This window comes from Rousettus aegyptiacus, unplaced genomic scaffold, assembly GCF_014176215.1.
Source record: "Rousettus aegyptiacus isolate mRouAeg1 unplaced genomic scaffold, mRouAeg1.p scaffold_m13_p_12, whole genome shotgun sequence".
Taxonomy (NCBI): Eukaryota; Metazoa; Chordata; class Mammalia; order Chiroptera; family Pteropodidae; genus Rousettus; species Rousettus aegyptiacus.
In genome coordinates this window covers 31,032,409-31,154,958 of record NW_023416287.1, presented here as the reverse complement: position 1 = coordinate 31,154,958, position 122,550 = coordinate 31,032,409, and the positions used below count along the sequence as shown (strand labels likewise).

Genomic DNA, 122,550 nt, shown 5'->3' with positions numbered 1-122,550 from the left:
GGCCATTCAGACCAGGACCATGGCTCCTGAGCAGTCTGAGGTCATATTAATGTTACGTTTGTGCAACAGCTGTGGGGCCGCTGGGACCTGTCCCAGCAAATCAGCCAGCTGAAGTAGTTGACTGCTCCAGCCAGCACAGTGGAAGTTCTGGCTTGACATACAGCATACAGGCCCCAGGATGAATTTGAGTGGGGCCAAGTAAGTTATACATTATCCAAAGATCTAAAACCAAGCAGAAAGGGGTATGGATGCTATGGGAATGAAAGGGCCTACCTTCACAAAGCCCCCAATACATTTACCAATCTAAATGATATAATTGTTTTTGTTTAGGTTCTCCCAGAAGCTGCCCATGAGAAAAGGATTTGAGTGTGAGTGGTTTATTTGGTAAGGAATCTCTGAAAACATAGGTAGAGAGGTGAGGAAGTGAGACAGGGAAGGGAAGGAAGCCAGTGCAGGGTGGTCATCAAGCACCTGGACTTCAGTTCACTGGGGCACTCTCGTGTGCACCTCGTAGTTCTCCTACCCAAGGGACAAGGAAGCTGAGGTATGTATCCACAACTCCCAGCAGTCTTGGTTGAGGGGTGCTTTAAGGGGGGCATTAACTCTCTGCACTTCCAAATCTCCAAAGAGGCAGGTAGAGCCAGCAGAGAAATCCCTCTGTAGACAGATGCAGGTGCTGGCAGTTAGCAGCCTCACCTGCCAACCACAGAGGTAAGGCTTGCAAGGGTGGGGGCAGGGCACTGGCCGCACCCACTTTAGCGATTAAGAGCTGCTTTCTAGAGCCTGACATTCTTCCATTCAACAAGGTACTGTACACCTAAAATGTCCCAAGCACTCTGCCAAGAACCTAGGATATAAAAAGGAGACCTATGTGGTCCCTGCTCTCAGGAAGCTTGGAATGGGTAGCATAGAAAAGAGAAGACCCCATCATTAAGGCACCTACCATGTGCTAGGTGTCTTCCTAGACATAGCTCATTTCATCCTCCCACTCTGTGAGGTGGGATTTTTATTCCATTTTGTAAATATACCATGCAACAATCTGATTACTTCCTCAGAATGGTATAACCATTAGTAGAGGATATTTAAAAGTAGAATCATGGTATTATGATTCTAGCTAATGAAAAGTTTCTGCCTCTAAAAAAAAAAAAAATGCAGATTAGCAGAGTAGATGGATTGACAAATGTAGGCAAAATGTTGAAAGAACTGATTGCGGTAAGCAGGCTGTGGCCAGCCTGATTCAGTCTGGGACTCCTAAGTGAGGGGGAAGAGATTGTGAAAAATGGTCAGTTTCTGCTCTTATCCTTCCCCTTCCCTACTGCCTCTGCCTCCTTCATGATTGAAGGGGGAAGTTGGGGGTGGTGAAAGGTGTGGTTTAAGGAATAAAGAAAATTTTACCAAACTAGCATAAAAGTCATCCCACAAAGGTGACAGACAGGTGAGCATGGAAGTTCACCATGTCAACCCCCATGGAGCACTTTTGTGGCTTTCCTGGGGATTCCCTGGCTGGAAATCTGCCTTTGTTTGGGGTCTCCCAACAGCAGAGCCTGAGACAAGGATTTGGGTATAGATAGTTGATTTGGGAGGTGATCCCAGGACTCAGAAGAGGAAGTAGGAAGGATTAAAAGCCATAAAAAGGTTTGTTATTGAAGTTAGTGCTATAGGCAATGGGGGTTCTATTCTATCAAGATCTGAAAAGTTTACAAATTACTTCCCAGAGTTATCTATCTGAAAGACAGAAGTCTGGACACTTACCATTCTCCATCCTCTGAGAATTGCCCCAGGATGCATTAACTACCCCCTTCCCCCAGGCTGTTTCTTAGAAGATTTGAGGAAATCTCTGAGACAGAAAAAAAGACTTGTCTGCCCTTAATGTTGGGCACAGTTAGCAGGAGTCTGAGGTAACAGGGAAGGGCCCTCCACAGCTGCAGCTGAAATCAGAAATGAGCAGTAAAAAGTATTTGCCTTGTGAGTAAGGCCTCCTGAGCCCCAAGGCCCTGGTCAGTCCATCCTCCAGGCTCTCTCATGGAACTCACTATCTGTGGAAGGCTGAATAATGCCCCCTAAAAGATATCCATGTCCTAATCCCTGGAACATGTGAATGTTAACCTTACAAGTCAAAAAAGGACTTTGCAAACGTGATTAAGTTAAGGATCTTGACACAGAGAGATTATCCTGGTGGGCTTTAAGTGCAATCACAAGCATTAAGAAAGATTTGACACAGAAGGAGGCAATATGACCACAGAGACAGAGATTGGAATGATGTGGCCACAAGCCAAGGAGTGTCCACAATCACTGGAAGCTGGAAGAGCAAAGAATGGATTCTCTCCTAGAGCCTACAAAGGGAATGTGGTCTGGCCAATACCTTGATTTCAGACATCTGGCCTCCAAAACTATGAGGTAATAAGCCACCATTTTTGTGGTAATTTTTAACAGTAGTCCTCAGGAATTGATATAGTACCCTCTCTGTGGGTAGTTCTAAGCTGGTGCCTTTCCTTGTGTCCTCTATCTGGTCCCTGAAACACACATTCTTGCCCCTGCTCTTGGTGGAAGTGCAGCCAGCTGAGGACAGCCCAATGTCTCTTGCTCTGCCTTGCTCTCATGCTCTCTCCCCACTAGGTGTCTGTCACACCCCACTCTACTATATACCCCAGACTCCAAGGGCCACAGATCATTTTCTAATTAGCTCTCTTAGAGCCCTTCTCCTTTGGTTGAAGTTGAGGGGAGAGCTCCCTCTTTTCCTCCCCCATAGGAAATACAGCAGCCATCAGAAAATTCTCTGCAAGAGAATTTTGCTTCCATTGTTCTACTTCAACTCTTAAGTACCTCAGCCTTCACCTTCCACCCCTTTCCAAGTCTAACTCAGGCCATCCAGCCCCTCAGGTTAGAATATTGGCTCCTTTCGGGAAGAAGTGAATGGCTCCAGCCCTAGATGTGCTACAACTAATGCTGTGGCTTAAGTCAAGTCACTTCACCTCTCCGGCTTTACCACTTTCCTTCTCAGGAAAATGAGAGTTGGAGGAGTCTACAATTCCAAAGTCACAAATGGTCAGTTTTGTGCACAGGTGCAACTCAGGCACTAAGATGAGGCCCCACTACCTATGGTAGGTTAGAAAGAAAAGGCTCCTTCCTTCAGCCAAGGATTGATGTTTGTGCCCTAGCTAAAGGTCTACAGCGTTAAGTGTGTAATGGATTTGTAAAAATAGTGTTTGCTAACTCTATACCACAGCCACCCAAAAAACACCGGAGACATCATCAGAAAGGAAATTTAATTTTTTTTTTTTAATTTTAAAATGATTACCAAAAAAAAAAAAAAAAAAAAGGCGGGGGGCAGGGGAAGAAATGTTGAGGAGCGGTAAAGACATGAGCCTTGGATTTTACATTAAATTTTCCTCCATGTGAGGCTACAGGTTTTCCCACCACCTCTGCCTTTCCTTCATTCCTTAATCTGCGAGACCAAACTTTTATTCGCATGGGTATTTTGCTCGTATATGATTAATATAAACTATTCACCTCCTCTAAGACACATCCTTTTTTATAAGAAAAGGTACCAACCCATAGCAACAATAAATGTGCCATTCTAACAAGAGCTTTTTATTAACAAGAAAAAATTATGAAACTAAAAATAGTTATTCCACTAGAACTAACATGAGGGAAAAGTCATGAGCTGAATATGAATTTCCAACAGCACAATATACCTGAAACTTTAAAAGTTCTCCAAACTCCTGAACTCCAAAAGCTTCTCTCCTCAGGGTCTCCTGGGGAAATGTAAACTAAAACAATCCAAAGAAGGCATTGTCAACATTCTGGCTCAGAGAGCCAATTAGCATCTTGCCCAAGGTCACACTGCCAGTTAGTGGAAAAATTTAAGATCAAACTCAGAGCCAACCCCAAAGCTATTGCTTTTCTTCCATTCTATCCTCCTCTTCATGTTATCTCGTTGTTAAAGATAGCTTTCAAAGTGATGTCTATTACTTTTCATTGCTCCCATTTAAAATCTTAAAATAGATAAAAGTTAAAATTTATACACATTTCTTTTGAAAAATCCTTTATCATGTTTCAAAAGCATCGTAGGGTAAACCTTGCCAACATACAAAAATCCGAAAGGCATCATTAATCTTGCCATGTGATTCATTGATGACTCAAAAATGGAATGTGAGATCTTGATTGTAATAAATCAGTGACCAATACTATCGTGACCGTTCTCTGGGCGAAACACTGACTTTCCTTGCTTCCTGATTTTCTCTCCCATCATCTCCTTCCCCACTCTATGTAAACAGTTTCCAAAGATTGCTCCCTTTTCCCGATGGACAGTGTATGTAGTAGAGACCACCAGTTCCCCACCCATGTCCCCTCCGACCAGTTCTGTGGGCAGCCCCCTGCCATCTGTGGCTTCCTGTCTCAACCACGTGCACTCCTCTGCCTGAGCAGGCCCTCTGGCTGCAAGAGCATCTTGGCCAAACAGAGAAGGCCAGAAGTGCCAGGGAGTTCATGCTCCCAGTAAGGAACAGGGATCCCCCAGTTTCCCTGCCCCTTGGTGGGATGACTGAGAGTATTTTCTGTAGTCTCTGAGGTGTCCGGCAGAATTGAGCCCCAGTTGTCCTCTGTAGTGAGCTGCTCATTAGCACATTTTTTATTGACTTTTCTCCCTTCCACTTTTCTACTCCTTCATCTTTCCACTCCCTCTCCTGCACTCAAATTCTTGTATCAGGGTGTGCTTTTGGGAAAGCCCAAACCAAGAAAAATCATGTCAAATATACCATAAGACACAGACATATAATAACCAAGCTGGGAATAAAATTAGTATCTACTTACAGATTGTATACTCTATTCCTATAGAGCAAGGATCATTTGTTTTTATTCACCATTGTATTTTTCTAAGGAAAAATCATGTTAAATATACCAGAAGACACAGAGATCTAATAACGAAGCTGGGAATAAAATTAATATCTATTTACGGATTATATATTCTATTCCCATAGAGCAGGGATCATTTGTTTTTATTCACCATTGTATCTTCAGTACCTACCACTGCCCCTGCACATAATTGGCCTCTAATACTTTTCAAACGGGTGAATTAATTAATTAAGTAATGCATGAGGACTCCTACCTCTCTCCTAAGGTTCTTCAACCTTTAAGATGACAAGTTATCCTAATACCAAAGAAAGGACTGGGATTACGAAAGAGAAATCTTAAATGATGTAATAATTTAAATAATCATCTGTAGATTCGAATAAATGAAAAAAATGTATCTTGTGTTTGAGAAGATACCAAAACATAGAGATGTTAATTGTCCCTAAATCTATCTTTAAATATAATACATTCTTATGATAAATACCAACAGAATCCTTTTTAACTTAAGCAACTTGCTTTCAAGATTCATAAGGAAAACTAAACATAGATGAATAGCAAGAACAATTCTGGAAAAGGAAAGAAATAAGAAATGGGACCATGACTGAGCCATCTATCTCTTAGTGACTGTTTCCTTGATAACACTAAAGCTTTGAAATTACCGTTTTTCAAGATCTAAGTTCTTAGAAAAGGAACTCTCTTCCCCACATGGTCTGAGTATGAAAATACAGGTTTTTCTTTCTACTATTCACTCATTCGTTTCTTCATTTATGCACCATCTATTTCCCAAGAGCCTACCCAGTGTAAGATACTTGTCACTGCTTAGAATTACCTTGTATTAAATAAGTGAAAATTATAATGTGTAAGCACTTAGGACAGTGTCTGGTTCATAGTGAGTAGGTTATCTATTAATTACTACCTTATTTCATTAATTCTAAATCAGATCTTCTTCCAAATTTTAACATCTCCAAAATTAGGATACAATTCATAATGAATAGCATTTAGATTTGAAGAAATCCTTATTATTTGTTCTGCTCCTTGACAGGAGGCCCCTTAAAGGCTAGGGCTCTTTCATCATTGTACCTCAGCACCTGGCATGGTGGCTGGGGCTTCGTAGGTGCCCAGCGAATTGGTGGACTGATTGCAAAAAGGAACTAAGCCTTCTCCAAGGGCACCCTCACTCCCACTACACACAAACTGCACATTGTCTCTCTCCTCTGAACTCCCAACGTGCTTTACTCAGACCCATTTTCTGGCATTTCTCGTATTCCACCTTGAACTACCATTGAGTACCTGTGATACCCTACACTGTCAAAATGAAGACAGTGCCCCCGGCCTTATTTAACAGAGGATCTCCACTCAGCCAAGCTGTGAGCACTGAGAGGGCAGTGATTAGGAGCTTTTCATCTCTAGGGATCCAGTGTCTCAAAAATAGTAGGTACTCAATAAGTATTGAATGACAAACTTGTCCTTTCTTCACTCCTAACCCAGTGACACAGCCTTCCTATCCAACACAAGCCCATCATGAAGTGCACAGCAGCAACTCATACATTTTATAACCAATATAGCTGCACAAGTCCTTTAAAATTCCTGACCACAAAAGAAGAAAGGTTAAAATGGGGTCTGTGATTCATAGTTTTTCCTCCTCAGGAAAGCTGTTGCTTTAGAGCAGGGTCTATGGCTTTTAAAACTCCTGATGCCAAATTAAACCAGAATCTCTGGAAATGGGAGCCAAGCAGCAGTATATTTTTCAGTTCTCAACATGCAGCCCAGGTTGAGGTCTACTGTAACCTACAGCACAATTTGCTCTAAATTCATTGTAAGGGGTGACTCTGGGTTTTGCCAAGGGCACAATACCAAAGGCCGTTGGAATGGAGAGCTGCCCCAGGAACTTTGACAAAGTTCACTTGCCACACTATTCATGACTCTACCTCTTGAGTAGGGGAGGCAGGGCAGCTGGGCAGCTCTGCAGGGGTTGCATAAATGACATCAAGCCTGCCATAGGCCTCTGGACAAGACTTTAACACACCTACCTTCCAGGCTTGCCTCTCCACCACTAGCTAGTGTGACCACAGGTAAATCAGTCCCTCTGTGGGACTATTTCCCTAACTGTAAAACAAGATTACTTATGTCTTATAGTGCCAAGTTCTGTAATTCCAATCTAGCCTCTCAGGTGAGAAATTAAGGTCTAAAGCAGAAAATATTTTAAAACCTTTTCAAGTGTGGCAAGAGTAGAATTATTTTTCAGATTGTGAGATTTATTTAAATTTTTAGGGGTTTTGGTCAATTTCATCTAGCATTTGTGCCTGTTTTGCTATGAAAACATTTTTGTGTATGTGTGCTTGTGTGAAATGAGTTATCCTAACTTGTATTTCCCTAATCAGAAAACAATGTGTATGTAAAGATAAAGTGCCTCTAAAAACAGGAAAGTTCAATCTTCACCAAATAGAGCATTAAAACAAATCTCTTATATTTGAGATTGGATTTTGCCATAGAGGCAAAATAGCTGTCTGAGGTCCTAAGATTTATTCTTTTTTAAAAAGGGACAGTGACTTCAAGCAGTATTTGTTTATTAATCAATCTTCTTATGTGAGCAAGAGTGAATTTTATGCGGGACAAATGGTAAGCTAGCATCATGACAGCAGTCAATTAAAGTTTCTCAAAACAGGTTCAAGGTCGTGTAAAGTGCTCCTTGATAAAGGCTTATTGGGTCATTAGTTCTGGGAGATTCACAGCATGAGCATATTAAAGGTCTGAGAAGTCTTAAAGGAAAGATATCCATAATTTTGTTTAACCCTGCCGTTCCAATCATATCTCCCTCTAGAAATTCTTCCTGTCCCCCTGCTCCAATCCCCATCTTAAGACATTCTGTAACTTATTGCAGCAGACATGTAAGACGTCTCATAAACTTGGCTTTCTAAGCCTATGAAATCATAACTATGACACTTATTCACTGCTAGGCATTGTACTAATGTTTCTAAGAATGACTTGTTGCATAGAAACTGAGTAACATGCAAGGTAAGCTACTTAGTGGTGGAAAAGGAATTCAATGGGAGGGTCTGACTTCACTCCTGCTAACTACTCTACCTGGCCATCCTGGTAGACTTCATATCATGATTCTAATCTTAATTCTCTAGGACCAAGCCCTTCCCTGTCTCCCAGCACCAACAGTTGCATTCCTGCCCTATTATCCATGTCCAACTGCTTTGCTTGATACCCAGATTCTACTGGAAGATGAACCTAGCATTGAATCCTAATCCAGTGGCTAATCCTAGGAGTCTGCAGCTGACTGTGCCCAATGCTAACTGCCAGTCTTTCCAGTCTCCTGATTGCTGTGTTCACAGGGATCCCCACACTGTCTGCCTAGCAGTAACTCCATTTGGCCTTCCATTCCCAAGAAGCTGAACATTTAGCTGAAAAGGAAGAACTCGTGACTAAGAAACAATGTATAAAGTGCTAAAGATGATGGAACTAATGAAAGTTAAAATTGGCCAAGATAAGAAAGCAGGATGAATTTGAGCTGGATTAAGGGATGACTGAGCTCAGAGTGAGAGAGACCCAGAAGATCTCGGTGGGTAGTAGCTCAGCAGGGACAGATTCAAGCACAGGGATAAGCATGTGTTGAAGACGGATGGAATCACCTGCCTTGTTCCAATACACTAGGTGAGGCATACAAGGTTATGGCAGGAGGGAGGAAGTGGAGATAAAGAGTGGAAGTTCATAGAAGGCTTTGACCTCTTAAAGGCAGCATAATAAAATTGTTAATTGGACTAGCTTTGTCACATAGAGGACTGAAGACACGTGCTACCATTTATGTGACCTTAGAGAGTTTACCTCTCTAAGCCTATTTCTTCATCTGAAAAATGGAGACAATAGTACTAAAATCTACTTCAGAAGGAGCTGTGAGAATAAAATGAGAATGTATATCAAAGGCTTAGCACACTGCCTGGCAAGAGTGTAATACACACTGAGCTTTCAAATGGAGGGCTTTACCAACTCACGACACCTTGGGCAAGATTAAATGAAGCTGCCTTTGAGAATAATGAGCATTCAACTGGCTTCTCAAGAAATGAAATGACGCAGACAACCTGACTTAGATTACAAAGTACTTTCATATCTATTTCTTCATTTGGTCCACCAATCATTTGAAGCCTGAGCATTTCCTTTGTTCGGGTGTGACTTGTACTCAGGACCTTGTCACCTGGACAAATAACTAGAAACTTTCTGTAAAATTTGGGAAACATTTAGCACTTCCCAAATGCTAAATGTCTAGTGCCTGTGGGAAATGTCATCTTCCATGGAAAATGCAGGAGGCAGTCCATGCTGCTTAAGTTAGGGTCTCCTAGAGCCCTTTACTGTGACCCAGAAACTGACAGCAATGCATTCTAGACCATTTTTTAACACTAGGGGACCCAAGGCAAATCACACTGTGCTCATCTTCTCAAACCTTATCCTCAGATGAAATTCAGGTTAACTCTGAAGGTAAAAAAAAGTCTCCAAAACGTCAACATGGAGACTGAGAAACTGTAAAGATAAGAAGGCAATCCCATCTACTTCTGTCTTAGGACCAAGGTCCTAGGAACAGGTTCAATGTTTCTGAGATCATCCTGCCCAATGGCTCACAGTCATTTCCCCACCATAACATGATGGAGGGATGTCCCATGCCTCTCTCAGTGACAGGGCCATACCTACCCCTTAACGGGAGGGAGATGGAAATGTTTTGTTTAAAAATGCCCCTTAGGAACCTGGAGGGCAGGCCTGTGGGCCTCCTTTAAGACTGAGTACCCAACCTATAATTGTACAGAGGACAATCCTGAGGTCAGAGGGATGAAGTCTGCCAGAGCCTTAGGAACCAGAAAGGCCACGATAAAACCAACATCACCTGACTCCCAGTCCCTGTCCTTCCCTCTACTTTGTTTTTCTTGGCAAGAGCTGGCGAGTCCTCCTTTGGAATTCTCCTTCCTCGATCTCTCATTCTCCATCTAAGCACAAGCACAACTGAGACCTGGAACTGCTCCTGATCATTCTCCTACAGGGCTGGCTCTGAATAACTAGAACAGGATTCCTGAGCACATGCACGAGATTCTCGTATGAGTCTAGAGACTAACTGGACTACATTTGCCATTTTGAAAGTATATGCAGTTTACCTTTGCCTGGTTTTAGCAATGGCTAACAAGACAGGGTTAACTCTGACTTTAAAAAGCCCTTAACTATTTCCATAGCATTATGCTCATCTGAGAACCTGGTAACAATTGCACAGTGTCAACAGTCCATCCTGATAATGAGCTGTCAGCAATTCAACAGCTAAGGCAGAAAGGAACTGACTGAGGAAACACTGTGCAGTTGTTTAGTACACTGAATTCTCAATGTCAGAATGTTTTCAAATTCTCTGGTTTTACTTTGGACCTTGCCCAATCAGGCTTCCAGAAAATCGATCGTAATATTTTTAGGAAATGAAATTTGAGGCCTACTAAATGTAACCTTGGAAGGTTAGTTCTATTTTGAGATACCATGGACTCAAATCTCAAGGTAAGAGTATCTCAGGTTCAGTTTCCCCTAAGAGCAAATGTAATACGGTAGTTTATGTTGACTTTACATAATTTCAAATAAGCAAGCTATATTCTATATTTAAAATAACACCTCGTCATACCATGGGCACCTATTTCCAGAGAGCATGTTAGCTATCTACTGCTGTATTAACAAATTACTCTACAGTGGCTGAAATGACAAACATTATCACACAGTCTCTTGATCAGGAATTTGGGAGTGGCTAATCTGGGTGGTTCTGGTTCCAGGTCTCTCAAAGTATAGGCCGGGCTCACTCACAGGGCTATGGCAGTTCCTCACCTCTAGCTCCTCTCCACTGTGCTGCTTGAATGCCCTCACGAAATGGCAGCTAGTTTTCCCAGACTGAGTGACCCCAGACAGAGCAAGGAGGAAACAATACCTTTTATTACCATAAGCGACACATCATTACTTCCATATTCTATTTGTTGGAAGTGTATCACTAAATTCAATCCATACTCAAAGAAAGCGGAAGGAAGCTCCACTTTTTAGAGAAGCATATCCAAGAATTTGTGGATAGATTTAAAAACCAACACAGAGACCAAAGCATTACTTCCTTATTTGTTAACAACTTACCAGTGCCCACTGTACCTGCCATTATTTTCAAATAATTTTTTTTCGAACCAGTAAGATAAATACCCATGAAGTATCCAGGCAGAGAATTAGAGTGTACCGATTTCTGGAAGGGCAGGTTCACTTATGATAACTTTCTTGATGATAAATTTCACATTTTAATGACAATAACATCCCTCCCCCAAAGCTCATAACATCTCTTCTTAGGAAAGAGAGGCTAAAATTACTTATGAAGGAACAATAATCACTGTACTGAGTAGCCGTCTTTTTCCTAGATATCTATTAATATTCATTTCTTTTCTACACAAAAGGCAATCCATGGTGAAATATTTTAATTTCATTTTTAAGAGACATATACTGAGTATAAAAACTGTACACGTCTTCAATACAGGCCATACTGTAATTGTTTCCACCTAGTGGATAAAAATGGTACTAAAAATGTATTAAAAACAAAACTTAGTCTACAGCCATGCTACCCTGAACAAGCCCGATCCCATCTGATCTTGTAAGCTAAGCAGAGTAGGGCCTGGTTAGTACTTGGATGGGAGATCACCTAGGAAGACCAGGTGCTGTAGGTGTAAAAAATGAAAAATAATGGATTGAAAGCTGACAAGGTCCTTGCGATCTGTGAGGTCAACCAAGGGTTATCTCGCCTAAAAACAATAATAATAATAACAAAAACAAAACTTGCTTAATAGATACTTCATGCATTACCTTCTGTAAATGTAACTTTTTACATTCATACTTAAGTGATGTCCATGAATAGCTTTCATCTCAACAAATCCTGCAAAAATTTTCCATAAAGCAAACGATCTTTGTTTATAAATTTTCATATATACTGCCACCTCTGGAACTCTCCAGTCCAGCAACCTGGAATACTGCTAAGGACCAGGAAATAATCCAGTTCCCTAGCAGTCCACACAATAAATGAAGCCTGTTAGACTGACAACTGAAAGAGCAGAGAAGAACCGAAAGCCTGATACACTGACCTCAATCCTCATTTGTTAAGAGAACCAATAAAGCCCGTGCATTTTACTCCAGAGGATAATCCTCCTAGAACTTAGTTCCTCTTTCTTATCTAATATGCTACTGGTAGAAAGCTTCTAATCTAAATTCTGATCTTACAGCATATCAGAGGGCACAAGAAGTGGCAGCTCATTTTTGTCAAGCCATTGAGACTGACGCCTCACAGCAAATGTGTTGGAAAAGGGATACTAAACAAACCACATCATTCTTGGGGCCAGTGTAGAAATAATCAATGCAGTATAACTTGAGATTATGACAATAGCTGTGGAGTTATAAAGAAATAATTATGTTCCACACACTGTTTAAGAATTTAACATATTTTAGAAATATTTTTGATGATATTTTTAAAGTTTTGTTGCTTAAAAGGATGAGTTCTTAATCATTTGGAAAACACAGCTATTCAGAAAGTGAATTTCCTGAGGGTTCCAAAAAATTAAAGCTTGATATATAATTCAAGCAAATATTAAAAAATATAATTTTACCACTGTCACTCATGTTAAATAAAGTGTCCTCAATTAGTTGTTAATTTTTCTTTATTTTTTTAAACCAATGGAGCTTATTTTTGAGATAGCCCAGTTTAGATTCCTCCTAAGCACCACACCACAATCCACATATTTGCTGTAGACATGAAACAATTATAATATCCTTGATAAGAAACTTCACAATTTATAGAAAGATAAAAAATGAAAAGTACAAGTCTCTCATAATTTCTCCCTACCTTCTGCACCCAGACATTCAAACATGATGACAGATGCAGACACACTTGATTTCTCTGTCTCTTTCCTCAGCAATAATAGTTTTTCATATGCATTCTTCAAAAATAAATATTAATGCCTATAAATACATGTCCTTTAGGAAAGACAATATGTAATTTATCTGTTCCTAATTCACTAGTTTGCACTTTAATAGATTTTTTTTGTTCCTTTCTCCTTTCAAATTATGAAAATTAAGCTAAAAAAAAGCCCTTTCCCAAATTCTACTTCCTAGGTATTCTCTTCCTTTGTATCAAAAACAAAACAAAAAAGCCACCAAGAGTATCCCAACTTTTAATACTAATGAATTTCCTAACTGACAAGAGCAAGAATAGTATTTTTTTTCTCCTAGAGAACTTTGGTTTTTAACTGTAACTTTCTTTCAATGAGCATTTTTTCACATAATTAAATTCAATTCACAATTTGACTGTTTACTATGTGCAAAGTACTATGCTGTATGGACAGGGTAAGACACAGCCCCACACAGGAAGAGCTTGGTAGCAGGAGGGAAGGCAGACAGGAGAGAGAGAGAAGCAAATACTATAATAAGTTCCCTAAGGGTGAAGAGGAGGCTGGGACCCTGTCCGATTAAATGAAAAGGACAGCAAATTACTGGCCACTGACTGGTGAAAGTGAACACTATGGCCACCCTACCCTTGTGAGCTTCCCAGCTTCCTGCTTCATTCTTATCACCACCCTCCCCTGCTCACCCCCACACTAAGCCATCGGAGCCTGCTTCCACATAACTTCGATCACTATTAGATGGCAGTGGGACAGTGGACTTATATTAGAATAATAGTGCCAAGGCCCAAAGTGACAAAGGAAAGTCAAACAATAAACAGTATTTGTCATTACTGTACAGATGGTTACATGTAATTTTCCTTCTAAATTATTTAAAATGTTGTCTTCTAAGGAGGGGGCAGGGTTTGGAGATCCTACCCAGATCATAGAGGTAATAAAGAAATAAGATTAGAATTCTGATGCTTAAAAAATGTGAGGAAGGATTCAATAAAGATACACACTCTTCTAAAGTACAAAACTATGTAATAGCTCTAGAGCGGTACATAAACCTCTGTTCTCTTCATGACAAAGAATGACAGTATGACAAATAATTTTGGCTTCAGTATCTTAGAGTAGTCATTATAAGACTCTTTTTGTATTCTAAAAGACCCAGAACTCTAGAGACTACCAACTTGTCCTTCCCCTCAACTTCATTGCTTATGGTCCCCTTATAGAAATAACAAAAGATTGGAAGGAGAAAAAAGGTAGGAAATGTCAGCATGTGTAATTTTTCCATCAAGGCAGTGATTTATATATGTGAACATATCTGTGGATTTTTCAGAGAAACAATCTTCTTGCTTTGGGGCTGAATTTGCAAATAAGGCACTCAAATCTCTAGAAAACAGTATCTATGTGAAAATAAAAACCATGTGAAACTGAAATGGTTACTAAATATAGTGTATTAGATTATTAGAAAAGTCAGTCAGTAAATACTAACAGTGCTTCTTGCTTCACAATGTAATAATTTTAGATGTGCAAGTACCCATCTCTGATGAAAATTCAGGGCTACAATAACATTGAATAGAATATTTATTGTGATTTTTTCCCCTGTGACATAAGATTGTTTATTTTTCCTAGCTCTCCAAATGACACAGTTGCAGAACCTCTTTCAGCTGGTCTTGCCTGAAAATAAGATAAAGATATTAGAAATAGATAAATATATACTCTAACTAAACCCCTTAATGCTGTCTTATGTTTTAAAAATTCATCCACTCTAAGTAAACAAATAATAAAAAGCAAATGGAAACATGAACCCACTAAGAAAAATGATTTATCTTAATGTTACCTGGGACTCATGATATTTCCATCCTATCATGTAATAGATCTGATATGTGGCAGGGATTGAACCATCCTCATTTCTGTACATTTCTACGAAGACAAATAATGGTTAAAGTCTGAAAACATGCAAGTAGGAAAAGTAATCTTCTCGATAAAAGTCATGCCCTTCAAAGACAAATGGATATCAGGATACTCCCAGGACTCCGAGGACGCCTCATATGAAAAATCCTCAACACTGATAAGGTGACAGTACAGAAACAGTAAAGACTGTCTGGAAAAAGGAAATGAGTGACAGGATTTGTGTTTTGAAAGGAAAGACAATGATGGAGCCTTAACAAGAAAGGAAAAGGCACTGGCAATTTTCAGAGATAAACATGACAGGGCACAAACTCCTCAGTGAGGCATAGGTGGAAGAATGGTCAGCTCCCTTACCTCCATATACTGCGGCAGCCGCCAGCATTGTGTCTCGGTGCAGCAGAGCCTTTCTATTCCAAGCACAGTTACTCTCCCCCATACCTAAAAATACACTACAGGCAGTTTGAGGCAATACAGTGAATACCCCGAGCAGCTCAATCAATAGCACAGATTGAACCTCATTTCATCCAACTATATCTCATTCTCTAACAGTTATGTAAAATAACCTAAACAATCTCATTTTGCTTTTAGACTACAGCTTCAGGTAAAATTACCAGAAGCTTCTGGATATTAAGACAAGTGAAGTTAAATTTCAGGAGAAAAGTCCCATAAGCACACTTTACTTGCTAACAGTGGTCTAAAGTGTGCCAGATAGGCAAAAAGCAAGTTGACTGGTCCCTTAGGTGAGTCACTGGGAGTTGGCAAGTACCTTTCCAAGGATGCTATATTTTGTCCCCTTTTAGCTGCTCTTTAAAAGAGAAAAGGACGCTACTGTAATGCCCTACTCCTTCTAAGCCATGGACGTATGAATAAATTAAGTATGATCACAAAACTTGGAAGAGGGCTTTAAGATTCATTAAATAGTATCGAAACTACAGTTTTCAGATTTAACAATACTTTAATAATCTTAAATTAGGAAAAAATTATGTGCATTCTTTTCAAGGACATTTTTCTTAAGGTTTTAAAATTTGTTTTTAGATTTCTTCATATTGACAGCTAAATGCTAAGGTTAATATTATTCCGTTTTTCATTAAAAATCAGTATATTTTATTTTTCTTTATGCATAAATTTAAATTACTTTGAAAGGCCATACGAGTCCTCAGAATCAAAATAAATTCGAAAGTAAAAATCCTTTATATTTATTCTCTATATACATGATCAAAAATCAGTTTCTTAGTTTTGTTTTTCTACTCTCACAAAAGAAACCAATTAACTTCCCAATATCAAGGTTCTTTAGTAGTTTAAAAATAATCTCTCAAGTTTCCAATGGTCTTGTTAAAAACAGTCAACAAATTAGCTGTAATAAATCTTTTTCTTCTCTCCAATCTCCAAAGGCTCCTTTTAGTCCTTAAAATAATGAATCTCTGACTAAAAGCAATGTCCCACATCCTGTGAGTATAACAGACCCAATTCATGAAGAACAATGACATATAAACTAGTATATTAATCATCTGAAGAAAAATGTAGATCTTATTTTTGCTGTCATGAAGCAGCTAGATGATCTCTGACCAATTGCTTTAGGTCTTTAAGGTGGCGAGACTTGATTATCTCTAAAGGCTTATCTCTTGGCAGGGGAAGGGTGCGGGTGGGGGTGGGGTGCAGACATTACATTCCAGGTTATGGAAACAGCCTGCTTAAAATTATGTAGGATGATAATTAAAGATTATCTCTAACGCTAACATTTTAGACCCGTTACATAATCTAATTTAAGAATATTCTCCTATAGAGTGAGTATCTAAGAGACCAGAAGTAAACTGGGACTCATTGGAAGAGTCTATTGATGATGGCTATGGTGTTTTCATTTCTGCTCATTTTCCATTGCTATGTCTGACTTACACATTAGATAACAGGCAACTTCTGTGGAAAACAGGTTTAATTTTTTTAATGTAAATACTTAATGCGTTTCTATGAAATTTCATATCAAATGCCTTCTAAATAATTGTTATTACAATATACTAAAATTATTAGGCATAATGCTCTTTCTGAAGGCCTGGCCTAGGTTTAACCTAGACATAATGCTCTGATATAGAAATTCAAGAGCATTACTGTACAGTACAGTTAGTAACTCTTATGCTAGGGCAGCCCACCCCTCCCTCACAAGGGAGGTACGTAGCCATGGTGAACTTCTCTTCTTGCAGAAGTACTGTGGTGTGGTGCAGAGAGTCTAGACAGCCTTTGAGATCATAATACCAGGTCCGACCCTTCTACAACCTAAGGTAAAGTCATTTAATCTCTATTAAAGTCAGGTTTGTCATCTTTGAAAAGGAATGATAATACTTCATAATGCGCCCTGGTGCATTTACTGAAGACCGCCTGGGAAACACATTTGGGGACCTCTAACCAGCTCTAGGTTTTGGGATAACTGCAAAATCTGGGAAGCAGGTAACTGTTTAAGACTCTCACAGTGTTTTTAAGGTTAAGTCCAACTACTTATAAAAAAAATTAATTTATTACGGTTTACTAGAAACAATGCTATTGTCTAAAAAAAATAACTGAACTTACCGTAAAACTACTGTGAAAGCCTCCAAAACTTTTCCTGCATTCATCGCTGATACACAACTTGTTTTGTACAATTAGGTCAACATTCTCGACTTTTTTCTGTGAATAATAATGGCAACTTAAATGAGAGACACCACAACCATCAAGAAAAAAGCAAAAAGCAATGTAAAATACCAAAATGCAATCTGAAGGGAACACCATCTTCCAGCCTGCAAATCCACACACTTGGAAGTCTCCCAAGCTCTGCTCCTCCTCCGTTCACCCCCAATCGCTTTTCCTATCTTCACTGCCTCTGACCTTTTCACCAGTGGTCGAGATCCAAGCCAGACTGCTACACTTGGTTTAAATCCTGGCTCTACCACTTACTAAATATATCACCTTGAGCAAGTTACTTCTCTCTGTGCCTCAATATCCCCATGCATAACAAGAGGTTAACTATGCTAGCTCTGGACTTGCCTTCCTCATAAAATATGCTCATAAACAAACACTGGAGGATGGGCTCTAACACATTAATCTGATTGTCTCTCCTCTGCGCAAATTCTTCCAAGATACTACAAGGCTCATCTGATAAAATCTAGAAGTCTCTGATGGACTATCATCTCCCCAATCTACTTGTTCGAGCAATATTGAATCACTGCAGTTCCTTTAAAGTAAAGGAAATGTATATCTTCCTCCATTTCTATAATTTTAAACAGGCTGTTTTCTTGGCCTAGAATGTAAAGCCTTCAACCCTACCCCCAAATATGCACACACCCTGGCAAACTCATTTTGACAGGTGCTGCCCCTTGTGCAAAAGCATCTCTTGACACCCTAAGCAGATTCAGGGGCTTTTTCTCCTATGTTTCTCCCTGTACTTAAAAACAAAGTACCTAATTTTACAGATAAATGTACATATCTGTCTATCTGTGTATCTCTCTTCTAGAGCATAATTCCCTGAGATCAGGAATTATATATTTCTATCACTGGCTCAGTGGTTGGCACATGGTAGATGCTCAATAAACAGTAAATGTATATAAAATCAACTAGTTAATGTTTATATCAACTTTGTTAAATATCGCTTTTACATGTTATCTTCAAATAATTCCTCTCAATCTTCCTAAAGAAACATCTAAAACAGAACATATGATTTGTGTAAAAAGGCTTTACAAGAAAAGTAAGAGAAGCACTGACAAACCTTCTTAAAAGTAAACAACAGACAACAATTCCTCAAAATAATGACTGATTTAAAACCCAGGTTCCAGCTGGGAGGGGGCATGAGGCAACCTTCTGGAGGCTGAAAATGTTCTATACCTTCATTTGGATGGTGGTTAAAAATACAAGCAGCTGTACAGGTAAGATTAGTGCATTTTACTGAACATCTAACTTCAATGAAAACACATACACACCGATCAAATATGCAGTATAGGACTCTGGATTCAAATCATAAGTCTAGATTTAGTATAACCATGGAGAAGTTACCTAACTTCTTGATATCTCAATTTGCTCATTTGTAAAATCAGAATATTAGCAAACCTCACAGAGGTTTTTTGCACCTAGCACAGAGTAAGCACTGTATTTTTAAATCAGCAGGCAGCAGCCACTTCCAACTGATAGGTCTAATTTCTACTCTCTTCTTTCTTGAAATGAATCATGAGCACAGCACTCATAGAGCAGAACAAAAATAAATGCTGTATTTGAAAATTATTTTTATCACCAGAGTCTGAATGATAAAGTACCAGCCCACCATCATCTTTCAAGCCTTTAGATGAAGGGGCTCTGTGAGCATATCAGGGGGAGCCAAATGCTCAGGAGAAAGTGTATAATTTATTATTGGTCCCCTGACATCTTGGGCATGCATGCTTAAGGCTGCCAATGCTTCTATTAAATTATAATGGATAAAGAGCGACTATAATAGTAAGTTTTTGGCACATCTTTCTCCTTGTAATACTCAATGGAGTCTGGATGATGGGTAAAATGGACCTGTTACAAACAGGTAGCTGTAAGAAGTAGTAGAATCATGTAAAAGTTCCAGAGCAGGAGTCAAGAAGGCAAGAGTTTGGCACTTAATTCTTCCACTAAGAGACAAGTGGTTTTTTTTCGGGCCTAATTTTTCTCACCTGTAACACAGAGATGAAGCAGTTACCAGAAGGCTATCAAGAGAAGCAAGTATAACAATGTTCACAAAAACTATAAATCTATAGACAAAGTATTTATTTTTATAATCCTCTTTAACTTTTCTGGATCCAGATTAAGGCTCCCTTGGGTAAATGTAGTTCTGGTTTCATAAAACACACTTTTAATCCGTTCAGCTTCTCTCATTCATCAATAGTGTTTAAGCCAATACTATTTAATAAAGACCAAACCTCATAAATTCTTACTGAGGTTAAGCTGAAGCTCTCCTTTGAGAAAATCATTCTCCAATAGCCCTCTTAGTGGTAAATGTGTATTTTTACATACCTCACCTCTTTCACGGTTGAGAGGTAGGGTCTCTGTCCTTGCTGCTCAAAACCTCTTCCAGGCCATCACTTTCCTACCTTACTAAACCCGATGAGATGCACACCATGTGGGCAAAATTCACCCCCACTCCTGCTTGCTGTCAAACATCAGGCTCCCAGTCCCTCTCCTCATTCATCAAAGGGATTGTCACTGAGTTCAGTTCACCTCAGTACCCTAATTCCTGCCACTGACGTGGGTGACTTGAATGTTAATAAGCATCAAATACCATGATCTCTAAGATTTTTTAGTCTTCTCACCACTAATGGACTTCTCCATCATTCCAACATGGCCATTACACCTGTAATATGTTCCAGACAAAGTTATCCCTTTACTTCCAAAATCATCAATTCAAACATCCTATTTTCAGACTGTATCCTTCTGTCCTTCGAACGTGTTCAGGTATTTCAACCATGATCATTCTGACTATCTTGGGATCACATGTACGTATCTCCTTTACTTTCTCCAAGTCCATTAACTCGTTTGTAGCATCTCTGGCCCATTATATCAATTACACTCTTGGAATTATCTTTTGCCTTTGTCTTTTTGTCACTCTCTACTAGCAAAGCCCCAAACCAAACTAACCCAGCTATCTGTTTTGGTTATCTGCCAAGTATCATTAGAGAAAGTCAAAGATGTATTTGACTAACTTTAATACTTACTCTGATCAATTCACGTTTATCCAAGATCAATCCAACCTCAGCCTTTATAGCTCTTCTACCTTATCAGGTACCTGACACATCAATTATCCCTCCTCTCTCTTCTAGAGTCACTTCTACGGAAGCACTTAGTCTTCCAATCAGCAGTTAAGTAAATTCAAGTCTTAAGACAAAACAAAATGTAAAACCTCCCCCCATCTCCTATTCCTCTCTTCCCTGCTGACACCTGGAACCTTTCCATCTCTCACCTCTTCTTCACAGTCAAGCTTTTTGAGAGAATAGTAGATATTTGCTGTCCTTGCCTTCCACTTAATCTTCAACCTACCCCCATTATTTCTACTCCCCCCACTCCAACAAAAAAGCTCATAGCACAGTCGCCATAACCTTATTTCTAAATCTAATGGACCTCATTTCTCAGCATTTGATGTTTTTGAGTGCTCCTTTGTTTTAAACTTTTTAGGTTCCCATTGTTGTGAACTTTCTCTTGGTTTACGTAATATTACACTTTTCTATGGTTTCTCCTTAACACCTTACTAGCTATTCTATCTCAGGCTCTTTGTAGGCTCATCCTTTTAGGCAGTCACTATATACACATATATATGTTAGGTTCCTAAAGGCTCAGTACCAGGCGGCTTTCTCTTCTCACTCCATGCTCTCGCCCTAGGCAATTGCTTCAAATACCACCTATTCACAAATGAGTTACAATTTTTAAATCAGGCCAGTTGCCTCCTCTGTTACATACCCACAGACCCGACTGCCTACTTGACGTCTCCTCTTAAGATATCTGAAAACCACTTAAAACCCAACATATGCAAATGTGAATTCAAGAACTGTTCCTCCCCATACTATTTTCTCTATCAACAAAGGGCACCATCTATCTGGTTAAGTCAGATAAAACTTAGCAGTTATGTTTGAAATGTTGCTCTCCTTCATCAGCCCACATGCAATCCACCAGCAAGAACTTGTCATATTTATCTCCAAAATATCTCTAGAATTCATTCACGTCTGTCTATCCCTACTGCTACCACCTTAGTCCAAACTACTGCTATTTCTCACAGAGCTTTATCACATTATGTCTCTCAACTAGTTTATCTGCCAATCCAATCCATTCTTTTCACAATATAAATCTGGTATCTGAACCCCATTTCCTATCCCCATTAAAATGCCTCAAAGGGCATTTTAAGATAAAGGCAAACAATCTTAACGAGGACTATAAGACACTACTGTGGGAACTCTGGCTCCCATGTACCCGCCAATTTAATCACTTAACTCTTTACTCCCCACACTCCAGTCAAAATGCCCTTCTTTCAGTTCTTGTTATGTACTTTCTTGCACATGCTGTTCTCCTTGCCTGGGACTTACTTCCCTCCCCTCTTTACCTCTTCATTTTTCTGAGCAGTCACCATTTCTTTAGACGAGACTTTGGTGACTCTCTCAGACTGGGACTTAGCCCTTTGACAAACTCCAATCCTACACTAATCCAACTACCTACTTTTTTGCACCTGGACCTGAGCTGCCATCTGTTGCTGGAGAAACTCATTGATGTATTCTATCATCCACAAATACACCCCTCAAGAAAGTCCTGCTATCCTTTTATAGGCAGACATAGCACTATTTACCTCTACTTCACAGCACTCACAATTCTAATTTAATATTTATCTTTGTGGCAAGTGCCTCATGCCTGTCTCATAAGCTCCTTGAAGACAACCTTTCTTCTCATTACACATGTATCCCTAGTGCTTAGCCCCAATGCCTCCCATTGAGTTGGCTCTCAAAATAAGACTCCCAAATGGAGTCTGAAAATGCTTTAAAAGTGCCTTACCTTGTAAATCTTCCATCAATTCAAACATTCCAGGATAGTTAACTTGAATTTCATCAGTGTCCTATTTATAAAGAAAAAGAAATATTCATTTGACATTCATTGCAAAAAAAAATCCAGATTCAAAAAAAGGCCATAGAGACTACCCAGACCTATCTCTCATGATAAGCAGGAATCTTCTCTACAATATTCTTCACAGATGTCATCTGGCTCATGCTTGATTTATGAAGATTTCAAATTGCAGAATATTTACCATTTTATGAGAACTTTTCCTAAAACTATCAACTAGTTCCAGCTGTTACTAGGAACAACACAGAATAAGTCTATTCTGTACTATGCAAACCATTAACCTCTTCTTCAAGTCTAAAAACTCTTCCAGGGCACTGTAGGGGAGAATTTTTCTACCCCAAAACATGTCTCTTTGGAATAAGAATGATTTTACGCTAATTATTTTTAAGAAAAGGCTCAGGAAGAGCTTTTTACTCTTAACTGCCTAAAAGAATTTATGTCCAAGTAGAACACTATCATCAGAGATATCCACAAAGAACTTGGACTAGGTGTGCTAAAGGGAATTTGTCAGGACTTGAAGACCTAAGACCTTTCTGTGTCCCACTGGCTCTGCACAGATGGCAAACACTTGTTTACCAAGCATTTATTTTTCCATCTTTATGTAAATTCCCTTCCTTCCCTTTGAAGTTCCAGAATCCTACCCCTTCTCCTTAGTTCAGAATGGTATATAAGCCCCAATTGCCTGAGTCTCTGTAAGTCTCCATATTCTTATGCAGCTCAGTATATAGGAAATTTAATTTAATTTTCTCCTGTTAATCTATCTCATGTCAGTAGAACCTAGAATAACAGAAATTTTTCCTCCAAAACACCACCATAACTTTTTTAGGGGGAAGGGTTAGTCTTCTAGACAAAATTTATAGATCATCACATGTTCTCACTGCATTTCTCTGTACCTAGTCAATATCAATCCCTTTTAAAATGTGGCACCCAGAATCAATCTAAACAGGGTCATCTTTCAAGCTGTTTTCATTCTACTTCTAGTAATGCAAAACAAAATGACCAGTTCTTTTTTATATACCTTAGAGATACAAAACAAATTAAAGCAAGAATTTGCATACAGTGTTGATCAAGGATATAAGTGATGCTATCTGCCAAAATTTCAAATGTAAAGATTCCTTGACTTAGCAATACCATTGCTAGAAACTGACTTGACAGACGTGCCAAGATTCTGTGAAAGGAAATTCACTGTAGCATTGTTTGAAAAAGTAAAAAATAAACAACACACAAAACCCCTAATACAAACTGGAAACAATCTCAATGTCCATTAATAGAGAACTGCTTAAATAAAGTATACCTATATAATAAAATACTGTACAGCTAAAAAAAAAAAAAAAGGAGTCAGTAGATATACATTTGTGGGGGGAAATCTCCAAGACATGTTATTGACTAAAAAGAAAAGAGGGTAATATAGAAAAAAAGCAAGAGAGTGTATATTGTTGCATATGTTAGTTTTAAGTGATATAACTGTATTCTGGTTTATGAGGAAAAATTGTTCTGAAAGGATGTATGTAACAGTTAACAAAGGTCACCTTTGGGGAGAAGGACAACGTGCCAGAAGTCAGGAGGAGGAGACTTTTCACTTTAGACCTGCTCTGTATTATCTCATTCTATCTATACATTTTTTAAAATTTCCTTTTAGTTTTAAACATATGCATGGATCAGGTTGTATGTGTACTTTTTAATAAGATCATCTCTGGGTAATCTATTTCACCTATATATTTTTCTACATTAAGAAACTATTTTTAAAAAGAGATTCTAAGATTAAAAACAAATTCCTTCTAAACTAAAACCTAGCCATTAAGCAATATCCTTTGAAAAACATTTCTCCATGAAACGAAATAAAAGCACTATCACAATCAAAAGAGTACCACGATAGTTTTGTCAAAGACCCTATTCAAGTTAAGAAGGACCATACCTGCAGTTTTCTCCCGATATACTAGTCCAGCAACTACATTTTAAAAGGAAATGAGCTTCATTAGAATGCCAACTGGCTCTGAAAATAATTCACTAAAGGGTCATATAAATGAAAATGAAACTACATGGTTTTTATTTAACTTTAAAAATAAGAAACCAGTATGAAAGTAGTGTATCTAACATTGTATGCAACATAAACCTGTATAAATGATTATATAAAAGCTTTTTTGGATGGAATTTTTAGAAAATGAGTGAAGATGCAATGTTAATATAGCACTTCAGAGACAGTGTATATGTCTCAAGGAACAAATTTACAGATTTCTTATTAAATCAGCAACTCCCTAATTTTATAAACTATAAATAAAATTCTACACCAATACTTCTGTATCATATTCATGTTTGAGTCATTCAGTTCACTTCCAGAGAAAAATATGAAAGGTATTCTGAATTAACAGAAATGTAGGCTTTCAAATGCTATAATGTCAGGTTAAGCATTTTTAATAGAAATTTAAAATGCACAATCCACTTTAAAACTGTAGAAAACCACACAGGTTAATATAATTTAACTTTCTTTTGAGGACTCAGAATATAAGTCCCACCTTTTTCCTAACAGGTAACACCTTTTCATTCCCCTAATATTGCTGACTAACCTGTATGCCCTAGCACAATTCCTTAATGTCACTCCACGAATCTTTGCACTATTCCTCTCTGCATCACTCCCATTCCCTCCTACATTTTTTAGCGGCTTTACACTCCCATTCACAGATTCTCTTTATTTCACTTCAGTTTGTAACACAGAAATATGGGACACAATTCTTAAGAGGCTGGACTGTAAAGGCAATCTTTTTCTTATTATAAGTAAATATTAGAGATTAATACTTTAAACCAGTGGTTTCTGATCTATTTTCCATCATCGTCCTCTTTCAAGATCTGATGAAAACTACAAGCTCTGTCATTTACATACAAACAACAAAAAGTTTTTTTACAATGTCTAATGTTATTGGACCCTCTAAGGTCTACCAACAGGACCCCTATAAATCCAAAAACATCAGGTAGGGATTTGTCTGTTTTGTTCAGTGCTATATCCAAAGTATTTAGAATAGTACCTGGCACATAGAAGGTACTCAATAAATGCTTATTGTAAGATTGAATAAATAAATGAAGACACAATACAAGGACAGTCATTTCAGAACTGTTTCTATTCCCCCTCATCAACCCCCTCAAAAAAACTGGAACAAACCTAAATGTTGTTCAGTATGGAAACAGTTAAATAAAGCTGTGGTACAGTCATAAGGAAATAACATGCAGAAGTTAAGGAGCCAAATATATCTCCATCGATCTGGAAAACAGTCTAAAATATACTATGAAGAATGAAAAATAAATTTTAGAAATATATACATATATATTTATGTCCCTATGTAGTATAGATAGCAAAGTACTTGTTTAAAAAAATCTGGGACATTGTATAAACTGACGATAATAGCTACTTCCAGGGCAGCAGTATTCAAAGTGTGGTCTGGAGAGTCCTTGGATTTCTAGGTCCTTTTTGGGGGTTCATGGAGTCAAATTATTTTCATGATAATACTAAGATGCCATTTGACTTTTTCACCCCTCATTCTCTCATGAGTATACAATGGGATTTTCAGAAGTTAAATTACATGTGATATTGCAGCAGATGTGAACACAGTAGCAGACATATGACTCTAGCTTTTATTATGCCATACATTAAAGAAATATGTAAAAATGTAAAGCAATGACTTTCTTTTTTCTCAATTTTTTTTCTTTTGCAAATAGAACATGTAGTAAGTTATTGCTAGTTTTAAATGAATAAACACTAAAATTGTTTTAATTTCTAATATGGTTAATACAGATAAATATAACCCACATAAACAAAATTAAGGCTCTCAGTAATTTTAAGTGTGTAGAGGTCATAAGACCAAAATTTTGAGAAATGTTACTCCCAGGAGAGAGCTAACATTGGGGGACAAGCAGAGAATGACACTTTTACTTTATCTCTAAAGTAACGTTTGCAACCAAAATGTTAACACCATAATTAAAAATGTATTAAAAAATATACCGTGATCCCTCAACATACAATTATCTATATTGAGAATGTTTAGTTATAAATCAGAACCCTCACATGAAGTAGTTTTCCCATTTTCAGCTGCCCAACATTTTAGAATGCAGTATCTATAGATTCACGCATTTAAAAGTTTGCGAAAGAGAAATCTTGAGGGTTGTCATCAGTTCCTAGCCTATTCTCTTCCCTTCCCTGGAAACCCCTTTCTAACATCAGAGGCCCTGCAGGTCTATTTCCCTTCTTTCTATCAAAACAAGAAAAGATATGAAAATCCATTTTTAGTTGGTTGATTTTATGAAATATAATCACACTAAATCACCTTAAACAGTTATTTTGCTTTTAAGCCTATCACCTCTAATTATGCAGTGAGAAGCTTTCTTTATCAAGAAATTTCTATTTCCTCTTAATCAGGTTTAGAGACATTTCTAGGCCTGAGAAGTTTAGAAAATCATAGCAAGTCTACTCAACTGACCTCTGAAGGCAGTAATGGGCACCCTTTAGAATTACTTTGCTGTTGAAAGGAGTTGGAAGGGGATAATCATTGTCTCTCCAAATGACTTCCTCTTGGAAGCCTTGAACTTGAAAGTGCTAGGAGCAGAGTGAGGGGGAGGGAGGAAGGAAGGAGCTAATATTTGTGGAGCATCTACCAAGGTGCAGGCACTTTGTACTCTTTATCTTATTTAATCCAAACAGCCATCTGAGGTAACATTCGTAAAAAAAAAAAAAAAAAAAAAAAAAAGAATGCTCAGAGAGGTGAAATAAATCCCCTAAATTCCCTTCACTAGCAAAGGGCAAGGTAAGGATCCAAATTAGACCTGTCAGATACCATGCCTTGTACCATCATTGTACCATGCTGACTCCATGCTGCTTCTGCCCTGGCAGCCTCTGGGTCCTCTTTCCAGATCTCTCCAGCCCTAATGGAATATAGCTCCCACTCCAACCTTCTCTAATCCTGACCTAACCCCAGGCCTTGTAAATGCACATTCTCTCATTTCTGCTTCATATGGTACTATTCAATTGACAACTGATGGTAGAAGTAGTACTGTAAAAGTTCCTGTAGATCCCCCTTTCCTGATCATTTGGAATGCTCTAATTCTCATACTACACCTAACTCTGAATTTAAAGATTCTATCCTAGAAAATAGTCTCTCTGTTAACTGAGGTACATTATTTTTGAGCTATTTATTCAGGTAAAAAATACTAAAAATTTTACACTTCTGTCAACCAAGGTGTGTTTATACAAACTAAATTTAAAAAAGAGAGAAAGACACAGAGAGAGGAAGTGCCAAAACCTTCACATAATAGAATCAATACCTACAGTTTTCTATCTTTAAGATGAGAAGTTCTTTCTGAACTGTGTAATTAATGGGTTACTCAACTATTGATAGTTACCACGGTCAGTGTGTTAAAGCCAGCTCTCCCAAGCAGATGCCCCAGGTCATTGACAGCAGTAAAAGGGGAAACGTGTGGAGAAAATCCTCCTTCCCTTTCCGTTTCTGCTAACTGTAATGAACACCGAAGTTCATAGAGTGTGTCACCTCCAAACATAGCACCAATAAAAACTCCATCTGGTTTTAAAACATAATGAATCTGTAATAAATACAAGACAACAAAACTATTCAAACATTTTATATATATATGTATACACATAAATATTAAAAGAATAAACAGATGGTGTCTAAATCAATATTTTATGATTACTATTCTTATTTTGTCAAATTAATAATCAGATAACTTAATAAGTAACACCTAAGGCTACAACTGTCAGAAATGCATTGTACAATATTGTTGAAAAGATAGACATACATGCAATGATAGTATTATTATGTATAAAATACATTGTATATATTTAAATTTCCTAACAAGAGATACGACTCACAAATCAGAAAAATACTGAAAGAAAAAAATTACAATGTGGTAGATTGCAAAAATCACAATTCTCCCTATAGCTATGTCCTTTGAAATGACACTTCATTACAACTCCCATTAAGAGATGTTGTCTACTTCCCCTCTCCTTGAATCTAGGCTGGCCTTGTGACTTGCTCTGGCCAAAGGAATGAAGTGCAAGTGACAGTGTATCAGTGTCAAGCCAAGGTCTCAAATGGCCTTGCATGCTTCCACCTGCTCTTTTGGGAGTCCAGTCTGGCCAACATGTTGTGAACAAGCTAGGCTCGTAAAGGATGAGGGTCATGAGAAGCAGAGATCAGCTAGGCATCCCAGCTAAAGCCATCCTTGACCAGCAAGCTCCAAAACAATCTAGCAGTGGATCAGACACACAGGTGAGCCCAGTCGGAACCAGAAGAATTTCCTAAGTCCAACCCAAATTCCTACTCCACAAAATCATAAGTGAATTGTTATTTTAAATCACTAAGTTGGGGTGGCTTGATATGCAGAAAAGCTAATTTATAGAGAAACCATTATGATTCACGACATTAACCTAGAAACACATTAGTTTTCTGTAAGAAGTAACTAACTTATTTTCTAGCTTGACAACAGAAACACTTTTTAATTGATAACTTAAGCAAAATAGAGGCTAGAGTGAATTCCAGAATCACAAATGTTTGCTCACTTACTCTCTTAAAACTACAATCTATAACTAGTTTTGACTCTGGCTATTTTCAACAATAAGAAATGTTACAGGAAAGGATGGATTCTGCAGTAAAACAGGACCTAAATTAGTAGGCTCTACTAATCAAAATATCCATCTTGAATCTACATTAAATATATTATTTAATTATGTATTACAAAATGTTTGTATATTATAAAATACCTTTATATTACAATATAAAAATGTCTTTATTACAAAATATGAAGTGATTACAAAACAGTATATAAACAAACCAACTATAAAATCCTTAGTTCCTTCAGCCCCTTTACGTTACTACCTTCTCTAGTCACCAAATTCTAATACAACAAGTACCTGATCTTCAGTCTTCAGCTCTCTGCAGCTTTTCTCTACCTCAAAAGGCTTATCAATTCCCATGAATTTCACAAGGATGACTTTCCGATCTTTATTTTTTGTTTGGACATCTTCCCAACACTCTAAACTTATCCTCGACTACGGACATTTATCTTTTGGCAAACTCACCCCCAAACACATCCAGTACATGTGCAACTCATATTCTCAAATGAACTCCCCTTACCAATTGCCATATTTCTGTTAATTATTGTTTTTTTATTTCCTTTATCTGATCATTACCATTCTTTCTTCTACTTTTATTAATTATTCTCCCAGACATCCAGACTCAAAATTTTAAGATGAGCTTTGACTCCTCCTTCTTTGATCTTCAGATCTACTCATCCACCAAACTGTTGATTCTTCCTTTGCTGAGTCCTTAATACCTTCTCTCTTCCTTTTAACTCCTACTATTGCCAACTAGGTTTAGTTTATCTCATGTCTGGACCACTGAAACAATCTCTCTCCAATTTAATCAACTTCTGGCATCAGCTTTCTAATCAGCAAAATGAAAATATCTTGCAGAGTTATTTAACATATATATAAAACAAACCATAGTGGTTGGCAAATATTATGTATCTAAGCTATGGTAGTTATTATCCTGCCTACCAGCTTTTTAATCATGTTGTTTTCCTCTTCAAAATTCTCCAATGGCTCTGAACTGTATAAAGAATAAACTGCAAATTCCTTAATCTGTCACCAAAGTCCTCCGAAACTGGGGCTCCCAATGCTATGCTAATTTTCCAAACAGGCTTCCTCTTTGTCCTTTCATGCTCCTGAGGTCTTATCCTCCCACCTAGCCTGATACTGCCTTTCCAAAATGCCCTTCCACTCCAGATCTGACCTATGCTCTAAGGCCCTGTTCAAGTAATTCCTTCCTCTTGAATCTTTCTCGGCAGCTATAAGCCACAGTGATCTCCTTCTCTCCTCTGAAAACAATGCTTTTATCTACTACTCATCTGTTCACTAATAAATATCAACCAACGAACATTTACCTAGCACTCTCTAAGTATAAGGCATGGGGAAGATGCAAATATAAACAAATAGTTTCCCACCTACAAAACATTTAGAGGCAAATGAGGAAAAGAAACCCACTCAGAAAATATCTAATGATATCAATATTATTTTGTACAAGTTACTAAAGTTTTCATAAATATTTAAAACATCTCCATAATTAGATTTCTTATTCCTAGGGAGAGGGGAAATCACCCAATATACTTAATATGCTAAAGGGTACCAAGTATATCCAGCCTACAGATGATATTTCATTTGCTTCCATTTCCAACTGTTAGAAATATTTAATGGAAAACATCTATAAGTTTCTATGTGGAGACAGAAACATCTTTAAGTTTCTAATAATAAGTAAAATAACACAGGCTATCAGAATTAACATTAGGTTCTTACCTGTTCAAGTGCTCTAGGAAGGTCATTCACCCAGTGCAAACTAAAATATGAAAACACAGTTGTTCTAGCTTAATTCAAATAATAAATTAGTATAATTATCTCAAGTATAATGATAAGCCACAAAAAGGTATAATTTCAAGTTTGAAATTGCATATCAAAATTCACCGATTGTTTTCATAAAAGTTTTAAAATAAAAAGTATTCCTAGGGGAAAACCTCCCTTCTTTCTGTCACACTAGAAAGTGTGACAGTATTTTACTTTGCTGATATGATTATCTTGTCCATTATTCTTCTCTGAATAAAGTAAATGGCCAGTAGGTATATGAAAAGATGCTTGACATCACTAATCATTAGGGAAATGCAAATTAAAACCACAATAAGATATAACCTTATATCTATTAGGATAGCTATTATCAAAAAGGCAAGAAATACTGGCAAAGATGTGGAGTAAAGGGAACCCTTGTTGGTGGGAATATAAACTAGTACAGTCCCCATAGAAAACAGTATGGAGGCTCCTCAAAAAATTAAAAATTGAACTACCATATAACCCAGAAATCACACTTCTGGTTATTTATCCAAAGGAAATGAAAACACTATTTTGAAGAAGTATCTGCATCCCCATGTCAATGCAGCATTATTCACAATAGCCAAGATAAGGAAACAACCTAAGTGTCCATCAAGGGATGAATAGATAAAGAAGATATGGTGTGTATATATATATATATATATATACACACACACACACACACACACACACACACACACACACACACACAATAGAATATTACTCAGCAATAAAAAAGGAGGAACTCCTGCCTTTTGGGGACAATATGGAGGGACCCTGAGGGCATTATGCCAAGTGAAATAAGTCAGACAAAGAAAGACATACTGTATGTTCACACTTATGTACAGATTCTAAAAAGCCAAACTAATAGAAACAGAGAGCAGAATGGTGCATGCCAGGGGCTGGAGATTGAGGGAAACAGGGAGATGCTGATCAAAGGATATAAACTCCCAGCCGTAAGATAAATAAAATTTGGGAATCTAATACACAGAATGGTGACTATAATATTATATACTTGAAGGTCTTTAGAAGAGTAGGTCTTAGATGATATTATCACACACATACATACAAAAAATTGCAATTATGAGATGGGATGGTGGTGTTACCTAACATTACTGTGGTAATCATTCTGCAATATATACATGTTTCTGATCATCACATTGTACACCTTAAACTTACATATGCTATATATTAATAATAATTCAATAAAGCTGGGGAAAAAAATAAAAGACATTCCTGATATTCTGAGAACTTATTTGAAGAAAGTAGTAAAAATAAGCATCTAACATGTTCAAAGAAGGTTATCGATTAAATCAATTAAGCTAGAGATATACAGTATTTTGAGTCTTACTTTCCCAAGAAAAAAATTTATAATAAGACCTAAAATTTTCCCAAGGTAAATAGTTTTAGTTATCAAAAATTTAGCTAAGTCAGTTTTCTGATAAATTAACACCCCAGGTTTTTAAGATCAAAAAAAAAAAAAAAAAACAAATCCAGAGTTCTATATACTGAAAACTTAATTGAAGAAACTTCTTGCATTGTCTTTTGACTCTATTTGCCTTCTCGCATTGCATGGTGTTATGTGACAGCAAGAATCATAGCCTCCGTGGAGTAGACTCACACTTTGCTCATAGAGCTGGCATCCTCTTATGCTGACTTACAGAACAGCATTGAATACCCATTTCAAACCATACTGTATTAGCCTATATTTATCTTTCCTAATGTTTTCTAACAATTATTAGATACTTTAAAAATTAAAGAGGTCATATTATAGGCTCTATCACACTTGTGAAACTGAAAGCGACAAAATTAGTTAATTGCAAATAGCAAGCAGATGAGCTAAAGCTAAAACTTGGATTCTGACTCCCTGCCCAAGATTCTTTCCTTTATACCAAGGCTCTGTAATGTTTTATATTTCATGACAAACTCTGAATACTTTTCAAAATTGTTCAGCAATAGATTGTGAACACTCTGCTAAATTTGTTCAGCATGCCTCAAAAACAGGGCAAGATTTACAAATTCACTGAAGAAAACAACCAGGGTGACCAACTTTCCCAATCTGCCTGGGCCACAGACCTTTTAGTCTGTGCTAGCACTGACAAACCATGATGATTGGTCACTCTAAAAACCGATATCAAAAGGGGTGTACTGAGCATGCTGAATCTGTGAAAATCTGATAATAGGTCAGGAGAAATAAAATACCATATAGAATATTTTATTTTCTCTATTAGACACTAGTTCTTTGAGGAGAGAATTCCTGTCTGAATTCCTTTTTGTATTCCTCCAAAGCATCTAGCTCAGTGCTTTGCATATCGCTACTCAATAAATATGTAAAATGCATGCTTATGCAATAAATGTAAAGGGACGTGGTAGAAAGCACAAAGCAAAAAAAGAATAACCTTAAGGACTACATTTCTGTGGGAAAAAAATTAAATTTGAAGGAAATGCTAGCTCTTCCTTATTTACCAGAATGTGTTTATAAGGATGCTCTAACATTTTGAATATTGGAATCAGCATCAATTCCAAAATACTAAGTTACATCGGGGAAGAAAACCCTTCTATCACAAATGAGCTTTAGCAAATTGAGAAAAGTTGGGGAAAAAAAGGTTTAGGTACTATATCATATGATCTCCACTAGGGAGCATATAATCCATACTTCTTTACCAAAGAAATCTTACAGCTTGTAAACCAAGCAAACTGGTTAAAAAAAAAGTATTAAGAATTTGCTCCATTTTTTTACCTTATAATATTAAAACTTTACAGCATAAATTATGTATTTATAACATTTATTTTTTAAAAGTACAAATGGATTACCAACCTTAAACTGCTAACCACCAGGTCAAATGTATTTTCTCTGAAAGGGAGGAATTCTTCATCAGCTAAAACACTGACAGTAGGAATTTCCATTTCTAAGGTATTTTTCTAATGGTTAAAAAATAAAAGTTCAAAAATACATTTATATAAAATCTCAATTATTAACACTATCATTGTTTGTTAAACTTAAGTCAATGTTATATTTACTTGGCAGTTTCTATTCCTCCCCCCATTCTTCCCACCCCCCAAAAAAGGTAGTGACAGAGAAGGCACTCAAAAAATATTTTTTAAATAACACTTAAAATCATTCAGAAAAACTGGCTAGTTGGTTGGAAAACATAAACAGGCATACCTATCTCACACTAAAACAAATCTCAGAAAGCTAAAAGTTTTAGTGGAATAAATTAAGCCATAAAATTACTAGATGAAAATAAGTGAACATTTTTATATTCATTGGTGAAAATGCCTATGTAAACATGACTCAAAAGCCAGAAACTGTAAAAAAAAAAAAAAAATCGATATATTTGATGATAAACTAATTTTAAAAACTTCTAAAAAGCAATAAATAATGTAAACAACACACTTAGGAAAATATTCACAATATATATGATGAAAGGTTAATATCCCTACAAAACAAGCTCTTACAAACCATTTAGAATAAAAACATGCCAAGGCTAAAGTAGATAAAAAACAAAGTATAGGCACATCACAAAATTACCTATAAAATTCACAAATTAAAAAAATACCAATAACCAAATATGAGTAGCCAAAAGACATCAACAGTTATTTGGTTGCACCAGTAATCAAAGAAATGCAAGTAAAAATAACGAGATTCTACTTTCTGCCTATCAGATTGACAGAAGACAAAACAACTGGCCCAATGCTGCCAAAAAAAAGGAGAAAAAAGTACTTTCTTGTTAAAATTCAATCTTTCAAGATAAGCCTGGAATCGATAAATTCCATTATTAGGAATTTATTCCCAAGGAGCAAAATAAATGAAACACACAAAGTTGCTTTATATGATAATGTTTATCACAGTGTTGGTTATTGAGAAACTAGAACTATAAATGTCCTTTAACACACATCTATGTAAAAAAAAATCATGGAATATTCATATACTGGAATACTATATAGCCATTTAAAAAGACAGGATATGTGTGTGTCATTCACTGATACAAAAGAATGCCCTATTCTGTGAAAAACATGGCATGTTTGCATAATACCATTTGTATAAAATCTGCAGGCTGGGGAGATAGTTATACATCTGCAAAGGTCGAGACCAAAATGTCACCAGTAGGTGCCCCCGACAGGACTAGGGGTGATTTTTCCTTTCTATTTCCTATATTGTTTCATTCTTTTTCATGTGTTATAAAGAACTAAAAATCAAACAAGGAGATAAGAAACCAATAGTGTTAAAAGTCTACCTACCAAAGCATTTTCTGCTATGTCTGCTTGAAAAAACTTCCCAACAGTTTCCTGCAATAAAATAAAGCTGATCAGATACTGCAAAAACAAAAATCCAGTAACAATAAAACAAATCGAATGTCGAAACTGCTAATGTGATAGTTGCAGATTAATTTTCAGCTTAGTAAGAGTATTTTTCTGCATAAAACAAGTAGGGTACACAAATATCTTTAATAATACATATTAAGTTACACACTTAAATATATGCAGCCAATCTTATAGTTAATATATTTAACTACACTTACTAAAATAGAGAACCCAGGTGTGAATAATCAACATCCTCAAATTTACTCCACTGGGTTAAGGCTTATATATTAAATTTTCCGAAGCATAATTTGCTGAGAGCTAGTCCCCACTCTTGTGCCACAAGACTTGGAATGGTTTTCCTGCCTTTTAGTTTTCTATTCAAAGAGTTTACAAAGAGCAAAGAAATACTTAACAAACACAGATACTTGGTGGTAGTGGTGGGCAGGGGGACTAAGTAGTTTTATTTTACCTCTGTTTCACTTATTCTCCCTTCCTTCCAAGAGGGAAGGGTATAATAATAATTCTTTCCCAGATTAACACTGGCTACTAGGCTCTCCTTTTCTCCAGGGTCCTGGTCCCTCCATCACCATCTCTACCAATCTTCAATCTGTCTTCTGTGTCTATTCTCCTCACCTTACAACAGGTATATGTTGCCCATTCTTGAAAAATCTCCTCTAACCACTTTCTAGTTGTTCTGTTTGTAATCTACAACTCCACCTCTATCTTTTTCCTCAATTCTTTCCTTGCTCTACTAAAACTATTTATGAAGATCACTAGTAACTTAATCACCAACTACACAGTCTGTCTACTTTCAGTCCCACTTCATTTGACCTCTCTGAAGCACAGCACTGTTGATGGTCTCCTAGAAACTTCTTCAGTACTTTCTACTCCAGTCCCCCTCCTCAGCTAGAGAAGCCAATCTTTTCTACTTCATCTATACCACTTTTTAAAGAACTTCCCTGCCCACAACTTGGAAAGGTTACCCTACCATTACCTGGCCACTGATGATTACATGAAGTCAACTGGTGTGCAGGTAAATGTTTGATTATAAGCTCTAAAAAAAAAGTGCCCTGACTTGTAGTATTTGCAAGTTTCCATAGTGTAACTACTCCAAAAATGGCAGATTTCATGCCAAAAAGATGTTGCTAAATGTACAGTTAGGAAGAGATGTGCCAATTTGGCTCTCACAAGCCAGCCCTAGTACACCAGTACAAGGAGTAAAAATTAGGCCAATCAGACTATCTATCCCTGTCACTAACTAGAAAATTTAAATCAAGAGACTCAGAGATGAGGAAGAAGTCTCCAGAGTCGGAATAGTATGTAGACTTCAAGTGGCTTTTGGTAAGAGACCGCTTGTAGCATTTGCCAATTTCTGTGGTGAAAATACTCCTACAATGGCGGATTTCAAGCTATCAATATGATGTCATTAAACAGAGATTTGGGAAGAAATGCTAACAGTCAGCTCTCATGTGCTGGTATGAGCTAGTTTCAGCACACCAGAGGGTACAGGTTACTCATATTGGGGCCATATCCACTGATGAACATCATAGATTATCTGCAGGGAAAAAATAAGAAAGAAATCATGCAGCAATTATATAATCCAAGACTACATATGAACAGAATGGCAGACATTTCAAAGTCCCCATCCCTTGTCACACCTGTCTGTGACATAAAAAGCTGTAAGTAATAAATGTCCCTGTATTTCACCTGGCTTCAGTAGATTTCTGCTTCTTATAATCAAAAAATACTTTGTTAAGACACTTTCCATTAAACTTGTTATTCCTGGCATTCTTGTTGGCTCCTCCTCACTCTCCTATCCCTAAATACAACTGTGAAGGTTCCTTTCTAAATTCTTGCCCCAGAGAACTTACACATTCCTATGGGTTCAATTGCCACCTCTGACAAAGGCTTCCAAATCAAAACAATGGTCTCCACTTTGCCAAACTTAACTTGTCTTACTTAATCTCTTGCCAACATGTGGAGATACATTATTGCTCACATTTTATGAAAAACGAGATCTGGAGAAGTTGGGTAACTGGTCTAAGTATACATAAATGGCAAGTGGCAGAGCTGAATATTGAATCCCCATGTCGATCCTCCTAACCTCAACATCTCAATTCCTATTCCACATTTCCAACTACCTGCTGGATAGTAATACTAATACATTCCACAATCACCTGAAACTCAACATATCTAGAATAGGAATACCCCTTGCTCCTTACCCCATTGCATCCAACTTTTTCTAGTTACTGAAGTCATAACTTCAAAGTTATCTTGCATCTGGTCATGCAATATGCATTTAATAAATATTTATTGTGTTCTAGGTAATGGAAATTTAGGGATGAACAAAATGAGCAAGTCTATGGAACTTATACCCCAGTTAGAGACACCAAATAAACGAACATACATCGGGTGCTAATAAATGTTACAGAATCAAATAAAGCAACTAGTCGGTGGACAATGGGGGCCCTATTTTACAGCACAGGCAAGGAAGGGATGGATCTTTGATGAGGGGTCATTTGAGCAAAGAACTGAGAGAGGTGAGGAAGTAAGCCACATAAATATTGCGGGGAAGAGCATAGAAGGCAACAAGTGCAATGCAAAGCCCTGGCCAGTTTGAGAAAGAGCAATGAGGCCTGTTGCTGAAAAGTGACGAGTGAGGGGAAAGAGACAAGGTCACAGACATGATGGAGAGCCAAATCACTGAGGGCCTTATGGATAAAAGATTCTGGATTATTACTAAGTTAGATGAGAAGCCAACAGTTCTGAGCAGATAACTGACAATGAACTGACTTGTTATTTAAAAGGATTACTTTGCTATGAGAATGGGCAAGGGCAAGGGCAAGGGTAGGAGGAAGCAAACAAGGAGACTACTGCAATACTGACCAATATGGTAATAGTGAAAGTGGTAAGTGGTAGAGGTATAGATATATTGTGAAATCCAAGTAAGATTTGTTAAGGGATTTGATGTAGGAGGGGACAACACAAGAGGAATCAATAAATAATTTTTTTGGCCTGAGCAACTAGAAGAACTGATTTGCCGTGCCCACTACATCTGATCAGTTATGAAGTTCTGTGGATTCAGTAGGTCTCTCTCATATATCCCTTTCTTTATATTTTGCTTCGTACATACAGGAGGCAGGTCTTTACCTCTCTGCACTGCCTACACTGCTTTTAACACAAACTCCTAACTGGTCTGTTTCGTCATCTCCCTTCTTCAACCTTTCATGCATACCATCCTCAAATTAATCTGCCTTTTACATCACTATATCACATCCAACAGCATTCTACCTCTGTGCCTTTTCATCTGCCATGCCCTTACATTCACTGCCTATGAAATACCAATTCAGTTTTTTTCAAATCCCAGATCAGATTCTGTCTTTTCAGAAACCTTTGACCACACGAACTCCTACTGATTTTTTTCACTCCCTTAAATACTGTTGCAGTTAAATAACTATACCATTTCTATGGCATTTACTAATATCAAAAAATAGTGTTTTGTGAGTCCCCCACACACAACCTCCACCCCAAGCCCTGACCCAAGAGTATGTTTTTTTAAAGTTCATTTTATATAGACATCTCACTTTACTGTGTGCTAAAACAATAAATGAATATCTTTATGGTCTAAATTAGAAAATGCAAAACAAAATGATATAAGCATAATATAAAGGCTACTTATAATTAATCACACTGAAATTAATGTTTTTTCCTAGCTAAAAAAAATTAGCTTAGTCACATTTTCTAAATGAACATCTGATTGTATTGCGAATGATTAAAGGCATTTGAACAAAGTAGGAATAAAGAGCAACGGATTTTATGTAGTTTAATTATTATTAAAATTATTGGGGTGACACTGATCAACAAAATCCAGTAAGTTTCAAGTGTACAATTCAACAACATATCATATATATTGCATTGTGAGTTCACCGCCCATAGTTAGATTTCTTTCTGTCACCACGTTTGACCTCTTTCACTCCTCTCTCTCTCCCCTCTCCTCTCTTCCTCTGGTAACTTATATATAGATTTCAAGAAACTATCACTAGGAACACTATATAAAATAGATTCCATGTAAAGAGAAAAAAGCCTTTAAGGAAGTCTTTTTGTGAGGAAGGACTGAAAACAACCACTGGTTCAACCACTTAAAAAAAAAAAAAAAACTTAGCAATTCTGATATAATCCAAATATGATTAGGAATTTCTTACCTTGAAATCAGATAATTTTATTTCTCGAAATAAGTTAAATCATCAAATAAATATACCTTATTCAAATGTTGTGCTATGTAACCTCTTCCACAACCAACATCCAAAGCAAGGGGGAAATTTCTAAAAAACAGACACAGAAGTTATGTTTTGTTTGTAATAGTACTGCCCATAAAATAATTAAGATACTAATTTGAAAGTGAATGCAACTTTCAAAAAGTTATATTATCTGCCTTTTCTGCCTCGCTTGCAAGCTCTAACTCCCAGAGAACATACTGGACAGAGCAAGTCCACCTGGTCCAGCCATTCACAGGACCTCACAATCAATCATCTTTCCATATGGTTGCTCCATGACATGAATGCAAAGAAGATGCTGTGGGGGTATTTTAATTTGATAATATATCCAGATAAAGAATGAAAAAAGTTAACATAAATTAACATGAAATTTTACTAATAATCTCTATTTCTCAAATTTGTCGAGGCAAATTACTTAGAAATCATGTGAAATATCATGATGTGTCAATGTTAAACTAAAGTGAAAACAAAACACCAACTAAGTAATAGCTAACTTTTACTCCAATCTTACCAGGTTCAAAGCAGTATGCTAAGTGCTAGGAGTTAAATAAATCACCCAAAGGTCATTCAACTAAAAAGTAGCAATCAGAACTTGAATTCAGTCAGTTTGAATTCTGTACCAGAACTATTATCCTCTATGCTACGCTGTCTCCTCTAAATATATTGTGTCATACTAAATCGGTACACACATCTAATTGTAAGCCACAGGTTTATGAAAAACTTGTAAACAAAAAACTTAAAAATTTTATCCACTGATAACATTTTTCCTATTGAAACCAAGAGTCCCTTTTCAATTTTGTTAAGAGCCTATGTCAAAAATATAGAACACAGTACACAGCTGGAGAACCACTGGTGAGAAAGAACAGTTTCTTTACCTAATGCCCTCTAACTTCATTGTGAACACAGGCAGTAAGGCACAGTGAAGTACACAGGCTTTGCAGTTAAGAAGACATAAGTTAGAATTCTGGGCCTGCGAATTACTAGCTCTGTACCTGACAAATGATTTAATCTTGCTGGATTTTCAGTTTCCTCATCTATAAAATAGAAGTTATTACTTCCCTCAGGGTTGGTGTGAAAATTTTATGAAACAGTGCCTGTATTAAGCACAGCACAAATGCTCAACAAAAGTTATTTATAAATTATTATCACTAATTAAAACAGTATTAAGCCTCAGATATCCCAAATAGGACATTTAATAATCTGTGGGTTTAGTACTTTAAAATCATCAAAAGATCAGTGCTGACAATATAAACTACTCTTTCTAGTAACAGAACATTAGTGCAAGGACATTTAGACGGGTATTTTTAATAATTTAATTCCGAAAAATTAATATTAGTTTAAGACATGCTTTTAGTGATAATCACGTGTCTCTCCATAGAGATTTGTTCAATACTATGATATAAAAACATTGTAAAATTCAAACTGATTTAGAAAATTTAATGTTTCTTTTATTAAACCACAAATGGCCTAAAATCCAGACAAATGAATACAGTTTAGAGAATTAGCTATTTTTCAGATCATTAAAATAATGGAACTAATAAAACAGATGAAATGGGAGTGATTATTTGCAACAATAAAGCCTTTTTTTTTTATTCTTACAAAACTAATTTATACTAAGGCCCTTTAAGTAGCAACGATATATCTAAAATATGACTGAGTTTGCGATTTTACAAAATTCCCTTTTTTTAAATTAATCCCATATTGGTCTAATTTAATAGATGTCTTTTTAAAAAAAAAAGGAGCACAAAAATTGATTTACTAACATCACAGAGCAATTCTACAGCAAAGCTATTAACTGTGGTTCCTGCTACGTAAACTCGAATCTGTAAAGCTTTCGTTAGGTCTAACATAGAGCAAAGAATCTATCAAAGTTTTAATAATTACTTGAAAAAAGTATTCTTTTCTCAAATCTGCCTCTATATAATTGTCATAGAACACGTACTGCCATTAGGAATACTTAAGATAAAAGGCCAAAGCCTGATATAACCTGACTGGGAAACAAATCTAGGTAGACTCTCCTTCACTTAGATGGTAAAAGATTCTGTTGCTTATTTTAATTAAACTTTTCAAGTGGGTTTAGTAAACCTTAAAAACTGACATGTAGTCAATTCCTTATCTCCATTTTTGGAACAATATTTCCATTACTGACTTTTGCCTAAATCAAGTGGATCAGTCATTCAGACTTGGAGAGAAGCTAGGTGTTGTGTGTTTCCATTCATTCTTTTTCTAGGCAACAATGAAGCAAAAACACTAGCTCTCCCAGACATAAAAAAGAAGAGACTTAGAAAGTGATTAAAATCACTAATCCTAGTAATGAATTCCTCCAGGTTCTGCTGTTCGAAGTATCAGGCTCTCAGCATTTAATCTCTCATGTCTCTAGTCAAAAGTTGATTGTATTTTATCATTACTTATCAATACGTACCTGGCTATGTCATATACACGATCGGCGATCCGACTTCCAACCTAAAAGATTACAAGAAACAATGATGTACACAAGGTAAAGGAGTAGGTTTAACAGAGAAGTAATACACTTTCTCCAGGATTCAACAATCTATAGGTTACTTATGTTTCAGTATGTTTATAAAGACTTCCTTTTACTCTCTTTTCAATTTGACCACAGTAACTTTCTTTTCAGATCTGAATTGGAACATAAGATATTAAAATTTCTCAGGAAAAAAAAATTGGAGCAAATTACTTCATAAGTCAATTTAAGGAAATTAAGACTAAACATTCTCTCTCATTCTCTTCTCACTCTTTGTCCGTCTCTCTCCCTCCCCCCACATATATATGACATTTATATTCCATGTGCTATAAGATCACAAGGATGAAAAGCAACAGAAAATAGCAGGCACATTATTGTCCACCAATATTAGCATGAGGTACATGAAAGTGAAAAATTATTTAGTTAACAGATCAGTATATAAACTTAATCACTTAATAAAAACTATTATTGATGACCATTAACACATTTTGTGGAATTTCTAAATGAGTAAACAACTTTCTGTGCAATATTTACCAATTAGAAAAAGTCAGCCCAATCTGAAGAAACCATGTATTTGGTGCCTCCTCCTCAATGCCATCACAATTGAAGAGTCATAAGGTAAGTGCCTCCTCTTAATGAGCTACCTTATTCTGGTAGAACTAAGATGTGGGGGCCTAGACTTCCTCACATTCTGCTCATTCCTTCATAAACACCCCAGAGTTCAGAACATACTTGTATTTGCTTTTGGAGGGGAAGTGAGGGAAAGAGGAAGTACAGCAGGAGTCTTTTTCCAGAGGAGTCCACTTTGCACATCATTTCTAATATGACTACCTTGTATTAAAAAAAAAAAAAAATCTCTCATATATGTTATGTCATTTATTCTAGTCCTGAACATTGGCAAGACCTCAAATTATAACCCAGGAGCTTTTCCTGAAGAAGAATGACCAGGAATGCAAAACTCTCCTAAGTACATGCCATCATGAACCCTGAGAACAAAGAGTCAATCACCTGCTCAGGCCACGGGCTTGCCCACAGAAGCTCAATAATTGTTTGCAGCACTGCCTTGAAAGAGCTCGTTTTACATGACTTCAATTTTGTTCCACTGCTAAAGAAACATTTACACAGGCTTGGGTTAGTTGTTGCCTGTCTAGTACCTGTCCTCAGTCCCTAGTCCACCAGGGAAGAGAGGAAGAGGTCTTTCAAACCAGTATAGAGAAACCAAGATCTTAATGTATCTTAATTTGATCTTCCTAAACATAAACCAGACCACTACACTGCTTAAAACCATTCAATAACCTCACATTCTTCCACAGCAGTGCTGGCCAATAGAAAAACAAAGACAGCCACACGTGAAATTTAAAATTTTCTAGTAGCCACTTTAAATAAAGTAAAAAGAAAGAGGAGAACTTAATTTTAACGTATTAACTCAATATATAAAAAGTTAAGAGTAAAATATTTCACACCCTTATTTCATACTAAGTCACTGAAATCCAAGTGTACTTTACACTTAACAGCACATCTCAATTGGACTAGCCACTTTGCCCTGGTCATACCTCGTAATTCAAGCAATATTTGCTGAGCGACTGAACGAAGGAACGAACGAACGAATAGCACCTTACAAATATCCGACCCCAGTCCTCCCGTGATTACAGCAGCGGCCCAGACAGGCAAGGCGCTGCTCAAGGTCACACGACAAGGTAGGGTCGTCCAGGGCCTGGCTGGAGCCCCGGACCCGAAACCAAGGCTCCGCGCTGCCCTACCCCTCCGCCCCAGGCGAACTCACTTCGTCCTTCAGGTAATCAAACTTCATAGGCTCAGGCTGCCGCGCAGCCCAGTTCTTCTGTTTCCTCTTCAAATCCCGGTCGAAGATATTTAGGGCTCTGGGAGAGGCGCTGCCCGAGGGAGAAACGCCAGAGGCGGCCTTTCTGAGGCCGAGGTTCTTCGCTGGGATCCTAGCCGCCGGAGGTCGCCACCCCAGGAGGGAGAACCTGGTCAGCCGTAGCATCTCCCTGGACAACGCCACTTGCGGGCGCCTTCGTCGTGCGCATGCGCCGCCGCGGCTTCGGCGATTATTTTCGACTAGAGCCCTTCGTAGGAGAAAAGAGGAAGTAGTTTGACCCAGTTCGCGTGCCGTTACGGCGGAGCGTCACGCGGAGGATTGTGGGTGTGGATCCCACATGAGGTTCCGAGAGGGCTCCAAAGAGGTAAGTGGAAATGGATTCAACAGGGACTATGAAGCGAGCAGAAACAGTTCCTGACAGGCTCTCCGGATTTGTGAGGGATGCGCCCTTCCTATTCCCATTTTTGGCCTCATTTTTCAGCGTTTCTTGGTTATTCTCAAGGTCTTATCAAGGGACCTCAGTCCAATAGCTGCGCCAAAATAAAGTCGGGTAGGAGACCCTCGTTTTGGGGCCACCCAAGTGTTTCCCATGTTAGAGAGGAGGGTGGACCACGGAGCTGAGGGCCGGCGTTGGAGGTGAGGTCAGATTGTCTTCCCCTCTCTGTATCAGGCGTTTTTGTCTAGTGCATTTGTTCTAAACATTTATATACATTACCTCTGATAGTTGGATGAGATGGTACTTAATTCATAACAGTGTTCGGTTAGTTAAATGCTTTAATACATCTAAAGCTCTTTGGACATACCTGGCACATAGTAAGAGCTCAACATTATTAATACTGTTTTTAAGCGTGTAAATTTTCTTGGCGTATAAAAAGTTTTTAATTTTAAAGAAAAAATACTGCCTTTTCATCAAGCCACAATTTTGAAACAAAGTATCACTACCCTGTTTGATTAGTTACTTTTTGCTTTTAGGATTCAGTGACTTTTGGCTCTGCAAAGATCAAATCTAGAGATACTAAACCATTAGTGACTATTTCCAAGAAACAATACTAATTATACACACACACATGTTCCAATATGTTTTGGATGAGAATCAACCCTTTTGGGCCTTGATCATGTCTAAGATTAAAATATTGAAAGAAGTGATGTTTATTAACTAGAATGAGACTTTACCTGGTTCTTGAAGGATGGTCAGATTTAGAAGGAATTTTGTGGACTAAATCTGAGGAGTTTGATTTGTTTAGTTATGAGACTAGCCTTGTAGAACTAAAGGCTATTTGAAGTAGCATGAGGTAAGTTATTAATCGAATGGTACCAGAATGTGAAGAAAAAAATAAGACCAATTGAGGCTTGGAAATCTTTTCGCTTGTAACATATACAAATATACAAATAGAAATATAGAAATTCCGAGTACAATTGGCCAGTAAGCATTTGCCCTTCAATTCTGCTTGCTTTTGTCTTAACTTTATTTTTTCAAATGCTCTATAATAGAGAACTAACTGGTGATTGCTAGATGGAAGATGGTTTGGAGGGTGGGTGAAAAAGGTAAAGGGATTAAGAAGTACAAATTGGTAGTTACAAAATAGGGGATGTGAAGTACAGTGTAGGAAATATAGCCACTAATATTGTGATAACTACATATAGTGGCAGGTGGGTACTAGACTCATCTAGGGGAATCACTTTGTAAATTATATAAATGCTAACCACTATGTTATGTACCTGAAACTAATATAATATTAAATATCAACTTGAATAGAAAAAGTTATGGAGATGTAAAGTATGGCAGAAGGAATACAGTCAATAATATTATAATTGTGTGTGGTTTCAGATGGGTACTAGATTTATCAGGGTGATCATAAGTTATATAAAAGTCTAATCACTGTGTTGTACAACTGAAACTAATATTGTATGTCATCTGTAATTGAAAAATTAAAAATACTGAAAAAAACATTCTGTAATCGGAAGAGAATTTCTGATAGTTTTTGGTTTTCTCCATGTGACTCAGAATAAGTTTCTAAATGACATTAGGCTTGACTTTGCATTTAACTTAGACTATATTGTGAATTAATATCCCCCCCCCCAAATTCTCATTTCATTGTTACTAACCATTATTGTAACATTTGTTTTATTTTTTAGTACTTGGTTTCTTCAAGCATTTGTCCAGTCAGACATTTAAAAATGGCATCCAAACAAGAAATAATGAGTGACCAGCGATTTAGGCGGGTTACAAAGGACCCAAGATTTTGGGAAATGCCAGAAAAGGATCGAAAAGTCAAAATTGACAAGAGATTTCGAGCAATGTTTCATGACAAAAAGTTCAAGTTGAATTATGCTGTGGATAAAAGAGGACGTCCTGTCAACCACAGCACTACAGAGGACTTGAAACGTTTTTATGACCTTTCAGATTCTGATTCAGATCTCTCCGATGACGATAACGAAGCATTGAACCAAAAGAAAATGAAGAAAAAAACTCAAACTAAAAATGAAATAGAATCAAAAAATCTAGTTGAGAAAAAAAAAGAAAGCAAGAAAATTAGCCAAAAGGATTCTGGAAAGAAAAACAATTTGGATAACTCTGACACAATTCAGAAAATGAAAAATTCATGCAAATCTAAGAAGGAAGATTCAAAAATAAGTCCCAAGAAAGATAGTGAAAAATTTATAGCGGAAAATACAAAAAAGAAAAAAAACATTGTTCAACGTAATACAGACTCACGTCCCAAAGGAAGACCAAGGACAGTGGACTTGGGCACTTCTGAAATTATGAAATCTCCTAAGAGCAAGTATTCTGAGACAAAAAGAGAAATGCAATCAGGTCCGTTGAAAAAAATTAAGGATTCTTTGTAGTACATTGTTTATTTTTATACTGATCTTGTAAAATAAAGTAAGCATATATAGTAAGTATTTTCATAGTGTAATGGGAATTGTCAGGCGCTTATTTGGAGGTATAAAGGTACGAAAGAAAAAATACCATATAGTCACTATTAATTTTTGCTTTGGTTCTATAATGGCTAGAATATAGCTGCTGATAAGAGCTGTTCTATATTCTCTAATCAGATAGTGTTATATGTTTTCATCAAGTGATAAGAAGAGGTATGTCTGAAGAAAATAATAGAGTTGGGTGCTCATTCCTTCATTTTATTGGCAGAACATGAATAAAACATGGATCCCTTCTCAGAGCTACTGTTGGCTTATATAATGCCTGTACAAATGAGAAAAATATGTCCTTCTGGCCACAACTCACAGTTCGGTGAGGTATAGCACTTTTGAGTGAAGCAACAGGTTCTCTTCCACTGAGCAGACATAGACCCCCTGCATAGTACATAATATGGTAAATGGAGTTTGGCCTTAATTTCAGCTTTTTTTGCCCCTTCGCGGATCCCCTATTGCAAATAGCAGCTAGTTAAACTAAGCAGTTGCCTTTGTTTAAAGAAGCGCTACCCAATAGAAATACATAATTTTGAATTTCTAAGTAGACACACTAAAAAGTAAAAAGAAACAAGTGAAATTAATATTGTTTTATTTAACCCAATATATCCAAAAAAATTTTCAGTATATAATCAATTTGAAAAATTTAATGGGATATTTTACATTCTATTTTATACTAATCTCAGATTGAATAAGCCACATTTCAGGTGCTCATTGCCTGCTAGCTACCATATCAGATAGTGCAGATCTAAAGTGGAAGGAATTAGAACCATAATATGAAATAGAATAATTTTAAGTACCATAAAAGATGTTTAGCACAGGCCTATAGATTTGGAGGAATAGGTCACTCAAGATACAGTAATCAGAGAAAAATTCATATGTGATGTGCTATTTGGAAAGATTAAATTTGGAGACAAAAATTTGTAGAGTATTCTACATGGAAACGACTTTTTGAGCAAAGATATATGGTTGGGTATGTTCAGAAGAGATCAGTATTCCCATTTGATTAGTAAAAGGTCTCTGAGAGTGTGAGCAAATAATATAACTAGAAATGGCTATTTGGAATGAAATAAGAAACATCTGATTCTAGTTCATATTTACATATTTATTAAGCTTATTAAAATTTTGTGTCACCTCTGGCAGCAGCAAATTGTGAGTTTAGGTGTTGCTGGTTGATGTTATAACTGAAAATTGGTGATATTCAGATGAGTTAGACAAAAGCTGGTTATAATTACAGGACCCAAGAAGGGTAGGCATCAGGAAAAGGCAGAAATCTTGACGAGCTGAGGTCATATTGGGAAGGTAGGACATATTACACAATGGATAGAATCCTAAATAGCAGGGATTAGGGGGTCAGGTATATGGGATCCCACTCCATTTGTAGCGGAACCAGGCAGCAAGTAAGATATAAGGAAAAGGGATAGAAGTCTGGTTACTGATTGGACAATTAAGACCAAAATGAGAACAATAATAAGGTTGGTTTGATGCTGAATTTGTGATGTAAGTGTAGCATCCTTTAAATTTCACTAGAGTTAGAGCACTAGATCAGTATAATGTATCCAAATCTTTGGATTGATTTTGCAGGATCATTTTATATATCTTTAATATTTTCAATAACCTTGAGAAATTAGGATTTATCAATCAGGAAACAGGGTTGAAGTGATCTATGTGAGGACACACAGGGCTGGGCCTGCAACTCAAGTCTTTGAATCTTTCTACTACGCGTGTCATGTACTGTAGTTCCACAGTCTAGAAAAGGCATTACCTATAAATAGGAGTTAAGTGACTGTCTATAACCATCTTTTGTTCATTACTCATCAGTTTTCATTCCAGCAGCTGCTGTGTGCCAGGGATTTTTTTAAGTGCTATTAAGTGAAAGTGATGTGAGGACTTGAAGTTTGGTATTATGTGTCATTTTAAATTGCTGATACCCAGTACTTGCACTCTAAGAATTTATTTTAAGTAAATAATTTGACATGTGTGCAAAGAATTTGCATTGTAGCATTGTATTTAAATTGTTTTTAAAAGTAACAAATCTTTAGGGGATTGGATGTGGTATATCCAAAGATGGCTATGATATATGCAGTTTAAAAAATAGGTTAGAAAATAGCATAAATGGTATGACCAGCTACTTAAAAATAAATTAGTGGTTATATCATAGAAAACAACTTAGGGAGTTATGTACGAAAATAACTAACTACCCACTTATCTCCAAAAAATTCATCTTTTCTTTATATTAATTTTTTTGTAACAAGCATTATTTTATAATTGGCAGAAAATGATGTGTTTTTTTTGGGGGGGGAGGTTGGTTTTTAAGTAGCTGGATAAGTAAGTAGTGTTTACAGTTGCTGCTAGAGCAGTACCATTTAGGAATAAGTGGTAATCCCACATTATCAAGCATAAGGCTTTGTACGTGGTGGGCTCTGGGCGAAGATTGAATAAACACTCTGAATATATTTGATATTGCAAAAAATATTAAAATACTAGATATCTTTAAATTTTTTATGTATCACACCCAAAGTATGATATGTGTACCACTGTCATGTGAAAAGGTGTGAGATGTTACTCAAAGCTATTTTTATGTATTTATTTCAACATCTTAAGAAAAAATATAACCACTACATCTCATCTGTAATTTCAAGGGTATTACTTAGAACGAAACTGATTTCTAAAATTTAATTCAAAAATATTCAATTTAATGAAAAATATCAGTGATATGTAAAAACCATGAAAGTAATATGATGACTCATGCTTCAGAAATATGCATTGGTAGATGGAGCTGGGTCCCCAAGGTATTATCTCTGAGCATGTTGCTTAAGAGTGAATTCTGATGCTTACCTTAGTATGGTAATGTTTTTCTGATCTCACAAATAGAACTTATGATAATGCCCTTTTTCAGCTCTTTCACATCTACTAGTTACTTTTTATTACTCCCCACACTCTTGTGGTACTAAAATAAAAGCCCATTCCTACTTTTTGTCCTGAAAAAAATCCTTTCCATTTGGTTTCAGGTCAAATGGCATCTTCGACGCCTGCCTTATAAATACCTCCCTGCAGGCAGATTTAGATGTTTCTTTCTCTCTGTGGTGCTTTAGAACATAGCTTCATAAATCAGTAAACAATTTCTTTTAGTTTATGAACCCATCAAGAGCATGGAATCATATTAGAAATCATCTCCCTTTTCCCTTTCCCTAACCCAATGCCTTGTACATAGTAGATACTTAATAAATATTTGGTCAATGAATGACTATTATAAGATTTTACGACCAAGAGAAAAACTGAGTTCCAATTTCATTCCTAGTCTTCAACTAAGTTCCAATTTAAAGATGAATAAAATATATAAGGTATGTCTATACACAGACACATCCATAGATAGGATATGATTGTTTTAGAAATAGAAAATGAGCCCTTCCAGAGTTGTGAGGGCTTAAAATATCTAATTTAAGTGAAAACAGTCTTTCACTTTTGTGTATTGCTAACTATAAGTTATAAAGTTAAAGATTTAGCAGAAAAGTTATTATTTCACTGCCTTTGTAGATAATGTCATTCACATCACAGCTTGTTATCACTACACATGTTTGAGTCAAAAATTTTATCTCCAGCCCAGACTTCTCCGAACTATAGACTCTACAGCCAGTGCCCTTGCTATGTCTTCTTGGATGACTCAGAGGCACTTCAAATTCAACATATTCAAAACTGAACTCATGATCTACTTCTACCAAACAGTTTCTCTTCCAACATTGCTAGTTTATCTGTACAGCTAGCTCCACTAACCAAGAAGATAAGACTCATTTTTGGTACTTTCAAAACTCCTTTGCCCCGTACCATGCCCCTGTCATCAGTTAGTACTGATTTTACCATCTAACTGATTCCAAAAGTCAGAGGCAGCTCTGTTCATTTCTCTACATTTTTATAACCACCAACTTAGTGATACCTTCATTTCTTACCAAGAATACATACTACCCTTCTAATTCTCTATTTACATCCACTCTCGACTCACTCCAGTCAATTTTCTATAACATAGGCAAGGTGGTCTTCTCAACATGCAGATCTGATGTCTCGCTTTCTGAAAGTAGCAGTGGCTTTTCATTACTTTACAACAAAATCCAAATCTTCTACATGGTTTTTGGATAGTTTAACCATTTAGTTTAATTTCTCACTTTTCTCCTGGCTATCTGCAATCCAGACATGCTTTCCAGCTTTTTTCTTTTAGTAGATCTTTCCATATGCTTTTCTTGGTGTTTAAACATTTATGTGATCTATTTGTCTAACCTTGACTACTTAAATCCTCTTTATCCTTCAAGTAGTAACTCAGTTATGACTCACTTAGAGACCCCTATTATATGTTCTCATAGCATCATATAACAGTCTTTCTTGACACTTTTCCTAGTATAATTATATACATATTTTTTAGTGTGTATTGATTTGGTTTTATTTGGTAAATGTCTATCCATCTGTCCTCTTCACTTGACTGGAAGTTCATTGAGGGCATTGATTGCTTCTTTTTTACCAATGATGATATATTGAGCACCTAATGGATACTCCATAAATATTGAATGAATGTATGAATCTACTTATATGACCTGGGTATATATTAAGATTTTTATTAAGTAACTTGATTAGACATGAATTTTGCTGAATTTGTATTTCATCTGTTTCATAGAAATTATATTTTTACTGGATTTGAGGTCAAAATAACTTCAATTCAATAAAATTCAGTGTTTATATTTTCCTAATTTCTCTCTCCTTTAACTTTTTTGCAGTGGTTCCACTCAGAATGGCAAGGGACAGTGATGATTATGAAAACTCAGTGAGTGGTAAAATGCTTAATAAAAATGCTCTGGAGGAAAATTTAGAAAGTACTAGTGAGATAGGAAGTGATGAAGAATCTGAAGATGGAATTACAGGCATTAGAGCTTCAGCTGATAATGATGACAACGGTGATGATAATGATGAAGAAAATGAGGAGGAGGAGGAGGAGGAGGATGAAAGTGATGATAGTGAGATTGATGATGAAAGTGACAGTGGCCCTGATCTTGCGAGAGGCAAAGGAAATATAGAAACTAGTTCGGAAGATGAAGAAGATATGCCAGATGTACTTCCAGAGGAATCTGGTTTTGAGCATGCTTGGAGAGAACTAGATAAAGATGCTCCTCGGGGTGATGAGGTAATCTTTTTGAATAAGATCATTTGTGAAGAACATAGTACAAGTAGCTTTTATGGATGGTAGGACCGATGTCATTAAGTGGGAAAACTTTATTGGTAAATGATAGTCTTGATGATTCTGATTAAAACTTCTTGGTGTGGAATATATCTATAGAAATTAGATATCTGTCCAAGCAGCTAAAGGATGAAGTTCTACGTAAACATCACATGAAATTTGTAGAAAATAACTTGATTACAAATCCTTATTACACCTGTTAGAAATGCAACAGGGTTCCATACTCAACTTCTCCATTCCTGCGTGACTGGCAAAATAGCTTAACAAAATTATCTCATCATTATGTTCTGATTCAGTAACTAAAAACCAAGCAAGAGAAAGTGCTTATCTGTTGACAGTTAACTATTGTATGACTAATCTGAAGGTGTCTTTTACATATTGAAACTCCTTAGGTAAATATTTTATTGATTATTTCAGATTTTTGAGAAGGAAGACATTATATTTTAGCATCTTTATTATGCAGGCATTGGGAATGACATACATTATATAATATAATTTTTCTCATTTCTTAGATTACACATCGATTAGCAGTTTGCAACATGGACTGGGATAGATTAAAGGCAAAAGATTTGCTGGCTTTGTTCAATTCATTTAAACCTAAAGGAGGTGTTATATTTTCTGTAAAGGTGAGAATTGATTTCATTTTGAAGTAAATATTTGTAAGTGTTTAAAGTTGATTCCCTTTTTTTTTTCTTTTACTGCTTAATGCATAACTGTATTGAAGGCATACCTTCCCCCCCCCCGCTTTATTGACATATAATAGACAGTTGCTTGTATTTACATTGTACAATTCAATTAGATTTTTTATTTTTTTCAATTATAGCTGGCCTACAATAATATATTAGTTTCAGTTGTACAGCATAGTGGTTAGAGATCTATATAACTCACTAGCACTTAAATTTAGTACTCCTCTTCCCCATTACATATTTATTACATTATTAACTATTTTCCTTATGCTACACTTTATATCTCCATGTCTTTTTTGTAACTATCCATTTGTACTTCTTAATCCCTTTGCCCTTTTTTGCTGTTTCCCTCCCTCCTTCCTCATCTAGTAGCCCTCCAAATATTCTCTTTATCTATGAGTTTATTTCCACTTTTGTTGTTGTTGTTTTTTACTTTTTTCTTTAGATTCCACATGTACATAATATCATGCAATATTTTACTCTATCCAACGCATTTCATTCAGTGCAATATACCCTCTGGGTCCATCAAGGCAATATCTTTTTCCATCCCCTTCCTTTTAGTCTGTGTGTGTTTTTTAATCTGAAATGAGTCTCTTGTAGGCAGCATATGTAGGGGTTTTGTTTTCTTATCCATTCAGCCACTCTATCTTTTGGTTGGAGCACTTAATTCTTTTCCATTTGAAGTACTTGTTGATAGGAATGTAGTTATTATTACTATTCTTCATTCATGTTTTTCTTAAAGAAGTCCCTCCACAATTCCCTGTAATACTAGCTTGGTGTTGATGAATTCCTTTAGCTTATTTTTGTCTGGGAAGTTCTTTATCTGTCCTTCGACTCTAAATGATAGCTTTGCTGGATAAAGTCGTCTTGGTTATAGATCCTGGGTTTTCATCACGTTGAATATTTTGCGCCAAGCCTTTCTGTCCTGCATAGTTTCTTGTGAGAAATCAGCAGCCAGTCTTATTAGTCCCTTGTAGGTAACTAACTGCTTCTGTCTTGCTCCTTTTAAGTTTCTCTCTTTGTATTTAACCTTTGGTATTTTAACTATAATGTTGTCTTGGTGTGAGCCTCTTTGGGTTAATCTTTTTTAGGACTCTCTGAGCTTCATGGGATTGTATGTCTATTTCCTTCACCAGATTAGGGAAGTTTTCCATTGTTATTTCTTCAAATACCTCTTCTTATTTTCCTTCAGGTACTCCTAGGACACAGATGTTTTTTCATTTAATTGTGTCCCATAGGCTCCTTAAATTATTATTATAGTCTTGGCTTTTATCTTGCTGGCCTGATTCAGTATCCTTGGCTTCCCTATCCTTTATATAGGTGCTTCAATCCTCTTTATCTACTCTTGATTCCTCTAATATACTCAACATCTCAGATAATGTGTCCTTCATTTCAGACTGGTTCCCTGTTATAATTTCCATTTCAAGTTTTAAGTTTTTTATCTCAGTGTTAAAGTTCTCACTGAATTCATATACACTTCCCCTGAGTTTATTGATCATCTTCGTAACCAGTGTTTTGAACTCTGCATCTATTACATTGCTTGATGCCATTATTTCTGGATATCTGTTCTGTTCTCTCATATGGTTTCTGCTCCTTTGTCTTCCCATTTTGGCTTTCTTTCTGTGTCTGTTTCTATGTACTAATCAAAGCTCCTAAGTCTCCTGGTCTTACTAGCATTATTTTGTATAGTAGGTGTCCAATGGCATGGTCCTGAGAGGAGTTCAGCTGCGGGCCAAGTTTAGCCCTAGTCTGTTCCCCTCTGGGGCCACTTGTTAAGATTCAGCAAGCAATCCACAGATGCTGAGCTTATAGTTGCTTCAAGAGACTGCACCAGAAACTGGAGCCTGCTGCTACCAGTATGAGTCTTAGCACTGCTCAGCAAGGAGTATAGGACCCGCCAAGGACACAATTGGGTGTGCCTTGGACAGGGCTGCAAGTTAGGGGACACAGAGTTTCAGGGAATCTTCTGGGCAGAGTGACTTCTGTTACCCAGTTTGATGATGTCTCAGCTCTGGTGGTGCTGTTTCCGCACACTGGGAAGGGACAGGGCTCAACAGAGGAACAATGGATACCTCCAGCACTTCTGCCTAGGAGAGAGCCTCGCCCCTGGCCCTCACTCTGACAACTCAGTGTTCCCCTATAAGTCTCTGGTGCCCCCTGTGCATTCCACATGGCGCTGGTGGTCAGAGCTTGCAGTTCCGTCATCATGAAAGTCTGCTCACGGATACAGACCCTTTAAGCAGCATTTGCAGCTGTCAGTTACAGCTGCCATAACCTCTGTCCCACTCAGCCGCTCAGGACTGGGTAGCCTCGTGTCTTTGCCCCCTCCTACTTTCTACCCTAGTTGTAGTGCTTCTGTTTATCTAGATCTCAGGAGACTTTGCTTGCTGTTTTTGCTCCATGTTTCTGTCACAACTTTGATTTGGTTACAAGAGAGATAAACAAAGCTTCTATCATCTATGCAATTTTTTCCACTTCTGATTCTCATTTTTTTAAGTCATAGTTTTCTTTTCAACGGAAATAATTTATCCGGAAATTGTTTAATACAGTTAAGAATGAAACTGATATAACAGGCTTCAAAGTTAGAATGAAAGAGATAAAATTATTATTACTAAAGGGTTATATGATTGTGTATAATTTAAAAACCCACATAAATCAATTCAGAAGCTATTATAATACAAATTCAGTAAAGGGATAGGGTATAAGATAAATATTTAAGGCCTTTTGAGCCACGCTTTTCTTGGTCAGGCCTGCTTCCACACCTGCAAGTGTACTTTCCCTTCTAATAAAACTTTTCTTTTATACTGTCAAAAAAAGGGGGGGAGATAAATATTTAAGAAATAAATTGCGTTCTTCATTACCCGCTTAACCAATTAAGAAAAATCTTATTTTATTAGCATTAGAAATATAAAATCCTTGGGAATTACCTTAAACTCACATGACCTATATGAAATAAACTATAACATTTGATAAATATGAAAACTTAAATAAATTTTGATGTACCATATTTCTAAAGAACCAGCATAGTGATTAGGAATCAGTCTTTCCAGTATGATAGACCTGCTTTCAGGGCATTTTGTTAACCTCTCAAATGTGTTGTCTTGACAAGTGGATGTAACAATACTATCTAGTGTAGTTGTAAGAATTAAATGAATAGGATCTCATACTGAGTAGTACAATGCCTGAAACAACTCTAAATTATTATTATTATGTTTAATATTTAAAGATGTCAGTTCTCCAATTTTAGTATAGTTTCAATCAAAATCTCAGTGCAAGTGAAAGTTAAGAAAAAGTGTACCAGTAATCATCTAAAAGAATAAACAACAAGGATGTTGAATAAATTTTGAAAATCATGTCAGTATAAAAAGGTTTATCCTACCAGTTTTAATATCTAAACATTTTCTAATGCTACGAGAACAGGTTTGGGTAAAAAATAGGGGGGCAAATTGATGGAATGGAATAGATAGAAAAGTTTATATGATGATTTGATCATGATATTGGGACAAACAGGCAAGTCTTTGTATAGAGAAATTAGTTCAGATCCTCACCTCATAAGAATCCAAAATAAACTCCAGATGAAGTAAAGAAAAAAAATTTTTAAACCACAGAAACAGAATAAAATAGAATTGTGTTTTTGTTAAATCTTGTGTTTCAGGAGATAAGTAGTAGGAATATCTAGACTTATGAAAAAGAAAACAAAACAAAGAATCAACAGATCCGATTACATATAATTTAAAAATTCTACATGAAGACCTATTATATACAACTCAAAGTCGTAAGAAAAACTCAAATCTCCTAGTTGTGTGGAATATTTCACACAATTCAAAAAAATATGGATTTGTTAAATGTATATTATGCCCAGTAGTGTCAGAACAGTGCACATTAATACAATTATATTTCTCGACTCTCAAAAGTAGCCAATATAGGCTGAAAATACTAAATTCTGGTAAGGATGAATCCTTTTTCTTATATCAAGACCATATCTATGTGATGAAATTATTATCAGTCCTATTAAAAGGAATGTCTTTAAAAGAAAGCATTACATAAATGGTATGACTTAGTTAAGTATTTACAGAATTGTTTTTCTTCATTATGTTTTACATATTTCTTTAATCGTTTTTCATGTATTTTATGTAAACTAGTTAATCCAGTCATTTTTAGTGTGCATGATTACATTGAGTTCCTTGAGCTTAAACTCTTGTTTCGATTTTCTTAATTTTTCCCTTGGATCCTCGAACCATCTTTTCCCAGTTGATATATGGAGGACATATTCCATTTTTGTTCCTAAGTACCACATCTTTTACTCTCCAGCCAAAATGACTATTGTTAAGGAGATTGCTCAGGGTGCTTTAGTTTCCTATAGCAGTTTGTAAGTGGGTCATTTTGCTGTTTTCATTAAGTCAGTCCAGTTGTAACTCTTGAGTTCCTGACCTTCACAGGTCCGGATTTTGTAAGAAAAGAAGAGTATAAATTACATTAATCTTACTTTTTTGTGTTTAGATTTATCCTTCGGAGTTTGGAAAGGAGAGGATGAAAGAAGAGCAAGTTCAAGGACCAGTAGAGTTATTAAGTATTCCTGAAGATGCTCCTGAAAAGGACTGGTATTAAATCACTATACATAATAAAACTAAATCTTCTGAATTCATGTTACTAATTCAGAAATCTGGCCACTTTTGAAAAACAGATTAAAGTCTGTCAGAAGTGGCACACTATTCCAACAATATTTTGTGTGTATATTTCTTTTTCTATACTCATGAAAATAATTATAGCAGTTTTGAAAAGCGTTTCATGATTAAACTGATTTAGAGTTCTCAGCTTCATTGCTCTGAATAAGTTTTGCTTTTTTCTTGATATGTTGCTTTCCATATAAGTGGCATTGAAACTCTGTTTGTCTTGAAATTATATAATTTTTCTAATTTGAGGATTAAATAGAAAAATTAAAAGAATGATTAAAAGTACTTTGTCATGATAATATAGTATATAAAAAAAATTAAGGTAGTCTTTAAACCACTAGATGGAGCCATATGTGCACTTAATAAAAATGGTGATTAAATATATTGATGACAGAAGAGAACAGATGCATACCCCCAAAGAATGTTGTAGTTAAGTATAAATTAAACTTATAATCATTTAGACTTGACAACACATCATTTTTTATAATTAGAGCTAATGCTTTTCTAGCATATCTTATAATACAGTGGTTAATTGTCCATCACTTTTACTCGAGAAGGGTGTATGTTGTACTAAAACAAACAAAATAACTGTTCTAAGAATTAAAATCAGTGATAAGCACATGTAATTCTCATACTCTCCTTTTCCAGATACCAAATTCCAATTAAATTACCTAGTCTGTACTTGGCCAAAAATAATAAATTGAACTTTAGTGTTTAATGTTCATAAAGACAAAGTCATAAAGAATGGATTGGTATGAAAGTTTAATATATTTTTCTTGAAACAATTACATTTGTTTTTTTAAAAGGATATTGGTATTGATGTTCCTGTATAAATAAGCTTAATGAGTTTTTTTCCCTTTTAGGACCTCTAGAGAAAAATTGAGAGATTATCAATTCAAACGATTAAAATACTATTATGCAGTAGTAGACTGTGATTCTCCAGAAACGGCTGCTAAGCTTTATGAAGATTGTGACGGCCTGGAATTTGAAAGCAGTTGTTCATTCATAGATCTAAGGTAATCTAGTATGTGTCTTACCAATTTAATCTTGTAACAGCATAATTGTAAGAAGTAAAATATCAGAACGGGTAGTGCTCTCTTTTGTTTCATATTCTAAAAGAGCATTTTTTGTTTTGGGATCAACTGTGTCTTATGAAATATCACCCTTAAGAAGGAAAACTTGAATGAAAAAATGCTGAAATGAGTAACCCTACATTTATGTCCTTTCAAATCTGTTGGCTTTGTTTTTAGGATGATGGGTTATACATAGTGATATTTCTTTGCAACTGTCTTTTATAACTAAGAACCAGATGAATTAACTTTTAAAAAAGCATTAAAGTGGTGGCAAAGGAATTTGCTAATAAACTGGTACCTCTAGATCTGTGCTGTCCAATATAATAGCCACAGTCACATCAGACTATTTAAATTTATTTAATTAAAAATGTAAAATTCATTTGCTTAGTCACACTAGACATAATTCAAGTACTCAATGGCCACGTTCAACAGAGCAGAAACAGACCATTGCTGTTGTCTCAGAAAGTTCTGTTGAACAGTGCTGCTCTAAATGCTGCTAAGTGAATGGATGATGTTGTTGGCAATGTCTTCACACTTGAGCATTAATTTTACCACATGCTCAGGCTTCACTGACCCAGAGCTGAAAAACCATAAGTAATTGTGGATGTCAGTTCTAAGGAAACAGGAAGCTGAACTACTGTACCACTTTATCATTAGTCTAGTCCTTTTGAACCTAGTAAAGCATTCTGCTGTGATCATTTTCAGTAGAAATCACTTCTTCGTATTCAGGTTTATTAGAGGCTTTGTTCTTAAAGTGGAATATTTTAGAGAAAATAGGTATCAGTACATAGTCACTATGACTTTCATATTTCAAAAGCATTCCAACTGGTTGGAAAACACAAATAAAAATTTTTGAGTTGATAATTTGGGGTAAGATTTTAGCATGTTGAAGTATATATCAAGAAGGGCATCTCATGAGGCAAGCTATTTCCTTTTATTTTGTGTTAATTTCAGTAGGAGGCTTTTGTTTTGAATGTTTAAATAGTTATCAAACATTTGTTAGACTGTCAAACTCTTTGGGTATCATGAATTTATGTTAACATACTCTTTTTAGGATTGTTCTTTTTTTATGTTTATTTGGGGGCATTTTCATGCAGTGTTAGGATAAGTCCTGATGGTGCCTAGAAAATCAGATCAGTGACCTTGGAAAAAATTTACATTTCCTATTTTATTTCATCATACATAACATCAGAAAAGAAAATTGGGTTTTCAGCTGCCATCCAGTTATCTAAAATATAAGAGCATTCATATTAAGTTAAAAATATTAATCTCAGATATTTGTTTTTCTTTTGCTCAGTGTGTACAGAAATATAGCTAGAGGAGGATATTAATGTAGGTGTAATGAATCTTAATTATCTATTCCTCCCCTGCCCTCAAATCATTTTCGATAGAATATACAGCATATGCTTTTTGTTACATGTAGAAAAAATCTATATAAATTTAAAAACCTAAATATAGTAACCATGGACTATTTAACTCTGCTCCCCACCCCCAATTCCTTAGCCTAATGCCCAGGAATTGTGTAACAATTATAGTGGCTAGTTTACATTTAACAGCTGTTTATTTGTGAAAAAAATTATAAGAATATTGTTAGGATTTTTTAGTGTTGAAGAATCAACCTTAAGCTCCTTATTTTTAGTGTATGACACTTTATATTCAGAACACTTATCCTTTGATAATTATTCGATCTTCAGAATATCATGTAGCAAGCCAATGACTACACTATCTGAAGTCTAGATCTTCTTGAAACATGAGGGACCCATGTGTGTTTGCACCTGACTCATGTTAGCTGACTCCTAATGCAGAGTTTTTACCTACACAGAGTTCACTTAAATTTAGTGGAATTACAGATTTATAGCTTATGAATTTCACAAATTTTGTGCCAAGGTTATTTCTAACATTGTTTGCCTCATCTAAATGTGTGTTCTATAGAAACCTTTATATAGTATGTATGTATGTATAAACTATAACTAATTAGAAGAGAATCTAAACTCTAGTTGTTTATTACTGCAGCATATGTTTAAATAAATTTATTTTCTGTTTGTTTCTTAGGTTTATACCAGATGATACTACTTTTGATGATGAGCCCAAGGACATAGCCTTAGAAGTGGATTTAACAGCATATAAACCAAAATATTTCACATCTGCTGCAATGGGAACATCAACGGTATTTCTTAACTTTTAAAAATGTGTAACTGGATTCTATTGCTTTAAGAAAAGACTTTGTGTACTATTTACTTACAGAATCTTTAGAAATGGAAAGTATTCAAAATTTTAATGCACAGTAGTAATGAGACACAAATATATTTGCATTTTTATCTACCACATCTGTTTGAAACTATTTTCAGATTTTTGTTATGCCTTTAAGCCTGAGTCAGTCACCTGAGAATGTTTTTTTTCTTGTTTTTCTCATATACTTTTATTAATATCTTAAGGAGTAGGAGGAAGGAAGTAACAGATTACCTCAAATCACAGTTAAAACAATACTAGTAGAAATTTAAAATAGTAAAACTTTTTTTTCTGCAGATGTTGTCCAAAATTATAAAAACAATTGAAGTAAGGTAATTCAGGACTACTAGGTGTTGCATTAATGCTTAATAATAAATAGCCAAAAGATTTCTATTGAATTAGTTTGCTTCTTAGCTATCTACCTTCTCTCTTTTCTCTCTCCTTCCTCCCCTTGTGCCATTAACCTGTCCACAGTTGGACTCTGCAGCATCCATACAGGCTTCCCATTGCCATTCCTATGACAGATAACCATGTTCTTTTGAGGATGAGCTGGTGGCCAAAAGAGGGGTTTCTGTGTCTGTCATAGTGATGGGCACTATGTGGCCTTGGTTAGTTACCAAGTATAGTAAAACCCCACCATTATGTGATAACTGAAATCTAAAAGATTTAGTCACATAAAATGTAGAGTCATGTTATTTTCAAAACTAAAAAATGACCAGGGCAAACCTGTCCAGCCAGCCAGTCTGGAGTTCTTAGTGTCTGGCTGTGTCATCCCCATCTGTCGTTCCAGCAGTGTTTTTGTGGTCCTCAGCTCAGATTTAATTATCAGAATAGGGGTATTCTGAATCTTGTGACTAGCTAGAAGTTCTAAGACAATGGCAGCTATTTTAAGGATCTGATTTCTTGGTTAATTAGTGCCTGTTTTGCTGTCCTGATCTGAGGAGATTAGCTTGAAGAAAAAAACAAACAAACAAAAAAACACGACATGAGACTCACCCTTTGATGAAGATAAAACGTCTAATAGGACCCTTTCTGGGAATGGGGGCTGCATAGAGGACAGGAGCCAGTCACTAGACCCATCATGTTATGGATGAATTCCTGTATCATGGGGTTTACTATACTTACAATGAATAGATGCCTTTCTCATCAGTGGCTCTTAATCTTTTTTGAAAAATTGACCTCACTGAGATTGTGTTGAAAACTTCATCAACAGATTCCACATAATTAGCCCTGAAATACCTAGAACTCCAGGTGAAAAACACATTTTTACTGATTCAGAATCTAACTTTTTCACTAGTGCATTTTTAAAATTTCTTTTCACTACAGTCCACAAACTGTTGAATTTTACTCCCAATAATGGAGTACCTTGCATATAGCAGAGAATTAGGAGGGGGAAGGTACAGGTTAATAGAAATGGTTCCGTTTCCACAAATAGAATACTTTTTATTAAGCATGTCATTTATTATTTGCTTTAGCATGTCAGCTTTTTTAGCTTACTGTTAAACATCTAAGTGACAAATATTCTTTAACAAGTTTGGATGGCTGACATTTCCATTTTTATTTGTTATTTTTTGTTTTTCATTGGTGAAAGGTGGAGATCACATGGGATGAAACTGATCATGAAAGAATTACAACACTTAACAGGAAATTCAAAAAGGAAGAGCTTTTGGACATGGATTTTCAAGCCTACTTAGCTTCCTCTAGTGAAGATGAGGAGATAGAAGAGGAATTGCGAGGTACTTATTAATCTTCTGATCTACATTTGTAAGCTTTTAGATACCTAATCTAGACTTGGTCACGGAAATATGTCTTTGGCAGTAGTTTAAAAGGGGTACCAAACTATTCCTCTGAGTTTCTGCTTAGTGCAGGGTTACTAGTCGAAATCCTCCCCTCTGTGGTCTTTAACTTTTGTCCTCTTGGTGCTGCCAGGCTGCCAAACTGTAGTTTAGTCTTATAGCTGTTTTTTTTAATGGATTAATAAATGCTCTCAGTGCAAAAGAGGTCTTGAACACTGAGATTATCTCTCTGGTATACCCTTCTCCTTGATAGTGACTTGGTAATTCTTCACTGACTTGTCAGTTCTTTGAAGTTTGCTTTTCTTTTTTTAAACCCCTTTGAAGCTTTACAAATTTTTAAAAATATTTGATCCAATTCAATGTTCTCAGTGAAATGGTTGGTCTGAAGTACCTAGCTTACCATTAATAAAAGTAGACATTGTGAGATTATATCTTTATTTAAATTTTTTTTGATGATTGACATAATCAGTGGTATATTTTAAAATGGTATCTGCTATTTGTTTAAATCTCATTTTTTTTTAAAAAAATAAATTCAAAATTCCCCTTTTTCTGTATACTGGATCTGCCTCTGCTTGGAAATTTGGTTGTTTGATTATAATTTCATATCAGTTTTGAATGATACTGTCTATGTTATCATTACATCTTTATTCTTACCTATTAGGAGAATTCCCAGTCATGTGAAATTATTCGTAAGAGGTTTAGTGTTGACAACAACTAAAGAACCATAAATGCTAGACGTAGGTATAAATATTCTAAATTATCAGGAATGAATATTCTGACTTTTATTTATAGCTTAACATTTTTATAGCTGTCCTTTTGGTTTTTCTTTTACGTATGTATTATTTGTGTAACCTAAATATGAAATTAAATAAATCCTAAAATGCTTCTTTAGTATTATAGGTTCATTAAACCTTAACTTTCTTAAGAAAGATCCTACAGTTGGGCTATCACCATTCTTTTTAGACCACTTAAGATATTGTTTCATTATTCTAAGTTTTTTGTAAAGTACTACTCTTGAACTATATTCCACACATGGAATGGAAAATCACATTTAATCATTCTCATTTCTTTGTTCAGACATCTATTAATAAAACTAATAAGTTCTTAGGTAATTAATAGTCTCTGGAAAGATATATGATATGCAGTGGTAGTTGTGTTGGGCACAGAAGCCTTTACATTTTTTTAAGGCCCCGTTGGCTGTTGTTTGTTAATTTCTTCGGCCGTCCAAATAATTGAGTGTCCATTTTATTTCTAGTGTACACAGAGTAGCTTTTTCAAATGCTTTTTCAAATAGCATTTATGTCTTTTTCCCCATAGATGCACTGTTTTTTTTCACATTTTCTTTTTATTTGTATGCCTCTATGGTCATTTAGCATGTTTCTGAAAATTCTGGATAATTTTTCTTCACTAGCAGCTCTAAGATAAAGGAAAAAAGCACATTCCATGTACACTTGTGAGGATCGGGTACAGTTTTTCAAATAGGTTTCTTTGATTGGTTTGTGAGAACTGGATTTTAAAATGATATTATTGACACTAGAACAGCTAATATTGTGGGAATTTTGCCAGTATATTCTTGTTAAGATGTTGGGCTTTGCTGGTTTCAAGTCCTGACTTCACTACGTAATATAGTTACATTAGTTAAGTTTTCTTAGCTTCCATGCCTTTCTTTCCATAGCTATGACATGAGGATCATAATAGTACCTGGTTCGTGGTTGGAAAAAACAAGATAATGTACATAAAGTGGTTAGCATACTCCCTCATATCATATATTTTTACTTCTAAAATTTTAAAGATTAATGGCTTTTTGTTTAAAATATGCTACTCATTAAGTTTTTAAAAGCATGAATATTTCTTCAGTATTTTAATTGATAACAGGCTTACTTCAACCTGTAATTTAGTACTTTTCTTAGATACAATAGTATATTCAAATAACCTAGAGTTACTGGATGTTCCTGGTGTTGTTTATAAGAGATCATAGCAGGGCTTCTTACTGTTACAATTATTTTTTCACTCCTTGTATAATGTTAAGGGTTTCACAAAGGATTGCCCTTGAATTGGGAAAAAACAGACCTACATGAATTATCCCACATTTTAAGGCTTCAGAAAGTAAAATTTAAATACTGGAAAAAATCAATTTAAAGTAGGCCATCAGAGACTTACCACTAAAATTTCAACCTGGAAGGAGCTTGCTTCTAATTATGTTTTCAGAAGTAAACTTTTAATAGAAAGAAATACATTGCCATTTTGTTAATGTGTTCCTGATGTTTTATCCATTGAATTATGGGATACATGACAGAATTCCATCCAACATCATTATTGTGGCACAAAGAACAAACAGGAAAAAAATGAATTTCAGCTGTTTGAGTGAAAATGTAAAAGTGTGATAGGATGGAAAGAATGTCCTGGACTATTTTTTATTCACTTAGAGAAAAAAAAATGTGAAAACATTTACTTAACCAGTCTTTTTTCCATATCACCTTTTTTAAGCTGTAAGGACAGTCTGTTAACATTGATGTTTCACAGCTAAATGCTTAATAATGGCAAACATTTTTAGTGATCAAATAGCCATAACTCCTAGAAGAGAGTGCATTCTTTATGCTACTTCTAAATTTTTCTTTACTGGGACATTTAGTCGATTCAGTAAGTCTGTATGTTTTGCACTAAAACTTGGATTCTTAATTTATATTTTTACCTTGGAGAATTAACAGTAGAAATATAGAACAAACAAACTTTTTCACGTATTAATTTTCCTAGGTATTTGTTGTCCGTGAATTTTGTTTCTTTGTGTTCTAATTATTTTTATAAAATTAGGCAGTGAAAATGAATATTTTTCCACACAAGGAAATTAATTGAATGAATTACTAATTTATTCATTTTTTATTCTTAATGTGTTAAGGGAGATCCTAAGAGTAAGCATACTTGCTCACCATCAAATGGAAAGGACTCATTATTCTTTGCTTTGGATTACAAGCAACTTCCTTTATCTGTCTTTTCATGAACAGTTAAATCCATGTATTAAATGCATCCCAATAATCGCTAGCCTCCTTTTAGTGAACGTACATTTTAATGCCTCTGTGATAGATGGTGGAAAACATAAAGAAGGATAAAATGTCATCCCTGCTGTCTTATAGGGAATAGAAGTTCAAGGATGTTAAATGACTATGTAATTATTTTAAAATATGAATTTTAATAAAAGGGAGATTCCCAAATATACTACTGTGACAGTGCTAACTCATATTACAGATAATTTTTATCATAAACAAGACCTTAGTCTTTGATTCAATTCATTTAATGTTAAGAGTTTAAGTCTGATTGTGATACTCTGTTATTATAGTATGTCTGACAACATCTTTTAGGAGGGTGCTGTATTGACTTAGAGATTTAAATACAAGTTAGATGTGAATTATTTCTGTGTATTAAAATTGTTTTTTGTTAGGTGATGATGGAATCAGTGTAGAAGAAGATGGGAAAACAAAAAAAAGTCAGAAAGACGACGAAGAACAAATCGCTAAATATAGGCAACTTTTGCAAATTGTTCAAGAAAAAGAAAAAGGCAAAGAAAATGAAATGGAAATGGAAATTAAGTGGGTTCCAGGTAAGAATTAGCTATTAACTAAATGTTCATTTGTTTTTCTTTATTTTAGGATGTTTAGTGCATTTTAGATATAAAAAAAAGAAGATTCTCTTTTTTGCAAAATTAAACTTTAAAAATCTTATTTTCCAGAAATGTTTTGGGAAGAAGTTAACATGGTATTTGCATATATCAATTAATTTAGGGACTAGTGTTTTGAGTCTTACCAGCTTATTCTTGGTTTCTTTGATTTACTAACTACAAATTATTCCTGTCCATTTATGTAAGTAAACTTTTTCTAAATTTGATTCCATTATTCTCAGGATATAGAAACTTGAATCCAGGTACCATGTGTTCTAAAGTCATTAAACTTTTTTCAAAATATGTAATTCATAAGTGGACTTTTCACCCATAACCCCTAGTAGACCTTAATTAGTGAGGTTTCACTAACACAAAATGTGTAATATATAGTTTTCCATCTCAATTTTGTTGTTACTACTCAAAGAAGTATAGCATAGTAAATGATTTTTATAACTGCCTCGAACCATTCAACAACTTTTTTTAGAGTAGTGCAATGCTAATTAAAACCATGTCAAAGCTAAACAAAGATAAAAAGCTAGGATAAATGAGGATTGTTTTATAGCATATGCATTTTTTTTTTTTTTTTAACAATCCCGACTGGGCAAATCAGGATGTGCCTTTGCAAACTTTTATTTTTGCAGATTACTGCTTTTTTACATATATGTTGTCTTTTAAAGCTAGATGTAGTTTTTGACAAAGATTCAGTTCTTTTAACCTCTAGATGAAAGAATACTGACAGCTTATAACACTATTGATTAAAAATTAAGTGTTCTATATTCAATTATATCTGTTTGTTACAACTAGAATGTTTTTGCACTGAGAGCAAAACACGTGTTTGCAAAGGTGCTTTTCATTTGGGGAAAAAACAGCATGTTTTAATATTTGAGAATTGATTATTGTAGTAAATTTATTAGGATAGACACATGTCTCTTCCATATTCCTGTAAGCAGCGCTATGTTGTAACCCATTTATTTTAAATGTTTGGCTTCTGCAGGACATGATAGCAAGAAAAATGAAGGTTGGTAGCGTTATCATATGTACAGTGGTTGAGAGAACTCAGTTAATGTAGCCTGAATAAGAAAAGCTTAAAAAATGACTTAATAGTTATTTTCAAATACTTACAGGATAAGTATGTAAATGAAGATATAATCATTCTTATTACTTCAGGAATCAGTGCTTTTGCCAGTGGATAAAAGATGAAAGAAAATAGATTTCAAATAATACGAAAAGGAAGCCTCTATATTGTTAGAATTGTCTAGCAGAAGAGCACGAAGCCTGCTTGTAGGGTTTGAGTACCCTTTGTCAGTAAGTCTCACAATAAGGCAGTATGATCATACCATTCAGGGATGTTTGTGAAGAAACTTTTTGCTTGAGGTCCTTGATTTTATTTTTCAAGAAATACTGAATTCTATCTTTAAAGTCAAATATGTTGTAATTGTAGCTTAATTCTAATCTTACAATGAGCTTATTGAAAGAAGATATTTTAAATGAACCTATTTACAGTTGAGATATTCAGTTGACTGAGAAAGCAAATTTAAAATTAACTTAAGAACTTTTATGGCAAATATTTCAGTTACATTGAGTGGACCAGATCTAACATTTGTCCTTCTTAACACAGTTATGTAGTGTAAATACCAAAAAGTAGTATTTACACTTGTGGCTGTAACTGGAAGATTTTAGCACTATGGTTTTCCTGGGGTAAACCTCTCTTGGTCATGGTGTATTGTCCTTTTTATATACTTCTAGGCTCACTTTAGTAATATTTTGTTAAAAGATTTTGCACCTATGTTAATGAGGAATATTTGTCTATAGTTTTCATTTCTTGTGGTAGCCTCGGTTTTTGGTATTAGGATAATCCTGACTTCATAAAATGAATTGAGAATTGTTCCCTCTTCTATTTAGCAATACATTTTTATCTTGACTCTTTTATTTGTGGCTGTAATATTAATGTCATATAAAATATTTTGAAATGTAAAAAAAGATTATCACCTGTAATTCTATTACCCTTATCCAGCCACTAAGTGATTAAATAGATTGTGGTTTAATTGATCATTTCTCTGTTGTTGAAGACTTAATCATGTTTCTAATTTTTCACTACCATAGACCTATGGCACTGAAAAGAAATGTGACCTAAGGCTGTCACTGATTCCAAACTCACAAATATTAGTAGTTTCTTAGATCTCTTCACTTTCATCACTAGCCAAGTAATTGACTTAATATTTTAGGGACTTTTAAAAACAATTTTTTAACAAAGGTGATTTTTTTTACCCCCATTTTAGAAATGTCTCTATGCATGGTAAACTAGTAGAGACCACAAGGAGAAACTAATGCTGGCAGTTAGGCTCACTTACTAGTTAGTTACATGACTTCCTCACTCACATAGCAACTTTACATATGCTGTGTATCAACCTCTGGTTCTCTTACAGGTTATTAAAACTACCAGTGTCAAAACCCAAATTTTAAATCTCAGATGCCAAGCATCTTGGATGTTATAAATAGTCTATAGCTTTTTCCATATTTTGAATTATTTTCATAGGATAGCTTCCCAGAAATGGAATTGCTAGGAAAGGACATTTTGTGTCTTGAGATTATTGCCAAATTTCTTCTCAAAAGGGTTGTACCAGCTTATAGGCCTTTCAACAGTGAAAAGAAGTGCCAGTTTCATGGAGTTACTAATATTGTGTATATATTTTTTACTGTTAGTTGAATGGAGGAAAATTGATATTCTAATATATAATGCTTTTTTAAGTCATTCACTGTAATACTTCTGAAGGTCTCAGGTTGGGTATTGTTTCTTGTGAATCTTTGGCATGTATGTGCACCTGAGTGCACACACGTGCATGTGTAAATGTAAAGGATCTCTTACATACTAGACATGTTAAAATCAAATAAATGACCTCATCTTTCTGGACCTCAGTTTATTTATTTGGCAAGTGAGATTAATAATACCTTCTTTGCTTAATTTGAGTATTTATAAAGGTATCTTATAAGCTGCAGTACTATCCATGTCATATGTGTATTTTGTTGGATTTGTGTCTTAAAAATGTGTGTTCCCAGTAATACACTGAACCTCAGTACTTTTGTGATGTTATACTTCAGTAAACCACAGAGGGTCAGTATGAGATAATATTATATCATTCATTGTTTTTTCCTTTGGCTTGAATTTCCAAAATATTAAGCTATTCAGAAAAATAAGTACTCTTAATCACTGATACTTGTTAGAGTATTGTTTGGTTTTTAAAATAAATTTTAACTTAGACTGTTTAAACTTTCTGTCTTTTTACATCGGATTATACAGTATAGTAACATCAAGTGTTTAAATTTTTAAGGGTAAATATTAGGAGAGGCAGGTAACAGGTACATGGACTTAACAACTAGAGCGAACTACTCTTTCTATTGATAGTCTAGTTCCTTACAGAACTATGATAATACAACCTTGTTAATTAGGATTATAAATAATTTAAAATGTTGTGTTATAAGATTTTTTTTAAAGCCACAATTCATTATTTTGGTGTACACTGAGTAATATTTCCCATCTCAATGTATTGCTAAAAAGATATCCTTCCTGACTCACTCTGATGAGTAGAGAAAGTGATGCATATAATTAGCATTTTGGGCTTTCATCAGTGAATGTGCCTCATTAGGGAATTTCTGTTTGTGTGTGTGTGTGTGTGTGTGTGTGTGTGTGTGTGTGTGTATGCACATATGTACATATGTGACGCGTAATTCGTTTTATCTCGTATATACTGACCTCCCCTATATTAATATTTTAATAATTTTTTGTCAAAGTACAAACAATACATAAATAATATCTTTGAAATTTAATACAGAATATGAACAAATAATGACATTTGTTTATAATCTGAAAAGAGATAAGATGTGGTAAAAGACTTCTTTCTTAGTTATCTCTGGTTTAATACACACTGGTGAAAAGGATGGCTGATCTCTTTTCTATCAACATCCTTCAGTACCGCAACTTTTTTTCAAATACTTATTGAGCACCTACTATCTGCCAAGAACTATTCTAGGAACCCTATAAATCAAACATACAAATCCTGACCTCATAAATCCTATATTCTGGTGAAGAGGAGAGAGATGACTCTCTAGTAAGAAAAATATTTGAGCAGAGAATAAAGGAAGTAGAGGTCAGGGAGTGAAACATGCAGAAAAAAAGTGTGGGAGCAGAGGAAATAGCAAATGAGTGGCTTTGAAGCTGTAACTTATCTATTGTGTTTGAGGAATAGCGAGAACAGTGTGACTGGAGTGAGTGATGTAGAGAACAATAGATGAGGTCAGGGAGGTAATATGGTGCCAGATCATGAAGATCTTGTAGACCATGTTAAGGGCTTGAACTTGTTCTCTGAGTGAGATGAGAAGCCATTGGAGTGTTTGAGTTGAGCGATCAGATCTAACTTATTTTTTTCCAGTTTTATTAAGATATAATTGACATACATCACTGTAAAATCTTAAGGTGTATAGTATAATGGTTCGACTTAAATATATCGTGAAATGAGTACTGCAGTAAGTTTAGGTAGCATGCATCAGCTCATATAGATACAATAACAAGAGGATCTGACTTGTTTTTAATAGGATCACTCCAGCTGCTATCTTGAGAGTAGATTAAAGTAGAAGGCAAGGACAAAATTGGGAAGATCAGTCAAGAGATTATTGCAATAATCCTGAAATAGTAAAGGTTGTGAGTGGAACAGGTTTGTAGGAGAACCTCAAAAATTCTCTTTTGGTTACATGTTAAATTTAGATATTGAAATAAACAGAGACCAAGGAGACAGTTAAGTATACAGTTTAGATTTCAAGGAAGAGGTCAGAGCCAATGATATAAATTTAGGAATCTTCATTTTATAGATTTCTGAAAGTGAATAATACTAAGGGAGTTCTTACAGATATAAAAGAGAAGAGTTTCAAAACTGATCCCTGGGGTACTTTAGCATTTAGAGATTGAGGAGGTGAGCAGGGACCATCTAAAGGCAGCTGGGAAGAAGCTACCAGAAATACTGAAGTAAATTTAGGATATCCAGACAGCCAAGTGAAGAAAACATTTCAATGAGAAGAGGGGTCAATAAAATATAGATTGAAAATGACCATTATATTTAGCAATGTAGTGTTATTCGATAGTTTCGGTGGAATGGGGAGGATAAGAATAAGGTGGGTTCAAGAGAGTATGAGGAGTGGAATCAGAGACACAAGTACAGATAAGTCCTTTTTCTAAAATATGTGACTGGTAGAGAGTTGCAGGCATCATGACACTTCATTCCTAAAAATACTTCAGCAAATACAAAGACATTCTTCTGTATGAACAATGTCATTATCATACTAAGGGAATTTAATATTGATAAAATAATAGTCGAATTTCTCACTCATTCTAACAATATTTTTTAAATTCTTTCCTGATCCAGGATCAAGTCAGTTTTAAAGCATCTACTCTAGTTGGCTTATATAATACCCACAATTTGAATTGGTCTGATTGTTTCCTCACAATTCAGGCAAAAACTTTTTGCAAGAATTCTTCATAAATGAAGTTGTATACTTTCTATTGCCTCATTAAGAGGCACATAATGTCAGTTTGTCCCATTATTTGTGCTGTTAACTTTGCTCACTCAGTTAAAATAGCATCCATCTGATTCTTCCCATTGTAAAGGCACATTTTTTTCCTTTATGATTGATAAGTAATTTGTGGGGTATGTGGATATTCTGTTTCCCAACATTTTACCTGGTGGCATTAAAATTCATTGATGATCACTTGCTTGAGTCTGTTATCATTGGTTGCAAAATGCTGATTTTCTATGTTTATCATTCCTTTTACATTTATTAGCCTAGCATTGCTAACTAATACTAGTAGAGCTTTCTCCCCACTCTTTTTTTAATTTATTATGAACTTGTAGATTGACAGAGCTTGAGTTTTCCTATAATGGGTCATACTAGAATAGGAGAAGAACTGGAGGGGAAAGTGAGATCAAGAGAGGATTTTTCTTTAATATGGGAAAAGTAATGGCATGCTATAGACTTTTGGGAACAATCCACCAGAGACCAAAAAAAAAAAAAAAATGATGATGCAATGAACAACATTCTATAGTAGGCAAAAGGATTTGAAATAATTTTGCACAGGCAGATTGGCCTTCGATAGATGTGCATGGACATTTCATCCATTGTAACAGGAGAGAAGAAAGCAAAGAATACATGAGTAGAAATAGTGGTGGAGCTGTGATACTCTTATATTTACTTGTATTTTCTTAGTGAAATAGGATGTAAAGTTTTCAGCTGAGGTGAATAAGGAAGGAGGTGAAGGTTTGAAAACAGACGACATAGTTGTCTGAGTGGCACAGAGGGATATTTAATAGTTTTGCTGAGCAGCAATAAGTGTGCACTTCAAATTCAGTAAGATGGGTCAACATAATTAACCACATTTAGTGGTGTAGTGTAAGCATGGAGTAAGGGGAGAGTTGGATTAAAACGAACTAGAAGTTTTCTCAAATGTGACCAAGCAAGAGAGAGGCAAGGGGATTAAGGACAAGAGAGTGATTATAATGATGGACTGTGTGATATCTTTGTTGGGTTAGGAAGGAAATGAAGGTATGTATGTTGAGGGCAAGGAATAAAGGAAAAGGGAAAGGATTGATGGATTGTAAGTCCCTAGGAGACAGAGGAATTGTTAGCCTTGGGGGTGCTAGAGATTAAATGGAAAGATTTGGAGCTAGTGGTTGATTATGGTGAGATTGCAGTTTTGGGTAATGACATGTTCTAGTTATGAATCTGGGATAGGGTAGAGTATAGAATAATATGAAGTCAGTGAACTGTGAGGCCCAGAGCAGTGGAAGGGGGTTATCTGTGTGGACACTGAAATCACCAAGAGTTACGACAGGGCTAGTATTGGAGAGGGCAGCAGGGAGCCAAAGCTTAGCCATTCAAGAAATGAGGGGAGTGACTACAGTCATTAGATATCTACAGTAAAGAGAATATTAGGTGGTATAGTCTGGTAACATGATTTTCAAAGTTGGGGGCTTTAGGGAGGAGGGCCAGCCAGTGGACAGGACTTGGCAGTGAGTAGCAAGGACAGACTATAGGAGAGAAAAATTCACCACCTAAAAGGGGTACGAAAAAGCAGTGTCTCTAAAGGAGAACCAGATTTCAGTGAGTTTCAAATTAGCAAGTGAATGGATAAAGAGAATTTCGTTAATGGCTATTAATGTAATAGATGACCGATTAGAACCAACTAATGTGTTGAGAAAGGTTGGGAAATGTTCAGCATCTTCTTAGGAGAAGGGATGAGTTGTAGATCCTAGACTTCTTGTGGTGACAGATTTAAATAGGGATAGAGGGCATAATGAGATTAGTACTGATGGTCTTAAGGCTATAATAGTGGTGAGACTGTGGTTGTTGTAGGAGGGATGTTGTCAGCAACACCCAAAGCTGGATGCTTACTCTCAAAAGAGGCATAGAAGCCAGAAGAGATGCAAGGATTCCACTCTTCTTGCTGTCTCACTCTGCAAGAGGAGTCCTTTCTTAACTCCCACTCGGTGAGGCAGGAGATGGTATTGCAGCTCTTCCTCACCCTACTTAACTCTTTCCTCCACTCTTTACAGTTGTAATTCTATTTTTATTCTGGTATTTGCTCTTAATTCTGGTCTTCCTTTTTTCCCCTCCTTTATTCCACCTCCATTCCTCTGTTTGATGTCTCACTGAGAAGCTTAAACACAGACATGTATCTATGGCCATTGTATTTATTATTTATTCAGAAATAAAATTCTTTGAATCAGTGTGCATTCATTTTGCTAGGCAGCCCAGTTTCAAACATTTTACTTTCATACATCTCAAAACCTGTTCATTTTACTTTTGGCCATATCTGTATTTCCGTTTATTGCCAATGTATCCATTATTTGAAATATAATCACGAAAATGTTTTTTTGGTCAGAACTTTTAAAATAACCAGATGTTTAAAATTTTGAGTTGAATGTAGAGAAGAACATTAAGTGGAAAACCTGAACTTAAAATAATCTAAAAGAATTTGCAGTTTGCTTCATATTTTGGTGATGGGGAGGAAACCAGTTTATAGGCACTAGCATAGCTTGTACATAGCTGATAATTGGCTAGAATTTTAAAACTTGGATGTGCACTCCTTGCTTGAATCATCCACTTAACAAGTTGACTGTAAGGGCTTTGTAAGGTAACAAGCAGAAATTTCCTATGCAAAAAAAATTTTTTTATTGAATCATTTGTGGAATGTATAATAAAAAACAAGAAGGCACTACTAGGTTTGTCTAAAAATGTTGCTAGCACATTTTCTCCATAGAGTTGCCAGTAAATTTCTCAGAATTTCCTGGATTATTTTAAAGATTACTGTCTAGATAATACTAAGATTTAATTAAAAAAGAAAAAGTTTTTCCAAGAAGCTTAAAAAATTTTCTAAAGCAAAAACAGGATGCTTTTATACTAGTAGAACTAAAATTCATGTACTTATGAAGTTTCAGGTTAATTGGTCTGCTGTTTTAGGATCCAAATTAAGTATGTATATTAAAGGCTTCTGGTTGCAGGCATCTAGAATAATTCTGTTAATGTGGTACTTCCCTTTCTGCACATGTATCACGTCAGTTGCTTTTGCATCTGTAGCTACTATTTCCAGACAGTAGTACTTTTTTGACTTTGCCTTAGATTTACAATCTGCCTGAAGTCAGTTCAAGAAGAGAGAGCTTGCTTCATGTATTGTTTCCCACAGCCCACAGCTGTGTTGATTTGTTTGAAGTTGTGAATTCTTTGGCCTTTAAAGCAGAACTTTTGCCTATTCTATTTGAGGTTGTCTCATGTCATCATTCTATACACTAACTGCCTGGCTAGCAATATATCATTTTTCTCACACTTATTCCATATGTTTCTCTGACAGAATTCACTCAGACAACTTAACTTTGGGTGATTTCATTATTGCTGTTTTTTTCCCCCCTAAAATTGGAAAGTTATATAACCTCAAGTTTACTACTTTAACATGTTCATTTTTTCCCCAATTTTTTCATTGTGTTAAAATACACGTAACAAAATTTACTATCTTAACTGTTTTTAATGTATAGTTTAGTGGTATTAGGTACATTCATATTGTTAAACCATCGCCGTCATCAATCTCCAGTACTCTTTTATCTTTGCAAAACTGAATCTCTGTATCCACTGAACAATAACTCTTCATTCTCTCTCCCCCCAGTTCCTGGCAGCAACTATTCTACTTTCTACCTCTATGATTTTACTATTCTAAGTATTTCATATAAGTAGAATCATACACTTCCTTTGTGTTTGGCATATTTCACTTAGTATAATGTCCTCAAGTTTCATCCATATTGTAGCATATGTCAGAATTTCCTTCCTTTTTAAGGCTGAATAATATTTCATTTTGTGTGTGTGTGTGTATTTTGTCTACTCATCCATTGACAGACAGATGGGTTGCTTCCATGTTTGAGCTATAACACATTGAGTTTTACACATTACTTTCTATATGTTTCTAAATAATCTTTATAATCATGATGCCTGCATCACATTCCATTGTATTTTCAGTTTATAAGTTATGAATCGGTCTCTTAATGTTGTGTTTTAGGCCCTTTCGGATGTTTTGCTATTTGGATAACAATAACCTCATGTTGAATTTCTAGTTTGAAAGGTTGGTCAATATTGAAATGCTAGGGAGGTTGAAGTTTTTTTTATTTCCTCTTATTTTTATAAAGAAAATTTTTTTCATTAATTGACATCAAAATGCTGTCTTGATTATACCTCAGTCTTAACATGTTCTTATATTAATAGCTTGTATAGTCAGAAACTCTTCTAGGGAGAACAATCGGGCACCCCTGAGTTTCAAGCTACAAATTTACAGGTAGATTTTTCAAATACAATGTTTAGGTTGGGACCTGCTAATAATGAAAGTTGGGATATTATTAATAGTTTACTATGATCATAGAAAGAATACAGGGCTTGTGTCAGAAAATATTGCTACTTTTTTTTTTTTAGGTTGGGGGGAAAAAACCCATAGATACAAAAGGTAAATACAGTGTATATGTACAGTTTAAAGAGCAATAATAAAATGATCACCTGTGTACTCAGTTTAAGAAATAACTAGTCCCCAGTGAGATTCCCCAGTTACACCCCCTTCCATCAGAGCAAACAATGAAACTAGATTTCATGTTAGTTATCCCCTCTTTCTATTATAATAGCTTATCATATATGCATGTATCTCTAAATAGTCTATATCTACATTTTATTAATTTGGAACTTTGTAAAAGCATCTTTTATGTATTATTTTATCATTTGCTTTTTTTGTTATTAACATTCTATTTTTGAGAGTTACCTATATCCATACATGAAGACTTTCACTGCTACATAGATTTCTATTATAGATATATCAGAACGTATTTGTTACCAGTTATTGTAGTTTATTGCTGTTGTAAACAATGCCTTTGTAAATATTCTTGGATTTGTCACCTAAGTATATATAGAATTTCTTAGATATATGTAGAATTTCTTGATTGTGGAACATAGGCATAATTACCTTGAGTAGGTCATGCTGAATTGTTCTTCCAGGTGCTTGTACCATTTTACTCTAATTACTAATGTGAGTTCCCATAGCTCTTTATCTTCACCGTTGATTGATATTGTCAGGCTTTTCGGTTTTTGCCAGTTGATTATGTAAGTAATTACGGTATCTCATTATGGTTTTAATTTATGTGTTATTGTCAAATATTTATTGAGTTCCTGCTGTGTATGCCAGGCTCTGTTCTTTTCTCTGAAGATAGAGCACTGAACAAAATGGAGAAAGGTCCAGGCCTTCATGGGGCCCTATGTTTTAGTGTTTGTGGGTTGGGGGAGGAGAGAGAAAGAAAGTTAGTAAACAAATAAATAGGTAACAAAAAGAAAAAGGCTTCAAGGGAATAGGAGGTTCAAGGGTAAGAGCAGGTAGCAATTTAAATAGGGCAGTCAGGGAAGGCTCATTAAAGTGACATATGCACAAAGCCCTAATAGAAAGGACAGTTCACACTATATATTAGTCTGGGAAAGAGCATTTCAGGTAGAGGAAACAATAAATGCGAAAGCCCTGAGGAGGGAGCATTTCTGATTTGTCCAGGAACAATAAGGAGGCAGATGTGGCTCTAGCAGAATGAACCATGGAGTGGAAAATAGTAGAAGATGAGGATACGTGTGGCTAAATCACAAAAGGTTTTGTAGACCTCTGGATGAACTTTAGCTTTTACTCTAAATGAAATGGGAAATGGAAGTGATAAGACCTGACTTAAGTTTTCAAAGGATAGCTCAGGCATTTTCCTAATTACTAATAAGGAAGAACATTTCTATGTGTTTCTTGATCTGTGAAATGCCTATTGTCTTTTCACCATTTTATGTAGTGTTCTTTGTTTTATTGAATCATAGGAGTTCTTCATGTATTCTGTGCTGGTCTTTTATCAGTCATATGTTTGGCAGATATGTTCTCCTAGTTTGTGATTTGTCTTTTTACTCTTTATAGTGTCTTTTGAAGAACAAAAATTATATAGTCAAATTTATTAAACTTGTCTCTTTATTCTGTATACCTGTTTCACATAATTAGATTAATTATAATTCTTGAATTAAGACACTCATATTGGTCCAGCACATCCTTTTTTTTATTTTTAATGATTAATAAGTGAACCTATTACAAAAGATAGAACTGTGCAATGACTTGACATTTATCCATTTGCTCTCCTCTTCTCCTCCATACCTAAAATAACCATTATCCAGATTTCGGTATTCACTTTGCTTTCCATTTTAAATATTTTCATCTCACCTACAAGTATTTCTAAAAAGTGTGAGTTCATAAAATGAACTGACATACACTACAAAATAGATGAATCTTGAAAATTTTATGCTAAGTGAAAGAAGCCCATCACCAAGACCACATATTTTATAGGATATATCCAGAACAGGGAAATCTATAGATAGGAAGTAGATCAGTGGTTGTAGGGGAGGGAGAGTGTTTCAGATTTTCCTTTCAGGGAGAGAGGTAGGGCTTCTTTTTGAGAAGATGAGAATGTTCTAAAATAGGCTATGGTGATGGTTATACATGTCTGAATGTACCAAAAACCATTAAATTATGTACTTTAAATGGATTAATTGTATTATATGAACTATATCTCCTTAAAGATGTTAACTTTGTTAACATGGCGGTGGTGTGGGTTTTAGATATTTTCAGATCTTTTGGAACTGATTTTTTTTTTCACTCCAAATCATATTGCTGAGATTTATCCATATTTGGTGTAGCTGTAGCTCATTCATTTGACCACTATATTACCATAGTCTATATATCTATTCTCCTGTTGAATACATATTTGGATTGCTCTTAGATGTTTAGTATGGTGAATCATGCTGTTATAAGCATTTGTATACATCTCCTGGTACGTGTTTTAGTTTTTCTGGGTATTTATCAAGTACTAGTCATAGGGTATTTGAATATTTAACCTTACGAGTGAAATACTAGAGTCTTTTCCAACATGGTGGTATTAGTTTACATTTCTGCCAATAGTGCTTGATTTGCGTTTCTCTTTTCACTAATGAAATTGAACATCTCATTATATTGGCCATATATGTTTCCTTCTCAGTGAAATATTCAAATTTCTTTTGGCTATTTTTTGTTATATTGTTTGTGCTTTTTCTGCCGAATATTAGGAGTTATTATTTATCTTTGATAATAGTCCTTTTTCTTTTATAAGATAGCAAGTATTTTCACGTAATTCCACTCCCCTCCCCACACAGTTTGTTGGAGGTATTATCTGACAAAAAATGTTCTTGATTTTAATATTATCAAATAATCCTTTATAGTTAGTGCTTTCTGTGTTTTATCTATGAAATTTTTTTCTATACAAATGAGACATGTTCACTTTTATTTTCTACTAAAGGTAGAACCTTTTCATTCTGCATCTGATAACTCATATTTTCTATACCTTTGAATCTATGCAGCATGCTGGGTAATTTCTTCAGTTCTGTCTTTCAGTTCATTAATTTTTTCTTTACCTCTGTATAATATTGCTGTTCAACTTGGCCAATGACTTTGTAATTTCAGTTAAGTTTTTGATTTCAGAAAGTTTTTTTCCCCAAAATCTTTCTCGCACTGTTGATAATCGGGTTTTTTTTTTAATTTTTTCTTTTGTTTTTTTAAATGTGCTGATTTTATATTCTATATCCAATAATTCCAAAGTTTATAGTCTTTCTAGGTCTATTTTGTATTATTTTATTTCAGCTTACTCTGGTTCATATTGAATTTTGATTGTGATCTCATTGTTTTGGGGTCTTTCTTTACCTTTGGGAATTCTCAGAGGCTTGGGTCAAAGGGCTTTTTTTAAAGAGCATTTACCAGGTGCCTGTGGGCACTTCCAATCCCAGACCAACTGAAACCAAATTTTTGGATTAGGGCTTTGGGGGTCACACAGATAGCACAAATTCCGGCCACAAATCCATGGATTTATAAGCTTGTTATAAGTTCTCTGGGGAAAAAATATATTTTTACTTCCCTTGTTCTGCCCATAGCCAAAACCCAAACAGGCAAGTGTTACCTCTGAATTGTCAGAAGAGGAGCAGCACACACTGAAAGCACCCTTAAGGATCCTGGCTTCGTGGTAATGGTCTCTGATTGGCCTTTCTACCATAATCAGGCTCCAGACATTGTCTCCCGCCTCCTTGGCCAGCAGCCCATTAAAACCCAAGATTCATACTCCACCATAGCGGTTTAGTGTATGTCTCCAAGGAAAACTCCCTGCTTCTGAGCTAGCTTAACATTTTTATGTGAGCTTTCTTGTTGTGACTGGGCTCTGAAAAATTCCCTTTGTTTTCTTACATCCTGGCCATTCATTTAAAATTTTTCATCTATTTTCCACCTTACCTATAAACATTATGTATAAAAAAATAACAGTAGAACAAGTAGTTCTTCAGTCCTCTTTGCCATAAATAGCATAATGGTCTCACCAGACTTGGCCAGAATTTTTGTCTGTTAGTAGTAAGACAGCTTAATATTATGTACACTGTGATCACAAACTGCTTGAAAGGCAAAGAAAACATACAGTGAAGTACAGTTAAATATAGGAAACAATAGCTCCTTAATGAGGCCCAAATTTCTTGTATTTGAAGTCAGCTTTTTAAGAACATTTGATTTAAGAACATTCTAAAAAGCAGAGACAGCTTGGTTCACAGTAAACTGAATACAGTAAGCCCTCAATGTCTTTGATACGTTCTCCAACTTTAAGCAAAAAGGTGTTTAAAGAAACCAATTTCTCATAGGCTAATTGATAAAAACAAGAGTTAAGTTCCTATACAGTATAACAAAACGACATTGAACAAAATGTTTTTTGAGGACCTGCTCTATATTTGCAAATGGAAGACATCATTTGAAGGGAGAATAAAAGGAAATTTAGAAGAAGGTAGAGTGTGCTAAGGTCAAATTCTAGACAAATATAAAACAATGCCTACCTACTGAAGTAGCTTTTAGACAATCAACAGCAACAAAAAGCATCATCATTTATTTATTCTGCTTATACTTTGGGAGTATTGTCTATGGATACTTTAATCTATGTTTTGGGAAATACAGAATTAAATGTTATATGAGAAGCAGTTCCCAATCTAAGTAGCTTGCCTATACTTTCTTAACCTTATTATTTGTATTATAGCTATCCGTGCTGTTTCCTTGTAGTAGATATAACAGTATTCTGAAAGTATTAAGTGCATACAAAGGGCTCTGACTAATTAGTAATTTTTGCTAAAGTAGAGGTGTTACTTTTTAATTCCGTGCATTGTAGTTCCCTGTCCATAAGGTTGGGAACCCTTTTACCCAGAGTAATTTCCAAGTTGAGAGTTTGAGTGATAGTGGTTAGTTATATTTCAGAAATTACTTTTAGAATTGACTGTTACACAGTCTGATTTAAATATGCCACCATAAATCAAGATTGTGCCATAGTGTTGATAAATATTCTCAGTGGATCCTAAGTCCTCATTGAAATACGAAGTGCCATTTTAAGCCTGTATCAGGACTCTTAAAATATACATTTTGTTTTTATGAACAAAACCAGTTATAGTACCTAGTTGAGTTATTTTAAGTTTTTAATGTGCTATCCCTTGAAGACTTTGAATATTTCAAATGAGTACAGTCAGGAGGAATGTATATTCTTGTTTTAATGGATTTTGAAGTGTTTTTATATGTATACTAACTGCGAAAATAATTCTGAATGGATTGCGCTTAAATTATTATTGTCCTATTTGACTCATCTGTGTTCATGGTTGGCTTTGAAAGACTTTTTTACCCCTTACTTGTTAGGATTGTTGATGTTATTTTTAACTAATCTGGCAGTTCTTGACTATACATTTAAAATTTTTTTTAACAAATTCGTACAAAACTAAAAGCAGTTATAATGAAGTTGTTTTTCAGTCACAAAGCCTCAAATAAGGCTTAAACTGTCTGAAGAATGTTCTTGTGTGTATGCCAAGAAACTTCTGGGATGGGCATATTTTTAAGAACTTAGAACATAAACAACTGTGATCTGTGGCAAGAGATTTAAATGACCTCATAATGACAATGAGAACAAAGCATTTTTAAGTTATCATGGTGGTGTGTTAATTCATTGCAATGTGTTTGTCATTCTACTATTTTGGTGGATTAAGTGAGAGCCAGGCAGAAAATTACAGACTGTATTTTAACTGAAGATGTTATTTCTTTATTGTTGTAAACACACTAAATATCAGAAAAATATAAAATATTTCCTGGGACTAAGTATTTCATGAACTATTTCTAGAGCTATAGGTCCTTAAAAAGAAAAAAAGAAAAAGAAAAAAACTTGCATGAATCACTTTGGAATAAAGGCCATTTATTTAGATCTTAAAGTTTTGATTCATTTTCTGTTGGAGAAAATATGTTCCAAACATGAAAGATCAAACAGTTGGCTTGAAATAAGAATCTCTCCTTCAAGACATATCTGTTAAGTGTTTATTAAGTATTTACTATGTGTCTGGCACTGTGCTAAATATTATGGAATACAAAAGAAGGTGACTTTAGCTGCCTTTGGCCTGGTTGGAAGAAAAAGCATGCTCACATGAAACTTCTAAAGTGAAAAAGACATTATATAATCAAATACCCACCCCAAAACCCCACATCATTTATATAATACAAATAATGAAATAGCCTCCCCCGCCCCAGAAATGTTTTCTAATCATTGTCTAGAACAGCAGTTCTCAACTAGGGGTGATTTTGCCCCCCAATGGGAATATTTGACAACATCTGGAGACATTTTTGATTTTCATAACTGGGACTACTGGCATCTAGTGGATAGGCCAGAGAGATTGCTAAATACCCTACAATACACAGGATAATCCTTCACAACAAAGAAATTTTCTGGTCCAAAATGACAGTAGTACTAAAACGAGAAACCTTTATGTAGAACCTACAAATATCAATGTTTTGAAGTAGTTGGAGGTGGATTCCTGTCTTCCCCTAGACCTCTACAGCTCCTGAAAATGTTCTTAGCCTGAGGCCCTTAGATCCGGACATAGAGATGAGCATTGAGTATCTATTTTAAACTCCCTGAACATTGTATGCAAGTTTTCCAGTACATTGTTTCAGGGAGAGATTCCATAGCTTTTATCAAATTCTGGAGGTATTCATGTTCCCAAATAAGGTCAAGACCCACTCACATGTGGAGTGAACATTTGTACAGATTGAAACATATCGAACTAATATTCTAGTCACCTAAAAGAGACAATAACAACCTTCCTTAGTATTGTGCTAAGCTAGAAGTAGAGTTTCAAGGATCAAAATTACAGTCATATGACATTTGGGTTAGTGATGGACCACATATACGAAGGTGATCTCATAAGATTATAATGGAGCTGAAAATTTTTTATCACCTGGTGATGTAAACATTGTAACATCATAACACAAAGCATTACTCATGTGAGTGTGGTGATGCTAGAGTACACAAACCTGTGCTGTCAGTTGTATAAAAGTATAGCACATAAAATTATGTACACTATATAATACTTGATAATAAATGACTGTGTTACTGGTCTGTGTATTTACTATACTGCTTATTATTTAGAGTGTACTCTTTCTACCTATTAAAAAAAAGTTTGCTATAAAACAGTATGCTATGTTACCAGGCCACAGCCTCATACATCTCATGTTTAACATGTCTCTTGATTGCATCATTCTCTCTTGTGCTTGATTTAATCTCATGTTGTTTTGTTCACCATAGCCCTTAAGCATACAAAATCTACTACTAATATTGCCAGTAGGAGGATTGACCTGGAAATTAAAAGTGATTAAGGACTACAAAGGTGGAAAATCAGTGATGATTATTGCTTTCTGGTTAGGCATGTCCCATTCCACCATGGCTATGGTCTTGAAGAACAAGAACAAAGTGATGGAAACTGTTAAAGGATCTGCTTTATTGAAGGCAACAAAACAAAACAAAATTCAAGAAGGGCCTATATGAGACATAGAGAAACTTCTAGTAACCTGAATTGAAGACCAGACACAAGTGTGTAGCTCTCAGCATCATGACAGCTACAGTCAAAGAAAAATGTTTGTGATGTTGAAAGAAAAGCTGGACCCAACCAAGGTGTTGAAATTACTGCCAGCTGTGGGTGGTTTAAACGATTTATTACATAATGTGAAGATGAGTGGTAAGCCCTCAAGTGCTAATGTGAAGGCATCTGAAGAATTTTTAGAAACTAGGTAAGCCGATTATGGAGGAAATTTACTTGTCAGAGCAAATATTTGATATATGACTGAAACTGCCATATTCTAGAAACTGATGCCTAAAGAACTTTCATCCATAGGAGGCCCAAGCCAGTGCCAGATCTCTAGGCTTTTAATTTTTAAGAACAGGGCTAACAGTCTTGCTTGGGGGCAGTATTGCAGGCTACAAATTGAAACCTTTTGTGATCTGGCACAGTGAGAACCCCAGGGCCTTCAAGCATTACCAATAAGTATAAATTATCAGTGTACAACAGAAACAATAAGAAGCCATGGATGATTCAGCTTCTCTTCGAAGATGCCCTCCTGAATTTTTATGTTAGCGAAATGGGAAGTACTGTTTGGAGAACAACATACCTTACAAGATTTTGCTTATTGTTAATAATGCTCCCAGTCATCTTCCTTTTACTGGTGATTTTCATCCCATTCCAAAAGTGGTGTTTCTGCAAACACCACCTCTTTATCTAATCAGTAGATCAAGGAGTTATAGTAGCTTTTAAAGCCTCCTACCTGAGGAGGATCTTTGCTCAGGATATTCCTGCAAGTGAGGAAGACACTGAAAAGACACTGATGCAATTTTGGAAGGATTACAGCACCTACTAGGATTACAGACTTCAGAGGATTTGCCAAGGATGAAGAGATCACAAAAATCATCAAGGCTCTGGTTAGATGGCAAACAACTTTAACCTGGGTGAGGATAAGGATGACATTGAAGAGCTCCTGGAGGTGGTTACTGAGGAATTGACTAATGAGAAATTGTTGGAACTGGAGCAGGAATGCAGGAAAACATAGTAATCTCTCTAATATTACCAAATAAATTACCAATAATTTCTTTTGGGGCATATCTCTTCGGGCAAGAGAAATAAAAGAAAAAATTAACAAATGTGACTACATCAAACTGAAAAGTTTTTGCACAGCAAAGGAAACCATCATCAAAATGAAAAGACAGCCTACTAAATGGGAGAAGAGATATACTTATGATACATGTGGCAAGAGATTAATACCCAAAATATATAAAGAATTCATACAATTCAACAGCAAAAAAACAATCCAATAAATTGGCAGAAGACCTGAAAAAATATTTCTCCAAAAAGAAAATACAGATGGCCAATAGACATATGAAGAGATGCTCAAGTTCACTAATCATCAGAGGAATGCTACGAGGCAAGAGAAGAAGAAACTGCAGGAGAAAAGGAGAAGAACCCCCAAGAAAATTCACAGCCATCAAATGGTTTAGCAGAAACTTTTGCAGACCTCAACAAGCTCCTTAAAAATTTTGAAAACATGGAGCCCAACACCAAAAGGTTTTTATTAATAGAAATATTCATGGTTTAATAATCTGCTTACAGGTAAATCTATGATGAAAAAAAGAAACAAACCAAGGAAACTACCATGGATATACTTCTAAAAGAGTGGCACCTCCTTAGTAAGAGCCTCAAGCCAGGTCCTTTAGAAGGTATTCCAGAAGAAGCCATTGTAATCATAGAAGATGACAGCCCCATGCCAGTTATTGCCCCTGAAGACCTTTCAGCAGAATAAGATATGAAGGTTGAAGACAGTTATATTGATGATGCTGACTTTGTGTGAGCCTAGGCTAATGCATGTGTTTGTGTCTTATACAAAAAAAAAGCTTAAAAAGTAAAAAATAAATAATAGAAAAAGCTAATAAGGATATGAAGAAAAACTTTTTGTATAGTTGTACAGTGTATTTTCAGCTTAATGTTATTACAAAAGTCAACAAGTAAAAAATTTTAAGTTTGTAAAGTATTACAGTAAGCTGAGATTAATTTATTACTAAAGAAAATTTTTTAATTTAGTCTAAATGTATGGTGTTTATAAAGTATACAATATATACTACAGTAGTATACAATAATGTCCTAGGCCTTCACATTTACTCACCATTCACTCACTGACTCACCCAAGGCAACTTCTAGGTCTGTAAGCTCCATTCATGATAGATGCCCTATACAGATACACAGATATTTACCATCATGTTACAGTTCCTTACAGTATTCAGTACAATGACATGCTGTACAGATTTGTACCCTAGGAGCAATAGACTATATCATATAGCTTAGATGTCTAGTAGGTTATGCTATCTAGAATTGTATAAATGCATTTTTTGATGATCATACAATGACAAAATCACCTAACAATGAATTTCTCAGAAGGTATCCCTCTCAATATACAATGCATGACTGTAATCAGAGAATACATTCTGTTGGGAAAAAAAGATCTCTAAATATATTACTTAATATTTTGGAGTAATAAAGTCTTCATATATTTGGAAATTATAATAGAATACCTTAAATATGATTATTTATACATCATATCTAATATACTGTATGTTTAGAATTTAAGACAACTGATTATGTGCTGACTCTTTTGCATTACATATAAGTTATTTTACTTTTTTTTTTGAAATTGATTTATTTTGTCAAGATTTGCTACTTCTTTCCAAATGGAGATCCAAGTTTATATTTCCCAGTGCTGTATATCATTGATTCAGTCAAAGATTTGGACATGGTTTTATACAGCTCATGTTTCTCCTGAAAATTGTTTAGTAAAGTGAATTATGTTTTTCTTATAGGAAACATTTTTGAATTGAAAGTTGTGTTTCTGATTTGGCATCCAGTAAATCAATGATCCTACCAACAGTATGTCATAAAAAACAAATCTGTATAACATCTAGTATATGTATAATTTAATACTTTTCTAAGTCATAGAAATGTGGAGATTAAATATTGGCTTAAAAGCTAAGGAAAGGACCTTAGAGATCATCTGTTATAGCTGTTTCATGATGTGCTTTGGGGCTCAAGACCCAAAGCACTACTTTTAGTTGCTTTATATATTTGAACTTCTACCAAATATGTTCTTTGATGGAAAAAATGGTGTAGGTGGCAGGGCGAATTGCATGCTTCTAATCTAGACCAACTTCATTTTGCAGGTGATGAACCTGAGCACCAGAGTGTTAGGGTTTATTCATAGGCTAATTATTTCTTTATTCTGGGTCAAACCAGCATTTTAGATATATCTGCTAATAATGTATGGTGTAACCAGGGATTCAGATTCCATCCTTGTAGCTCCCTAGCTACATATTCTTAGGCAAGTTACTGAACACTCCCAATCTCAGCATGCTCATCAGAAACAAAGGGAATTATTATATCCTTAGGATCATTTTCACTTTCTTAGAATTTAGGATGTGTCAGGAAAGATGATCTGGACTGACCGTATCAGCACTTCAAAACATTCCATTAATTATTGGTTTTTTTTTTTTTAATGGACTTTGTGTCATCTAAATATGGAAGCCCCTTCCTCCCCAAATTCAACTATGACCTTCAAAAAATACTACAAAATGAAACAAACATCTTTATTATCAAAGGGGAGAACACAGTAGTCACATTCCCGTTACTTTGGCAGTAATGAGAGTTTTAATGGACTGACAGATCATCCTTGGGGCTTTTTTCATCTTCTCACCCCATTCCAGTTACTACATAAGCCACCTAGAAACATCATTCAGGACTGCAGAATATAAGGAACAAAGATCATTAGAGATAAAGTACAAGAGCGAATAACAGCATTGAAAGAATTAAACCATACAAAGTGGAATCTGAACTTAGTGGTCTTTTTGATCTTAAAGATTTGGCTTCAGAGAGTGCTCGAGGAGTGATTATAAAAATTCTTTCCTCCTCGGATATTTCAACAGGGATTGCCCTAGTAACCCATTTTTTAGTCACCTATAGTTTCCAGGGAATAGAAGATTTTGTCCCAGAATTTTTCTTGAGAGTCTCAAAGTAATTAATTATATAGAAATGAAGTTAGAGCCTAAAGAAAGGATTTTTCTTCAGTGGCTTGATCATGTATCTAGTGGCTGGGTTTGTTTATTTGTTTTGGTTTGATTAGGTTTTTTGCTTGCTATTAGGATATAGCTTTGATATGTTAATTCTACCTTATTCTGTGATCTTGAAGTATTATAAAGTTTAGTGTTGCATTTTATCTTGTTACTCTATTAAATACATATAAATGACCTTTTTTGGTAAATTACATTTTTAAGGGACTGAAGATACAACATTTTAAACTGAATTATTTTTGTGTTTTTCCTTAGGTCTTAAAGAAAGTGCAGAAGAGTTAGTCAAAAGCAAACTGGAAGGAAAGGACAAACTGACCCCTTGGGAACAATTTTTGGAGAAGAAGAAAGAGAAAAAAAGACTGAAAAAGAAACAGAAGGTATCAAGGATAATTACAACCAAATATTTATTGAACAGTAACCATGTATCAGGAGTTACCAGGTGTTTAGCATCCATTGTTTCATCATGTAACCACTCACTGTAGTAGGCCACATCACCATTATGAGAGAGAGGAAAGAGAAAACCCAATAAGTTAAGTGTTTTCTGCAAAAACTACATAATGATGGAAAAGCCTGGTAAAAGCCCAGAGCCACTTTAATTACTATGCTCTAATATTTTGCTTTTACATGCTACTTAAATAAATTACATAGGTTAGTGATATCTAGATGTAACAGAGGTTGATTATTATATTTTATGTTTTTGAGGAAGAGAGATGCGTACAGACTTCTTAAGGAGATTTACATATGGAAGTATTTAATGTGAATGAAATTTTTCTATACATTTCTATTTCTCCTGCATTTTTCACTTTTCAGTGTTATGTGGATCTTTTAACATCTTATTGCCATTAAGGCTCTTTATTAAGGTTATTTCTTTCCTCTATGGTAATATGTTACGTATGAAAAATCTGATTTGACTCCCATGATTCAGGGATAACATATTTTTCAAAGTTAGAGTCCTCAGGAATGACAGAGACCACTTAATAGTTTTTGCCACTGAAAATACTCATCTTGTCATCAGAATGCAGCATTCTGGCATTAAAGTTATTGCCTTAAGATGGTATCACTAATCACAGAATTTTACAACTTGAGGAATCTATTATTTCTAGTCTATCCCTCTTGTCTTACAGTTCTAGAAAATTAAGCAATTCGTTTGAGAATTCATAGCTTGTTAATGGCCAGACTGACACCAAACTCCAGCTTTCTCCAGTGTTCTTTCTACTGTATTGTATTACCTATATACTATGTAAGAGTGTACATAATACAGCTGTGACCTTCAGTGCTTGTAAGGATAGAGGGCTACAAAATTAAATGATGCACTGGAGTAATTTTTGTACTCCTATTATGGTCAATGTTGCTGTAATGGATAGTGAAATGAGAAGTGGGGTAATGAGTCCTGCCCCCATTGATATTCTGCCTTTCTTCTTCCCTAGAACTTCCTTTAAAACTGAGCAGTAAAATATTTTTTAAATGGAATAATTCCACAAGTTATTAAGGCCTCGGTTTTTTGGAAGACTTACAAGTAGGTCTTGATGGGATCAGTTTTCACTTTCAGAGACCTTTAGCAAGTATTCGCTTCGATTTTCATTTGCTAGGCATTTTCCCTTCATTAGTCTAAGAATAGACTTTTTTTAAGTCAATAACATTAAAAATACATTTGTTGAGTGCCTAATTTGTTCTAGACTGAGTGCTACGTACTGGACTTGTGATTTTAGCAGATCTCTTCCAACTCCACAGGCTCTCCATATATGAGTTTCAAGAATTTTCTTCAAGTTAAAATTATTTTCCTCCTTTTCCTCTCTGTGACTTCAGTTTTGATATCGAGAAATTATTACTGAAGAAATGAATACATGTTTATGTGCCATAGTTTATATGGCTATAGTTTAGATCTATAAAAGTTAAAGAAATGTGAGCAGATATGTAGTTAGATATATAAATATTGTGTAATTTTTCTTACAAACATCTTATAGCTGAATCTATTATAATAGTTTGGTGAAAAAATTCTTAAATGTCTTATATTTAAAAGGATATTAATGTCAAAACAAATATTGTTTAGAGCTTGGTGGGTCTTCTTCAGCATACCAGATGATATTTAGCAATATGCATCTGATAACTTTCATTTCTCCCAAAAGCTCTACATAGTTTTTTAGTTATTAAGCATTCCATAAAATTTTGTTGAACCAACAAAAGAATAATTCAGATGGGAGTTATTCAATAAACATCCATTTTAAAAACTTATTTAATTTTAGATTGAACTATGTGATTTACAATAAATGATGTATTATTTTTCTTCATATATATGTGATGGTTCTTGTAATAAACTGTATATATTTTATATTCAACTTTAAGGTTCTTGCTAAAGAGGCCAGTGAAGATGAACTTCCCTCTGATGTTGATTTGAATGACCCATACTTTGCTGAAGAAGTTAAGAAAATGGGTAAGCCAGCACACATTTGTAGTTTTCAGGTGGAATCTAAAGAAAAAAAGATGACACGTGTAGAAACAATATAAGCTACTCATTCTTTTAAAATTTTTAGAATTTTTATACCTCCCTTAGTTCCTTATTAGCAGGTCTGTTCTGTGAAGTATAACTGTTGATCAGATTAGGAAATGTCATCCTACCTCCTATACATACAAGGAGTAATCTTAGTACAGGAAGCTTTTGAAAACATGATTAATTTAACAGTTTACTGGGAATTTCTTTCCAGGAAAACACATACACTTCAGGTCTCTCTTTACAAAAGGATATGAAGAATTGAAAGGTTTATGTTTATGTGGATATGTTTATAAATTTAAAAAATTGTTTACATGTAAATAAGCTTTTCTGCTCAAATATACAAAAACATCTATGCTTCATGTTACCCATTTTTTGCATTTATTTTGCTTCATTATAACTAAAAGCCAAAGCCAGCTTCCTCCCCTTTTTCCTTGAATCTCTAAACTACCTGGTATCTGATTTCCTATTTCCAAGGAGCCTTGTTTCTATTGCATATGTACCACTCATTCTTCCTTGAATGCTTTCATTCTTACCTTTTTGGTATGTGTAAAGTGTGTGATAAGGTTCAGGCCATACTTGGACAAGTCAGTTGCAGAGACCACTGTAAGCATTTTCCATTTGTTCTCATGGATTTTGCCTGATCCGATACCACACACATGAGCCCCAAAAGGCTTGCTCCTGGAGCAACTCCAAGCTGGCATTGTAAAAGGAGAAGTATTTTATGAAGTTTCCCTGCTGCTTGTCCCTCGTGACTAGTGGGCCAGAATAGTTCTCAACAGGAAAGTCAAAATTGCTCAAAATTATTTCCTGGTTGTTATAGCCTTTTAGCACTGACATTTTATTGATGAAAAGGAGATCAAGATGAATATAGTCTATTACAGCATGTGAGATTCTTAGGAATTGGAAAGGGAAATGGAAACTTAGCATGTTCTGCTTTTTATCATACCTGAGTGGTCATTTCTAGAAGATGATGGATTCTAGTCTTATCCTCTGATTTCAGGAAACCAAGTTTATTACATAAAGAAATGCAAAGCATTATAGTTTTTTTGTTCTCATTCCAAAGTGCTTCATTTGGCATGTGAAATCTGGTCAGATTGCAGAATTTAGGATTCAAAGAGTAAATTAAATGGTTTGATGGCTCAGGGTAGCTTATTTCTTGGAATCAGCACATTTCAATTCTGAATAAGCTTTTTCTAAAGTCAGTCTCATAAGTTTCAAGGGAAAATATAAATAAAATTTGCTTGCTTTCAATATACTTTTTATTTCACAATACTCATAGGAGTAATTATATCTGGGCTTGAGTTGTTTTCTTAAAGAAAAAGAATAACGGAAAGGCTGAAAATATTTTTTACATAAACTTATGGCCAAAAAAATAGTATCTTGCCATGTTTGTTTATTCATTTTATCAATAAATATTTCGAGTGCCTATCAGGTCCAGGGTACTCTGCTAGGCTAGAGATAAAGCAGTAATAACATAAGCAAGGTTATTATATTCCTTGAGAAGTCTATGGTTTTAGGGAAGACATACTAAACAGGTTAACAAATAAGAATATTATGAGAAGATGGTTTTTTAAAGGAAAAATAAGGTAATATAAAGGCCGTAATGAGGAGGAAGAAGGAGAGTAGCTACTTTACAGAGAGCAGTTAAAGAAGGCTTCTCTGAGGTGGTGACATTAGAGCTGAGACCTTTAGAATGAGAAGAAATCTGGCATAAAGAGCTGGAAGAAGAGCATTGCAAATGAAGAAAAAGTGGGTAGAAAGGCTGTGGGGTGAGAAAGAACTTGTGTTGGAGAAATTGAGACATCAGTGTGGCTGGAGCATAGTCAGAAAGGGAGTTTGGTATGAGGTTAGGCTGGACACAGGATTGACCCTTCTAGGTAGAAGGTACTACCTAGAAGGTAGAAAGCTTAAACTGAGAAGGAGCAACATTAATGTTTAGCAGGGCATATAGTTAGTTAAGTGTCATGGTTGAGCATTTTTTTTTATGAGTTTATTTGAACTAGAAGGACAGAGACATTTTAAGCCAGATGGACTTGGGTACATTTATAACACTTTTGCCCTAGGCAATCCCATAGAGCTGAACTTATACACTCTTCAAAATATGGAGGAACTGAGTTCATTTGATTGATGCCAAATCTGGTGTTTGGCTAGGGTTAGAAGCCAGTTTGAGTACTAGAAATTTTTTCTGTTTCCTTCTTTTTTTTGCCCCCTACACTGTAAACTTGCTATAATTTTTCTACTTTTTTCTAAACTACAAAGTTGATATCAAATGAATTTTGAAAATGTAGTGTACTCTTAGAATGAAGTGGAAGTTCTTTTCTTTTGGAAATGAAATATTAGAAAAATTTGCTTATTGTCTAATTACATAAACTTTTTAATAAGATTTTGTTTTTGAAAAAGTAAGAATGAAATAAAGCACGTCACATGTAAATATACCCTATTAAAATATATCCTTTGTCTTGACAACTGTAGAAATTTGATAAACCCACCGTGAAAATTTAATAATATGGTACCCATATTTAATTCATTCAATGAGTATGGTGAGCGCTTACCATGTACCACTCACATTATATTGTTTTACAGTTTACAAATGCTTTTATGGGCATTCTGTTCTCTAATCCAAACTTCAGCCCACTTTATAAATGAGTAAACTGAAGCTCAAGAAATACAGTGAATTGCGCAAGGGCTAGTGGTCAATGTTAGAACCTAAATCCTAATGAGCTCCCTTTATTTCTTGTAATCCTGAAAGTATATTGTGTAGATCAAAGCCAGAGCTAGGACCCATATGTATAAGAGCTGAACACAAGGAATTGCTGGATTTCCAAGCAAAGCCACAATGCCTAGGTCCAGAGGAAAGTAACAGACTGCATCTGATTATGCGCAAGTGATTGTGGATGCAGGAACTTGCTGCAAAAAGAGTGAATCACTAGGGTATTTACCTCTCCTGCTTGGTCAGTACTGAGACCATATCTACCCTCCAGTGAATTCTCTTAACCACTTTCTCATAAGAAGTGCTTAAGTAAACGCTCTCAAGGAAGTTTTTTATAAGAACACTTCTGTGACATTACAAATAATGGAAAATGGAACAGATAGTCCTTTTATAGTTAATTTTTTTGCAACATCTTTTTCCACTGATATATCTGTTACATTTTTTGCATAAAAGAACAGTAACCACAGAACAGTAAGGATTGTTTAGATTTATTTTTTAAACTATAAAACTCTAACATCTGATTTCAAGTCTCTGTTAGTATTCAACTTATTAGAGTCAATCCATATGTACTTTTTGTAGCAGTCCCAAGAGATGTGGTTTCTTACTTGCCAAATGATTCATGAAAAATAAAGATAACATTTCAGAACAGGACTTTTATTTCCATACTTTTCTTCATTTAACTTAGGTCTGAAAACTTTTCAGAGGAAAAAATGCTTTTTGAAAAAAATAAATTAAGATGTGCCCTCTTAATATGATCTTGTTAACAGTGCAGAAAGGATTTCTACACATTATTTATCTTTTGGCTAAACAGTTCAGTCTAGCACACAGTAAATTCTTTGTGAGCAAAGAAATTTTCATCACGCTAAAATTGGATATCATTTTTAACCTTGACCATCTTGGAGCTTCTTTTTTTCCTCCCTTGCTACAGTCTTCCTTTCAAGTTTATTTTTATGACTTTTCACCAGGTTATTATAAAATCCGGAACAGTTCATTGTGGGCTCTTTGAAATTACTTCCCACAGCTGTATGCGAAGATCTTTATCTCCTGTTTGTATTAATCATACACAGCCTGATTTTTTTTCCTGTCATAGAATGATCTTCTATATATGTCACTTGTCCATTCACTTCAAAAGAAGCTCTTGCCTTAAGAGCATAGGAGCAGAGGTAAACTTAGAGTGTGGGAGTCAGAACCTAAGAAAGTGAAACTTTGATGATATTTATAAGTACATGCACAAATTTAAAACAAAAAGTTAAAATCTTAAGATACATCATTCCCTGAAAACCATTGAAATAGGAGCAACAAAGATTTTCATTTTAGGGAGAGACTGCATATAATAATATTTATTGGAAATGCAGACAAATGCCCTGGGAATAGTGAAGGGTGAACCTGGCAGCATGTTTGTTCTGGCATGTTCTCTCAGTTGGGCAGCGTTGCATAAGTACCGCAGGGACTTAATGCACACGGAGCAGTTTTAAATCCTTTTTGGATTTTAGGCTTTTTTTTTTTTTTTATTCCCTAGTTGCAGTTATTCAACCATCATTATATGTTCTATGAATTTTACTTTGTTACTTCACTTCAAAATGCATTTTAAATAGAAAGGGCTGTTATAGGAAGACTGACACTTGATAGTAAAGGAGTGTAGTATAGTGCTTAACAGTAGAGGGCCTGAGCCGAGGTGCTTGGATGTGAATTACGGTTCCTTTACTTACTAAATTTGAAACAAATTATTTAATCTCTCTGTGCTTCAGTTCCCTCATCCACAGAATGAAGAAAATAAGAATCTATCTCATAGCATTGTTGTAAGGATTAAACTAGTTAATACATGTAAGTGAATAGAACAGTACTACTGCCTGACACATACTAAGTGCTGTGTAAACATTAGTTGTTATTACTTTAGAGACTTGGTTTCTCTGAATTGGAAAGACAGAACACAGCTTATCCAACAAAGACAGTGTCTGGCAGTACAGAGAAAACTGATACTGTGTTTTAACATTCTAGAGTAATAGAACATGGCTTTTTAGAATCAGAACCTTATTATTTTTCAGACTTAATATTCCATACCTTAGCACCCTTAAGTCAATTTCTCTTGAACCCCTATCACTCCAACAGACACAAAATAGGAAGAAAAATTAAGGCATCAACATGATCACCAAGGAACCCAGGAGATAGATAGATAGATAGATAGATAGATAGATAGATAGATAGATAGATAGATAGATATACATACATACATATATATAGTCAGACTGTCGTAACAATAATAGCAAGCATTGTTTAGCACCATATTCCAGGCATTAACTAAGCTCTTCACATTTACTAATTTATTTACTCCACAACAATCCTGTAAAGTAGATGCTATTATTATAATCCCCATTTTACAGATAAGGACGACACGGGCACAAACTGCCACAGCTAGAATGTGGTAGAACCAAGATTTAAACCCAGGCCAGCTGCTCCAGAGTCAAGTGCCCTTAACTGCTGCTGCACATTACTATCTCATGCAGGACGAGAACATCTCATCTAACATCTTGCGGTCTCCAGGAGTTCTAGAGTCCCTGGAAATACAAGCAGTTTTCCAGTCTGAAGTCACTTTTATCATAAGTAATTTTGCCTGATAATAGAGCTAGAAAGTTAACCAAAGATCAAATTTGTTTTTAGAAAAGGAGAAAGGGTTTCGTTAAACTTTTACTTACAGGTAGTTACTGTCAAATTGTTATAAAGCTGAATTTTTCATTTTGCAGATGAGTTTTTTAATACAGAGTTTTAAGAGTTTATATATTCAAATCACTTGTCTGTTTTTTTTTTTTCTTTGTGATTTCCTATATTCTTACGGTAAGAAAATATTTTATTTAAGATCAGGTAGCTATTCTCCTGTATTTTCTCATATGATTTTTTTTTTCTTAATGTTTAACTATTTAATCCATCTTTAATGCATTAAATTTGCATTTTATTTGCCCGTACACTTTAAAAATATTTTAAAATACTCTGATTGTTTTCTTCCAGAACAAAACAAATTGCTCAGTACCAATTATTGAATAATCTCATCTTTTTCCAGTGATGTACAATGATACATTTTATTATATACTAAGCTATACTGTTCTGTTTTTCTCATAAATAGTTCATTATTTTCTGGATATTTTCACTCTGTAGTACATTTCAGTATACTATATCACTAATGTAGCTAATCTATCTTGTTTGATCTTTATAAAGATTTCCTTGAATGGAAATTTATGTAGGATTTTATTAAATATATGTATTTTATTATGAATGAATATTGAATTTTATCAAATGTTTATTCTATATCTCTTGAAATGATCTTATGGTTTCTCATTCTTAGTAGATGATATATAGCAAAAAAGTATATAATTACTTTCAGAAGAAATTGCTTCTTAATAGTAATCAGTCACTACAACCAGATGTACTGTATTTATGTCACTCATAGTCAGCTCTCAGTATTGTTTTTTTACTTTATCTGGTTTCTATACATCTCTTGATAAGATTATGCATAGATACTTGCATTTTGTTCTAGTTTAGACATTGTTGCTGATTAAAAATTATAAGTCTGTAATTTTTAACCCTCCTGTGTTGGTTTATTGTGCCAGGTATAAAAGAAAAGGAAAAGTCAATGAAATCTGCAAAAGATAGCATTTCTCCAGAGGAAGATGCTGAAATAGAAAAACAAAAGGTAAAACATGATCATTGTTACATACTTAGCCGATAGTTTATAGGTACAATTTAAATGAAATTATCCCCATGAATTTCTACTATCCCTCTCTAATAAAAAAAATAACTTATTTTAATCAAAAATTTATAAATAAATTATAAAACATATAATTAAATATTTTAGCAGCACAGCTTTTTTTCTTTTAAGTTTATTGGAGTAACATCGGTTAATACAATTATATAATTTTCAGGCACACATTATAATTTGACGTCTATATATTCTATTGTGTGATTACCACCCAAAGCCCAGTTTCTTTCAGCTACCATATATTTGATTCCTTTACCCACTTCAACCTCCCCTAACCCCCCCCTATATTTGACCCCCTTTACCCCGTCTACATCTCCCCTCCTCCCCCAATCCCTACACTCTGGTAACCACTAGTCCATTGTCCATCTCCCTGAGTCTGTCCTGTTATGTTGTTGCTTTTTGGTTTATATCCCACATATAAGTGATATCATGTGATTTTCAACTTTTTCAGTCTGGCTTATTTCACTTAGCATGATTATCTTGCGGTCCATCCATGTTGTCGCAAATGGCAGTATTTCATCTTGTCTTATGGCTGAGTAATATTCCATTGTAGATATGTACCACAACTTCTTTAGCCAGTCATCTATCATAGGACACTTCGGTTGCTTCCATGTCCTGGCCACTGTGAATAGTGCTGCTGTGAACATCGATGTGCAAATATCTTTTTTGGATATGGGTTTTTAAGTCTCTGGGGTAAATACCCAGTAGAAGGATTGCTGGATCATATAGTAAATCAATTCTTAGTTTTTTGAGAACCTTCATACTGTTTTCCATAGTGGCTGTACCAATTTATAATCCCACCATCAGTGCGAGGATTCTTTTTTCTCCACATTCTCTCCAACGTTTGTTATTACTTGTTAGCTTTTCTAAGAAGTATGAGATGATATCTCGTTGTTTTGATTTGCATTTTCCTAATAGCTAGTGATATTGAGCATCTTTTTATATATTTGTTGGCCATTTGTTTGTCTTCTAGGGAAAAATGTCTGTTCAGGTCCTCTGCCCATTTTTTGATTGGATCATTTATTATTTTTTTTTTTAGTCATTAGAGTTCTTTGTATATTTTGGATATTAGACCCTTATCGGAGGCATTACTTGCAAATATATTTTTCCATTGAGATGATTGGCTCTTTACCTGTCGATGATTTCTTTTGCTGAACAGAAAGAAGCTTTTTAGTTTGATGTAGTCCCATTCATTTATTTTTGCTCTTACATCCCTTGCCTTTGAGGTCAAATTTATAAAATTCTCTCTAAGTCCAAGATCCTTGAGTTTAGTTCCTATGTTTTTTTCTATGCATTTTATTGATTCCAGTCTTATATTCCTTAATTCATTTTGAGTTAATTTTAGTGTAAGGCGATAAACAACAGTCTAGTTTCATTCTTTTGCAGGTAGCCTTCCATTTTTCCCAGCACCATTTATTAAAGAGGCTTTCCTTTCTCCGCTGTATGTTCTTGGTAGCAGCACAGTTTTAAAAGATCACCTTTTTACCAAACATTTCTCTAGCTAATACGAAGTTAAAATTTACCTCAAAAAATACCTTTTTATTAAAAACCCTTACTATAATAGACAAAAAAATACTACTCTTAAAACCTGAAAATAATATTACCGTAAGTTTTAATTTAATCTGAATCTGTCCTATAATACAGACTTTGTTTTCATGGCTTGTCAAATGCTAACTTTAATTCTCTTTTTTTATTATTGTAAAAAATGTACAAAAATAAAGTCTTGGAAATGCAGCGAACTTTATCTTCAGCGACTCCAGAGATCCATGGCACAGAGTAATATGTATTTTTGTGGAGGCAGGAATTGGTGTCAATAGCATCCCTGTGACTGACATTCACATTGCTATCAGAAAATTATCATGTTTGCTATATTTAGTGTCATTGCTTAAAAAGAGTAAAGTGAAAATGATAAATTTTTATATGATTGACTTGGGGACTCATTTCTGCAGCCTACTAACCAGTGACACTAAGTGGTCTGGTATCTAAAAACAAACTTTCACCCCTCTCCTGTTCTCAGTGATGTTGCTTCTAAAGATTTTACTTTATTGCTATACAAAGGTCTCTGGGTTTCTTTATGAGTTTCAGTAATCCACTATCAGTTTATGGATCACAGATGTTATCCTGGAGCATTGATGACTGAGTTCTTTCCTCGACGGGATTTCTGTACCCCATACTCCTGATTGGGGGGAAAAACACTGTTGTATATTTGAACTTTATTTTTTTCTTTTTATAGGCTGAAATGGCTTTGCTCGTGATGGATGAGGAAGAAGAGAGCAGGAAACACTTCAATTACAACAAGATTGTGGAGCACCAGAATCTGAGCAAAAAGAAGAAAAAACAGCTTATGAAAAAGAAAGAATTATTAGAGGATGACTTTGAGGTAACCAGGGACAAAAATCATTAGCCTTTTAAAGCTGGTGTTGAATCTAAAGTCAGCTCCGGAGATGAAAGTTAAGCATAGTCAAAGTTAGCCTTGACATGTCTTAGGAAGGACCATGGTGCCAGCGCTACCATTTTTTAGTCTTACCCAGCCAGTTCATTCTCGGGCGGATCAAATCATTTTTCCCTTGGTCGAGCACCGGGTGAAGCAGTTGGCTTGTATTTTGATAGACCTGTCATACCCTGTCATATAGCTTTTAATGTTAGAATCACATGCAGTATGATGCTCACTCTGGGAAAAATATACAAATTAAGTCTAACTGTGAAATAGCAAGTTCACATCACATTGTGTCACACTGTCATTGTGGACAGTGGTCAGTGCAATAAGCCAAGCTTTTTCAATTGCTGTATTTCTTGTTTCTGTTGCTCCCTCATTTCCCCTTTATTGCTAAGTCCATATTCCTAATGACTACACAGTCCCTGAACAGACAACTTCTGAAGAGCTGTCAGGAACTATTTAATGACTTCCAACCTTTAATGTGGAAAAATAGACCCAGAAGAACATGGGAGTAATTTTGAATTTGTTCAAAGGATGAAAAGGAGCATACAGTTAACTTCTACGTAGCATATAGAGAACTTTGAGGCTACTCTGTAGCTCCAGTTTCTCTAAGTCGTTTCCATGTATGTGGCTGTTCCATTGAACTTTTCAATGAATCTTATGAAAAGTTAATAGCAAAGAATGATTTGTTGTCAAATCTTCTGTTATGAGAACTGTCTTCACACATTAATAATCATGAATAATATTTTTATTGTGGTGGTGGTGGTGGAAGTATCACATTTATTGTCTTTGCTATAACTATGTGACTTTTATGATCCATACCTAGGTATACTCATCTTTCCTATGGGAATGATGAATGGCAGTGAATCATGCTCCCTTTCTTGCTGGTCACCCCTGTGTCTGGCAACACTCAAAAGCCTGGCTGGAGTTAAGGATACACTCTTAAATGTGAAACCACAGTGTTTTTGTAGAAACAAAGATAAATTTGGGACTTGTATCTGACCATATCTTGGTCGCAAGGGTGCCTTCTTTTCCATAGTAATCTCTAAATCTTTTGATCTATGAATCACCCTCAGTAGCTACTCATTTTGGCACCAAGGTTAAAGGATTTTTAGATGTACTTCAAATGCAGTGACTTTACATAAAACTCTAGTAGGATGTACTGTCTAAGGCTTTATTATCCCAGCCAGGAACAATTCAGACTGTAAGTGTGGGGAAGCTTACCTTAGGGAACCATTTCTATAGTCACTCAGTCTAAGTGGCCAGTGTGGTTACAGGCATGTATATATATAGACCACAATAGTTCCCTTTCAAGGAGATTGTCATTGCATGATAAGGACTGTGTGCCCTGCACGCTGTAGTTTAAAAGTAGGTTTAAAACTCCATTGAAGATCTGTGAAAAAAACAATTTTCTGATGAATATATGCAGAATGCTCACATTTTTATTTTATGTAATCAACAAGTCACTGACTTGAAATTTGGCCCTATTTTGGGGCCTTTTGGTTTACTAATTTCATTTATTTTTATTTTCCTTTTGGATTTATAGGTAAATGTTAAGGATGCACGCTTTCAAGCAATGTATACTTCACACTTGTTCAATTTGGATCCTTCAGATCCTAATTTCAAGAAAACAAAAGCTATGGAAAAAATCCTTGAGGAGAAAGCCCGGCAGAGAGAACAAAAAGAACAAGAACTTAATCAGGCAGTAAAGAAAAAAGAGAGTGAAATTCAAAAGAAATCACAAAAGAGGTCCATTGATCCTGCCTTGTCAATGTTGATTAAATCCGTAAAAAACAAAACAGAGCAGTTTCAAGCAAGAAAAAAACAGAAAGTCAAATAATTCTATGTTGTTTCTTTTTGGATTCTGAACGTGTTCTAAAGTATACAGAAGTGGTAGAAGGAATATTTATTGGGAACAAGCTACCTTTCAAGAATATGAATAGTTTTATTCTGGCCATTGTAAAATTTCTTTTGTATATTGCAGACTAATCGTGGATGATCAACAGATTTGTGCTCTGTAGTTCTACATATTAGTCATAATGCAATCTGAACTATAGGATTTATAAAATGTTTATATTTTATGAAATTCGATTTATACTAGTAGAAGATTGCATTAGCTTTATTTAAGGCTTTACAGTTCTATGTAAAAAGTAGTCTCAGGTCTAAATAAGAATTAAGAACAGTTTTAAAATATGTATAAGTAATACATTAATTTCTCTAAAAGGCAGAAGACAGATTTAGATATCTATTTAAATAATTTATTTTTCTAGCCCTAAGGGATGAAAGCCAATAACTTTCTTTGTTGTTTGGTTGTGTTTATTATAGTTTGTCTATGAAATTAATTTGTAAGTAAAAGTACAAAATATTTTTATTTTGGATAGCAGTGATTTATTTCATTTCATACACCTTAAATAAACCACTATCTGGAAAAATCTCTGAAAAACTGTCCTCCTTAAAAAAACAACTCTATGAAGAGGCATTTCCAGGTTTGCATTGCTCTTAATTATATTTGAAATGTTCGTGAACTCTACAATGAATTTTTATTTGTAGTAGCAGAAAAGTCTATCTGCTTTTCAGATTTTTGGAATGCTTGGAAGAGTAGATATGATATAAAATTTAAGGAATCTTAATTAAAAATAAAATACACCTTCAAGGCCTTAATACTCTTGGATCTCATTTATTTTAGTCTAGGTGTTATAAACTATTCACTGACCACTTAGAGAGAATAGGGTGTGCTGTATTAACAAATGAAAATAAAAACCAAAATGGTCACTTAGAACAAATGATAAATATGGTAACTTCTGAAAGACAAGCGTTTGGCCAGGTTTGTGGTTAATAGTAATTGACATTTTTGGTACAAAAATTCAAGTCTACCAATGTAGTATATTTTTTCAAGAGCAAAAGGATTTAAAATTCAGAGTGATATCAGAACAATAAGGGTATATAAACAGTTCCTGAAAGAGGAAGAAACAGAACATTTAAATTGCTCATTCTAAAAGAGAGAAAAATGCAGAGTATTGTGCCAGGAGTTGTTTTTTTTTTTTTTCTTCCCATAAAGCACTGAGATTGTTAGGTAATTCAGATGAATAAAACATTGTTCCTGTTGATCAGTGTGAACTTCCCAATGTTTACTCATAATTGAAAGATTGTGAATCTTAATATGTTTATGAATATATTCTAAAAAGTTATATAATTATTTATATTTCATTTATGCAAGGAAAATGGCTTGTTTCCTTTAAACTGTTTAATTATAGTGTAGGGATTACTCAGAGTTTGATCTCAAGGTTCTTGTGAAACTTAGTCCTTTGGTTTTTTTATTGGTTTGGTTTGAGCTTTTGTTTTTGAGCCTATTATTTTTAAATCCCTGTATTTAGTTGTAAATCTCATTTTATTAGAAACGTAATTTATTATAACAAGTAAATTGAGCACATAAGTCACGCATAGCCCTGGCTCCTTTTCTCAAAGAATTGATATATTTTAGGTAGGGGAAAAAAGTGAGAATAGCATCATCAGGTACTGCACTAAATAAACATTCTACTTCAAGAATGCTAAGCTCTCAATAAATAATTGTTGGTTGTAAAACTCAAGATAAAGAATGGCCACTGTCACAATTCAGCAAACAATTTGAGGATAGTTTGGTCACATTTATTTGGATTTTTATTATTGTTGGGACCATGAAGAATAAGTAGGTCAGCAGTAGAGCATCCAGAAAGAAGGGACTCAATTCCAGTGAAAGTCTGGTTTTTCAGACTTTTATCAGTAGTCTTAGGGACCAGCTGTCATTGCTACTTATTCTCTGAGGGAATATGTTAGAGACGTGAGCAAGGGAGTAATGACTGTACTATGCAGGACAGAAAGGCTTGGCACAAAATATCCAACATGATGAAAACTCAGGATCTACAACCAAGAATACTTTATCCAGCAAAGCTATCATTTAGAGTCAAAGGACAGATAAAGAGCTTCCCAGACAAAAATAAGCTAAAGAAATTCAACACCAAGCCAACATTTCAGGAAATGTTGGAGGGACTTCTTTAAAGACAAAACATGAATAAAGAATGGTAATAACTACATTCCTATCAACAAGTAGAGGGATGGCTGGATCATATGGTAGGTCAATGCTTAGATTTTGAGGGAACTTCATACTGTTTTCCATAGTGGCTGTTGCATTTGAAGGTTATTCATTTTGATACAAGTACTTTGTTATAAAAATGATTTGCTAAGATTTTCTCCTGCCTATACATTTTTTTATTTTAAAAATTTAATTTGTTCATTTTTTCTTTTATGGACTGTCTTGTGGTGTCATACTTGAGACTATTTTGACTAACCCAAAGCTATGGATTATTTTCCCTATGTTCACTTCTAAAAGCCTTATAGTTTTATGCTTTCCATTTAGGCCCATCCTACATTTGAATAAATTTTTGTATAAGATGTGAGGTTTCAGTTGATGATAAGTTATTTTGCATATGGGTTCCAACCTCTCCATCACCATTAGTTTAAAAGATCATTCATTCTCCATTTTGCCTTTGTATCAGTATCAAAAATCAGTCGGTTAACTATCAAAACTCAACCAAGATGAAATAGATACAGAATCATCCTATATCTATTAAAGGAACTTGTAATTTAAAAGCTTGCAAAAAATAAATCGCCAGGCCCAGATGCCTTTACTGCAGAATTTTACCAGATATTTCAAGAATAATTAGCACCACTTATACACAATTTCTTGCAGAAAATAGAAGAGGAAACACTTTTCAACTTACTTTATGAGACCTGTATATCCTTGATACCAAAACCAAAGACAGTATAAATAAAACTGCAGATTAATGTTCATTGTTAGTATATAGAAATGTGATTGATTCTGGAGAATCCATCTGTCTCATTAATTTAGGCATAAAAGTCAGCAAAATATTCACAAATCGAATCCAACACTATTTAAAGAGAATTGGACACCATGACCAATGGAGTTTAATATCAAGTATGCAAAGCTGATTCAACATTAAAATCAGTCAATGTAATCCACTATATCAGAAGACCAAAGAAGAAAAATCAATTAAGAGAAAAAGTATTTGAGAAAATCCAACATCTATTTATGATAAAAAGTTTGGACTAGAGGGGAACTACCTAAACTTAATAAAGAGCATCTACTAATAACCTACAATTAACATACTAGTGAAAGACCGATTTCTTTTTTTTAAGATGAAGAATAAGGCAAGGCTTTCTGTTTAACCATGTCTTTTATTTTCTATATTATGGTACTTTGACTGCTGTGGTCTTGCCTACTCTAGAGAGACTGCCCTTCCCCTAGCTAGCCACTCCCTAGAAAGTGTAAATAACTTGGAGGCAAGCATGCCTTTCAAATGCACATCAACTAATCCAAAGCCCGCACAACCAACTACATCCTTTATTGGGCTCCCACACTCTGGGCCACTATTCTCCTGCCCTAATCACTCTAGAACCAGGTACCAGACTACTAGGAACAGCTTTTATACCCTAGATCCTAAGGAAAGTCAAACTAGCCAGTCCTAAACCCACTTATTTTGCTTCATCCATCTCTTCCCAAAGAAACCACAATAAAGTCTCTTTCCTACATTTTCCCCTGATCTTTCTTCCTCCTGACCAACCCCAGTGCTTTCCTGTGTGATCTCCTCTGGCATGCTATGCCTTCTCTTTCTAGGAAACTGAGTATAAAAATTTCCCTTTATGACAGTCATTTCTGTGTCTGCATGTCTTACTATATCTGGTTTTTAAAATTGCCAGTTACTCTGAAAGCAATGTCCACTCTCGCTATTCTAATTCAACACAATACTAGATCTAGCCACTGCAACAAAGCAAGAAAGAAGTAAAGCATACAGATTGAAAAGGAAGAAATAAAACTGTCCCTATTTGCAGATAGCATGATTGTCTACGTAGAAAATTCCAAGGAATCAACAAAACACAAAAGCAAAACAAAAACTCAAACCAATAAATAAATTCAGCAAGATAACACCCTACAATGTCAGCACACAAGAATCAATCGAATGTCTAAATAGTAATAATGAACATGTGGAAACTGAAATTGAAAACACAATTGTTTCAAAGAAAATACTTAGGTAAAAACTTACAAAAATGTGTACAGAATTTATATGCTGAAAATTACAAAATGCTGACGAAAGAAATCAAAGAAGACAAGTAAACAGAGACATTTCATGTACATGGATTGGAAGACTCAACATAGTAAAGATGTGAGTTTTCCCCCAAATTGGTCTATAGTTTTAATGTGATTTTTAACAATCCCGGCAAAAATTTTTATAGACATAAAGAAGCTTATTTTAAAATTATAACAAAAGGCACAGACCCTAGAATAGTTAAAACAATCTTAACAAAGAATAAAGTGGGAGGAACCACTATTTTAAAGCTTACTGTATAGCTACCATATCAGGACAATGTTGTATTGGCAGAGAGACAGACACATAGATTATTGGAATAGAATAGAGAACACAGAAATAGACCAATATAAATATGCCCAGGTGATCTTTTACAAAGGTGCAAAAACAATTCAATGAAGGAATTGAATATATAGCTGGGGAAAAAAATATTGACCTAAACCTCACACCTTATGAAAAAAAATTCAAAATGAATGTAGACTTAAATGTAAAATGTAAAACCATAAAACTTTTGAGGAAATACATAGAAACTTTAGGATGTATGGCTAGGAAGAGTTCTTAGACTTGACACTAAAAGTACGATCCATAAAAGGAAAAATTGATAAATCATCAAAAACCTTTTTCTCTGTGAAAGACCCTCTAAAAAGCTTGAAAAGATAAGCTACAAACAAAAAATATATTTGTAAACCACATGTTCAACAGAAGATTAATATCTAGAGTATAAAAATAATTTTTAAAACTTCAGTAGAGGGAGGAGACAAAAAATGGCATAGATGATAGAGGCTCTGTTCATTCCTCTAGCAACCAAGCCAAAGTTGTGACAGAAACAAGGAGTAGCAGCAAGGAAAAATCACTTTGGATCTAGATGAACACACCATACAACTAGGGAGAAATCCAAGAAAGCACCCTGCAATGGCAGAAGGTAGGATGGGGTGAGGACTTGGGCTGCCTGGTCCCAAGAGGCTGAGTGAGACAGAGGCTGTAGCAGTGGCAGCAGCAACAATGGCAGACACCTCTTAAAGGGACCACATTCATGAACGAATTTTCATGGTGACAGACCTGCATGCTCTGAGCACCAGTGCCCATTCGGCTACATGCAGGGGGTGCCAGAGCCTTACAGGGAGACATTGAGTACAGGCCAAGATGAAACTCGCTCAATACAGAAGTGCTGGAGGTATTCATTGTTCCCTGTTAAGCCCTCCCTCCTACCAGTGCGCAGGACACAGCGCAGCCATAGCTGTGACGTCATCAAACTGGATAACTGAGATCGCTCTGGCCAGAGGATTTCCTGAAACCCTGCCTACCCCAGCTCAGGCCCCACCCAAGCCACATCCAGGTGTATCCTCAGTGAGTCAGGTTCTCCAGTGAGATTCACACTGGTGGAGGTAGCTAGCCTCAGTTTCTGGAGCGGCCTTTTGAGGCAACAATAAGCATAGCCTCTGCGGATTGTGTGCTGAATCTTAACAGGTAGCCCCAGAGGGGTAGAGGCTAAATTTGGCCTGCAGCTGAACTGCTCTCAAAACTGTGCCACTGGACACCTACTTCACAAATTTACGCTAATGAGACCTGGAGACTTAGGAGCTTTGCTTAGTACATAGAAAGAGACACAGAAAGGCAGCCAAAATGAGAAGACGAAGAAGCAGAAACCATATGACAGAACAGAAAAGAGATCCAGTTTTAATGGAGTCAAGTAATCTAACAGATGCGGAGTTCAAAACACAGTTATATAGATGCTCAATGAACTTTGGGGAAGTGTAGAGAACTCCAACAAAGAGATAAAAATGGAAATGGAAGTTATAAAAGGGAACCAGTCTGAAATGGAGAACACATTTTCTGAGATGAGAAGTATATGACATGGAATAAACAAAGGAATAAACAAAATAAATAAGAAAGAGAATCAAATGCTCTATCTAGAGGCTAGGAAAGCCAATCAGGACACTCAGTAGGAATGGCAAGAGACGAGATGCCAAGACTATAAAAATAATTTAAGGAGGATAAAGGACACTATTAAGGCTCCAAATAGTCATCTGATCAGAATAACAGAAGAAAATCAAGATGTTGAACAGCTGTTTGAAGAAATAGTAATGGAAAAGTTCCCTAACTTGGTGAAGAAAATGAACATAAAACCTCAGGAAGCTCAGAAAATTCCAAAAGCCAGGAACCCAAAGAAGTCCACACCAAGACACATCATAATTAAAATGTCAAAGGTTAAATACGGAGAGAGTCTTAAAAGCAGAAAGAGAAAAGCACTTAGTTACCTACAAGGGAGCGCCCATAAGACTGGCATCTGATTTCTCAAAAGAAACTATGCATGACAGAAGGGCTTGGCAAAAAATATTTGACAGGATGAAGATCCAGGATCTACAACTAAGAATAATTTATCCAACAAAACTAGCATTTAGAGTTGAAGGACAAATAAAGAGCTTCCCAGACAAAAATAAGCTAAAGGAATTTATCACCACTAAGCCAGTATTACAGGAAATGTTGGAGGGACTTCTTTAAGAAGAAAAAACCTATATCAAAAACAAGAAAAACAAAATGGTAACAACTACATTCCTATCAACAAGTACCTTAAATGGAAAAGAATTAAGTGCTCCAGCCAAAAGATAGAGTAGCTGAAAGGATAAGAAAACAAGACCCCTACATATGAAAAGGAAGGAGATGGAAAAGATATTGCTCTGATGGACCTAGGAGGTATTTAAGTCAGAGAAAGACAAACACTATATGATTTCACTTATATGCAGAATCTAAGGAATAAAAACAACAAACTAATCAGAAACAGACTTACAAATATAGTGGACAATTTGGTGATGGACAGAAGGGAGGCAGATTTAGGGGGCTGGGAGAATGGAGTGAAGGTTAAAGGAGTACAAGTTAGTAGCTGATTGATGATCATGGGGATGAGGAGCACGGCATAGGGAATGTAATTACCATTAATACATTGGCTAGGTGGAGGGTCAAGGGAGGGAGGGAGCAATTGGAGGGATCATTTTACTAACTATATAGATGTCTAACCAATGTACTATATACTTGAAACTAATTAAAATTTTAAAAATAAAAAAAACTACAGTAAAAAATGTCTCATTAGAAAATAGGCAAAAGATATGAACAGACATTTTACTGAAGAGAATATATAGATGGTAAATAAGTATGTGTGAAAAGATGTTCAACCTTATTAGCAATTAGGGAAATGCAAATTAATACCACAGTGAAATATCTCTGCATACCTATTATGATGTATAAAATAAAAAATGGTGACAACACCAAATGCTGGCAAGAATGCAGAGAAACTAGATAACTGGTGGAAATGTAAATTTTTACAACCACTCTAGAAAATAGTTTGGCAGTTTCTTATAAAACTAAACATGCAATTACCTTACGATTCAAGAATTTCACTCTAGTATTTTACCCCCCCCCCAAAAGTGGAAATGAGTATTTATAGAAAAACTCATACATGAATGTTTATAGTAGTTTTGTTTGTAATAACCAAAAACTGGAAATGAGCCATATATCTTTCAATGGGCAAATTAAGTACTATATCCATAGCACAGAGCACTACAGAACAATAAAAAGGACCGAAGTATTCATATATGCAACATCTCCAGAGCATAATGCTGAGTGAAAAAAGTCCAAGAGTTACATGCTATATAATTCCATTTATACAGCATTCTTGAAATGACAAAAATATGGAAATGGAAGACAAATTAGTGGTTGCCAGAGGTTAAGACAGGGGAATGGTATGAAAGGAAGTGAGTGTAGTTACAAAAGGACAAGGTAAGTTATCCTTATGGTGATGGAAATGTTCTATATCATAATTGGTGCTGGATACATGCATCTACACATGTGATAATGTTACATAAGACTACATACACACAAATGAGTATAAGTGAAATAGGAAAATTGAATAAGATCAAATGGATTGTATCAATGTGAGTATTCAGGTTGTGATATTATACTACTTTTATAAGATATCATTGTGAGGAACCTGGGTTAAGGGTACACAAGGTCTCTGTGCTATTTTTTAACAACTTCATGTGAGTCTACAGTTATCTCAAAATAAAACCTTTAATTAAAATTCTGTTAGAAATTTTTGCTTGAGTCTATTTCTGGACTCTTCTATTCCATTAATCTATTTGTCTCTTGTATTGCCAATACTATCTTCATTACTGTAACTTTATAACAAGTCTTCCGACTTTGCTCTTTCTCAAAATTGTTTTGGTTATTTTAATTTCTTTGTCTTTACATATAAATTTTAAAATCAGCTTTGATACCTGCTGGGATTTTGATTCTAATCAAAATGAAAGATTGACACATTAATACTACTGAATCTTTCCCAATTATAGTCATGGTGTATCTCTCCATTTGTTTAGGTCTTTGATTTCTTTCATCAGTATTTCGTAGTTTTCAGTATGCAAATTCTATACATGTTCTTTTAGTTTATACCTTAGTATTTCAGTAGCTTATGTGCTATTGTGAATGGCACTTTTAATTTCAATTTCCAACTGTTTATTCCTAGAATATAGAAATAAAATAGATTTTTGCTTATTTGTTATAATAATTGTTATTTTTCAATTAAAGTTGACATACAATATTAATTAGTTTCAGGAGTACAACATAGTGATCAGACATTTAACAATTTAAGAAGTGATTACCCTGATAAATCTAGTACCCATCTGACATCATGCATAATTATTACAATATTGTTGACTATATTCTTTATGCTGTACTTTATATTCCCATGACTATTTTGTAACTTCTAATTTATACTTCTTAATTCCTTCCCCTTTTTCATGCACCCTCCAAACCCCTCTTCCATCTGGCAACCATTAAAATATTCTCTGTGTGTATGAGTATTTTTAATGTTTTATTTGTTTGTTTCTTTTGTCTTTTAGATCCCACATGTAGGTGAAATCATATGGCATTTGTCTTTCTCTCTCTGACTTACTCTACTCAGTACAATACTCTCCAGCTCTATCCATGTTGTTGCAGATGGCAAGATTTCATTCTTATTCATGGCAGAGTAATATTTCATTATACATATGTACCACCTCTTCTTTATCCATTCATCCATTGGTGGATGCTCAGGTTACCCCCATATCTTGGCTATTGTAAAAAGTACTGCAATGAATATATGGATTCACATGTCTTTGAAGTAGCGTTTTAGGATTCTTCAGATAAATACTCAGAAGTAGGATTACTGGATCTTTCTTGGTTTCTTGTTATAGCTTTTTTTTTTCAAACCTATTTTGACTGATATAACTATTGCTACCCCAGCCGTTTTGTTTGTTTGTTTCCATTTTCATAAAACATCTTTTCCCATTCCTTTACTTGCAGTCCGTTTGTGTCTTTTGATCTGAGTCTCTTGTAAGCAGCATATACAGGGTCCTGTTTTCTTATCCATTCAGCCACCCTATCTTTTGATTGGAGCATTTAATCCATTTACATTCAAAATAATTGTTGATAAACATGTAGTTATTGCTATTTTATTATTCATATTTTTTATCTTTTCTTCTTTTTCTTTCTTCTTAAACAAGTTCCTCCAACATTTCCTGTAGTACTGGCTTGGTGATGATGAACTCCTTTAGCTTATTCTTGTATGGGAAGCTCTTTATCTGTCCTTCAATTCTAAATGATAGCTTTTCTGGGTAATCAGGATTGTAGGCCCTTGTTTTTCATTACTTTGAATATTTCATGCTAATGCACTCTAGCCTGCAAAATTTCTGTGGGAAAATCAGCTGATATTCTAATGGGAGCTCCCTTGTAGGTAACTAATTGCTTTTCTCTTGCTGCTTTTAAAATTCTATCTTTAACCTTTGATATTTGAATGATGATGTGTCTTGGTGTGGGCTTCTTTGGGTTCATCTTGTTTGAAACTCTCTGTGCTGCCTGGGCTTGTATGTCTATTTCCTTCACCAGGTTAGGGAAGTTTTCCACCATTATTTCTTCAAATAAATGTTCAATTTCTTGCTCTCTCTCTTCTTCTGATACCCCTATGATGCGAACGTTGGTATAGTTGACATTATCTCAGAGGTCCCTTAAACTATCCTAACTTTTTTGGATTCTTTTTTCATTGTTGTCCTGATTGAGTGTTTTCTGCTACCTTATCTTCTAAATCACTGATTCGACCTCTGCTTCATTTAATCTACTGTTGATTGCTTCTAACGTATTCTTCATTTCATTGTACTCTTCATTTCTGACTGATTCTTTTTTATGTTTTCCATCTCCTTGTTAAAGTTCTCACTGAGTTCATCTACTCTTCCCCTAAGTTTATTGAGTGTGCCTATAACCAATGTTTTGAACTCTGCATCTGGTAGATTGCTTGTCTCTATTTTGTTTAGTTCTCTTTCTGGAGATTTGTTCTGTTCTTTCATGTGGGACATGTTTCTTTGTCTCCCCATTTTGGCTGCCTCTCTGCATTTGTTTCTGTGTATTAGGTAGGGCTGCTATGTCTCCCAGTCTTAGTAGCATGGACTTATATAGTAAGCGTCCTCTGGGGCCCAGTGGCACAGTCTCCTTGTTTACTTGAGCTGGGTGCTCCATGTGTGTCCCTTGTACAGGTTGCGTGTGCCCTCCTGTTGAGACTTAGTTGATGTTGGCATGTCAATGGAGCTGATTGGGTGTAAGGACTGGCCGGTGACTATAGCGGAGGAGCTGAAGCTGTTGTGCAGAGGTTGACTCTATGGAGTAAGATTCACTTTAGCAAGGCTCTGGTGCTTGTCCTGCCTTCCCTCTGGGTGTGTTGTCCTCGATGTGCCCCTGGGTGATGCTCTGCTTTGTTCTAAAGTGGGCCATTGGTCATGCTGACCCCGGGATGTCCTATCAGAGGCCCTGCCAAAGGCCGAATTCAGCTGCAGGATATGCCTTGCCCAGGACCACCTGACATGAGCCACCAAACAATTGACAGATGGCCAACAACTGCAATGGGCTTGGAGGTGCCTTGAGGCTGGCTGACACTAGTGCTGGGCTTGTGGCTTCTCAGCAAGAGATATGGGACATGCTGAGGCCAGGTGCAGATCGTTTGAGTTTTGTGAACCATTGAGAGATTTTAGGAAAATCCACAGCATGAGCCAAGACAGATCATTTGTATGGAATAGCCACAGGAAGTGGATTGGCTAGGTTCACAAGTTGAGTGGAGTGGGTTTTCAGGAAATCACCTGGGCAGGACAAACAGTGTTAACCAGATTGATGGAGACTCAGATGTGGCTGCCTGCATCTGCATGCCCAGAGGGGAACAAAGGAACAATGTATTTTACCAGCACTTCTTTCTAGGAGAAAGCTTCCCCTTCAGCCCTCTCCCTGAAGCCAATTCAGTTCTTCCTCATATGTCCCTGGCATCCTTCAAGCTGCTGCCCCAGTGCTGGAGCTCAGAGTTAGAGTCCATCAGCAAGTAAGTCCATGTGTGGGCCCTTTAAGAGAAACACCTGAAACTCAGCATTTCTGCCCTTCCTACTAGTCTCAAGATGGCTTCTTTTGTGAATCCTTAGTTGTAGGACTTCTGTTGAGCTAGACTTCAGATGATTCTCAAAGATGATTGTTCTGTATTTTAGTTGTAATTTTGACATAGTTGTGAGATGAGGCCATTACAGTGTTTACCTACTCAGCCATCTTGACTGGAAATCTCTAGATTTTTACCTATTGACCTTGTGCCCTACAACTTTGCTTAAACTCATTTATTAATTCTATGAGCTTTTTGTGAATCCTTTGAGATTATTCTTCACAATCATGTCATTTATGAATAAAAATACTTTAATTTTTTTCCTTGCTGATCTGTATACCTTTTATTTCTTTTTCTTTTCTTAGTACACTTGCTAGAATTTCCAGTGCAATGTTGAAAAGGGCTGGTAAGAGCAAGCTTTATTGCCTTGTTCACCCTCTGAATTGGGAGCATCCAGTTAGTCTTTCATCAGTAAGTATGATGTTATCTGGAGATAGTTTTAATGAGATAAAGAAAGTTTTTTCTATTCTTAGTTTTCCATGTTTTTAATAAAAAAAGACATTGAATCATTTCGAATGATTTTTCTGTATCTATTAATTTGATGTGAGCTTTTTCTTCTTCAGTTCATTAATATGGTTAATAACATTGAGTGATTTTGAAATGTTGAACCAGCCTTGTGTTCCCATGTTAAATTCCACTTCTTGTGAAGTATTATCTTTTTTTATATGGACTTTTTGGCCCTATCTTGAGAACTTTGCAGTTCATTTTTCTTTATTTCCTCTTTAAAGAGGAGGAGAAGGGCAGAAGATTAGATATATGAAAAGTGTATGAATCCAAGACTATCTTCAAAGAAGTGTCCAATGTCAAACTCCAGACTGTGGACACACTATAATGACCTGTGCTCTACCAGTGAAAATCCCATTTCAATGGTTGCGGACATTGTTTTGTCATGATGTTTTAAAGCATTCTGTGCTCTGGAGCGGAACTAACCTTGATAGTGGACCTTTTCTGAGTATGCAAAAGTCATAAATTTTTCTTCATTAATTCATAGTACTTAGTAGGTTGTATTTTACTCTGCCACTTTGTCTCCACTTGAGTTTTCTTGGAGATTTCCCTTCTTATCACCATAGGAGTTTGGGAAGCCACTGCACAGCCAGGCTTTTCCTGCTCTTGGCATTTAAGAGAAACTTTACAGGAAACCAAAATCTTCACTTGCCTTGTTTCATCACTACTAAAATATGTTTAAAATTATCTGCTAAACTCAAATGTGGTCATTTAAAACCACACAAAAAATTTTTCCTTCCTTCCTTCCTTCCTTTCTTCCTTCCTTCCTTCCTTCCTTCCTTCCTTCCTTCCTTCCTTCTTTTCTTGCTTCCTTCCTTCCTTCCTTTCTTGCTTCCTTCCTTCCTTCCTTCCTTTCTTGCTTTCTTGCTTTCTTTCTTTCTTTTCTGTGAAGCAAAAAAGCATATGAAATTCTAATGAAAAAGAAGAGAGAGATGTTCCTTTGTTGTTTTTGGTTAAACTTCTTCAATGCTTTGTTGTGTCTAGATTCACTAATGCAACTCAGGGAGGCAGTGTGAACAGAGGTTCTTGGGGAAGTAGATGCAACTTGAAAAAAATTCTACGCTCTAGAGCTATTATTGTGAGGCAACGAGACAGTTTACATGATTTTCACAGTATGTAGGGCCCTGTAGCTCCCCCATGCTCTTGTCCTAAGCCCAGGCCCATTATTAGGAGTGATTACTAAATGTGTAAGTCAGACATGCAGGAATATAAGATTACAGGTTGACACCACAAGAAGTTTTGATTATTTAGAAATTGAAAGAGATGAGACAAACAGAGATGAATAGCTCCACGTGATTTCTATTACTCTTGTCTTCTAAAATTAAAGGTATCATTTCCAATTAATTTTGACAGTTGGCTTTTATCTTTCTTTTACATATTCGAAGATTCTAAAAATAACCTCACTAAGCAATATGGACACAAATAACCAAGGTGACTAAAGAACAAAATGTCCAGCTGCAGTGCTATCCCTTCAGAATATGTTTTGGAAGTCTGTACCAGGACTTCATTTTTCTGAATCTTTGGCAAGGAGAGGTGAATGGACAGGGTAGGAAGGAAGGAAGATGAAAAATGAAACAGCTTATTCACTGTTGATCTTAAAGGTGGAAAGTGAAGATGGGGTAAGGGAGACTATCTTTGAATCTTAAGCTGAGCATAAAGTAAGAGATCTCCCAGTCATCTTTTGTATTATCAGTCAAGGTCCCAGCAGGAAAAAAAATTTATTAAGATGGTTCAAATTAGGAGGCTGTAGTGCAGGGACTACTCACCAGGAAATAGTCAAGGGACAGGAAACACTCAGAGCAAAGCAACAGTGGAGAGCTGTCACCTCCATATTATAGGAGGGTCATAGAGAGGAAGTAGCATTACAGGAGCTCTGGAGATATGGAACCAATGAACAAGGACTTCCTGGGAGAACTGCTAGTTTGGAGGCAAGCCTCCTTCTAATGTTTGTGGAGTCTAGACAGTCATATATAGGAAAATGTTTAACAACCAACTATCCAGAAAAAAAAATAGCGCCGATTTGTAGCGTTTGCTGATTTCTCTGCTATAAATACTTCAACCCTGATGATTGCAAGCTACCAACATGGTGACATTGAACAGAGCTTGGAAGAGATGCTTACAATCAGTTGTAGAGATCTGGTATAAGCTGGCTCCAGCAAACCACTATACTGGGGTGAGAGTACAAATGGAGGCCCATATGCCACACATCTGAATATTTAAAAATTGCAAAGCAAGATTATACACTGTGTATGTTCTATCCTCCTACAATGATAATCATAATAAACATTATGTTACTTTACCCAGATTTCTTGTACTAGTCAGGATTTTCCAGAGAAACAGAACCAATAGGATGTGTGTGTACGTGTGTTTATATACAGAGAGATTTATTTTAAGGAATTGGTTCATGTGATTATGAAGGTTGGCAATCCCAAAATTTGTAGGGTGGGCCATCAAGTTTAAGACTCAGGTAAGAGCCAACATTGCACTTCAAGTTCGGAAGCTGTCTGCTGGCAGAATACTTTCTTACTTCAGGGAGTCAGCCTTTTATGCTATTCAGGCTGGCTCCTATTGTCTGGGTGTAAGGGCAGTGCTATCATGGCTCTCATTAGCAAAACCCAATAAGAAGCCTCTACAAGGAGCTTCAATCAGTCCCCAGGCATAGACCAAGGAAGGGAAGAGTGGAAAATGGATGGGAGTAGGGGGTGGGTGGAGACATGACACAGAATAGCCTTATAGCTATTTACACTGTAGAGCTTTGGGCCACTGGAATTATATATGTCATTTCTAGAACATGTGATGAAGGTCATTGATGTCATCCTATTTTATGCTTCCATAGTAGCCCACCTCTCATTATAAGAGACTTGAGCATTTAGTTTATGTGAATCTTCAGTTCAGTTAGAATTTTATTTATAGTAGAGTTAACACAAACAGCAACCAAAGACTTCAACCTGAGGTTGAGGGTTGAATGCTTTTTATTATTATTTTTCTTTTTACCATATAATAAAATTGTAGTTTGCAACATTTGAGATATGAAAATAAAATTAATATTTATTGTCTACCAAGTGACTCATGGGAATTTATTTTATTGGGCTTCTACCAAGGAAATTAATGTTTGTTGAATATCTACAAAGTATCTCTTGGAAGGTCAATCAGCTAAGTTGGAGGATCATATAGACTCAGGCCAAAGCCATTGCTTGGGGTTGATTGGCAATGGGCTGGCTAAGAAGTAATTGAAGAGAGTCAGGCATCAAAGATGAATGAAATGAAATAGAAAGAAAGATACAGAAATGAGCCACATGAAACACCGGAGACAGAGAGAGAAAATGGTTGCCAAATTGTATTTCATGTAGTTGAGATCTTCAGGCTTCCCTGGTATCTTTACATAAACCCATCTTTATTTGCGTTAGCCTGGGAAAATTTCTGTTCTTTCCTACTCATCGTTTTCTGAGATGGCTAACTGGCATCAGTTCTTAACAACTTTGCATGGCATGGGATGTCTGTTTATTGAAAACACTGAATTTTCACAAGCACAAAAATTGTGTAAGTCATTCTAGAAATAGATAAAGCTTTCCCTTTAACTGAATTCTCAGTCATTCTCTTTGAGTTTTGTATAACTAATCAAATTTCCTGCAGTTTTTAGATTCTAAAATAATAATGAATAAAGCCAAAGAGTTGAATATCCACTTGTTTTCACTTTGGGGCTATTAGAAACCTTACTCCTATAAACATTCTTGATTTGTCTATGGTTGACATATACACCAATTCTGTTCCAGCAGAGGAAATGCTGGGATCCTAGAGATGCATATATTGCTCAGAACAATGGGAAGTGATGAAATCTGTCCCTTTAATGGACAAAGTAAAGGTTGTTAGCTTTACAAGCCATAATGGACTCTTGAGAGAGGCACTTGGCTACCTGAGGACAGGATTTAGGCTGATGCAAAAAGATAATTTTTAATTTTTAAATTTTAAAACAACCTCACCAGAAGAAGAGGTTCAGAACTTTAAATCTGAGGTCTTCCTAGTATCGTCTAAGCCTTGTTCCACTTCACGGCATCACAATATCTGAATTCACCATGAGAAGGGCTTATTATACTTACTTTTTTTCTTGGAAAATGTACAGCTGGGTAGTTGGCTCCAAATGTCTCTTTCATTGTTTGATTTAACATTAGTCTCTGCTCTAGAAAGCAGAGACTATTTTTTATAATTAATACCTTTCTTGAGATTTTTGGGTCAAAGATTATAAGCCTGGAGTTGGCAACACAACACTAGAAATACCATCTCCATTAGGATTGTTGTGGGATTCCGGAGAGCCTGTGCTTACTGTTGGGTTGGCTTTTTGTAATTGGCTCTATTTTAACAGCCAAGGGTACATTAACAGGATAAACTGTTCATGGAATATCTTTGAAGGCACCAACCTTTTTTTTTCATTTTAATATTTTTCCTTCTGTATAACATTCATTTTGCCCTAAAAGACATCGAACAGTTGCCCAAGAGAGCACAGGCCACTGGTTTTTAATAACTATGAAAAACAAGTAGAGTAAGCATTTTCCCCATTTCACTGGAGGGAAACCTGAGACTCAGAAAAATTACATAACTTTTCCCAGATCACACAAATAGTTCATAGAGAAATGGTATTAGAGATTAGGACCCCTCTCTCTGTCCACTAAACCACTGTGAAATGCCCCCCAAAGCATGATTGGTCCAGATTATCTCACCAAGCTTTGTCACTGGGCATGACCATTTTGCCTAGATCAACCATATTTATTTCACAATATTTATTGAGTACTAACCATATGCAAAGTACTGAGACTCATTTTAATAATTTTTCAGTATTGACCAAACCATCAAACTGGTCATATTCATACATACAGTAATATCCTATTCCTTCCACCGATCAGCTTCATTAGCTTCATATAGGTGATAGTTACCTGTCTAGGTATGATGGAGTCATATTTAATAAGTCATCGATATTTCCCTCAAATGTGTTTTGGAAAAATGTTCCTTGAAAAGTTCTTTAGGAAAGTTACCTTTGAAAGTCCTCCATGAATATGCCATGTCAGAGACTGAAATCCTCAATAAGCACTGCTCAGTCAGTTCTTTCTTTGATTATTTATGTTTCTTTTGTGGAGTACTGGTTAAAACTGTGGCTGGTAAAGGGCTAACTTTAATAAAATGCACACTTGAATCATATTACATTTGGCAACATGCTCACATCATGGGAGGAAAGACAGAACTTTCAAGTGAGGGAAGAGCTGCTTACGTCTGCCATTCACATAAAGAGTGGATTGATGTGCAGAGCCACCTAAACAATTTAAACTGTTATTGCCCCCTTGTGTAAACTAGGTATCCTTGTGATGCAACCCTGCTGTGTTCAACCTTTCCCTGAAACTTGGGCCATCATTGGTTTTTCTTTCTTCACTGTTCTAGTTGGACAACTCAGTTGATATTTCTTTGGATGTAAGCATTAGAAGCCAAAGCAGATTAAAAAGGAGTAATTATAAACATATGCAGGTGTTTGGTGAAAGCAGAAGATAAACACAATAAACAGTAACTGGTTCCCTCCCCACTGTATACTTTCCTCCTATCCCCTTGTTGGTAGTCCCAGGTTTGTATGGATTTGGGGGATCTATATGTATCTGGGGGCACTGACTTCAGCTCTAACTCTTGGAGTGGGACACTTGACCTAGATTCATTCAATCATATTGTCCATTCCACTTGCCACAGTGACTGATGCAGAGATGGGCCCGTGACCTACGTCAGTCTAACCAGCATTACTCATGGGACTTCAGTGGAAATGCTGGACTTTTTTCCTTTTAGATGAAAAAAGAAAGCATGTAACTCTGAGGGCTTGTGGCAACTATCTTGACCTTGTCACAGAGAAGGGATGCAAAAAGAGCCAGGTCCTTTGGGATATCATTAACCTATTTGATCAAATCTCACCTGAAATGAGATTGCTCTCTTTTCAGTTATATACACTGAGAAAATTTCCCTTCTCTCCTCTACTTCTCTCTCTCTCTCATTCTCTCTCTCTCTCTCTCTCTCTCTCTCTCTCTCTCTCTCTCTCTCTCTCTCTCCACTATCTCTTATCTCCCTGCTTCTCCCCTCCTTTTTGTCCTCTCCTCTCTTTTCCTCTTGCCTTTTAGTTTTTGGACCATATTTGCTGACCATCTAACCAAACATACATCTCCAAAATAAATGATAGTTCCTAGATTCACCTCGGTTCAAGTGAACAAGCCAGATTGAATTAGAATGCCTTGTACCAATATCCCATGTCTGGAAATCAGGGATTTGATTGGCTCAATCCATGGCAGCCCTGAAGAAAGAGTCAAAGAGAGATTCAAGAGGCAGAAGGAGCTACAACTTCATTATTGACCCATCATATGAGTTATCTGAAGGGAAGCTGGACAAAACTCAGATCAAATTTATAACCAGGTAAGTTAAGGACTCCAAGCTCAAAATAAACTGAGGGTGATGAAATCTTTTTTAAGTAGAAAATAGGTTTTCAGCAGATAAATTCTCTAATTACCTTTTTTTTTTCTTAAACAGAAATCAGGTAAAACAATGTCCTTTTGAAGAAGTAAATGCGGTGCAAGATTTCATCAAGTAAATCAAAGGCAATTCCTAAAAGCCTTTTGAAAAGAAAACACTAAAATTCCTATGACCGCAAGAAATGAAAGATAGATGTCAGGAAGCAAATGGTGAAAGAAGGAATAAAGAGCAATGTTTGTGTTAGGGGACTTCTGTTCAGACGAGTTGCTAAAAATGGTCACCCATTGATTTAGAAAAGTTCTGTTTTTTTAATTATAATTCTTTCACAAATAAAGTGCTATGAATTTTTTTAAACCTGGCACATACAAAATGCTTTGGGTTTAAGGCTGTGTTGTGATTATCCTGTTGTGGTGGTAGACACAGTTCAGGAATGTTCTGTGCTTAGCTGAGCTCATTCTTCTAGTTTAGAAATGTTTCAGATTCTTAGTCATTTCAAGTTTCTTGAGGACAGGAAAGCTTTGGGTTTCAGAAAATTTTACTTGGTTTCGTTTCAGAAAGGTGTTTTTAATGAGCAGATTTTTCCTCCACAGATCCAAAGGATTATGAAAGATAATTGAAAAGTTTTGTAACAGTTGAGATTCTTTCAAGTCAACAGAAACCCAACCCAAACTAGCTCAAGCACAAAAGAGAATTTACTTGTGTATCTAAGAAGCCTAAGCTTAGGTATGATTCAGGCATGAATTTATATTTTAAGTCATCAATAGACTTTAACAAACATCAAGATTTCAGATGTTCTAATACACTTATGTTCATAACACCACTGTTCACAATTGCCAAAAGGTAGAAACAGCTTAAAGATCTATCAACATATGAATGGACAAATAAATTATCATGTATCTATACAATGAAATATTATTTAGCCATAAAAAAGAATGAAGTACTGATACGTGCCACAACATGGATGAAGTTTGAAAACATGCTAAATGAAAAAGCCAGACACGAAAGGCTAAATATTGAATGATTCCTTTTATATGAAACACTAGAATAGGCAAATTCATGGAAACAGAACAGGTGTTTTGTCCTTAAAAAATAGTTTTTTAATAAATAAAAAATACTCCAACTGTGGTCATAATCATTGTACTTTTATGGTTTTTTGGTCTCTTTTTTTTAATTTTTAATTTTAAAGTAATATCAGACTTAGAATAAAATTGCAAGAATACTATAACAAACTTCCATATACACTTCATTTATATTCCCCAATTATTAAAATTTTACTGCATTTGCAAACTTTTAGAAAGAGAGAGTAGAGATGGTTCCCAGAGGCTGAGGTGGGTGAAATGGGGAGATGTTGGTCGAAGGGTACAAACTTTCAGTTATAATAAGAATAAGTTCTAGGGATCAAATGTATAGCATGGTGATTATAGTTAGTAATTCTGTATTATAGGGTTCAAAGTTGCTGGAAGAGTACATCTTAAATGTCCACACCACAAAAAAGAAGTGGTAATATGAGATATGATGGAGGTGTTAACTAATACTATGGTGGTAAGCATTTTGCAGTATATAAGTATATCGAATCAACATGTTGTACAGCCTAATTTACACAGTGTTACATGTTGATTCTCTCTCAACAAAGTTGAAAAATTAAAAATTTTTACTATATTTACTTAATATTACCTATTCTATCTATCTATCTATTTATCATCTATCTATCTGTCATCTATCTACCTATTTAGGATATGTATGTGCTTATATATATATATATATATACAAATATTACTATTTTATTTTTAAGGAGACCTGCAATTCTGGTATTACATGATTTTATGAATAATGGTGGAAATTGGGATAGAGATGCAAACAGCTTTGAGACATCCATAAATTATAACCCAGAGGATGTCTCCTTGTTTTAAGTGAACCCTAGATGCTTTGGTTTTGGGTCAGAATAGTGGAATGGGGGAGGGTTGAGAAGGTTTTGGCAAGAGAGGAAGTTTCTGGCCATCTGAAACAACTTTGCAAGTGATGGGTCACTGCCAAGATGAGTGCTGGGGACCACCAGCGCAGGAAACAGAGGACATGATGGCTGCAGTCCAACTCCGTAAGTATGAGGACCTGCTAATCAAACCACTAGCCCCATCTGCCCTTATTTCTGGTTTTTCTTTGAATTATGTTTGCTGTCCTTTGCTTTTGAAGATGATACCGCCAGTAATGCTCCCCAGCTGGGAGAGCAGGTGTCACTGATAAGACCAGCAGGGCCCAACAGTCTTCCCACACTGGAAACACATGGTGTTTCCTCTTTGCTTTGTGGCTATGGTTGCCACTCACAGTCTCATATTAGGTGCAGTTAGTTTTTAAACTTATGGATTGGCTCATTAAGAGACATCTCATTTCTCATTCCACTATGTGTTAAGAACCTCTCTAAGCCACAGTTAATACTTTTCCACCCAACACAGTTCTGTCATACTCTCAGTCATCATATGGGAAGTATATTCCGACTTCATTCTCATTAATGCTGTTTATATAATTGATTATATAAATAAACACATACTTTCAGCTATTTTTAAAGCAAGACAGCACATTTAGAAGTTCTTTATCAAAGGATAAAGGGTACCTACCAAAAGATATCTGCAGAATCCACCAAAGAGGACATTTGTGAGGGTTACCTTTAAAATAAATGCAATATGTATAGAACTGGAATTTAGGCAGGCCTGGGCTAAGATAGAAATGCCTTAAGGATAATGGTGGTATCTTCTATCTACAGGATAGATAGGGATTATAGTTTTATCTTTTTGCTACTTAGGAAACAAGTTTAGAGACATTTGATGACTTTTCCAAGGTTACATGGTATACCAGTTTTTTTCTGACTACAAGTTCTTTTCATGAAAACCCAACTCAGACTGGCACAAACAAAATAGAGAATGTATTAGCTCACAAGCAGGACTTCAGGTTCAGCTGGATCCAAGAACTCAAACCATGACATCATCATTATTACCATATTCTAACCATTCTCTTCTGTGCATATTAAATATTTATTTCTGGAAACTAAACCAAAGAAGTATTTGACAGGACACCTTATGAACAATGTAACTCAACTGAGAAAATAAATTAC

At 35.4% G+C, this 122,550-nt stretch overlaps 2 protein-coding genes and 1 pseudogene across 10 annotated transcripts; 2 read left to right on the top strand and 1 right to left on the bottom strand.

Moving 5' to 3' along the window:
- The first annotated feature begins 11,445 nt into the window (after positions 1 to 11,445).
- Positions 11,446 to 11,564, top strand: LOC118610253 (annotated as a pseudogene).
- Positions 11,565 to 14,336: 2,772 nt separating this feature from the next.
- Positions 14,337 to 43,854, bottom strand: NDUFAF5 (NADH:ubiquinone oxidoreductase complex assembly factor 5). Of its 8 annotated transcripts, none has more exons than XM_036229680.1 (11): positions 43,517 to 43,854; positions 41,674 to 41,714; positions 39,236 to 39,299; positions 34,915 to 34,962; positions 33,491 to 33,594; positions 30,610 to 30,649; positions 27,642 to 27,839; positions 22,191 to 22,251; positions 17,241 to 17,336; positions 15,036 to 15,130; positions 14,629 to 14,693 (listed from the first exon to the last, which is right to left on the bottom strand). In XM_036229680.1, the coding sequence occupies exons 1-9, from the start codon at positions 43,736 to 43,738 to the stop codon at positions 17,317 to 17,319; spliced, it is 798 nt and encodes a 265-aa protein (XP_036085573.1). In that variant the 5' UTR covers positions 43,739 to 43,854; the 3' UTR covers positions 14,629 to 14,693; positions 15,036 to 15,130; positions 17,241 to 17,316. The 8 variants fall into 8 exon arrangements, with proteins under 8 accessions (XP_015988906.2, XP_036085576.1, XP_036085577.1 ...); XM_036229678.1 differs by having other exon boundaries at positions 14,650 to 14,693; positions 15,036 to 15,119; XM_016133420.2 differs by lacking the exons at positions 17,241 to 17,336; positions 27,642 to 27,839 and adding an exon at positions 14,337 to 14,447 and having other exon boundaries at positions 14,611 to 14,693; positions 15,036 to 15,119.
- On the top strand, positions 43,814 to 101,477 carry ESF1 (ESF1 nucleolar pre-rRNA processing protein homolog). 2 transcript variants are annotated; one of them, XM_036229676.1, is made up of 14 exons: positions 43,814 to 43,937; positions 45,710 to 46,388; positions 51,265 to 51,668; positions 52,235 to 52,348; positions 56,909 to 57,009; positions 57,945 to 58,097; positions 60,207 to 60,321; positions 61,975 to 62,119; positions 65,616 to 65,774; positions 87,683 to 87,804; positions 89,771 to 89,858; positions 96,231 to 96,313; positions 98,613 to 98,759; positions 100,363 to 101,477. In XM_036229676.1, exons 1-14 carry the CDS (start codon positions 43,911 to 43,913, stop codon positions 100,654 to 100,656), a joined length of 2,631 nt encoding a protein of 876 aa, XP_036085569.1. In that variant the 5' UTR covers positions 43,814 to 43,910; the 3' UTR covers positions 100,657 to 101,477. The 2 variants fall into 2 exon arrangements, with proteins under 2 accessions (XP_036085569.1, XP_036085570.1); XM_036229677.1 differs by lacking the exon at positions 43,814 to 43,937 and adding an exon at positions 43,954 to 44,209.
- Positions 101,478 to 122,550: the final 21,073 nt, after the last annotated feature.

Bases quoted from the DNA above. Each gene is read 5' to 3' on its own strand.
- NDUFAF5 (XM_016133419.2), bottom strand. From the start codon at position 43,738: ATGCTACGGCTGACCAGGTTCTCCCTCCTGGGGTGGCGACCTCCGGCG. The intron at 41,715-43,516 runs GTGAGTTCGCCT...GTAATCTTTTAG, and splicing joins TTGATTACCTGAAGGACGAA to GTTGGAAGTCGGATCGCCGA. The intron at 34,963-39,235 runs GTATATTTATTT...ATTTTATTGCAG, and splicing joins TAGCACAACATTTGAATAAG to GAAACTGTTGGGAAGTTTTT.
- ESF1 (XM_036229676.1), top strand. From the start codon at position 43,911: ATGAGGTTCCGAGAGGGCTCCAAAGAG. The intron at 60,322-61,974 runs GTATTTCTTAAC...CATTGGTGAAAG, and splicing joins CTGCAATGGGAACATCAACG to GTGGAGATCACATGGGATGA. The intron at 89,859-96,230 runs GTAAGCCAGCAC...TTATTGTGCCAG, and splicing joins TGAAGAAGTTAAGAAAATGG to GTATAAAAGAAAAGGAAAAG.